The sequence below is a fragment of the Dermochelys coriacea genome, chromosome 24 (assembly GCF_009764565.3).
Source record: "Dermochelys coriacea isolate rDerCor1 chromosome 24, rDerCor1.pri.v4, whole genome shotgun sequence".
NCBI classification, from domain to species: Eukaryota; Metazoa; Chordata; order Testudines; family Dermochelyidae; genus Dermochelys; species Dermochelys coriacea.
The window spans coordinates 1,909,861-2,054,039 of NC_050091.1; the positions used below are offsets into that span (position 1 = coordinate 1,909,861).

At 43.5% G+C, this 144,179-nt stretch overlaps 2 protein-coding genes and 2 long non-coding RNA genes across 4 annotated transcripts; 1 reads left to right on the top strand and 3 right to left on the bottom strand.

The window, feature by feature from the left end:
* Positions 1 to 339: 339 nt before the first annotated feature.
* LOC119848022 (keratin-associated protein 5-1-like) lies at positions 340 to 861 on the bottom strand. The gene has a single exon (XM_038383381.1). It carries the CDS (start codon positions 859 to 861, stop codon positions 340 to 342), a length of 522 nt encoding a protein of 173 aa, XP_038239309.1.
* Positions 862 to 7,547: 6,686 nt separating this feature from the next.
* On the bottom strand, positions 7,548 to 9,951 carry LOC122457383. The gene is made up of 2 exons (XR_006276902.1): positions 9,904 to 9,951; positions 7,548 to 8,061 (listed from the first exon to the last, which is right to left on the bottom strand). It is a non-coding gene; the product is annotated as an uncharacterized LOC122457383 (long non-coding RNA).
* A 14,242-nt stretch (positions 9,952 to 24,193) lies between these two features.
* Positions 24,194 to 92,083, top strand: LOC119847896. Its single transcript, XR_005290175.1, has 3 exons — positions 24,194 to 24,294; positions 36,066 to 36,177; positions 91,166 to 92,083. It is a non-coding gene; the product is annotated as an uncharacterized LOC119847896 (long non-coding RNA).
* Positions 50,364 to 50,877, bottom strand: LOC119847895 (cornifin-B-like). The gene has a single exon (XM_038383093.2). The coding sequence runs from the start codon at positions 50,865 to 50,867 to the stop codon at positions 50,364 to 50,366; it is 504 nt and encodes a 167-aa protein (XP_038239021.1). The 5' UTR covers positions 50,868 to 50,877.
* Positions 92,084 to 144,179: the final 52,096 nt, after the last annotated feature.

Sequence of the window (144,179 nt, forward strand, 5' to 3'; positions counted from 1 at the left end):
GCGTGAAATTATCCCAGCAGAAAATATTTCACACTGCATAGCCCAAGAATATAAACGATCCAGCAGAAACAGCCCTTAATGATAAGATTTCACACTTATACAGTGGGTTACCTCTTCAAAGCACATTACAAGCATTAACTGATTATAATAATCAAAACAATAGAGAAAGTGCAATTTGTGAATGAAACAGGTCATACCAACCTGTATAAATGTAAGGCAACGTCATGAGAGCAGGAGATTCATTGCTGTTACTTGTTGCTGTCACTTCAGCTGCCGTGATGGAATTTTGCAGACTTGATATTGCAGCTGTTGACTTGGAAGACACTTTGCCCCTGGTTTTCAGCACTTCTGCACTGGAGGGCAGCACTTTTTCACTGGAGGACAGCACTGTTGCACTGGTGGACAGCACTTCTGCACTGGAGGGCAACACTGTTGCACATGTTGTTTTGGCTTCACATAAATTGGTGCACTGTGGCATGCTCCAGAGGTATCGTGGCATGACGATCCAGAACCATGACATGACGATCCAGAACTGTGGCAAGACCGCTCAGAACAGACCGACCACCCATGGCCATGGCATCTTCCGGAGGGTCCATGGAAGTACGATGGCCTCCTGACACAACAGTGGCCTCCACTGCCATGGCACGACCCTGATGACCCATGGCAATTCTCAGCACAGCCCGATCGTCGATACTCGTAGCATCGGTTATCATGGCCTCCCCTTGGCCCACAACCACTGCTGCAGCAGGTGCTATAAGCATAGGTGAAGGGTGTGCGCCGCGTGTCCAGCCAGGAACCTGCAGGGTCATACCAGGTGGAATTCCTGTTGAAGTAGGATTCCCTTCCAGAAGAGTAAATCATTCTGCAGCCTAGGTGAAGCTGAAAGCAACAGACCACATGGGATAAGCCCTTGAATTTCCATTTACTCTCTTCAGATAGAAATCCCTGCTTTCATACCCCTCACACGGGCCAGGGGTTCTTAACTTGAAAGCGACGAATCTAAAGGTGATATCAACACCCGCATCTGGGGAGTGGCCAGCCTCTTCCAAGATGCCCTCTCTAGGTTTACACTGAAATGGATTTCCCCAGCCACATGCAGCTGGGGATCAGAATCAGCCACAGGGCATTGCGCCAGTTCTCCCCCATGAAAACTTGTTGGAGTTCTGTTCTCGAGGCAGCCCTGTGGTGCTCTGACCTCTTAGCTCCCCATCCTTCAGCTCCTAACCATTTATCCTTAGAACCCGTAACGCATTCTGTATGCTGCCTCAGAGACATGAATTCCCTTCGCATTTGCATATGGACCCAGCTACACAAGGAAAACTTGCCTCTAGCATTCCAACCCAGGCATAAGGAATTTTAGACTTTGATCTGGAAAAAAAAATATATGTTAAGGATATTTTTAATGAACAGCAAAGAGGATCAGTATAATCTGACTTACCCTATTGACCAACAAGGATTGTCGAGAAGAGGTGAAGCTGAGTGTGTCAGGAGCACTGGGATGCAAGAGATTTTATACAGCTCGGAGCTCTCTTTCAAATGAGATATCCCAGGGGAATGAGCACTTAATTATTGACAATCGAAACAAGCCCATGTTTGGTTTCAGTTCCTCATGTCCGGCGTTGCTAGTTGACTATTTCTGATCAACAATAATTTCTGTGTAGTGTAGATGATCAAAGCATTTGATTTGCGTAATCCGCAAATACACTGTGTGAGGCAGATCGGAAGGTATTTATTTCTCCATTTTATAAATGGGTAGACTGAGGCACAGAAGTGCTAAGTGCCCTGCTACCAGTGAGTCACAGGAAGAGACAGGTGCAGAAATCCGGTGTCCCACATTCCCAGTACATTATCCCATGCTGATGACTCCTATATCACCTGATAATGTAATTAGTAGCTCCAGCGCATGTGGATGGCGATCAGGGACAGAACTGGCTGACTTGCCTAGGATCCCAGACGAGTCACTGGCAGAGCCAACACACAGAGATTTCTAGCTCCCAGCCCCAGGCTCACTCCCCTAGACCAGGGGATTTCAACCTTTTTACATTTGTGGACCCCTAAAAATTTTTGAATGGAGATGCGGACCCCTTTGGAAATCTTTGATATAGTAGGCAGACCCCAGGTGTCCATGGGCCAAAGGTTGAAAACCACTGCCCCAGACCATGGCGCCTCTCATGTTACAAGTTGGTTTTTAATGTAACATGAAGCTGAGTCCCACTGAACAGGAATTGATGGAGGGGATGGACCAAAAGTGAGGTGGGTTTTGGTTTCAGTTTTGCAAAACTTTATGAGTGAGGGTTTTCTTTTGCGGGGGGGGGGGGTGATTTCTGAGTCCCATTTACTGTACTGAGCCCTCAGTTCATGGCCTGGACTGTCCAGAAATTTACAATTTTAGTCAGAGATGAGAGAGCAGGGGTTAGGGGGGAGTCCGGTAGGGTCACATGCCCACCCAAGTTGCTGCTTGGCTTATACTGAGCATATTTACATGGACTAAGCCATGCTCAGTGACATATGTTGAGGCTGTTGCCCTCAATCCTCCCCTAGCTTTGATCGGTAGGGGTCGTCACTGAGTTTAGTCCCTCCAGAGTTATAAGGACATTCAGCTCACCTCACCCCATCCCCTGAAACTATTTTGGAATTAATTTGACTGATTTTCTCTTTTTCTGACCTCGGTGTTCAAGGTAGTGATTATAAACGGAGGTGCTTTCAAACACTGCAGTGATATGTTAACATAGGCCATGGGTTATCCTGTGTAGACCATATCAGGCCAGATTTTGGGCTCCCGAAAGAGTTTCATGGAATCCCATCCCTGACCCATTTGGTTGTTGTTATTGCTGTTGGAGCTAGTCAAAATTTTTCCATCGAAAGCTAAAAGACAGAATTTGGGTTTTTAAATTGTTTTTATTCCAGTGAAATCAACTGAGTTACATTGATCTACACCAGCAAAGCGTCTGGCTCAATTATTCAAGTGGTACCTGATTCAAAGTTCTTCCAAGTGAATGGAAATAGTCCCATTTATTTTAATGAACTTTGGATCAAGTCCTCAGTGCTCAAGTGTAAATGAGAATAGATGAAATGTAGTTATCAACGTTGGGATTTGTCAGAACTGGAATTTTTCAAACATAGAGCTCAGTTGGGTTTTTTAAATCAAAACTATTTTTCAATAAAAATGCCTCTTTGATGACATTTTTGCAAAAATTTCTATTTTTGTTGAATGTTTTTGACTATTTATTGGAAGAAACGAAAACTAAATTTAATTCCCTGGAAACCAAGAAAACATTTGTTGTGTGGGTATTTGGTTTTTGTTGCAAATCCAAAAATTTTCAATGAAAATTAAAAAATGTTAAAAAGTTTCACGGTAAAAAATCGTTTTCAAACCATCTCAAATCATGAGACCCAGTCTATAGAAGTGAGCTGTAGCTAACAAAAGCTTATGCTCAAATAAATGTGTTAGTCTCTAAGGTGCCACAAGTTCTCCTTTAGTCTATAGAGAACCATCAGTGACATTTTCAGACTTTTCATTTGAGAATCACAAATGGCACGTTATAATTTGTATGTGACCTCATGCTATGCATGCCCTGCATACTCAAACACATGCTTCACATACTGCAGAAGGTCAGACTAGATGATCATAATGGTCCCTTCTGACCTTAGTATCTATGAATCACTTATTGATTCTCTCTATGAATCCATTCTTAACGTTAAGGCGTATCACTTTAGAACATGTTGCCTTTCCAAACCACCAATCCAAACATTAGCTAATTAGTGTGTGTAATAAATCACACAGAGTAAATCCACCATGCAATGCATCAGGCTCTGAACAGATATGTGACATATTGCGGTGAAACTCATATGGTGACATGGCATGCCACTTATATACATACTGAGATTCCCAGGTGGACATGTACAGCCTGTGCTGCCTCAGTTTCATAGAATCATAGGGTTAGAAGGGACCTCAAGCATCATCTAGTCTACCCCCCTGCCAAGATGCAGGATTTGTTGTGTCTAAACCACCCAAGATAGATGGCTATCTGCTATAATAATGGCTATCATGGCTATTGTTGCTGGAGCTAGCTAGATCAAAGCTAGCTTGGGTGGATCTATGCATGCTGCAGTGTAATGACATGTACTGGCCCTTTCAGACTAGAGTTGGCCAGAAGACTTTGTTCCAGGGACTTTGGAATAAACAAAGGCCTTGGAAATGGCCTGGTAGCAGGAATACCTCTTATTGTAAAGTGAAGTCCTGAGTATTGGTCCTCATTAGGATGATCCTGGCTGTTAAACGCTATAGTGATGAGTTTAATGTTGACCCCTGAACCAGTATGTGTTCAATTGGATGCTTCTGGAGTTACCAAGGAAAAAGTGAATAGGCTGATAACTATGGAAATGCCAACATTTTGTCCCTCTGATGAATTGCAAGCTTTATTGTCCCCCAGGTCCAACTGGAGATTGGAGAAGGAAACCAAGGGCTGGCTAGTAGAAAGTTTTATATATTAGTTTAAATATTCCATAACCCAAGAATATAAATCAGACACAAGTTATGATACTTAAAAAGAACACTTCCCCTTTTTATGGAGGATGACTCTCTTCAAAACATGTTGCAGACATTAAAGGCAACTGGAGGGGAAAAGAGAGAATATCTGTAATTTGTGAAACGGAGAAGACACAAAAAGCTTTATAAACCGAAGGCAACCTCATAAGAACAAGTAACCAACTGGCACATTTATGCTTATAGGCTGTTTTCAACAGTTCACTGTTGTTTCTCTGACTATCTCTTCTGCACATGGGCTAGCAGCTGGCAGATCTGCTTTTGCTGGTGCTGGCTTGGATATTGAAGCGCCGGGATTGATAGAAGAGCAGAGCATGGTTGCACTAGTGCATAGTCTTGCTGCTTTGGTGCACAGCAATGTTGCATGGGTGGGTGGTATTTTTTCACCAAGGCACAGTATTGCTGCATTGTGGACAGTACTGCTGCACTGGACAACCCAGTTGTGTTTGTCTTCACGTCAGGGCAGCTTTGTGGCTCCCTCGGGCAGGCTCTCTGGGCATTGTGGTATGATGCTGCAGAATCATGGCATAATGATGCCTCTCAACACAGACTGATCCTTCGTGGCATGACCCTGAAGCTCTGTGGTAGGGGGAGTCTTTCAGGGACCAGTAGCAACCTTAAAACATTGCAATAATAATAATTAATAATTAATAAGAATACAGAGCTCTTTTCACCAGTAGATCTCCGAGTGCTTGGTTGAGGAGGTCAGTTTTCATTGCTCCTTGAGTCGCTCATTGCAAGGTAGGTTTCCAGATCTTGCAACTTTTTTCTATACGACTTGTGGGCCCTGGCAACTGGGCAGCTCGACTGGTAAGTGCCTGACTGGGTCCTGCAGCATCTGCTAGAGCAGCACGCCCCCTCCATAGCCCTCACCCTGGCCTTATGCCCCCAGCCCGCTAGCAGTGCTTTATGCCTCCACCCTGACCTCGTACCCCCTGGCCCCGTACAGTCTCTGGACCACCCTGACCTCATGTCCTCAATGCCCCTGGAGGGCTGGTCCCTGGAGCCTTCTGCAGCTCCTCCCATCCCAACAGACTTCTTTCCCTCCCCAGTCCATCTCCAGTTTCCCGCTTCTGCCACATCCAACCTCCCCAGGGCTGCTCTCTGGAGTCTCCTTGGTCCTTCCTACTACTCAGAGCCTCCTTTCTTCCCCTCTGCTTTCCCAGTCCCCAAAGGGGGATTGTACCCCTAGCTGGATCATAGTCCGACAGCTTCACCTCCTGTCTCTGAGCCCAAAAGTCCTCACACACACGTGTACACTCACACCCTGCCTTACTGCCCAGATCCCAGCCCATGCCCGGTCCTCTTCCCTCCACACCCAGCTCTGCTACTTGGAGCAACTAGGGGCACAGAGGATCTGGGCTTAGCAAGGCCGGATTAGAAAAGCACCTGAAATCAGCAGGAGTCTGGTGCCTAAATTGCTACGGTGCTTTTGAAAATCCCACTAGGCACCTATGTGCATCTTTAGGTGCCTAAACCTCTGCAAATATCTGGCCTCTAGGCTTTGCAATTCTGGTTAAAGCAATGAGTAAAGAGGTGAAAACCATCTGAGCCTTAGACATCCCACGCCTATTGAAATCCAGTGGGAGTTTGTGGCACTCTGTACCTTGAAGCAGCACTCTGGAACCCCTGTATTCACCCCGTCATAGAATTATGCTACATTTCATACAAAGCACGCCATGTAAAATAGCTTATGAAAGGTCATGATCTGATGAAACCCATTGTTCTGTCCAAATCTGTATATCATTAGTGGCATGTGAAGTTATGAGATTTTGCTGTATGCTTGCTACTGAAATATGTTGTAAGTTTGAGAGTCTCTGCTGCTAGGTGCAAAGGAGGACGTGTGGCACCTTAGAGACTAACAAATTTATTTGAGCATAAGCTTTCGTGAGCTACGGCTCTCTTCATCGGTGTCCCTGGGGGACACCCCTATTGACTTCTCTCCATTCTCAAAATTGACCCTTTATTCCTACCCTTTGTTCCCTATCTTTTCACTAGAGTGCCTGGCAAAACTTTCAGGATGATGTAACAATCCTTTTATCTAATGTAATGACAAGCTTTTGTTATCTTAATCAAACCTGCCTCTGTTTATAAACAAACTCCCTGCCCTAGGGGCAGAAGCTGTTAGCAGCGCAGAACTTATCACATTCCACACTCAAAAAGAAAAGGAGGACTTGTGGCACCTTAGAGACTAACACATTTATTTGAGCATAAGCTTTCGTGAGCTACAGCTCACTTCATCGGATGCATTCACGAAAGCTTATGCTCAAATAAATGTGTTAGTCTCTAAGGTGCCACAAGTACTCGTTTTCTTTTTGCGAATACATACTAACACAGCTGCTACTCTGAAACCTGCTGCTAGCTGGTGAGCCATGCCCAGGAAGGTGTTAAGTAACCATTCGTCAGCAGGGAAGTTGTAAACAAGAGATTTACAATACTGTAAGAGGGCTGCACAAGCATCACACAATGGGGTATTGTCAATTCTGTGACTCAGCAAAGCCCACCAGGACATGTCTGGGCTAGTGTTTTCTAGGCACATGGACCGAGGATATAAAATAGAGGACAGTGGCATCATGCCTTGGCCTTTCTCCTCCCCCACCTACACTGGAAGCAACAATTCAGCACAGTTCTGGGGTGCAAGGCTGGGGAGATTTGCTGGTGCCTTTCTCTGTGTGATTTGTGAGTGGCTCTGGGAGCATTCATGCAATCTGGCTGGGTTTGGGGCACCACATATTGTTGTGCTGAAGGATAATAGCACTTGTAGGAGTTTCCTATTTGTCACTAGCAATGAATTGTGACAGACAGCCCAGCCTGGAGAGTTGAGGGGGCACAGCTGTACCCCAGTTCCAGGTTGCACCCTGTCTCAGAGTTGGGCACTTAATGTGCTTAAACTGCCTTCAACACCCCAGCTATTTTTTAAAAGGAGAGGGCTTACGATCTAAAGAGGATAGACAAGAGACTGAGAAGTTTCTGGATAACAAACACCAAGACTCTGGCACTCTCACGGATTGTAAAATTTAATGTCTGGCATTTCTGACCAGAGACAGAGGCAGGATTAAATTATCTGAGCATGCAGGAACAAACCACATTTCTTAGAGGTTGTTACTAACACCCTGGGTTGCTACAGTACCCATCGGAGGAGAGAGGATGTGCAATTTATGAAAGAGGTAAGGTGGCAAAGCTTTTCCAGCTCAATGAGAGCGAGAAGCAAGCTCAGCTTCTGAGACGGACTTCTTTTTTCTTGTCCTCCTTTACTTCTGGTGCTTCTGCGGTGGCCACTGGCAGGGCTGCTTGGTCTGCTGCTGACAAGGGATGGTGGTGGTTTGGCAAGGATCAGGGGTTGGGCACTGAGGCAGAGGTTTCACATCATGGCATGTCCCTCCCCCGCTGCCATGGCAGGAGGAGCTTCCGGTGTCGTGGCAGGAGGAGCTTCCGGTATCATGGCAGGAGGAACTGCCACTGTCATGACAACCTCGGGGCTCACGGGAACACATTTTTCTGTAATGCAGGGAACCCTGAAAAAAAAAGATCATCCTTCAGTTACTGTGAAAACAAGAGTAACTTTCTTAGGATTTTCCTTCCCTCCCCTGTGTAGAACTTATGATTCTTTTATGTATTAAATGCATAAGACAATAATTCCCAGATAATGACCTCTTTTCACTAGGGAGTCAGGAGCATTTGTCTGCGAGGTTGCCCAGACAATTTCCACTCCATGAACCAGGCCCCCAGCTGGTGTAAATGGAAGGAAGCTATGTCAAGCTAACCAGCTGTAGATCTTTTCTCCAGTTTTCCACTGATGGGCATTTATGTCCTCAGTCACATGCAACCACTGCTCTCCAGATTCCAAAAGAAACCTGGCACCATTTCATTGGTTCCCAGGCTGCTTCCTAGGTGGACCTGAGCCAAAGTTTTTCGGACTTTGCTCAGGAGGTCTGGTGGCAAGGGGTGGAAGCTGAAAGAGTGAGATTCTCTGGCCTGGGGATTTACAGTCCACACGTAACAGAGTTTGGAGAAAAGGGTCTAGGAAATGTTGTAGGGTTTGTGATTTTTTCAGGTGGAATCAAGCCATTTCTGGTTATGGTTCAACAAAAATATTCTCTTAAATGTGGAGCTATGAAATGAAAAGTGACACTGCTTTATAAGAAGTCAGTTAAGAAACGAGACTAATAATAACCACACCTATCATTACTGCCATTTTACAAATGGGGAAACTGAGTTATGAGAGAGTAACTGACTTGCTGAAGTTCATCCAGCAGGCCAGTGCTGAAGATGGGAATAGAGTCTCCTAGATCTCCTGAGTTCCAGCTCAGTGTACTATCCTATAGGCAACATTGCCTCCCTGGGAGCGAGTAGGGGTGGAGAAATTTTCTGGAGAAAAATGCTATTGAGGGAAAAATGTTTGTTGTGGGACAAGGAGGAGAGCTGAAAACAAGATGGGTTAAGAGTTTCACATTATCAGTAGCATAATTTGGCCTGTCATAAAATTTCCAAAATGCCTTAGCAGTCTAATTCTCTTGGATTTACAGTGAGCCTTTGGTTCCCAGGTTCCTAAATCACTATTTGGACATAGGTTCCTAAATCATTTAGGTGTTATTGAACATTTTACCCAAGATGACCACCACACTCTCTCTGGTCTGGGCCAAATCCTCTGCTGGTGTAAACTGGAGTAGTTCCTTTGAACTCAATAGGATCTATGCTGATTTTACCCCAGATGAGGAGCTAGCCATTGTGAGTCTATGGACAGTATCTTTCTTGAAAGATATCAGCTATCTAATCTTGAAAGATGGGGTATTCTAAGGCATTGAATAGGGTATACAGGTCCCTAAATCCCATTAAATTCCAGATTGAAATGGGAATAGGATACCTATCACCCCTTGGCTACTTTCAAAGTTCCAGACAAAATGCATAAAATAAAGATTGCCATTGGATAAAAAAGAACTATGAGTCAAAGAGATGCCCTCATCAGGTAGCCTTGTCCCAAAAAGCTTGAATAGCTGGGGAAAATGTATTAATAAGCTTAAGTCTATTCTCTCATCAGTTTCCATAGTTCTGTCTGCTTTCTACTTCCCATACTTCACTTCACTTCTTTCCATTTTGTCTTCAGAAAACCAGAAATCCTAGGCACTATGGTCGTTCAGATAAATAACAACAATTAATCAAAAATCCTACTTACCATCAAATTCTACTGCCAGATTTGGCATCAAGCCCCAACAGCCCACCTACCAACTCAGAACTGGAGTCTGAATAATTTCAGTGTCCAGAGCTAGACTCTTAATACATTTTGGCAGATCGTAGTACAAAAACTATTGAGTTAATTTTAATGAACAGTAAAGAGCTTTATTAGAATAAGGGCTTACCTTGAATGCCAGCAAGAACACCAGAGATAGGCGTGAAGCTGAGTGAATGAGGCGGCTAGGGGTATGGGAACTTTTATACTTTTCCTAAGCCCTGCTCTTGGCTGAGGGACAATGAACAACGTATTTACAGCCTCTAATTATCCCCCGTCTTCAAAAGCTTATTTGACTCATCGTCATTTCTCTTCCCTGTGTTTCACAAAGTTTTAATTGCTCACCCCACCCAAAGTGCATTGCAAGTGGAGATGAGACAAACGGTGAGGGTGGTTTTGGTTGTTTAATATTTTACTGTCATGCAGGGGTAATTTTTGTATTGCAGCACCTAAAGTAGAGATGATCCTTACCTGAAATATCTGAAATTCCCCTGGCCCAGGTCTGGGATACAATATTCAGTGGTAGTTTCCTGCAGCTCGAATTGACAGGACATGTCTTTTAGATAATGGCCAAGATTTACTAAAGTGAATGGATCCCTCCATTTTTACTTGAGGTGTCGTCATTTCTTAGTTGATCTAGCCAAGCCACACCTAGGGCTTGGCACAGCCCCTTCATTTCAAACGTTTGCAGCTTTTTTGCTCCAGATGCTTTGCCAATACCCATGTTTCACAACTTGAAGAGACGTGGGTGCAATGGATGTTGAATATAATCTGGTATTAGCGGAAAGTGCTGTGCATGATTACAATGATCAACAGGCTCCACCACAACAGTTTGGTCATGTGGCTGGAACGACCCCACACCGAGTGCCTAAAACTGTTCTCAGTGGAAGAGTTCAGGATGAGAGGAGCAGTGGATGCCCAAGGAGACAACTGTGTAATATGGTATATAAGTCAATCTAGGCAATCTCCCTAAGAGGCGCAAAGGGCCGCTCAAAACAGATTTTGATGGAATCTGTTCATAACCATGTCCCTTTGCAGCTGTGGCATTGGAATAACGAGATGTGTCCTGTTTGGCAACCAACTCTGAGAGCTTTGCCCAGGACGTGTGAGAAACAGGAAAGAATTTTCTGCTGGTTGGGAAAATACTTGAAAACCAATCTTGAAATGTCTGATTAAGAAATAGATCTGGGTTCCCATTTTCTCTTCTTTACTTTTCCTCCCAGTTTCTAATAAGGGGAGTAAAAGCAAACAAAGAAGAGGCCAGGGGAAAAATAAACCCTCCAAATGATAATATTAAATAAAAAATAATCATTGTGTTTGTTTTTAATATGTTTTCCTGTCCAAAAATAAATTAAAAATTAGTGAACAAAATGAAAATTTTTCATTTTTTCTGTTGTTTCCCTTCTGAATATACAGATCTGTTTCCAAGCAGCTCTATTTGCAAACCAACCATTACCACGATAGGTTCGTAGATTCTGAGGCCAGAAAGGATCATTGTGATCACCTACTCTGACCTGTAGAGCACAGGCCAGAGAAGTTTCCCCAGAATAATTTCTACAGCAGTTCTTTTAGGAAAACATCAAATCTGGATTTAAAAATGGTCAGTGATGGAGACTCCTTGGTAAATTGTTCCAATGGTTAATTACTCTGATTAATGAAACATGCTCTTCTCTTGGTGTCTGATTGTGCAAACTCTGTTCACATTGGTGAGCCTTTACTCATAGGTGAAGTCACTCAGACCACCTGCATGAGTAAGGATTCCCCGGGTGAATAAGTCTTGCACAACTGTGAAGTTAGAACACAGTTATGCAGCTAGCCATATCTCCAGTGCAGGCGGCACCATTTACACAACATTGTTTCGTTCCCTTAATCTAACAGGCAGGCAGTGTCCCACCAAAGCCTGAAAGGAGCTCATAAAATGAACTGTCCCACCTCTGAGAAAAGTCCCTTAAAAGCATATGCCTACAGGGGTGTTTCCACCTCCAGGGAGGTGTGCAGGGATCTGTCAATAGGCAATAGTTAATGCTAGCACTTTAACTGAACTGTCTAATAACTATAACGACATGTTTCTTGTTGCTTTGTGGTTGGATCGCTTTAATGAGGCCAGATCTCCCCTCTTGGCTTCTGCAAAGCATGTCTCCATGGTTAAAGGGTGGAGCACTGAAAGAACAGTTAGAGATCTTTGGTGATTCTTTGTCTTGTTTTCTAACACTTTCCGGGGTACATTTTGCCCTTTATTTCTGGGCGGCCTGACCCCAGGGGGGCGTCCCAGAAATCTACATTTCTCTCCCAGCTCCTCTCATGCTCCTGTGATTTACCACTCGCCTTTGACAGCAGAAAATGAATATCCTTCACCTGCTGGCTCAGATGCACTGGCCGGGGAATAAGGGAGGGATGTGTATGTGCATGTGGGTGTAACCAAGGTTCCACTCATTGCCCGTCTACTTGCCCAGGCAGGTGCAGCCCTGTTTAATTCTGCACACTCAAACCTATAGTCCAGGTAGCTTGCCTTGCTTTGGCCAAGAAATAAGGGGAACGGTTGCCCCAGGTTGGGCTTTAGCAGGGATGTAGTGCTTTATGTTATGCCTGCAGGCTCATTGCTCAAAAGCACGGTCCAGGTAACCCATACAGGGAGGTAAGAGATGTTCTTGCTCTCTTTAAGAGGGGGTAGTCCATGGGTTAATCAAGTGTTCTGGGAGAATGAGACCTCTGTATTTAACCGATGTCCTGGGTCAGCAGTTATTGCATGTAATTTATAAAATGTGCTGGTCAAGTCTCTCTGGGAGCATGTGCTGTTTAATATGAAAAGGACTCTTTAATTAAAGGAGAAAATTGAGGATTAACAAGCTGAGTCAATGTCAATTCAGAGTAGCAGCCGTGTTAGTCTATATTCAAAAAAGAAAAGGAGTACTTGTGGCACCTAAGAGACTAACAAATTTATTAGAGCATAAGCTTTCGTGAGCTACAGCTCACTTCATCTGATGAGATGCATCTGATGGAATGCATCCGATGAAGTGAGCTGTAGCTCACGAAAGCTTATGTTCTAATAAATTTGTTAGTCTCTAAGGTGCCACAAGTACTCCTTTTCTTTTTTGAATGTCATTCAGGCACTCCAAAGGGCTTGTCTATACTAGAGAGTTTTGTGTGTTAACGTCACCAGTAAAGTGGCTGCCCTCCCAAGTGTGGATGGGGTGATGCTGGTATCAAAGTGCTTGTACCTGTACAGATTACTCCAGATCAGGAAGGGGAACATCCATAGAGGGCACCTTGATAATGGGCTATCTGGGTCCTCATTGGGGCCACAGTAGTACAAAATCACACCCATGACTGACACGGTTATACCAGTACAACTTTTCTAGCGCAGACCAGGACTGAGTTTCCGCACACCATGACCTGTCCTGAAAGGCCCCTCAGCCCATGTGGCAGCCTCTGCAGCATGCCCTAAAGGTCAGCGAACTCTCTCATTCTCAGAGCAGAGAGAGAGAGGAGTAGGTTACCGCCCAAGGGATCCGTCCAGCTGCCTTGTTCTATTTAAAATCCAGGGGTTTGTAGCTTCAGAGGCTAAAATGAACTGCAATGGGAGAAGTTCGTAGGAGAGCTGGAAATTGAACTGGGACCTCCTGAGTTCCAGTCCTGTCTTACACTCATTGAGTAGCACCTTACTCCAGGAGTAGCACCAGTGTCTTCAGTGAGAATACCCATGTGGTAAGGAACTATTTAATGTGTGTACGGGTCTCTGCATCAGGTCCTGTCCTGTGCAGTCCTGGAGGAGATGCAGTAGATGCTGTGAGGCCATGTTAGGAAACATGACAACACCCATTTATGTCAGCTGAGGATCGGACCTTCTGTCTTCTCCAATCTGGGATTTCTAAGTGGACACAACAGCTGTGTTAATCAGAGGTCAGTTCCCAGTTTGAAGCCAGGTGAACGGCTGGCAGGGGAGCAAAGACTAAAGCAAACACCTTGACACTGTGGTTCTCATGCACGATACGTTTTATTTTGGTCTCACATGCACAATTGGAGACTGAAGCAGGGACCCGAGGAAGGGAATTTTTATCCCAGCCTTGAAGCACAAACCACATTTCTCAGGGGCATTGGCAATAGATCAGTGATATGGGCTTCAGTTGGCGAAGAGAAGAGAGAAGCTGCAGCCTAGGACAGACACAAGCCATGCAAAGCTCTGGAAATTAAGGCAGCTTCATGAGAACAAGAAGTCAGCTGGTACATTTATGTTCTGGGATTATTTCCCTTGTTGCTTCCACGGCTGTTACTTCTGCAGATTTGGGGGCCACTGGCAGGGCTGCTTGGTCTGTTGCTGCTCCACGCATGGGATCACAATGGGGCATTTCTGCTGCATCGACTGCAGGGAACCTCCACCACCGAAGTTGGCTGAACCACCACTGCACCAGCCAGCTGAGCCTCCAGAGCCGTAGCTGGATCCCCCTCCACTGCAGCCGCCAGATGACCCCCCACTGTCACCGCCTGCAATGGTAAACTTTCGTCCTGATCCCCCGCTCCCACTGCCTGATCCCCCTCCAATGCAGCACCCAGATGATCCCCCGCTCCCACTGCCTGTGATGATAATCTTTTGCCCTAATCCTCCGCTCCCACTGCCTGATCCCCCTCCAACATTGCAGCTGTACGATCCCCCGCTCCCATCGCCTGCGATGGTAATCTTTTGCCCTGATCCCACACTCCCTGATCTCCCTCCAACACCACAGCCATATGATCCCCCGCTCCCACCGCCTGCAATGGTAATCTTTTGCCCTGATTCCGCACTCCCTGATCCTCCTCCAACACCACAGCCAGACAACCCTCCACTGCCACTGCCTGTGATGATAATCTTTTGCCCTGATCCCCCGCTGCCACGACCTGATCCCCCTCCAATGCAGCACCCAGATGATCCCCCGCTCCCACTGCCTGATCCCCCTCCAACATTGCAGCTGTACGATCCCCCGCTCCTACCGCCTGCGATGATAATCTTTTGCCCTGATCCCCCGCTCCCACTGCCTGATCCCCCTCCAATGCAGCACCCAGATGATCCCCCGCTCCCAACGCCTGATCCGCCTCCAACACTGCAGCCGTACAATCCCCCGCTCCCATCGCTTGAGCCTCCACTGCCAGCCCTGGCGACTATAATCTTCTGGCAGGACTCCCCGGAGCTGCAGCAGGATGAGCCCCCTCCGACGCCGTAGCCTGATGAGCCTAGAATGTGCTGGCCCAGCAAAGCTCCACTGCAGGTGCCAGAGGATCCCCCACCACTGGCGTGGTATTCTCCAGCCTGAGTTGGGATCTCATGGCAGTCCTGTTTCTCTTGATGCGAACACATCTTCCGGCAGGCTAGGGAACCCTGAAAGGAACAAAAGCTCCCAGGGTTTGCAAAAGCAGGAGACACTGGCTTTTATTGTCCTGTGCTATTGTATGGTAGCATTTTTTTTAATGGTGCTCAACCTGTGAGCCATGAACTTGTCAGAGGGTCACCAGCTGCTCTCTGTGTGGGTGCACTGATGGGGATTTCCCCCAGCTGGTCCTTTCTAGAGGCCAGATAGGCAAATACATATTGTATTTGGGTTGCCACTCAGATGGACCAGTTGCAAGTGGTTGAATAGAAAGTCCTGTTGCAAACAGAGTTTGCGCTGCCTGTAAAGAGGTTGGCAGGTATGAAAAAAAAGTCACTGAAAACTTGTGAACCTCATTTTCCCATTGTGGTTTCACAGCATCTTCAGCTGTTCTTAAGCCATGAAGGCTTTGAGGCCAAAAGCTGCACTAGAGTTGGGTTTTGCCAATTGCTCTAAGCATGACAACGGAAGAGGCCACCTTGCATTCCAACACTGCACATAAAATGTCAGAAGTTAAATAAAGGGCAAAGGAACACGGGGTGCAAGAGAAAAGTGAGTGTCTGGATATAAAAGCAAACAGATAGAAGTAGAGTAGCATTTTCCAAGGTTAATGCAGTTTTCTTTTTTGGTGAAATTTTTGGAGGAAAATTTGGACTTTTCATCAAGAACTAAAAATATTAGTTTTTGGCTGAAATGTTTTGATTTGCAGGTTTTTGACGAAAAGTTGAAATTTTCCACTGAGGGGAAAAAAATTCTGACCAGTTCTGGAAGAAAGATTGTCAGAGAAACAAGAGCATATTTTATGTCATTGCTTTAAAGAACTGTTTTGAAAATACATAGATATTATGAAATCAATGGTATAATTTTTTTGGTTCTTGAACAAAGGAGTTTACTTTCCTAGGTCCAGAATTGGGCACCTGGCAGATAATACACTGTGATAAATAAAGGGGGGATAGCTCCCTTTGATGGACACCCAGACAGCCAGTTAGCTGTTCTTTACTTGCTTTACCTGTAAAGGGTTAAAAAGTCCCCCAGGTAAAGAAAAAAAAGTGGGCACCTGACCTAAAGAGCCAATGGGAAGGCTAGATTTTTTTTAAAATGGGGAAAAAAACTTTCCCTTTGTCTGTTGTTCTCTGGGCTGCAGGGACAGAGCAGAAAGGCTATATGCAGAAATGCTGTGTAAGGTTTGAACCAGGTATGTAAAAGTATTTTCCATACCTAGAAGATATAATTTGGATAGGGAATGTTTAGTTAGATGCTGTCAGGTTTATTTTTGCTTGTGGATCTCCTCTGTGTAACCCAGATGCTTTTGTTTGCTTGTAACCTTTAAGCTGAACCCCCAAGAAGCTAGTTTGGGTGCTTAATTTTTGGAATTGCTCTTTTAAAATCTAGCAAATGCCTAAGTTCCAGATGTATTTTTTTTTGTTTTAATGAATTTTACTTTTTTTAAGAACATGATTGGATTTTTGGTGTCCTAAGAGGTTTGTGCATGTTGTTTGATTAGCTGGTAGCCACAGTTAATCTCCTTTGTTTCTTTCTCAGCTCTTCCCCGGGGGTGTGTGTGAAAGGGCTTGAGGGTACCCCACAGGGAGGAATTCCCAAGTGCTCCTTCCTGGGTTCAAAGGGTTGTTGTTGGTTTTTTTTTTTTTTCTTTTTTTTGCAATTGGGTGGTGGCAGCATTTACCAAGCCAAGGTCAGAAAGAAGCTGTAACCTTGGGAGTGTAATACAAGCCTGGTGTGGCAAGTATTTTTAAAATTCTTGCGGGCCCTTACTTCCTGCACTCAGAGTGGGGATTCAGCCTTGACATGAAAAATAAACCTGACAGCATCTACCTAAACATTCCCTATCCAAATTATGTCTTCTAGGTATGGAAAATACTTCTACATACCTGGTTCAAACCTTACACAGCATTTCTGCATATAGCCTTGCTGTTCCGTCCCTGCAGCTCAGAGAACAACAGACAAAGGGAAAGTTTCTTTCCCCGTTTAAAAAAAATCTAGCCTTCCCATTGGCTCTTTAGGTCAGGTGCCCACTTTTTTTTCTTTACCTGGGGGACTTTTTAACCCTTTACAGGTAAAGCAAGTAAAGAACAACTAACTGGCTGTCTGGGTGTCCGTCAAAGGGAGCTATCCGTCCCTCCCTTTATTTATCACATATGCCATTCTTGCTATTATTGTTAGCAAAAAGCTAATGTTGTTGTGGTTTTTATTATTTTCATTCATTGGGATTGTGCTAGTGGTACAACTGTCAAATGCAGATAGGATCTTGAGCTTCCTTTGCAAAGTGCTTTGAGATCTATGGATCCAAATTGCTCTGCAAAAGCTAATTTATTATTATTATTATTTGTATGTTGCAGTAGCATCAAAAATGTGTTAGCACTTTGCAGACGTGCTCACACCCACAAAGAGTGCCCAGTCCCATTATTGATCCGTCTGGGTTTCTAGGATGCTAAAACACACAGCATCTACTGTTCTAGCCCCGTCTCCTTTCTGCTACCCAACTGGAGTCTCTTCCCACTTTGTCCCCATCACATTTAAGAAATTCTGCATTGCATCAGACCAGGAGAGTTTGGTATTGGAAGGGAATTGTCCAGAACAGATTCAGTATGGATTCTTTGCAGCTCATACCCCAAAATCTAGGAAAGAAGTTATCATCCATGAATAAACAGGAAAAAAAACCTTCAGTATAAACTGACTTACCTTGTTCAGCAACTAGAAACAAGTGATAAGAAGCAAAGTCGAGTGAATGAGGATCCTTGGGGAAATAAGAAGTTTTATATTGGTACCCTGGACTCTCCAAAGGGAAGTGAGACACCCCCAGGAATGGTGATGGGTTTATTTACCAACCAAACCCTGCTCTACCTACCCATCTCTTTGACTCAACATTTCAGATCAATATCTCTCCTCTGCATCACCTGTTATGTTCTGCTGCAAATCTATTTAATTGCTAGTCCAACTTAATGGCTCAATTACTTAATTTGTGCTTGGAACTGGGGGAATCCTTTGATGGCTGGGGTGAGAGGGCCAACAGCAACCCTTTCCACATTGTCTGCAAAACGGCAGATGAACTGATCTGTGGAAGCCAACCCTGGGTCTCCAGAACCATCTATGCAGCTTCCCTTTCAGCTTCCCAGTACACTTAATCTGCTTTGTTCCAGCCACTCGAAGTCCTGGACTCCCCAAAGCCACATTTTGTGGACAGTTGAAATGGGAGCAGGCACACCGAGAGTCCCATGAAAATGACATAGGGATGAAAATGACACTCTCAAAACTCACTGAAAAGCTGGCCAAGTTGATCTGAAGTCAAGATGCCGACAAATCAGGATGACGGCTAACCTGGTGATCCATGGCTAAAGCCATCGAGAACAGCAGAGCAGAAAAAAGCCAATGAGAAGCGTGAGTGAAAAAAACCAAGAAGAGGCTATGTCTGCCTGGCGTGTGCACATATCTGCAGATCCCATGTCACTTCACATTCGCACAAGAAGACGCCCTGAAAGAAACCGACTCTCCTCCGACTATGATGGGAAACTCCAACCTAAAATAACCGACTTTGCTTCCTTCCAGCCACCAGCCCCTAGCCCCAAAGTCTGTAGTGCATAGCCCACCAGACCTGGATTCTCAGCAGGAACAATGGGCCCCGGGGTGCTTGCCAGGCCTGGCCACTGAATGCTTTCCCCATATGTAGCCTGCCTCCCCCATCAGTGAGTGGAACCACGATGGTTCTGCAGCCAGCAAGACCCTCCATTCCGAAGGACGACATGGCAGGAGATGCCCACCCATCCTGGCAGCTGCCTGGCCCAGGGCTGTTGTAGGTGGTTCAGCACCATTCCTTCTCTGACCAGCTTGTCCTGCTAGGGTCAGAGCTCCCCGCACACTCCTGAAAAGCAAGGGATGGGAAAGCCCCTCCACACATATCCAGAGACCCTGTCTTCAGGAAAAGTAGGGCATGGAGCTGGGGAAGCTAGAGGTGCTGGTGGCAGCCGAGCTGGGCCGGGTGGGATTTTGCTGGTTTGAAGGAAATTCCACAATTTTGACTTTTTTTTTCTGTTCTGAAATGGAACAACACCAGAGAATGTCAAAATTTTGCACAAAACAAAATTCTGTCTCATGTATTTCTAGGGCCCCCATGACTGTGGTCATGGGGCCATCTGGCGATCTCACGATTGTTTATATATTTATCCTCACAGCTCCCCTGTGAAAGAGACAAGTATTATAATCACCATTTTATAGTGGAAAAACTGAGGCACAGGGCGGCTAAGTGACTTGCTTGAGGACCTGCAGGAGCAGGTGGGTGAGATTCTGTGGCCTGTGTTGTGCAGGAGGTCAGACTAGATGATCAGAATGGTCCCTTCTGACCTTAGTATCTATGTATCTATGTACCTAGGTTAGTGCTTTAACCACTGGACCGTCCTTCCTCTCTGCCACATTCCTTCCTGCCCGTTGTTCCACCACTGTTTTTCACCCCTACCAGGCAGGGACAACCGGGTAGCAATGTCTCCAACTGGATCATCTGGGTGAGTTCCACGAAGGAGATAATATTGACGGAGGGAGCCCTGTCAGTAGAAGTTTTGCCACCATAACTGGGATCAAATTTGTAGGATTCAGAGACCCTTCCTAAAATATAAATGGAATAAAAGGAAAACAGAAGTAAGGAGGACATGCAGGAGCATGCTAGAGGAGGCTGCCTGGGACTTTGATCAGGACCTTGTTGAATGAGCTCCAACACCCCATTTATTAGCCTTTGCTCCTAGTTGTTTATGTCTGTGTTTCCATCCAGCTGTGCAAAGCAGGCCAGGTTGTTTTCCAGTCTGGTTTGCATGTAGGTGGCTAAAAGCTATGGCTGTACTATGCCTGTGTTTCTAAAGGGTGGTGGTCACCTATTGGCATGTCTGGAATGTTTTCTGCCTGTGATACATGCCTGTGTTTTTGTTGTCATGGTGGCAGCACTCCAAGTTCAAGTGATAAATATCATGGTCCGGGTGATCCTCCTCCCTGACAAGCGCGGTGGTCTAGTCAAGATGCCCCAGGATGCCACAGATCAGAGCAGAACCTGGAGGCTGTGTCAGGCGGGCAATGGGCTCTCAGCCACATGTCTGCTCTCCTGGCCCTACAGCCAAACGGGCTGGTTTGGACTGTTGTGGACTTTAGACCAGCCCAGCCAACTAGGGTGACCCACACTTCGTGTGTTGCTCCGACTAGAGTGGGCCACAAAATGGTTTTCTTTTCAGTGAGAAATTCTGACAAAAATAGAAGCTTTTTTTTTGTTTTTGTCCAGGTTTTCAGCAGAAGTTTTTTGACTTTTCATCATAAAAAAACCCATAAACTTGAACCGCCCCTCCCCACATACAATTTTGCTACTTGTGGCAACTGAAACCCAAAATTTTCTTGCCAAAAATATTCAGTGAAAAATGTTGAGGAAAGGAAAATTCTCCAGTTGACTATTACAAAAAGTGTAGATGGCAAATTTCTGATGAAGACGAGTTCTGACCATGTTCCATATGACCTTGGCCTGCCCCCTGATCTGTGAGTGGCATAGAGACTATTAATCATCTCTGCAATGACCAGGGGAATGTGCTACTGCCCTGGATCAGTTTATCATTGGGAGGTGAGCGCTGGTTGCTGAGTGAAAGTATTTCTTAATGGCTCCAGAAATGCAATGTAAGGCAACAGATTAAAGCATAGATACGGTTGTCCCTTGGAAATAGGTCTTTTATGTGTGTTCTAACACACACACATACACAGACACACATCTATCTATCTATCTATCTATCTATCTATGTTCTAATAAGATATAGATATAGATAGGCCTATATAACCCGTATAAAAAAACAAACCTAGCACTCTGAGAACTAATTAGTTTTTCAACATCATAATAACCAACCAGCAGCATTAAGAATCATATATATGGATAATGTAAGATAGACAGATAGTCAATATATTATTGGCTAGTGCTTAGGGATTTGTTTCCTCCCATATATTGATTTTCACCAGGACTATCTGGGGGAGACAATATAAAGTATAAAAATACAGCAGACCCCCTCATCTGAAATATGTATTAGTGCAGGGGTTCTCAGCCTTTTTCTTTCTGAGACAACCCTGCCTCCCCCACCCCAATCATGCTATAAAAACTCCACTGCCCACCTGTGTCACAACAACCGTTTTTCTGCAGACAAAAGCCAGGGCCGGTGTTAAGGGGTAGAAGCAGGGCAATTTCCAGGGGCCCCATACCACAGGGGGCACCACAAAGCTAAGTTTCAACTCAGCCCCAGGTGGTGGGGCTCTGGGCCCTGAAATATTCCTTGCAGTCCTGTGCGGTGGGACATTGCCTTTCTGCCCAGGGCCCTAATGAGTCTAATGCCAACTATGCTGGGAGGATCCCCTTAAACCTGCAGGCATCCCCCCAAGGGGCCCCGGACCTCTGGTTGAGGACCATGGTATTAGTGTCCAAACACTCTCAGACCACCACATACGAAAAAACTGAAATGTTTCATCTAGAAAATTTCAAAACTAACTGTTCTGATTTTCCCCCATTTATTATTAATTTTAGTTTTTTTTCAACTGAAACAATTCAGTGAAATTGACATGACTTTAGTGCAATGTTTCAATGGACATGCTCCTGCATTTTTTGTAGGGAAAAATAAAAACTTGGGCAAAAGATGTTGCTCAGCGTGAATTTTGACGTCGGACCCAAGTCTTTGGTTGGGAAGTTTGTCAGCTGTGGACAACAGAGATATTTCCTTTTCTGACTAACAAATTTATCTGAGCGTAAGCTTTCATGGACTACAGCCCACTTCATCAGATGCATAGAATGGAACATAGAGTAAGAAGAGATATACACATGGAGAGAACATGAAAAGGTGGAAGTTGCCATACCAACTCTAAGAAGCTAATTAATTAAGATGAGTTATTATCAGCAGGAGAAAAAAAACTTTTATAGTGATAATCAGGATGGCCCATTTCAGACAGTTGACAAGAAGGTGTGAGGATACTTAACATGGGAATATAGATTCAATTTGTGTAATGACCCAGCCACTCCCAGTCTCTATTCAAGCCCAAGTTAATGGTATCTAGTTTACAAATTAATTCTAGTTCAGCAGTTTCTCATTGGAGTCTGTTCTTGAAGCTTTTCTGTTGCAAAATTGCCACCTTTAAGTCTGAGTGACCAGAGAGGTTGAAGTGTTCTCCTACTGGTTTTTGAATGTTATGATTCCTGATGTCAGATTTGTGTCCTTTTATTCTTTTGCGTAGAGACTGTCCAGTTTGGCCAATGTACATGGCAGCGGGGCATTGCTGGCACATGATGGCATATATCATGTTGGTAGATGTGCAGGTGAGCCCCTGGTGGCATGGCTGATGTGATTAGGTCAGAAGTAATCAGAGAAGAAAAAAGCATAGTATATCATGAGAAACCTCTCAGGTCAGGCCTCCAGCAATGTGAATGGATTTTCTTGGATTGGGATTGGCTAGGAGCAGCCTGGATCAAATAATACACGGAATGCCTACAGGGTCTCCCGCCTCCACGCTGTCAGTTCAGAGCGCCCCCCGCCTGGTCCCTTGCTGTAGAGCTTGCAGAATAAAGAGTTTGTTTTACTCTCCCAATGCACTACATTAGCCACTTTCCCTAGACGGAAACTCCTCTGAAAACCCCTGCCTGGAGCCATGTTACTCCTTGCCGGCTGCCATGCCGGAACCTGCCTTTACACCCCTTCTGCTTTGTGATCAGATCACAGAAGGTGATGGAGCCTGGGGGGCCATCCCGACATGGTGCAGAGCAATGCCATCCTCACAAATACCTGCCCCAGGAAGCTCCAGAGAATTACAATCCCTCTGCTCTTGATAAGGGGAGGTAATTACTGCAATACCATGTACTGGACTGGGTGCAGTTTTGCTCTACTGCCTGGCACATTGGGAGAGAGTGGGTGGAGATGGCTCCCTGCTTCCCCTTCCCTCTTTGCCTCCTTCTCCTCTACCTGCTTGAGTGGAGACTGAGTCCAGAGCATGCATCCCCTTGTCCTCCCCCAGTGTTTATAGCTACCATGGAGGGAGTGCTCATGCAGGCCCACGGGGTTGTGTGTGTGTCTATTTGTGGCATCTCACTCCCAGGAGTGATCGTGCAGGGCCGGGTCACAATTCTTTATTGAAGGTCTAGTCTCAGGGAGGCTGGCCTCTGTCCCTTTGCAGGCCATGTAAAGAAATACTGTAGGCATCGAACAGTGCCTAGATGTCATAGAGACGAGTGCTGTCTCTCGCATGAAGAGAGTCAGTGAGATTTTAGCCCTGCCATCTTCAGCCTCGGACATCCAGCCAAGATCCCGCATGCCCCGGATAGTAAAGGTGCCTTAGAGCTGTTCTCCGAGCATGGGGTTGAGGGCCACAGCATCTGGATTGATTTCCAGCTCCAGCCACTTGCATTTGGAACCGCTCAGGCACCGTCCACCTTGCTTGGGGTTCTCCATTATCTGTCTGCCATTGTTGGGCTGGGTGAACTGAGCCCTCTGGGTCTGACTACCCTGCAGCTGGAAGGCATAATATCCAGCTCCAGGAGATATACCCGTTCTTGCTCTGATCGAGCTTATGTGCTAAAAATAGCAGTCGTGGTAGCGCGATGGGCTAGCTGCCCCTAGTACATAACAAGGGTCTGTGACCCTAACGAGGAATGGGTTTTTGCATATAAAATGGTGCTCAGATACAAGTTACCGCCTTTGCATATGCTGATAGCTCTTCGTGTGAAACCTTGTGAGTTGGTCAGGTGGTGACATTTGTGGGCCAGACTGTGATCCCATTCATTCCCCTGGCAAGGAATTACTGGAGTAAATCCCAAAGCGGTTAATAGGTTCACAACCTGGCCCTATGCAAATGTATCTTCATTTCTGTTTCAGAATGATGTGCTGTCAATGTCAGGTGTTTTAGCGCTGTGCTGGGATGTAGAAACCCCTCCGCCAGCAAAGAAAGGGTTAATGGGAGCCTGAGCGGTCAATGAATCCACCTGGAGGGGAATTAGGTAATTCAATTAGCAGATCCACCTGGAAAGAAGTCAGGTTTCCCTTAAAAGGGCTGGGAAAGCAACCCATGACATGGAGAGCTGTGTAGGGAAGTGTTTGTCCTGTGACTAGCCTTGGATGAAGATAGGAGCTGGAAGGAAGGCCCAGGATGGTGTGGATAAGGATCCAGCTGGGGAAGAGGTATGCAAGGAGAAGTCTTCCAAGGAAGAAGCCCTGAGTGTTAGCTGCTGGGGGGAGAGCCAGGACTCCTGGGAGGTGGTGCTCTGTAGAAAGAGTGGGGCAAGGTTCTGCAGAGCCTGCAAGGAGATGAAGACTCTGCAGAGAATTGAGCCCAGGAAGGGTAGCAAAGTTGGTTTTGTTTTGGATTTTTTAGAACAGTGGTTCTCCACCAGTGGTATATGTACCTCTGGGGGTACACAGAGTTCTTCAACTCATCTAGCTATTTACCTAGTTTTACCACAGGCTACATAAAAAGACCCAGCAAAGTCAGTACGAACTAAAATTTCATACAGACCATGACTTGTTTATACTGCTCTATATGCTGAAATGTAAGTACAATACTTGAGTTATTTTATAATTGTATGGCAAACATGTGATACTTTTGTATTTTTAGTAAGGTGTAGTTTTTAAGTGAGATGTAACTTGGGTGTACACAAGACAAATCAGCCTCCTGAAAGGGCAACAGTAGTCTGGAAAGGTTGAGACCTGTTTTAGGAGACCTAGACTGAAGAGGAATCTGGTGGAGGTGATCGGGCAGATCACCATTCTAGACCACTGAGGCCTGAAGGTGGGAAGAGGTGGAGAAGTTACAATGCTGGGTCTTGCTGTGAGGGTGTGCTTCTGTGACAGTGAGGTATGCACTGTTGGGTGAACATGTGTGAGAGCAGAATGGTGAAGAGGAGATTTTCTTTGTTGATCTCGCCCAGGATCATGACTCTTGTCTCATCACGTCCGTTCCCATCCTCCCATGTGCTTGTGGCTCGTTGTCCTGTCTCCTATTAACTGCCTTAGCTTGTCAACTTTCCTCAAAAATTTGGGAAAGGGATTTTAAACTAGCTTCAGGGCTTAAGCTGATCTTTGGCTATCAGAGACCAGGATGAGACCGCATCTACACACGGAAGCTATTCCAGAATGAAGCACAGGGCCCTCCAAATATGTCTCAAGTGGGAATGAAGTGCTGGTCCCAAACTACCTCCTCCATGTGTTACTGAATGTAGTGCCTTCAAAGAGGCCCTGCTTGTCATTGGCAGCAGGGGGGAGCTGGGATCTGGGAAGGATTAAGAACTCCTGGAATAGGCCTACATAAGTATTAAGGAGAAGGAGGCTTTGGGGAATTTAGAACTGCATTTGCTCTGGTGAATTCAGTTTTTTCCATTGCAATTAAACCATTTGGTTTCCCGGTCTAAGGAAAGAAGGCTATTGGGCCTGACTGATGGGATGGGTTTAATGTAGATGGTTTCCTATGCTTCTAGTTCAGGTGAGAGGTTTGCCTGAGTTGCATAACTTGAGTGTACTAACGTCCTTCCTGGGGTGAAGATGAGCCCTGAGTCTGCTGAAATGAGCAGGAGACCTTATGAGCAAAGGGTTTCTTGTGAAGTTACTGGCACTTCCCACTTCCTTAGAGCTGCAGAAATTCAAATTTGTCCTGAAGTGGAAAACAACTGTATGAATCCTTTCAGTGGTATTACTCATGTGAGTAAAACAAGCATAACTGGATCCTTAAGGAAGGCTGGGTCTGAGTTCAGTTCTAGAAATGTAATTAGGGCACTGGGAGTTACTCTACCAATTAATTATCTAGCTGAATAAAATTTTCTCTCACCACATCTCCTAGCACTACTGGGCTGGTGATCATGATGAGTTATTAATTTGAACAGACAATCTGCAGTGGAAAAAGGAAGTAATATAGCTGCACTGATTTGTTGTCACTGGCTAGAATATCTGCCCTTGGGGTAATCTAGCCTTCCAACAGTGACATGAACATAGATGTAAGCTAGCCATGCCACACAGCCTGTGAAACACTTATAGGGCATGAAGGATGGGAAGCCATGTCCAAAATCCCCTGGTCCAAATTCAGCTGTGATGTAATGTGGGTGCCGCTCCATGGAAGACAGTGCATGGATTTGCCTCGCTGTGTTGTGATAGTGTCAAGTTACAGGGCTCAGTCTCTGAGGCCAGCTGCTCAAGTCTAAGGGTGGAGGTGTGGATTCTTGCAATACCTCCACTCCTAGAGTGTGACCCAGGTACGCTGCCCCATGTACTAACAGGTGATCACCTAGCATGTCTGCCTGGGTTTTGATCATCTGCATTTTCACCCTTCAAGAACCTGTGACCAGGATAGTAACAAACAGCTTCCTTAAAACAAAGGATTTTAATTTAGCAGTTGGAACAAATCATTAGAGAAAACAGAGTGATTGACTGACAGCCTGCACAACCGTTTCAGTTCATCTGGTCTTCAGCTACTCTACAAGCTAATTGAGATCAACTCTCCTCTTAAGTTACAGGAACAGAACAGACCCGTTGCATCCTCCCAGCAAGCCCAGATCCTGTGAATCTCTCAGTCAGGTTCTCCCCTCTGATTTACTCTGTTCAAACTGGTTTCAGTGGGTTAGTGCCATTAACCTACTTGCTCTGACCTTGTCTCTTGAAGAGTAAGTGGCTAGGTGATGAGTAGAAAGGGAAATCTCCCCCTTCTCTTGAGGGGCCATGCTGGCTCTGCTACCCAACAGACCCCTGTGGTGAAAGAGTGAGGCCGTGAGTCAGTACGGGCACATCATGCCAGTGACGGACACTGTGTTTAAAGGGCATTTCAGAACCATTGCTCTTCTGGGCAGAGGTGCAGCAGAAAGGATATGCACCACTCAGGACCATTTAAACCAGTGGTCCCCAAACTTTTTAAATCATCCACCCTCCCCATCCACACTCCCCCGCCAGAGCTGGGGTTGGGAGCAGGGCTGCAGCTCTAGGATGGGGGACGGGACACATACAGGAGTAAGGGGGCCGAGCCTGGGGCCACAGCTGAGGGCAGGGCTGCCCCAGGAGCAGGGCTGGTAGAGGAGAGGAGCTAGGTGGCGCTCCCTCCCTCCCCCCTGTGGGGACTGGCCTGGGCCCCAGCCATGCCCCCCCCCTCCAAACGTTCCTCCATGAATCCTAGGGGGGCATGCCCCACAGTTTGCGGACCTCTGACTTAAACCTTTATTTTGAGAACTTGAGGTGTTGCCAAGACCTGATGCTGCCTTGTTGTGAATTTCACCTATATTGTATAACAATGACTTTTCCAGATGTAATCTCACTTCTGTAGGAGTATTTACTCCTCAGCTCCCTGCCCCTCTTTCTTCATCTGCTTTCATAAGACTCCAGTTGGGTCACATGAATTCGAGGCCCAGCTGTAGTCTCTCACGTATAGTCTTTTCTCCGACTACCTTAACTGCTTCTGTCTATTCTCAAATCCCCTGCTACTTCCATGGAATCCCCCCCACCACTGAGATCCTGATTCAGGTATGTACTTAAGATTGTGCGTCCATGCTGCCCTGGATAGTCATGCTTTCCTGACACAACCCATGACATGGTGTCACTTTTCCTCAGTATCTGAGCTGCTCAGACTAAAGCTAGTTACAGTCACACCTCATGACTGCAGCATAGACACACCATTCAATGCTTGTGTGTGAGTGTCTTGTGCTGTACTGGGCGGTGTTTTTTTTTTAAAAAAAAAAAAAAATTACAGGTACAGAAATATGAACTGAGTCTTAAATCCTAGATTGCCAGATGGGGTGTTTCTGATGAACCAGCCATGAACCAGGAGATACATTCTAAATTGAACTCTCATTTTGCCAGTATTAATCACAGACATAATGACAGAAGAATCAAAACCATGATTACTCAATTAACTCAGAAAATCCCCAGAGTTGTATGTATTGTTGTTCAATAACAAAAGGAAATTGTTAAATGAGGGTAATGATGATGTATTAAAGTAATTGTTCTTAATTTGTATTAATATAAAAACTGGACCAAGGATTAGAGTGACACAAGACATTCTATCATTGCTTGGTGGAGAGGAAGGCACTGTTTATGTCAATGATTTTGTCATTCATCATATGGTACGGTTGACATTACACTGTGTTCTCAGTATGGTTCATATGAGAACACAAGACCTGGTAGTAATGGAGGACTCAAAGCACCCAGACATCTGCTGGAAAAGTAATATAGCAAAACACAAAGTTGCCAACAAGTTCTTGGAAAGCATTGGGGACAAACTGTAAGCAAGGTGCCATGGGACAAAAATCTAAGGGATAAAGGAATTCACGAAAGCTAGCCATTTCTCAAGGAGACAGTTTGCAGTTGTGCCTTTAATATTATCTTGCTGCAAAGGAACTCTAGGAAGAATAGTAAGAGGACAGTATGGTTCCACCAGGAGCTTTTTGATGACCTGGAAATCAAACAGCCATCTCACAAAAAGTGTAGATTTAGACAAATTGTTAAGGAGTATAAAACTAGCACAAGCCTGCCAGGACAAAATCAGAAAGGCTAAGGCACAAAATGAGCTGAACCTAGAAAGGGATATAAAAGGCAATAAGTTCTTTAAATATATTTGGATCAAGGAAAAAGACAAAGGAAAGTTTGTAAATCCTCTACTTAGCAGAGAAGCCGGTCTAATGACACCAGGAAACTGAGGTGTTTAATGCCTGTTTTTGCTTCAGCCTTCACTTAGAAAGGTTGAAACTCAACATAATTTAATATTAACAAGAAGGGGGAAGAAATGTCCAACAAAATAGGGAAAGATCCAATTAAAAAATATTCAGGTTGGCAGGGCCTAAGGAACCAGCTGAAGCAATTTTGGAATGGTTAGCAATTATCTTTGAGAACTCATGGAAGTGGGGTGAGGTCCAAGAGGACTGGAGAAGGGCAAACACAAGCACCTATCTTTAAAATGGTGAATAAAGAGGAATTATAGACCAGTCAGCCTAACCTGATACCTGGGAAGATATTGGTACAAATCATTAAAGAATCTGTTAAGTGTAACACTGACAGACCTTGGTTGTCAGCAGACAGGATTGAACCTGGGACCGCTGGAGCTTAGTGCATGAGCCTCTATCTCATGAGCTAAAAGCTAACTGGCTATTAGCAAAGGCTGTAGAGTGGACTTTCTCTCTCTCATTCAGTGGTCTCAGTGCCACTACATGGGACAGAACACCACACCCAGGAGGTATGTGGCTTTACATAAGCAGCTAAAGGACAAACTATAAATTTCCTTCTTTTCCAGGGTTACTGGCCTACTGGATGGGGGGAAGCTGTAGATATGATAAATCTTGGGGATTTTTTTAGTAAGGCTTTTGACAAAGTTCCCCATGACATTCTCATTAGCAAACTAAGAAAATGTGGTCTCGATCAAGTTAATATAAGATGGGTGCACAAATGGCTGGAAGACTGTAGCCAGAGTTAGCAATGGTTCAATGTCAAACTCGGAGGACTTATTTAGTAGGGTCCTGCAGGAGTCAGTCCTGGGTCCTGTACTGGTCAATATTTTCATTAATGACTCGGATAATGGAGTGGAGAATGTGCTTATAACATTTGCAGATGACACCCAGCTGGGACAGGTTGCAAGGACTTTGGAGGGCAGGATTAGAATTCAAAATGACCTTGACAAACTGGAGAATTGGTCTGAAATCAAGAAGATGAAATTCAATAACTTGATTGAGGAAGGGGAAAAAAAAATCAAATCCTCAATTACAAAATGGGGAACAACTGGCTAGGTGGTAGTACTGCTGAAAGACTTGGGGGGGTTATAGTGAATTGCAAACTGAATGACTCAACAATGTGACACAGCTGCAAAAAGGCTGATATCATTCTGGGGTGCATTAATAGGAGTGTCGAATGTAAGACATGGGAGGTAACTGTCCAGCTCTATTCAGCACTGGTGAGGCCTCAGCTGGATACTGTCTGAGTCTGGGTGCCACACTTGAGGAAAGATGTGGACAAATTGTAGAGAGAGTCCAGAGGAGATCAACAGAAATGATCAAAGGTTTAGAAAACCTGACCGAGGAGGAAAGAGTTTAAAAACAACAACAACTGAGCTTGTTTAGTCTTGAGATGAGAAGACCCGGGGGGTGCAGGGGGGACCTGATTGGTTGTGTGTGTTAAAGGGTTTTATAAAGGACAGTGATCAGTGTCTGCCAAAAGCAGAACAAGAAGTGATGGGCTTTATCTACAGGACAGGACTGTCTTTTGCAGTGTGTGCACAGTGGCTAGCACTAGGGGTCTAATCTTGGTTGGGGTAGTACGCATAATAGTGACTTTTTTTTTTAAATTCTGGGCCAGATTTACAGGGAGTAGTATCATGCTCCATGGAAATCCCACTGAATTCAATGGCTCTGCTCACAGAGTAGGTACTACTCAACATGAGTAAGGGTGACAGCTGCATGCCCTTTTAGCAGGTCATCTGTGCACCTTTTTACTCATAATTCTGGCGATTATATTAGCCAGATCTTGCCTGGCGAAGGTCTCTGGAGGTCAGACTAGATGATGACAATGGGCCTTTTTGGCATTGGCATCTATAAATCTATTTTATTTTTTTTGAAGAATTTATGCATTCTGCTAATAGTGAGTCAACTAATAATATATTGCATGTAAATGGTATGAGGGGACAGATAATACAGCCTGCTTGCAATCATAACTCCCATTTCCATCTGGAATGGAGCAATCTTTGCTTTGCACAAGACACCTCCTCGGTGGAGGTGGCAGCACAAGGGGATAACAATGCGTGAGTTAATCATCATATAGCAGACATACCAATTTATGAGCCACCCAGCTGTTTACTCATGTTGATTCATGGTACTTACCCACCTTCCTCCTCATATGATCAAATAGTTTGCATGTGTCTTAAGGGACATGCAGTCACCAAAGGGAAACTACTAATTGGCTTATCTCTGGCCATATCTTGCTACTGGCTTATGGCAGGGTATATACTTCGGTGGTGAGTTCTTAGTTTATTTTCAGGATTATCCTGTTCATGAAGTACAGTCGCTAGGGATGGGAAGGCAGTTCTGATCCAATAAGGACCGGCCCAGAGCTTGAACAGAACTAGAACCAATCTGAGGCCCCCAGTTCAGGATACCACTTAGACATATGGTGAACATTCAGCTCTCCTGCAAGAAGACCTGAGGTTCTAAAAAAATTCAGTACATATTTTACAAATGAGATGACGCCCTCCATGGGAGAATAGTTCCTTGGCACAAGAAACCTCATGAAAAGGAGAGGATTTGCCCTTTACAGAGGAGTAAGACTCTTTGACTTGGCAAGATTGCCCAAGTGCTCTGTATCCATGGAAAACCAAGAACAACAATAAGAAGCATGGGCCCATATTTTCCCAAAGTAGGTGAAATTAGTGGGAGTTAAGTACCTAAATACCTTTATATATCTGGCCTTAAGTGAGGTTTGGAGCACAAGTCTCGCTGAAAGTCAGTGAAAAGAAAAGGAGTACTTGTGGCACCTTAGAGACTAACAAATTTATTTGAGCATAAGCTTTCGTGAGCTATAGCTCACTTCATCAGATGCATTTTTTTTCCACCAAATGCATCCGATGAAGTGAGCTGTAGCTCACGAAAGCTTGTGCTCAAATAAATTTGTTAGTCTCTAAGGTGCCACAAGTACTCCTTTCCTTTTTGGAATATAGACTAACACGGCTGCTACTCTGAAACCTGAAAGTCAGTGGTGCTTGTGCTCCTAAGACCTTGTCCACTCACAAATTGTATCACTGAACTCTATGGGTGTAATTAAAGTGGCATTTGCCTAGTGTGGACACAGTTATGCCAAAGCAAATGTACTCACACCAGTCTAGTTTATACCCATATGGGAAGGGGAATAAGCTATACCAAAATAAGGCATCGAGACGCTTGTATAATTGTATTGAAACTAGGGCTTGTACGGATAACTAGATCAGTGTAACCCACCCCCTCACCAACAGCAAACACTGCCCTCCCTCCACTTGCCTAACTCACAGCTACACGGTTATAAACCCTGTGTGGACCTGGCCTATCTTTTTCTAGGCACCTATATTTCAACATCCCAGGCACACAATTTCCCAGTACTCAGTTTGGTGTCGGGTAATATATTTTTTTAACAGGTATACCTCTGCGTTTTCTCTAGCCTGTCATTCTTTCGCATCTTGTGCAATGTAACCCAATGGCTTCCTTTTAAAAAGTATTTTAAAAATAAAGCATTCAGATCTTTCTGCCCCTCCTGGTGTCAGCTAGGGAGAAGGGTGGGGATACTGAGTAAGGCTCTTCTTGTGGGCATGTCCCAGATGAAACCAGGAGTTAGATCTTTGGATTTATAGGCATTTCAACAAGCTTTGGAAGCAACCCACATTGCCACTCATTGTTTTATCACTCGTCCTATGCCCCCACTCTTCCATCTGAAGGAGAAAGCAAAATGTCCACATGATGCCCACCTCTGGTGGAGAAAGGACAAGGAGAAGTCAGGATTCCCATCTTGGAGATAAGCTGGAGGCAAAGCATAGTTTGTTCCTAGACCCAGCCTACTGAGGGCTTTTGTAGGACAGGTAGACCTTGGTGGGCATACCACTTCACAACTATTTGCAGAAAATTTCCTTTGTACATGGATCTCTAGAGGATGATCTCTACCCAAACTGCTTTCTCTTTGGTGATAACAAAAGACTCTTCCAGGACACCCGTGTTTCAATGTAGATCATTCCCCTTCCCCTACTTCTCCTTATGATCCAAACCACAGCGAAGGCCACATCTACACCACAAACATTACAGCTGCTCCACTGTAGCGCCATAGTGTAGACGCTCCCTATAGCAATGGAACGTTTTCCTGTTGCAGTAGGAACTCCACCTCCCCAAGCAAAGGTATCTAGGTCAATGGAAGCAGTCTTCTGTCAACCATCTGCATCTGTGTCAACCTAATGCCCTGCATCGCTATCGCGATCAAGGGTGTGGATTTTTCACACCCTGAGAGCTGTTGCTATGTCATCCCAATCTAAGTGTAGATCAGGGCTAAAATGAAGTGTATTTAGGGTGGGGAAAGACAGAATGAACACACTAATCCCAGGCCCCCCGCACAGAGCAAATTGTGCTAAGCCGCATTCTGCACAAACTGTGACACGTACACTTGCCCTTTCACAACCTCCAGCTGCTCATACCCCATGTGTTCAAACTGGTGTAATGATCAGAAAGAGAGCCAAGTCTTTCATCACTATGTACTGAGCTTTCTGAATGAACACACAGGTTGTCAGATGCAGTAAGGAGCTGAAGGCTGAGTGCAATGTCCATTAACACCTGGATGTCACATGGGAGCGATAGTCTCCCCAGGCTGTAGGTGTAATAAGCAAGCAAAACAGACAGTGTCAGATTCTGCCATCCTTCCTGTGGGGTGTTGCCTTTCCGCATGGACCCCTGCGGAAACCAATGGCTGATGATTATGTCTGTACCATGCGATGGATGACTCCTCGCTTGGGGACTCCTTGTTGTAAGGAAGGTAGAATCTAGCCCCAGGAGTTTTTTGGCTCTGACAATAATAAAGACAATTAAGTAAAATTGTCAGTTTCCCAAGTCAAGTTTATTCATGCTTTGGCTTCATCCAGTGCAGTTTGGCTGTGAGAGCTGGGTGAATTGTTAAGGTAAAGACGGCAGAACGAGAGAGAACATGTTCATGAGAAGCCTGCTGCAAAACCCTGGAGTTACTCCTGCCAGGAAGCAGGACTAGGACCTGCAGTTCCTGTTGAATTTCTGTGGACTTCCACGGAAGACGGAGGAAGAATTACCTTGGGGCCAAAGGACAAGGCTGGGATTTCAGAGATGTGGGTTCATTTCTGGCTCTACCCCAGACTCCCTCTATGACCTTGGAAAAGTCACTTAGGGCCAGATTTTTAAAGGTCTTTAGGCACCTAAAGATGCAGGTAGGCCTATGTGCCTCACTCCCACTAAAATCAATGCCAGTTAGGTGCCTAGGCAACTTGGAAAACTTCACTGTCTGAGGTTTAGACACCTAAATAAAATTACAAATCTGGCCCCTTAAATGTTCTGTTCCTTGGCTCCCCATCCATTAAAGGGGAATAACGAGGCTTTCTTGTCTATTTGGATAGTAAGGTCACTGGGGCAAGGACTGTCTCTCGTTATACCTGTGCACCACCCACCATGGTGGGCCCTCAATCTTGTTTGGGGCCCCTGTAGGCACTATGGGAATAGAAATAATAAGAGCGGGAGGTGCTAAGCCACTTTTTAAATCATGCTCGTGGCATCTCAGATTGAGTCCCTTTTGAGAAGACTGGTCTCAGCAACTGGACCCCTTTATTTTCACTGCTAACAGGAAACAGGGTTGGCATTAGGGTGACCAGATAGCAAGTGTGAAAAATAGGGGTGGGGGTTAATAGGCAGCTGTATAAGACAAAGCCCTGAATATTGGGACTGTTCCTATAAAATCGGGACATCTGGTCACCCTAGTTAGCATTGTTTTCCTTTTAAACATGACCTATTTCTGCTGTTTCACCTTAGTTGCATATGAGCTGTATTGATGATGTATCTACCTAGGAGTCATAACACTACGTACATGCTCTTCTCCACCTTCAGAACTGGCCAGAGTTGCAACAATTTATTTCTGTATCTTCTGCCTACAGTTTTCCAGCTGCATGGAACGTAGCTATAACAATGAAGTGAGCTGTAGCTCACGAAAGCTTATGCTCTAATAAATTTGTTAGTCTCTAAGGTGCCACAAGTACTCCTTTTCTTTTTGCGAATACAGACTAACACGGCTGCTACTCTGAAACCCTACTATGAGAATGTTCTCTTCTATTTTGTCTTCTCTCACGCACATTCATTCTTCCCTTGCCAAAACCACCTTGTGCAATATTCTCCTGTGCAAATGCAAGAGAGAAATTTATGTATGATTCAACTGTGTGTGTGTGTGTGGCATAGTGAGTCTTACTGAGGGTTGTTTCAAGGTCTGAGACAAGGTATGCTTGGTATGGGTTTGTAACTAGAAAAACAACTTCACAGGGGAAAATTCTAATATATAAAAGATCTTAAGAGATCACCCCCCCCCCCATCTCTGCTGGAGTGAAGCCACAGCATGAACTAAAATAACCTTTATAAGCCTTACTGGGTTGAACTGAGTCAGTTTAATTAGTTGTGTTTGAGGTCTGTTTTGAAGGTGAGAAGCATGCTAAAAAGTGCTGTGTATCTTTATTTATGAATATTCCTACTTGGCTAGGAGACCTCTGAAGAATGCTTGAAAGATGCAAAAAGTTGCTCTGGTGAGTCAGTAGGGGGCATTCTTTCATCTAATTCCATACTGATTCAGGCCCATGGTGCGCATGCTATTATTAAGATGAGATAGAAAACTAATGCCTAATCTCCTAGGATCTCTAAAGATCCCATGACAACTTTTGCAAGAGACTGGCTATTAATTCTCATGCTCCAGTCAAATTCCAATCTGAATAATTACATTTGCAGCACCCTAAACTCCTCCTGCAGTTTCAGTTCATTGCAGGTGGCTTCTTCACTTTCTGAGCAAAACACTTGTGTGATGCTGCTGTGCCCTGTCTAAACAGTTGCTCACATTCCGCTCCAGAGATGGCTGCATTTCATGGGTGAATTAAGCCCTTATTACTTACACACTGTCTGTCTCTCTATCTATAAGAATGAAAGGCTCAATGTATATGCGGAGTGCTCATTAGGTGTAATTAATATTGTAGACTGAGCATGTTCAAATTAGTTTTCAGTCCCAACCCTTTTAGTTTTAAATTTCACCCCCAAAACTGACCAAGTTAGGGCATTCCCTTTATACCTTATGGTAGGGTAGACTCCTTTCACCACATGGCTATATTGAGATGCATGTTTCAAAGTGCAAACACTCCTGCAATAGTCTTGTTAAAAAAAATCTGGAATCTCTTACAGTGGAAAACCTGTGCATGTCCATACAAAATATCCCTTTTCTAGAATTCAGAGACCATTCATGGGATATCCTTCTCAGCTGTCCAGAATCATTTGCCATTGATCGGAGACCACCGGGCTGGGCTGAGCTACAGAGACCTTCACAGGAGACCCTAGGGTAAGCAAAGGAAATCCTTATGATAGGGTTTGTGGGTCAGATTCTTGTTTGGATCCAAAAAGCAGTAAAATCTCTGGCCATATTCCCATGCTGAGTCCTAGTCTACTGTAGGGTCTTGTACCACAGTATCACCCTAGTATCTGACAGTCTCAGATAACCCACTGGGGGCTAGGTTCAGAGTCCTTCAGTCAGCACCACATTGGCCACAAAGGCCTTATATGCAGAAAGGGCTCTCGAGGGGCCAAACAATCTCTGATACCTCCAGAGCTCCTAAACCTGGATTCTAATCCACAAAACCCCTGACTCTCTCGCAGCCCCTTGTGTAAAGTTCTCAACCTCAGTTGCCCCTAAGTGCTTCATCTCAGGGAGTCTCTGCTGTTGAAATGTGGGGCAGGGAATCAGGGGAATACCTTGCTGGCACTTAATCCCTCCAAATCTATGTGAATGTCTGTCTTGAGAAGGCCTTCCCCTAGGTGGTACCATTGGGCAGGTGAGGAAGGGCTGAGGAATCCGCTCTAGAGGGCACCAAAGAGCCAGAACCACTTGAGGGTGAATGTTTGAAAACGATGAGTCCGAATAGAAAGAGGTGTAATCAAAACTTGAAGTGGACTCAGAATTCTCAGGCTCATCCCAAGGCACTCCAGGGTGAGCCGGAAGGAGGCCATTAGCTGGCAGAAATTCATTAAAACAAGCTATATAATGGAGTTGGCTCAAAATTTTGACAATGTTGATGAAATTTCCAAAATCTGGGAAAAGAATTTGAATGAAAAATTTCTGTCCTGCTTCTTGATTAGTTATATTGCCAGTCAAAAATCTTTGTAGTTTTGAAATTCAAAAGAAGGGGGGGGGGAGAGAAGGGGACACCAAAAAAGTTTCATTTTTTCCCTTTTAAAAAAAACTCAGTTCAGTTGTGTGAATCGGCTAGAGCAGGGCAAAATTTTCATACAAATTTTTTTGAGTTAAAAATTTTGTGGATTCATGTTGATTTTGCAAATTTTTTGATTTTTAAAAATCAGAAACTTGAAACGGGCAGTTTTGCAATTTTCAGTATGAAACTTTCTGATTTTCAGTTTGTTTTTATTTGTGACATTTGAAAAAAACTTTGAAAAGCCCCTTCATGCTGTCAGATCAACTAATAGGGGCCTCAGTGTCACTGAAAACCAGGCCCCACCATTCTGAACTGGCAGAATTTTATACCCACTTTGCACTAGTCTCTGGTGACTCCAGGTACAGAGCAACAGACTCACACCCACAGCCTCTGTCAAATCACTTTCAAGTGGCACGATAGCTGATGCAGGGCTTTCCTCTAATCCCATTGCTTGGGTGACATAAACAGCTAATTATAGCATTTAAAAAAGCCCAAACGTGGCTACTTGATAGGGGACTGTGAATAAATTCATCTTCACAAAGCTCTTTGAAAAGGCAAAGCATCCAAAAATGTTAATATTCCCAATGGGGCGCATCAACGCTTTCCCCACACAAGATGCATAACACTTATTCAGCTGCAAACATCATGCAGCTTTGAATCGTAGGCATATTTTATTATGTGGAGCCCCCTGGGGGCTCTTTCTTCAATCAGAATTTTGAACATCCTTTTAGGTGGCAGCTTTCCAAACTCCATGGTTAAATTGCCCTAATTACATCTGCTAAGCTCATCAGTTTGTCTGTTAAATGCTCTTGTGACACTTTGAGTCAGGCCAAATGTTTTAAAAAGTGAATATTTAATTTGACAACTTGCATACACAAAGTTGAATGAATTATTCAGGAAATGTGCCTTGAAGAGATGGTGCAATTACATGGCCAAATGTAATTTACTGTAAATGCCAAAAATTTTTAAACTCTTTAATGAGTATGAATTTAGCTGGCTATACTCCCAATTCAACCTCAGTCAATTGGCTGCAGTAAACTGTAGTAACTCTAACGCTGAATAGGATGTCTAACTTCCCTGCCACTGCTGGGGCTTCACGTATTGGTTCACCTCAGTCCCTCCTATGCTCTGCCTATGGCACATAATTATTTACACTCATGAGCTGTAATACATTGGTCTAATGCCAATTGCTGGGTTTAGTGTGCAGATGGGTAGCTTTGGTGGCCTGTGACAGACAAGAGGTCAGACTAGATTATCTGGTGTCCCTTCTGGCTTTACACTTTGAGTCTATGAAATGGTTTTTGTTGTAAAAATGTAGCAAGAGGGACTAGATGCCACTGTCTGGAGCTCAGAGGATAGTACGCTGCCCCGGGAATCGGTGAATGTGGGTTCTACTCTTAGCTTTGGCTGTGGGGCACAGAGTTAATGATGCTGTTATAGGGTGGGTGTAATTGCTGACCTTCATGTAAAAGAGCTGTAAGAAATAATTAAGCTCCTTTGTGGCAGCCCTCACCTAAAACAAAGACTGCTCAGGATTTAGAACTATATGGGTGGGAGTGCTTTGATGGGTATTATTTTGATTAACAATGTGGGTTGTGGGGGAGAAACACACAAGAACAGACTTGGAAAGAAGTGGCAGACATAGTCTGGACAAGCCCAGCGTAGAGGTGCTAGGAGAAGCCTACACAGGTTTGGGGCTGGATGGTGTGAGTTGTGAGCATGGAAACTGTCTCCTGTTTGGTTCCTCCTCTGTTCCAGAAAACAGGCCTTTGTAAATAAACAAGAGTGTGTCAAGAAATAATCACCAGTTTCTCCTCTCAATGGGAACACCCTGCAAGACCCTACATTTTTGTTAGTGGTTCATGTCAAAGGGTTAAATACTGAACTTCCTTTGTAAGGGGGCTTTAAGATCTATGGATGCAAAGCAGCGATAGGAAGCTGTGTTATGAGAACACGCACTCACCAAAGTATCACCAAGTGTAAGATTTCACTTTTCACATGAAGTTGGAAACTGGGCAAAGGAGCAAGAAATCATTCCAGTTGAAAAGTCTACATGGTGCAGATTAGATAGCTATTGGGTATAAACAATGCAATAGAAGAACAAACTCAGCCCCAATCACAAATAAGAAGACACTGAAGTCTGGCAATTCCTCTGTTTTTATTCTAGCTGTTATAACTGGATATCAGTTTGGAGATTCCTGTTTTGCTCTGATTTGGTCATGTCCCAGGAATTTCCAGAGCTTTTTCCAGACACTATTAAATATATATACATATGCTCAGAACTGTACAACTTCCGAATTATGTATTTAAATGCCAATACACTCCCACAGGTTGCTGCCACAACCTATTAACAGAACCAATTCTGAACTTTATGAAGGAAAGATGCATAAAGCTAAAGCAATCAGAAGTTACATGACTTGGCTTACTGTATTTGGAATTTGCTTTTTCCTTGCAAGGCTGCTGTGGATTTTATTTATAATGCTGCTATTTCTAGCACTGCTGTACAGGGGGGCATTTTGGAGAACAAGTCTCCATGCATTTTGGAGGACATGGCTCTGCACGGCTGGGCATGTGGCTCTGTGCACTGCTGGGGACCCAGATCTGTGGTTTTAGGATGACTCGGCTCTTTGCATGGAGGTGGCATGCATGGCTGTTTACACTGCTGCTGATGTTGCTGGCAAGACATCTTTCAGTGCAATGGCGTGAAACCTGAAACAAAAGTTAGGACAGCTTTTACACACATTTTACTGCATCAGTCACTGGTGAAATAAAACGCTACAGGGCAGATCTTCCACTGGCCCATGAAACGTTTTGATGGCTCCTTAATAAACAGAGGAAAAACGTGAATTATCTGGGCACCATTTAACACCCCCCCCCCCGGGCCTCTCCAATTAGAGCTTAAGTGCTATCCAGGCATTGGGTTGAATCTCTGCTCACAGATGATGTTCCCCCTTACATACGTGTTAACTTCAATGCAGTTTCTCCTGATTGACACCTACACAAGTGGAGAAACAGGCCTGTTAAATTTTCTATCATTAATGGCCACTGAAACCAACAAGGATCTATCCTCCCAAGTACTAGATGCCCACAGTTTGAGCTATAGGAAACACTAGGCATGAACTTAGAGCTCTACATTATTTAAAAAAGAATTGACATTGATTACCTCGGTCGATGCCACAGAGAAACACAACGAAGAGAATACAGGAGGCCTGTGATAGGGAGACCTTTTTATATAGTGCCTGTGCCGCCCTCCTTGCAACAGAGAAATGCTTGGCATTGACAATCTTACTTTTACTATTAAATTTTGTTAGAAACTCTCACTTGAATCACTGCTTGTGATGCTGCTGAATTAAAAGACTCGGCAGCTGCTCTTTCTAGGTTAACTACTTGGAAGGGTAAGAACTCCCTTATCCCTTCCAAAAAGCTGCTCTAACTAAAGACACTGATTGATCTAGGGTGAAGCTTTCAGAGGTACTTTAAGCATTTAGCAGCCTAATTTCCATTCACTTAAAATACTTAAGTGCCTAAGTCACTTTCAAAAACAAGACCGAGGCTTCTAAGTGTTGTAGGCACTCTTGGTGCGGGATCTTAGTGCAGTGAATACAAAGCATTCCATATTTTTAATTATGAATATTCCTACTGGGATAGAAGACCTCTGAAGAATATCTGGAAGAGGCAAAACGCCAGGGTACATAACATTTCAGGCTCAAACTTGCAAACTTGTAGCTCAAGTTAGGCACCAAACCCCATATTTAGGGATTCACACTTACTTCTATCCTTGCAACAAAGCCCGTTGCCAACTCTGTCCACATTTCTATTCAGGGGACACCATCATAGGGCCTGATCACATCAGCCACACTATCAGAGGCTCGTTCACCTGCACATCTACCAATGTGATATATGCCATCATGTGCCAGCAATGCCCCTCTGCCCCTCTGGCCAAACTGGACAGTCTCTACGTAAAAGAATGAATGGACGCAAATCAGACGTCAAGAATTATAACATTCAAAAACCAGTTGGAGAACACTTAAATCTCTCTGGTCACTCGATTACAGATCTAAGAGTGGCTATTCTTCAACAAAAAAACTTCAAAAACAGACTCCAACGAGAGACTGCTGAATTGGAATTAATTTGCAAACTGGATACAATTAATTTAGGCTTAAATAGAGACTGGGAGTGGATGGGTCATTACACAAAGTAAAACTATTTCCCCATGTTAATCCCCCCCACTGTTCCTCAGACGTTCTTGTCAACTGCTGGAAATGGCCCACCTTGATTATCCCCACAAAAGGTTTTCTTCCTTTCCCCCCCCCCCCCCTACCTGCTGGTAATAGCTCATCTTAAGTGATCACTCTCCTTACAGTGTGTATGGTAATACCCACTGTTTCATGTTCTCTGTGTGTGTATATAAATCTCCCCACTGTATTTTCCACTGAATGCATCCGATGAAGTGAGCTGTAGCTCACGAAAGCTTATGCTCTAATAAATTTGTTAGTCTCTAAGGTGCCACAAGTACTCCTTTTCTCTTTGCTACTCTGAAACACTGACTTCAGTGGTCTTTGGATTAGGACTGTAGATGTGGGATTTCATTTCCGGCTCCCATTGCTGGCTTTCATAGATATTCAACACTTCTGAAAATGGGGCCTCTTTTTTTTGTTTGTTTAGGTTCCTGAATTTAGGCACCCAACTCTGAAAATCTTGGTCTGCATTCCTGTGTGCTTTTAGGACACTCAAACCCAATAGCCAGCTCCTGGAATTCATTTCTGTGGAGATATCCTTGTATATGTCCAAAGTTTAGCAGTTATAGGAATTGCTGGACTGGATCAGAGCAGGAGTCCAGGTAGTTGAGGTTCCTGGCTTTGACAGTCACCAGTACCAGATACTTTCAGAGTAAGGTTAATGTGCCTTGCAGTAGGCAGTTCTGAGACCATCTCTTCCAAAGGATTCTTTCTAACCCCCCTAAAACAGAAGTTGGTTTATGCCCTGAATGATGGAAGTTTATCTCCCTTCCAAAACTCTTGTATGTTTTTTATTTTATAATCTTATTATAATTTGGGATATTCTTGAATTTCCTAACCATAGGCTAGATTCCTGCTACCCTTATTCACCTTAACACCACTGTAGTCCAGTTAGGTAAGGGCCTCTGAATTGCACTGTGTTCTTTAGCTAAAGAGTCAGTTGTGTGTGTTTATGATGGGCCAGATCCTCATCTCATAGATACTGACATGCTTCCATTGACTTCAGTGGAGCTGTGCTGACTTACGCCACCTGGGGACTTGGCTCCCTAATTCTAAATGGCCTTCCTCTATAATCAGAATGTGATAAATACAAATATTTCTATGCAGAATATCCCAAACAGGTGTCTTCTTTTTTTTTTTTTAACTAATGCACTTCATTAGCACACAGGATTCAACTATCTTGCTGACAAAGATGCTGGCATCATGGGAGCCGCTTGGTGTAATTTTCAAGGTGTGGAGGGAGGGATTATTGTGCAAACCGCCTCTGAAGGGATCCTTTGTTCAGGTCATTCAAAGGAACACAAGTTGCTGATGCATTTCATTCACATGTGGCAGTGCTCTAGCTGTGCCAGCGAATGGCAAAAATGCTCCGTTTATTGGTACCATATACAAAGCTCAGCTCTACTTTTTAACCTGACCACGTCAGAAGATTCAAGCTACCTGCATGCAGCTTTGCTCCACGGCCACTGGCGGAGATCAGTATTTTATTTAAATTCTTCAGCCTTTCCGTCACAGTGGGTCAGATCCTCCGCTGCTATAAGTCTGGCTTCAATGGAGTTATGCCAGCTCAGTCTAGCTTTGTCCTACAACTTTAGGTCAGGCTCATTTGGGTGTGGGGAGATTAGACAACAAAAAAGCGAAAGCAGGTCATTTTCTCTCTAGGAGAAACTAAATTCTGGCATCAGGCCTATTGCCTATTAAATCCTCAAAAGAGGGCTAAAGTCACATTTAAGTCTTGCAATAGGCCTTTGTGCTGGACCTCTGCTTTGGAGTCAGTTTTGTCCTTCATGTGCAATATAAAAAGCAAGAATGCATTCTGCTTTAGCTAAGGGCTAAGCCTTTGCATGCAATTCCACTTTGCAATGTGGGAAGAACAGACCTGTGTTGATGAAAGAAAATGCACACAAGTATGTTCTGTGGATCTGTAACGATAAGAATACCTAGCTCTTGCAGCAGCAGGTTGCAAAGTGTTTCACGCAGAAGGTATCACTGGTTGCTTTTTCGATAGAGAAACTGAGGCACGGAACTGGAGTGACTTTCCCCAGGTCACTCAGTAGGCTGGTAGCAGGGCTGGGACTAGAACCCTAGGCTCCAAGGGTCCCCCGCTGGTGCTCTAGCTGCTAAACACTACTGCCTTTATAAGGCCTGGAAGTTCCATAAATGGGGCCATGACAGTGGGGATAGTATAAGACTGTCCCAGATCAAAGGCAACTGTGTCTGTATCCCCCTCCCCCCCCTTATGATCCAGCAAGGGCACCTGCGCTTAGATTCCTGGCTCCCCAGCTGTCACCACTCTCGGGCAGAAACACGTGTCATGGTGTCCCTCCTGAGCAGATATTTCCAGGCTGCACAGTTCCCTGTCTACGCTGTGAATTCCCCCAGCAAAGTTAGACTGCCTCAGCCAGGCTGCTCTCCTTTCCTCCTCACAGGCCTTAAACAGCATAATTGCCACAGTTTGATTACCACATAGCACTTTTGAAACAAGCCCACTTATTTTTATGGTAAAAGCGCTATGGAGAAACTGAATTAAAACCAATCAAAGAACCTACATGCATATGAATATACTTAACAGAGAGCACCCCAACTCCAGCAGAGGCTCTGGTGGGTTAACAGAGGGTCCTTCAACCCTCTCCCCAGCCTAAGGAGTTTTTCTGTGGTTACAGGTTCATAACTGCCTTGACTTAGAAGAAGCACCCCCATGAACTGAGGGTCATTCTCTTGTCCGGTTTGGGCCTCTGATTTTGTCCTCATGTAACAGGTGACCAGCAGACAATGGGTGTCTCAAGGCACAGTTTCTAAAGGATGGGTCCAGACTAAGGTTGGTAATTTGTATCTCCTCCAAATATTTCCTAGGAAACACACTTAACTAAACATCCAATCTTGTCTAGCCCATTTTTAAAAAAAAAATCATTGGAAGCTCATAATATTTCCTCGGATTTACATGATACAGGTCTTTCTCCTCCTGACCCCCCCCAAATGTTACACACAATAATACAGCAACACTTGCATTTTTAATACAATGAACTCCTAAGATACTCAAACTTAATTCAACAAGGTCTGGCCAGGATATTGCAGGAAACTGCCCGATCTGTCTCAAAAGCACATAGCAGCGAGGGGTCCCACTGAGCTCAGGGCTGTACATACACCTAGTAAGAGATGGTCCTTGACCTGGAGAATTTATGGTGGGGTTCACAAAGGCACTTAGATACTTAGCTCTTTTTTCTGTGTTTGGGCACCACCGAGCACATAAGTGGGGCTGGTGGGCTCTACCATATCCAAATCATTAGTAACGGGGAGCATTGTTATCCTTATGGTAGAGGTGGGGAACGGAGGCACACAGATCAAGTGATTGGCTGAAGTCCCACAGGAAACTAGGGATGGAGCTGGGAACTCTCTAGTGTCTTAAGCACAGAAGCATTCTGCTTTGCATAGGGTGCTCATTGCAAGGTCTGGTGAATAACAACGTTGTGGGAGCTGCTCCTGGGATCTCCAAATCCATTATTTTGCTATTGCGCACATAATGAAGTGGTCATAATGGAGTTAACTGGGTTACCCAGAACATTTTGGAATGGAACCACGTTCCACCCTTCCCTCGCTTCCTCTCGAGTTACTAGGAGATTCTCCTGCTCTGGGATGCAGTTAGAGGTCCCAGCCTGCAGTCCTGTGAGTAGATTTATTTTTGTTGCATTGAGAGTTCCTTTTACAAATGTCTTATTTCTAAAGATTAGAGAGCCCTGGGGAATGGCTTCAAGGCAGGAGTGGATGAAAAATAGCAGCTGGGCTTCAGTGTTTGGATTTCATAGGGGCCTGCTAATTTTCTCAGACACAGGGACTAGTGGGACTATGTTGTGCATTGAAAACTATTAGACAATGTTACATCATCGGTACATAGTGTATCAGTCTATTTATATAACACATGGAAGTCTTGGCTTCCGAAGGTGCTGTCAATGTGGGAGTCCACTTATGACATTCTCCCTGAAAAAGAGAAGAACAAATCCACACAGACACACCCCTGGAACCCCGACCTGGGGTATTCTATCTGCTACCCAAGATCCATAAACCTGGAAATCCTGGACGCCCCATCATCTCAGGCATTGGCACCCTGACAGCAGGATTGTCTGGCTATGTAGACTCCCTCCTCAGACCCTACGTTACCAGCACTCCCAGCTGTCTTCGAGACACCACTGACTTCCTGCAGAAACTACAGTCCATTGGTGATCTTCCTAAAAACACCATCCTAGCCACTATGGATGTAGAAGCCTCTACACCACCATTCCACACAAAGATGGACTACAAGCCGTCAGGAACAGTATCCCCGATACTGTCACGGCTAACCTGGTGGCTGAACTTTGTGACTTTGTCCTGACCCATAACTATTTCTCATTTGGGGACAATGTATACCTTCAAATCAGTGGCATTGTGATGGGTACCCGCATGGCCCCACAGTATGCCAACATTTTTATGGCTGACTTAGAACAACGCTTCCTCAGCTCTGGTCCCCTAATGCCCCTACTCTACTTGCGCTACATTGATGACATCTTCATCATCTGGACCCATGGAAAAGAAGCTCTTGAGGAATTCCACCATGATTTCAACATCCCACCATCAACCTCAGCCTGGACCAGTCCACACAAGAGATCCACTTCCTGGACACTATGGTGCTAATAAGCGATGGTCACATAAACACCACCCTATACCGGAAACCTACTGACCGTTATTCCTACCTACATGCCTCTAGTTTTCACCCAGATCACACCACACGATCCATTGTCTACAGCCAAGCTCTACAATACAACCGCATTTGCTCCAACCCCTCAGACAGAGACAAACACCTACAAGATCTCTATCCATCATTCTTACAACTACAATACCCACCTGCTGAAGTGAAGAAACAGATTGACAGAGCCAGAAGAGTACCCAGAAGTCACCTACTACAGGACAGGCCCAACAAAGAAAATAACAGAACGCCACTAGCCATCACCTTCAGCCCTCAACTAAAACCTCTCCAACGCATCATCAAGGATCTACAACCTATCCTGAAGGACGACCCATCACTCTCACAGATCTTGGGAGACAGGCCAGTCCTTGCTTACACACAGCCCCACAATCTGAAGCAAATACTCACCAGCAACCACACACCACACAACAGAACCACTAACCCAGGAACCTATCCTTGCAACAAAGCCCGTTGCCAACTCTGTCCACATATCTATTCAGGGGATACCATCATAGGGCCTAATCACACAAGCCACACTATCAGAGGCTCGTTCACCTGCACATCTACCAATGTGATATGTGCCAGCAATGCCCCTCTGCCATGTACATTGACCAAACTGGACAGTCTCTATATAAAAGAATAAATGGACACAAATCAGATGTCAAGCATTATAACATTCAAAAACCAATTGGAGAACACTTCAATCTCTCTGGTCACACGATTACAGACCTGACAGTGTCTATTCTTCAACAAAAAAAACTTCAAAAACAGACTCCAACGAGAGACTGCTGAATTGGAATTGATTTGTAAACTGGATACAATTTACTTAGGTTTGAATAGAGACTGGGAGTGGATGGGTCATTACACAAAGTAAAGCTATTTCCCCATGGTATTTCCCCCCCGCCCCCACCCCTCACTGTTCCTCAGACGTTCTTGTCAACTGCTGGAAATGATCCACCTTGATTATCACCACTAAAGGTTTTCTTTCTCCCTTCACTCCTCCTTCCCCGCTGGTAATAGCTCATCTTAAGTGATCACTCTCCTTACAGTGGGTATGTTAAAACCCATTGTTTCGTGTTCTCTGTGTGTATATATAAATCTCCCCACTGTATTTTCCACTGAATGCATCCGATGAAGTAAGCTGTAGCTCACGAAAGCTTATGCTCAAATAAATTTGTTAGTCTCTAAGGTGCCACAAGTACTCCTTTTCTTTTTGCGAATACAGACTAACATGGCTGCTACGCTGAAACCTCTCCTTTGATCAGTTACTGATCCCATCCATTGCTAAGATAAACCACATTGGTTGTGCCTTATTTACGTGTAAGGCTCCCAAATTAATTCATTTGCGTAACTGAACTGACACCAGGATGGTATTAAATTCCAAAGAACAGTTTCTCCACAGGATAACAGACAGATTTATGAGCCTTCTAACCTGCCACTGTGTGACACAAGCCATTGAAATGTGACAAAGACTGAAATGTGGAAAGTGTTTTGTTGCCATGCTCTGTAACAGTTTATACATGGTGTTTTAAGTATCAAGCCTGTTTCTAAGGATGCTTTCTCACTGTGAATAAAAAAAAAATGGTTTTGCAATCAGACTAATCGATGTGTGGGTGCGGAGCGAGTCTATGACGCATGGAAAAACTGGTTTATTGGGTTGGCGATGCTATATATTTCAAAGTGAAAGTTGCTCTTTTTTCTATTCTCTTGTGATCTTATAGCGAAGAGTCATTTGTCCGTGAAAATTCCTGCACTACTAATATTCACCAGTATGAGTGGTTTCCTTTTGTTTAATGCATCTGGATGTTGGTCAACAGAAGTCTGGATGGAGCAGGAAATGCAAAATAAAGGAAGAGACAGGAGGTAGTCTAGCATGATTTCATTTTAATAGCAAAGAGATGTGGAGGATACAGTTTTTGCAGCTAAACCAATGCAGCACCCATGTCATGTATCTGGAGAGAGCCAGACAAAGTACAATAGATATAAAGTCTCATGTTATAAGAGTTTTCCGGAGACACAGTTTTTCCTCCTTTCTTGCTGGAGAGTTTTTAAACTGCCTTGCTTTTGTCTTTGCACGGTCTCTGGGTTTAAGATGCAGAAGGTCATTGGAAGGCTAATGCATATGTTGAGAAAGAAAGTCTCTTTTGCAGCATGCCATCAAGCAGCCAGAAACAAATTGTACTTGTTATTCAGTCACATATGGCATTAAAATCCGAATGAATGCATGGGAATGGAGAAGCTCTGGTAGCAGTTGCAGGAAGAATCCTAAACCTAGTACAAGGAGATGTCACAATTCATGAACTCCGGGCAGCGGGGCTTGGGCTTCAGCAGGTATTTTAGCTTTGTGGGGCCCCTGCTTGCCACCCCCTAATGCCAGGCCTGCACTTGCAACCCCCATAAACTCATCCTGTGAATCCCCCGGGGTTGCCCCCATCTCCAGGTTGAGAAACACCGATCTAGTATATAGAGCCGTATAAACAAGTCATTGTCTGTAAAAAGTTGTAGTTTGTACTGACGTCGCTAGTGCTTTTTATGTAGCCTGATGTAAAGCTAGGCAAATATCTAGCGGAGGTGATGTACCCCTTGGAAGGCTGGTATGTGCACCTCTGGTTGAGAACCACTGCTCTAGACAGAGCTCCAAGTCTCTAATCCAGTGGTTCTCAACCTATTTACCATTATGGGCCACATCCCATACTACCTTTATGGGCCTGAGGATGTCACATGAGCCACCGCTGTGTGCTGATTGGGCCGCAGGTTGAGAACCACTCCGCGAATTGATCGTTAGAGTCCTTCTAGCTGGGCCTGACCACAGAGACAGAGCCTAGAGTGTCCTCCCGTTAAGGAATGCTCGTTACCTAGGCAACCGCAGTGGGGAGGGCAGCTAGACACGGGAGCGCCCTGGCCCGTGTGGGAGACCTGGCAGGTGTGACTCTGGATTTACACCAGCATGCGCGAGAGGAGAATCAGGGCCCAGCTCTTGAATCTGGGCCCATGTGAGACTTACAGGCGCAGAATAATAATAATACCCAGCCCTCGCAGACTTGGCAACAGGTCCCCATTGTTGCAGTACTTGAGCACCTTGCCCACCCTCCCAACTCCCCGTGAGGCAGGGCTGTTATCCCTGTTGGGCAGACTCTAAAAGTCTGTCAGAGGCTGGGATTGGACCCAGGTCTCCCAACCCCTTGCCTAGTTCCCTAATTCCCCGACCATCCTTCCTTTGCTAGACCTTGGCTACAGGATTCTGTCTTGGCGAATAGAGTGCTGGACTGGCAGTCGGGAGAGCCGGGTTTTATTCCCAGCTCTGCTGCTGGCCTGTTGAGTGACTGTGGGCCAGTCACTTCACCTCTCTTTGCCTCAGTTTCTCCATTTGTAAACTGGGGAGAATGACACTGCCCTCCTTAGTAAAGTGCTTTAAGACCACCTGATGAAAAGTGCTGTATGAGAGGTAAGGCTTTGCATTAACGTGGCGTGAGGTGGTGCATGACCCACCTTCTGGCCCATCTGCAAATGGGAATTCCAGTTGTGGTGAACTGTAAACAAGGAACGGAGGAGAAATCGAAAGCAGGTGCTGTGAAGCAATGTGAGTTTTAATGCATAAGAAGTGGAGTATACAATGTGCAGAATGAAATAATGCGAAGTACAGAGAATACACTTTCTGGTTGCCAGTCATACACCAGAGCTACCAAGTCAACTGGCACTTACCTCTGAGGTAAGTCACTTCACTCAAGATGCTCTTTCTTTGTTTCAGCTGTAGAACTGGGCAATCAAGTTCTGTTTTTTCCACCATTTTAAGCTCCTTGTTTTACCCCCTGTGGGCTTCATATAGGACAAAGCCAAATATACGCACAGAATTAAATACAGCTTCTGCACAAAACATCTTCTGTAGCCAAGTTAACAAACAGAAACAAATGGTACATATTCTTAGAAAGGCTAGAATATACAGGGCCGAATTCTCATGATACTAAGGCTATTTTACGCCCCTCTGGTCTTTGAAGGCATCTTATAGTGAGTGTAAACATAACATATGCCCACCTTAGGTCCCTAACCTCCTTTACACTGGCAGAGCGGTTGTCAAAGTGCCTTAGTGTAACGAACTCAAGCCCATTGTGTTAATAATAAAAGGAGCAAGTAGCTACTGTTCCATTAGAGTAAATAGTCATAAATCTAAGGTAAAGGATAGCATGGTAAAGAGTGATGGCCCTGTTCTTCAGCAGCACTGAACACCCACTGCTCTCGTTGGCTTCAACTGGCGTTGTGGGAACTCAGCATGTCTGAAGGCCATGCCCATAAACTCAGCTGTGAATCTGTGTCTAGCTTTTTCATTTCCTGGTTGGCTTTTGTTCTGTGGCCGTTGCTTCTGGGTTTAGCATGGGCCACAGTTTCCGTAGCCCCACGTGTCGGGCCAATGGGGAGCATAAGGGTATGGGTATTTTGGAAAAGACGGCACATATGTTGGGCCACATGCTTGAGGGTATCCACCATGCACATATGGTGGAGCACATGGATTCCATCTCTCAGGGAATGGCTGAGGGTGTATTAAACCATATGGCTCATGATACCTCGTGACACATGGCGTCGAGCATTTCACGGCCACTGGCTCAGAGAATTTGGGGATGTACTGTGCTGGGTGTCTCTGGGCATGTGGCTCAAAACACTTGGTAGCACATGGGACCGAGGGCTTCCCAGCACATGGGTCTCTGCACTTGGTAGTGCATGGTGCTGGGTGTTTCACAGCACATGGCTCTGCGCACTTGGTAACATGTGGAGCTGGGCCTTTAACCACGCAGGGTTCGGCAGGCGGCATGAGGCGCGTGGTTGAATAGGGTGTGTAGTTCCGTTGCTTGTACTGGTATGCAAAGTAAGACATCTTCCTGTGGAGTAGGTCAACCTGAAATGCACCGGAAGGAAGAGAGTATGACACAACAGAACCAATAGGTTAAGAGGCTTCAAGCTCAGATCCTATGATGGAGGTCATGTAAGAACCTAGGTGGGTAGACAAACTGGTATGTATGACCGTGATTAAAAAGATATGGAAAGAAGGGAGATAGGAAGGTAGGTGAAGGGCAAAGAGAGTACAATTAAGGGCACAATTATATCTGTAAAGCCTTCATTGATGACCTTTCCTAGAGATCACCACTGCTTGCACCGTCTCCAACTCTCTGCCTCTCTTATCCTCCCGCTTTGTTTCTTGAGCCTGCTGTTTTGCAACTCCTAATCCTTTTCTTTATAGCTTCAGCCACTGATAAACATGTTACCTACTACTTGCATGGCAACATGCTTGTTCACTGCTTTGTGGAGTCATTAGTCCTTACAACCATGGTGTCCAATAGCTAGTTATTATCCCTATTTTATAAAGGGGGAAACTGAGGCCCAGAAGCATCTTGCCTAGCGTTACTTAGTGAGCCAGTGGGAGAACTGAGACTAAAACCCAGGCACGTAGAGTTGTTTAGTGCTACTAGGTATAATTTGCATCCCAGCAGTGCCTAAAGTTCCCAATTGAGAGGCAGTGTTGACTAGTGGCTAGAACACTGGACACCATTGAAGACCTAGGTTCCATTCCCAGGTTTGCCACTAGGCTGCTGGGTGACTGTAATTATTACTTCACTGCTTCCTGCCTCAGTTTCCCCATCCATAAAATGGGCATAATATCTAGACTTCCTTGTAAAGTGCTTTGAGATCTACTGATGAAAAGAGCTATAGACAAGCTGGGTATTATTACTATGCTGAGCACTGTACACACACACACAGAGTAAGAGAAGGTCCTGGCTTTGAATAATTTACACTCTAAATAGACAAAACAAAGGAAAATGTATCCCCAATTTGCATATGAGGCATAGGGAAATTAAGGGCCAGATTATTACTCCAGATAAGCATATTGAGCAGTGAGTTTCTTGGAAAATCTGATCCCAGTTGATTTGCCCAAGGACATGCATGAAATCTTAGCAGAGGCAAGAACTGAACTCGGATTTCCTGTCCCAATCCAATTCTTCAACTCCAAGGTCCTTGTTCCATTGTTGTTGTACCGTGCTATATTGCCTTGTCTTTTAGTCTCTCTTCTGGTCTGTCCTGCAATGCTGTAGAATTGTTCTAATAAAGCCACAGAAGAAAGCAGAGGCCAACAAGTGGGTTATAGAAGTAAACACTCAATCTAGAATATTTCTATCATGGACAGCTGGTATTTTCATATTAGCATATGGTGGTGACAATTTTAATAATGCTAATTCAAATTTTACTTCTGCTTGCAAACCAGTTCTGTCCAGCACCACAGAGCAGCATGCTGGTTTCCAGATCTTACTTCATTCGCAAATATTGCTGACTTGTAACAGAAGATATTCTCTTGTGAAAACAAAATCCAAATGGGCCAGATCCTCAGCTGCTGAAAATGAACACAGCTGAGTTGGTTTTTCAAAGCAGCTGAGGACAGGGCCCTAAAATTGCTAACTTATACACATGGGAACATGAGAATTTCCAGAGTCGACCAGACAAGGAGTCTGCCTCCTCCAGTTTCTTGTCTCCCACTCTGTGCGATACCAACTCCTTCAAAGGAAGACACAGGAACCAATATGTGGGGAGTTTTATGGGAGTTTGGCACGCAAATCCCATAGACAATCCCAGCCCTTTACCTTACAGAAAATAACAGTAAAGTTACACTTTGGTAGTTAGATATGAAATCTGAGCTTCCTATCCTTGTAGTTGGGGAGGGGCTAGGGCCAGATTCATAGCTGGTGTAAACTGGTGTAAGTCTATTGAACTCAGCTAAGTATCTGGCCAGACAGATATTCAAAAATTCACTAAATAAGACTCTCCAGCATAAAAGTTACTAGGCTGAGATTTTTCAAAGCTGGCTAAGGGATTTGGGTGCCCAATTTTCTAAGTAAAATTAATGGGAACTGGGTGTCCTAAATACTGAAAATTCTAGCCTTAACTTCTAATGCCCGAATCCACCAGTGACTGAAACTGAATAACTACAAAAAAAGGCTCCTATGGAAAGAAATCCCTTAACATTATAAGAGTCAGGAGTACTTGGCAAGATTCAGTTAAGGTTAAAACTGTTGAGAAAAAGGGATATTCTGATACTTACGAAGAGATTGAGTCAAAGCAGACTTGCCCAGTGCACGGCAGAGAATAAGTCGACAGAAGTGCTTAAAAGAGCTCTCAGTTGCGAGTTCTTTTATATGATTTCTCAGGCTGCCAGCAGGATGAGAGACACCTTCTTTGCATAAGGTCCTAATTAATTACTAAATTAAATTTTTTTTATAGGCATAACTATTCCATTTGATGCTGTTCTTTTACTGTGGTTATTAGTTTGTTTTCTGCCCCAGTGTGCATGACACACCCTGCAGCTTCCTTTCATTTGAAAGCTTTATTGGCCAATGATACCTGGTATCATTCCACTGACCACGCTGGAGTTACTGCAGGAATGAATCTTGCTCCATGTTTTAGATCTTTGTTTCACAAATTAATAATAGTAAAGTGGCTCAGAAAGGTATATGGGTAGGGCAATCCGATGTCGTGCAAGATTCCATTTTGGTCCTTTTAATCCTGGCTTGTAACTAGTTGGGAGTATTGGGGAATTTACCTTTGCAGTTCTGGGGCAGATGGGAGTCTTTGCATGCTTACCATTCCCACCCCTCAACAACTCATTCTGCATGAGATCTAATGATCATTAAAGTCAACGGGAGTCTTTCGATTGACTTCAATGTGGGCTTCAATTCAAGCCCTTGGAGTTGAAATTCACTCCTGAAATGAAGGCCAACACAATGCCTATGTCCTATTTAAGAACCCACACAGGAAAATAAGACATAAACACACTATCGCAAATGGGTGAATGCTTGTCACAAAGCGATTGCTCTATATATCTGACCTCTCAGTCCTCATCCTCAAAGGAAACCTGCACAATGCCTTCAAAAGACAAGCTTGGGATCTTGCATTCATAACTTTGCTAGACACTAAAAATCACGGTCTTTATAAAAATACTGTATTTATGGCTTATTCCAACAATCTGTAACCCACTAACTCTGCTTCTTGTCCAATGACTATAGGGGTGTAAATAGCCACTTCACCTTGAATTGTCCCATAGAATATGTGCTAATTAGTTATGCTAAACAATCTGTCACAGCTAAATACAAGATGGGCCACTCTTGGTACCTTTCCCAGACCTGAAGAAGAGCTCTGTGTCGCTCGAAAGCTTGTCTCTTCTCACCAACAGAAATTAGTCCAATAAAAGATATTGGTCCTCACCCACCACTGATATCCTGTGACCAACAGGGCTACAACAACACTGCTTTAACAAAGTGTTGTCTTCCTCAATTTAACATAGGAGGAGGCTGAAGAAGAGAGGTTATTATTTTATACAAGATCATTCAGGATGTCTGTGGCCAAACCCAAGGCCAAGGTTTTCAAAAGTGACTGATGGCTTTAGGTGTCCAGCTTGAATCACCTCAAAGGAGCCTGATTTTCAGAAAGTCCCGAGCACCTGCCTTCTGAAGATCAGGACTCCTTAAAGTGTTGCAGGTTGATTGCCCATGATCACTAATCACTTTTGAAAATCATGGCCTTCCATTCTCCAAATTTATGCCTTAATCCCCAGCCATCCTTTCTCCTCCTGTCTTTACATAGCAGAGCTAAATTTGGAGGGAAGCAGCAGATGATTGAAGGTCCAGGGAGCTATAAGCTGTAGGCAGGTCGCCTGCAAAACAAATGTGCAAACATGCCTGAATGAGACAGAGGCTGTTTTTTACACCCCAGAAAAGGGAGAGAACAGGTCACTGACAGATGGAACATCCTGGGAAAACAGAATTTGAAATATAGCTCAGATCCTCAGCTGGTATAAATCAGCGTACAGTGATTGAAGTTGACGCAGCTGTGCTGATTCACACCAGCACAAGATCAGCCTCAACTTTTTTAAAGTTACTGCCTAATGAAAATCAAATAGCCCCAAATTCTGAGGCTGTAAATCATGAGCTGGGGATGACGTGAGACTTTGACACAACTCTTTTTTTGAAGTGACTCTAATATTCGATCCATGAGTAATGTTACTCCAGTAACAAGCTACTAACATTATAATAATACAACACTTTTGCACATATGAAAAGGCAATGAATGTCTGCAAAGAGACTTGAAATCCTTTGTTCCGATGATACCTCAGAATAGCCCTCAGGACTGCCATTATTCTTATAAAAAGACACACACCGAGGTGAATATAATACAGGGAGGGAGAGGCAAAGCCAGAAACAGGACCCAGGTGTTCTGAAGTTCTTTGTTCTGGCCCTCAGTGCTGCCCCACATTATACTGTGTTACAAGAGGCCATTAGCAACATGTATTATTAAATAATGCTTAACATCCTTGGCTTCCAAATGTGTCGCTAACATGAGAGGAGTTGTTGGAGACGCTTGTTTGGCTGTGCTTGTGAAATTCTGAATGACTCAAATTTGCTGGGTACATCTTTTGCCTAAACGATGCCATACGAGAAAATGCCCAGGGCTCCTGTAGCTTTGCTTTCTTTGGTTATACATGAGGAAAATGATTCTCCCAAAGAGAGACCAAGATCTGTTTTTCATGGTGGTGTTGCTTGGGTAATCTCAGCACATAGCCTGGAATTTTGGTAATACGATTGGAGTCTCGCTGAGTGGCTTACTTTCTATTCTACATAAAAAGGGCTTAGAAGGGGTCCGAGATCGGTGACAAGAATGATTTGGAAAAACTCTCATAGGAAACAATTGGGACTGGTTACCTTCGAAATAACAGAACACTACTGTTTTTTAATACAGTCGTGCCCAACCCTATTATACAGCAAGGCCACGTAAGCCTAAACCCAACCTTGTGTGGGCCAAATAAATTCTATGTATTTTAAAAAGATTTAAAGTCACCCGTATTGATTTATATTTCAAGTTTAGCTTGTTTTGTTATGTATTTAAACAGGTTGTTTCTATGTATAGTATTGTCTATTTACACACTCGTGTAAACTAAAATGATGTAAACATGACAACAGAATGCTCAGAAATCGGCCATTAGTCTATTGTATCGAAGCAGGCCGCAGGACTTATGAAATGCTCTGGTGGCTGTAGGTTGGACACTCCTGTTCCAATAGACTATATCTGATGACAGAACTGTTTGAGGCCAACATAGGAGGTGTGAAACTCACTTCGTGACCAATTTCCCACTTTCCCACAGCTTCAGAGGTTTTCGCTAGTAAAAAACTTATTTTGTAGCCTGAGCAGGACCACAAGGTGAGCAAGGAAACCAAGTTTCCATTTCTTTTCTGATACAGTGCTGTGCATTATCCTATCCCTTCACCAAGGAGGAAATCATTTACATGACAACTCCTATTTTTTATATATTCAAAATACTACAAAAATATCAACTAATTATTAGATCTGATTGGAAAACATTGGTTGGAAGCATTCTCCGTTGGGAAATTTTTTTTTTTACAAGCCCCTGTTTGAGACCAAAAAAAAATAAATCTCCAAATTTTTCGAGATGGAAAATTTATTTAAAGATTCATGTTTATAGGATGTCCGGTATGTGGGTGATATTGCCTTACTTTGAGAGACAACTGGCTGTTAGTACTGCCGAGGGTTACTGTTGCTAGGGCTGCAGATCTTATAGCTCCTGAATTTAGCTGCACCAGAGTAGCTTGCTGATTTAGCAGACCTCGATGTTACTCATAAAGACAGACCAGAGGCTTGGTTCGGTGGTGAAGGCACTCGGCCAGAGTTCTTGTTGATAAAGCACGGTCCTAGTGCCCTGGCTAAATGGTTACCAGGTACGCTAACACGTGTATACCCAAGACAAGGTACCACCTCAACAATGCTCCTCCTATGTCTTCTCCTTTTTATACATTGATACAAACAAGTTTTGTATTACATTCCAGATGTTGTTAGTTAGTTACCCTTGTACCTGCTAGTTTGAACAGAACATCCTCAACCATTATCCTGTCATTCTTCCTTATCTTACCAGGGGTCTATGTGTCCCTGTACCATCTTCTAGGAATGTGTTTATATAGTTAGTTGAGAACTCTGGGTGTTTCTGTACCATCCTCTAAGGTCAGGAATGTGCTTACTTGGTTGGCTAATACCTGGTGTCTTGCTATTTTGCCAAGACCTGGCCTACTCTGATTCACAACCTTTGGTTCACACTTAGTTATGCCTAGGGCTCCAGCAAGGCCTAAACTGGAGGCATGCATAGCTTTTATTTTATCACCATTGATCTTACATCCCATAGATTCTGCAGGGTTTTTTTGTTTTTGTTTCTTTACATCTCTTCCCACTTTTTACAAAGGAAATCAGTATGATTATCTCCATTTTACAGCTGGGGAAACTGAGGTACAGGGAGAGGCAATGACTGACCCAAGGCCACCTGGCAGGCCAGTGGCAAAGGCGGGAATAGGATCCAGGTCCCCTGTGTCCCAGTCCAGTGTTCTAGCCACTAGTTTTCCATGGCATGAGAGAGCTCCCCCCCATGACATGACATATTTTAGAGCGTCAGTAGGGCGACAGGGTGAACCAGAAAAACAAGTTCATCGCTTCCCTCTGATACGGTGCTGTGCATTAGGCCATTCAATAGCAGGTGTGGAAATAAGTTTATTCTTAGAACTCCAATATTATTTTACATGTTTAAGATGCTGCATAAAACTTTATGAATGACTCCACACAGCTCCTCTGTGATGCAAGCAACTCTTTTGTTCCCTATTTTACCGAAGGGGGAAGCTGAAGCACAGAGGAGGATGTGAGTTTCACAAAGTCACACAATAAATCGCGGGCGTAACTGGGATTATAAATTACAACTTCTGGACTCTCAGTCCTGTGACCACGTATTCAGACCAGACATGGAAATGCTGTAATGTTTTTCTACTGGGTTGCAGATTTTAATCCTGGGCTATAGGATTTGTTTAAAGGGAATACAGCGCTGTCCTTAAATACTAGATCCTTGATATGGCCCCAGGTTGCATTAGAAGACTACATCAGCAACATGTCTCATCAAACGTAACTTAACATACTTGGCTTCCGAAAATGTCATTAACATCAGAGTAATTCTTAAGAGACTCATTAAACTTGGGGTTTGGTTTTTCTGGTGTGTTTTTGTTTCTACTTTCAGAAAGAGGTGTGTACACACAGACTCTCTCTCTCTCACACACACACACACACACACACACACACACACACACACACACACACACACACACACACACACACACACACCACAATTGGCACATTCATCCTGATGGATGCTATAAAATAAAATCTTAACTGCGACCTTAGCAAATGTGACTTGTGTACGGAACAAGCCCAAGGCCCACATTGGGGGAGTTGCGGAAAATGTTTTGAGGAAAATATGAAGTCACAGTTAAGATTTTCCTTTTATAGCACCAATGAGATGCAGAGGGATAGGGGCGAGGACATCCAAGGGCAGGGATTGGGGATCGAGGAAATCTGGGGGTATAGGAGGACAGGTGTGGGATAGGAGCTCCGGGGATTTGAGGGGCTGTGAGATGGAGACAATGCTTGTGTGGGGTACTGTGGCTCTATGGAGCAGGGGATGGCTGGGGGTCGTAGTCTGGTGTGGAAGGGGAGAGCAACGGAAAGATGATCCAGGAGTGGAGGGCTGGAACTGTGAGAAGGAGTGAAAGGAAAGTGCTGGGGAAAGTGTATTTCCAGGAATTGAGGTGGTATTGGTGATCCAGTGCTGTAGGGAGAGAAGAGCTGGGGAAAACTGGAATCCATGGGAGGGAAGGGAGTTGGGCATCAAGGAACTGAACTCCAGGGACCTGGGCAAAGCTAGGGCACCCTGGGAAGGAAGAAAAAAGTATGCTTGTGGGTTGGAGCTGTGGAGGTCTGGGAGAAAGGAAGGTCTGGAGCACTGTGAAGAAAGGTAGGTTAACAACCTCCTACCAAATCGTTATCACAGAGTTCATACCGTGCTCTGATTGGCACCAATGTCAAAAAATGTCAGAGATGGTTTAGGGTTTATTGAATCATTTTGTTCTTTGATGCTGCATTTGCTTACTGAAGTGAGCTGTAGCTCATGAAAGCTTATGCTCTAATAAATTTGTTAGTCTCTAAGGTGCCACAAGTACTCCTTTTCTTTTTGCGAATTCAGACTAACACGGCTGCTACTATGAAACCTGTCATTATTGAGAAGTGCGCTCTAAAATACACCTTGTGATTGTCCCCCAGTTCCCTGCAGTGACGTCAGAGATGTCCCCAGCTCAGTTTACAGGTGTCTGGAATACTGCACATGGAGATAAACCGTACCAGGAGAAAAAATGAAACTAAATTAAACTAAGCCCCCAAACCTGGAGGCAAGCAAATGAGGGGTCTTTGTGATATGAGAATTATCATGAGTGGAGCAAAAAGAAAAACTAGAAGGCAAATACTATGATGTAACATGATTTTTAATGTGAATGAAAAGAGGAATACAAAGTGGAACCTAGACATCATGCCGAGGAGAGAGAATATATTTTTAGGGTTTCAGAAAGGGCAGCAACCAGTCACTTACACCAAGAAGATACAGTTAAAACAAGATGATCTTCTTTCTTTGTTGCAGCTGTGACGTTTGCCTATCAAATTTGTTTTCTTTTCAGGCATTTTAACACCCCAAAGAGTGACAAATGAGACAAAGCACAATGGCTTCTGCATTATACATCTTGTGCGGCAAACTTAAAAGCCAGCTACGAATGGTACCTATTTGGGGAAAGGTGAGAACCTAAAGTTCCTAATTTCTTTTTGACACTAAGGCCCCATTACATCTTTCTAGCAATGGAAAGTGGCTTTAAACAGAATGGAAATGGAATTTGTGCCCACTTTAAGGCTCCAGCTTCTTACCTGCCAGAGTGATGTAAAGGGTCCTCAGTGGAATTGAGAATTAGGCCCCCACTGCTAATAAAAGAAGCAGTCGATTGTTGTTGGGGAGACCTTAGAGGGAAGAATCAAAGAATAACATGAAAGATGTGCCGGTGGCTCCTTTTCAGAGGTTCTGAGCGCTCACAGCTCCCACTGACTTCAGCAGGAGTTGTGGGTACAGAGCAGTTCTGAAAGCCATGACCATAAGTTCTACTGTGAATCCATACCCTGCTTTTCATTCCCTGGCTGTTCCTTCTGGATTTAACATGGCCCACACGGACCACAGTTTCCATGGCCCACTGCAAAAGCCCCTGAACCAGACGTGCCCCCATAGCCACTTGCAACGACAGGTGCTCCTACGGATTCCACTACACTTTCCTGAGGGAAAGTGGTGAGGATAGGTCCCGGGAAGGTCACGACAACTGGTGGTGGATAGATCACCACTCTCGAGTCAGGGCACTGCGTAACACATGGTTGGTTGCAGCTATCAGTATATGGCTTTGGGCGTGCCACGCCGCATGCTGAGCCCCCATCAACGCACAAATTTCCCCCGCACGACATCTTTCTGAGATGGAGGTAACCCTGAAACACACATTAAGGAGCAGTGTAAACATAAGGCACAAATGTTAGCGGAGTAAAAGATGAAAGCTCAGATACTATTGGAATGGTGTCTATACAGATAGGCTGGAATTTGCACACTTTTCAATAGGAATCAATGCCTAAATCCCTTTAAATTCTTAGGAAGTCTTTCCCATAGATCCTAAACTGAAAACCACAAGGATGTTATACTTCAGTTTGTTATAAATGAAAGCTGACATCTGTAGTTTCATGGAACTGGCTAAGGCCACATCCTAAATTGGTGTTGCTCCATCAGAAGTCATTGAAAACTTGGCTGTGTTAATGTTTCTTTAAAATGCCCCAAAACAATCCTGTCTAGTGTCAAAAAATTTAGGCTCTGATTTTTCAAAGCTAATGAAGAGATTAGGATGTTACTTCCCCCACCCCCAATATTAATGGGAATAGGGTATCCAAACCATGTGGAAAAATCTCATTTTAATGTCTAAAGGCTTGATTCACCAACGTCTGAAACTGTACAACTATGAAAGAGTTCTTTTATGGAAATGCTAAAAAATATAGAATATTTGGGCAGGATTCAGTCCTGAATTAAAAGTGTCAGTTCATAACATTTTAATAGTTTTAAAGAGATGAAGCCAAATCAGACTTACCCAGTTCACTGAGAATAAATCGAGAAGTGGTTAGAAGAATCCTGGGTTGAGATCTTTTATACTCCTTTGCAGAGCTCTTGAAGAAGATGACACATTCTTTGTGAAGAGATCCTAATTAGTTACCAAAGAACATTTGATATAGATGTAACTCCTCCAGACGATTACATTATTTTACCCCCCGGCTTATGATTTTTTTTTAAGTCTGTCTCTGCCCTACATAATATGATGTGCATGTCACACCCATGGGTTTCTTTCATTTTAAAGCTTTATAGGTCAAAGTAATTTTTGTGTCATTCCACTGACCTTATTGGAGTTACAGCAGGAATAAATCTAGCTCTATGCATTTGGTTCTTTGATTATCCACATAAGATTATCAGCCATGTTTGGATAGCCACATTTGGGTGAGACACATGATTCCGATTTGGTCCTTGAAATTCAGGCTGGTGTTGGTTGGAGTAATAATGGAGTTTAAGCTTGCAGTTCCTAGGGAGGGGAAATTTTGTTTTGCACGCTCGGAATCTCCACCCCAGAGGTTCTGATCCAATGCCCACTGAAATCAATGAGTGGTTTGCTAGTGGGAAACTGCTGCTAGCAAAGCCCAGGAAGAAAGCAAAGGAGAGATGGAGACAAGGCGTTCGTGGCTAAGGGGAGATGGCTGAGGGCTGAGATTAGACTAATTCAAAGATTGACCGAGTTTAGGAAGTGCTGTGAGATCCTTCTCCCACAGAAATCTTTCCAGCCATGTGCAGAATGATTTTTAAAGTATAAGATATGCCCCAAACTGGTCAGTGGAATTGTTCCAATACACACCAGCTGAGGAACTGATCCATGAATATGAATAAGAATTTTTATCAAAAAAGGGAAATAAACAAAGTGACTTTTTAATGAAAAACAAATATCTGCACATTGTGAGGTTATATTATGACCTGATTAGGGACATGAAATGCATAACCTTGACATCTAATTCAGGTGTCAAGCTATTAATATAATAGACGCTAACACTTTGGCCACATAAAACATTAATGAATGTTTGTGAAGTGCTTTGATATCTTCTGAAGTTCTGTGAAAGCCTCAGGACATCCAGCACTGGTGGTGTTATCCTTTTTTTTTATAAGCAAATCAAGACACGCATGTTGTGTTGAAACGTATACACCAACTTAGTGGCAGAGTCATAAATACAGCCCAATGGTACAGAATTTTGTTCCACGTGATAACTATTAGTCCTGACCCTTGTTAGAGTTTGTCACAAAGGAAGAGTAATAACATGTCTTCTTTAAAATGCTTGACATTCTTGGTTTCCAAATAAGTCATTATAACGAGCAACAATTATAGAGGGAGTTTCAGGTTTGGCTTTTTTTTTTTTTTTTTTTTTAAATTATTCATCTTCTGGATAAATCGTCTTTTGATCTACCCGGAAACAATGCCCAACTAGATAATGTGATGAGTCAATTCACTTTGCCATCTTTATCCAGGGTGATAATGATTTTCCAAAGGAATGACCAGTGCATAATTTCAGGCTTCTTCATGGGTCGTGTAGGGTTGTAAATTGCCACATTTAATGAAACAACAAAACCATTGGGATAAGACACTTAAGGTTGCTCAGATGCAAATTTCCACCACTAAGTGAAATCCCTAAAAGGAAGGAAATTTGGAGTTAAGGGTAAAGCCTACTCTGTGTCCTGCTCCACATACCTGACATTATTCATTGTCAATGGAACATTGCAACCCAACATTGAGAAGTCTTTCCCCTTACAGAAAGATACTGTCTCTGCACTTGGCACATTCATCCTCATGGGTGCTGTATAACAAAATGTTAACTGTGACCTCAGCCAATGTACCTTGTGCATGGAACAAGTCCAAGGTCCATATCGTTGGAGCAGATGGGAAAATATTCTGAGGACAATGAGGTCCCAGTGAAGGTTTTGTTTTATAGCACCAGTGAGATGAAGAGAAATAGAGGTGAGAGGATGTCCGAGCAGATGCTCCTGGGCGAAGGAACTCTGGGGGCTTTGGGACTGCATGTGCTGGGACAGGCATTCTGGGGTGGGGGCAGTGAGAAAAGATGGTGGTGTTGAGGACAGTGGCTCAGGGGAGCAGAGGAGGACTTTGGGAAGGGGTTTATGGAGAGAGAGGAAGAGTAAAGGAGAGGTGCTCAGGGAGGGGAGAAGCAGAGACTGGCTGAAGCCAAGAGAAGAAGAAGAGGGGTGGTGCTGGTGATTGAGTGCTCTGGGGAGATGTGGGCTGGGGAAGACTGGAGTCCGTGGGATGAAGGGAAGCTGGGGGAGTCAGGGCCTAGGAGACCATGGGATAAAAAGAAGTTTGTGTGCATGTGGGTGGGTGCTGTAGGCAGCTGGGCGTGGAACCTTGGGAGGAGAGGTTGGAGGGTCTGTGCTCATCATTATAGAGTTAATACAGAGCTAATACAGAGCTTTCCAATGGGCACAATACCGATAAGTTATAAAACAAAGCTATTCAGAGGGAGAGAGAGAGATGATGTGCATGGGAATGGATAGGTAGGAAGATTGTGCATGTGGGGATGGATAGATATATAGTTTAGGGTAAACTGAATAACATAATTTTCTTTTATCCTGTCCTGTCTCATTGACCCTGGATATGGTTCATGAGGTCCTGGGTTCTTATTAGTGAAAACTAAAACTCATCTTGTGACCAATCACACGGTTTCCAATGGCTTCAGAGGTTTTTCCTCGTAAGAAATGTATGTTGTAGCCTCAGCAGGGATCACAAAGTGATCAAGAAAACCAACTTTCCATTTCTTTTCTGATGCATTACCCATCCCTTCACCAAGGAGGGAATAATTTTCATTACAACTCATATATTTTATATGTTCAAAATACTACCAAAATATCAACAAGTTATTAGAGCTGGTTGGAAGACTTTGGAAGCATTTTCTATTGGAAAATTCTGTTTTGCCAAACCCCTGTTTGGGACCAAAAAAATAAAAAAAGAAGAATTTTTCCTGGGATGGAAAATCCATTTTCTGACTAGCTCTACTAATTATATCTCATATCCCCTCTATTATGCTATTAACTATTTTCATTCCTGTTTTACTGATGAGGAAACAGAGTCACAGAAGATGAAAGTGCCTTAATATTTTGCTGGTAAGTTGAGTTCTCTCTCTCTCTCGGGATGTAGGTTTTGTTTAAAGATAATATAGCTCTATCCTAAAATATGGGAAAGATGATATGGCCCCTTCTTCTGGAAAACAGAATCATAGGAATCTCCATACTTGAGCAGACTCGTGGTCCATGTAGTCCAGGATCCTGTCTCTAACAGGGGTCAATGCCAGCTTCTTCTGGGGAACGTGTAAGGAACCCTGGCAGTTATAGGATAATTTGCTCATAGGGAAAGCTTCTGCCAGCCCCCGAGTAGTTAAACCAAACATCGATTACTGGCTGGGGCGCTGATGGAGGAGGGTTTCTATCCCCTCCAAACCTGGCCAAGTGGAGTAACTCCATATCGGTTTACAGTTTCTCTGGGGTGCTGCACATACATTTTGTCCCATTTGTCACAGTCATGTAGCAACTGAGCACGCTCCTTTGAGAAATACCCCGCACTAAGAGGTACAAAATTAAGTAGGCCCTGAAAATGTAAGGCATCCAAACTGGGTGAAAAGAAAATCACCAAAAATGGTGCAAAAAGAAAAACCAGAAAGCCAGTATTGTAAGGCAACATGATTTTTAATGTGAATGAAAAGAGGGGTATACAATGGCAGAATGAAATAATGCAAAGGACAGAAAATCTATTTTTAGGGCTTCAAAGGGGGCTGCAACCAATCACTTGTTCCAAGGAGATGCAACTCAAACAAGATGTTCTTCTTTCTTTGGTGCAGCTATGAAATTTGCCTATCAAGTGTTTTTGTTTTTTTTCAGGCAGTTTAAGTTAGCAGTTTCACCCCAGAGAGAAACAAAGGAGACAAAGCCCAACATAAGCCAAGGATTAAATGACCTCTGCATTGTACATCTTGTGTAGCAAACTCAGAAGCCAGCAACAAATGGTCTCTCTATTCATGGAATGGCTAGAACCTAAAGTGCCAAATTTCTCTTTGACACTAAGGCCCCATTACACCTCTCTGGCAATGAAAAGTGGCTTTTAACTGAATGTAAATGGAATTTGTGCCCACTTTAAGGCTCCAGCTTTCTTTACTCTGCTAGAATAGTGTAAAGAACCTGCAGTGGAACTGAGAATTAGAAGTTTCAGAGTAGCAGCCGCGTTAGTCTGTATTCGCAAAAAGAAAAGGAGTACTTGTGGCACCTTAGAGACTAACAAATTTATTAGAGCATAAGCTTTCGTGAGCTACAGCTCACTTCATCGGATGCATTTGGTGGAAAAAAGAGAGGAGAGATTTATATACACACACAGAGAACATGAAACAATGGGTTTATCATACACACTGTAAGGAGAGTGATCACTTAAGATAAGCCATCACCAGCAGCAGGGGGGGGGAAAGGAGGAAAACCTTTCATGGTGACAAGCAGGTAGGCTAATTCCAGCAGTTAACAAGAATATCAGAGGAACAGTGGGAATGGATGAGTCATTACACAAAGTAAAACTATTTCCCCATGGTATTTCTCCCTCCCACCCCACCCCCCACTGTTCCTCTGATATTCTTGTTAACTGCTGGAATTAGCCTACCTGCTTGTCACCATGAAAGGTTTTCCTCCTTTCCCCCCCCCTGCTGTTGGTGATGGCTTATCTTAAGTGATCACTCTCCTTACAGTGTGTAAGATAAACCCATTGTTTCATGTTCTCTGTGTGTGTATATAAATCTCGCCTCTGTATTTTCCACCAAATGCATCCGATGAAGTGAGCTGTAGCTCACTTCAAGCTTATGCTCTAATAAATTTGTTAGTCTCTAAGGTGCCACAAGTACTCCTTTTCTTTTTGAGAATTAGAAGCAGCAGATAGTTGGGGAGACCTTAGAGGAAAGAATAAAGAATAACGTGAAAGATGTATCTGTGCCTCCTTTTCAGAGGTTCTGAGTGCTCACAGCTCCCACTGACTTCAGCAGGAGTTGTGGGTGCCGAGCAGTTCTGAAAGCCATGACCATAAGTTCTACTGTGAATCCGTACCCTGCTTTTCATTCCCTGGCTGTTCCTTCTGGATTTAAAATGGCCCACACAGGTCACGGTTTCCACGGCCCACTCTGAAAGCCCCTGAATCAGACATGCCCCCGTATCCACTTGCAACGACAGGAAATCCTATGGATTCCACTACGCTTTCCTGAGGGAAAGTGGTGAGGATAGGTCCTGGGAAGGTCACAACAACCGGTGGTGGGTATATTACCACTCTCGAGTTGGGGCACTGTGTAACACATGGTTGGTTGCAGCCGTCAGCGCATGGCCTGGGGCGTGCCACGCCACACGCTGAGCCCCCAGCAGTGCACACATTTCTGGAACAAGACATCTTTCTGAGATGGAGGTAGCCCTGAAACACACACTAAGGAGTACAGTAAACATAAGTCACAAGTGCAAGTGGAATACAGGATGAAAGTTCAGATACTATAGTAACAGAGGCTAGCTAGCTAGAATGCTGGAATTTGCACAGGAACCTGAGATAAGTTCAGTTGGAATCAGTGCCTAAATTCCTCTAAACTCATAAAGAAATTGTACCGCTCTAGCCTATGTGGAAAACATCAACCACGTTACACTTCACTGGTGATAAATAAAAGCCGATCTCTGCAATTTCATGGTAATTTATGGCCAGATTGGAAATTGGTGTAAAATGACAGAGCTTCATTGAAAGCAGATGAGGTGTATTTTTAAAAGTGCATAAAGCAATGCTCTCCAGTAGCAAAAGATTTTCAGAGCCACTGAAGAGATCTGGATGTTTACTTCCCCTAAAAATTAATAGGAATTATGGGCATTCAAATCTCATTCCAAATCCCAACCTTCCCACCTAAAGCCTCAATTCACCAATACCTGCAACTGAAAACTGAATAACTAAAAAAGGGTTTGTTTATGTTAACAAACCCCCTGAGGTTGCTAAGAATATTTATGCAGGACTCAGCCATAAGTTAAAAATATCAGTAAATCACATTTTAATTGTTATAAAGAGATGAAGTCGAATCAGCCTTACCCAAGTCCCAGAGAAGAATAAATGAAGAGAAGTGGTTAGAAAAACCCCAAGTTGTGAAAGCTTTTATATTCATTCTCAGGCTGCCTGAAATCTATGAGACACCCTTGGTGCATGAGGGCTTAATTAGTTACCAATCAAAATTTCTGGACTGCATAACTCCTCTACATTATATAACTGTTTTACTCCCTGCTTGTGATTATTAGTGTATTCTCCATGGCACATAGCATGACATGCACATAACTTGTTCCTTTCCTTGTAAAACTTCATGGGTGCAATTCATGTGATATATCATTCCATTGACCTCAAGTCTAGAGAGATTCATTCCTGCTATATCTCCATATGTTTAGATCTTTTTATTTGTTTTAAAAGATTAGCAATAGGAAGGTGGCTTAGAGGCGCATGACTAGAACAATCAGCATGTTTAGAAAAATCACAAAGAGGACTCCAGTTTGGTCCTTTAACTCTTCTCTGGTAGTGGTTGGGGGTATGGCGGAGTTTACACTTGCAATTTCTAGCAAACAGGAATATCTTTTTTCCAGCTGCTTAGCACCACCATCCCCAAACGGGGGGGCTTGAACAATTTTTATAGTGGAGGTGCTGAGAGCCATTGAACCAAAAGTAAAATAGCCCCAGATTCTGAGGCTATAACTCATGACCTGAGTAGGGAAACAACACGACCTTGAGATGTATTTGGAAAATGACTCAGTTGTTTTCTACTCGGACATTGAATCCCAGTTTCACACTGTTAATACTATAATAATACGACGTCACTGAAGTGCTTTGAAATCCTAAGTTTATAGGAAGCCTCAGAACATCCCCATGAATGCTATTATCCTTGTTTTATATGCAGATAAACAGAAAAGTATTGAGGTCAAGGTCACACAGGCAGTAAGAGGCAGAGACCAATAGAATGAAGATATCTTGACTCCTTGTGCTACGTTCTAACCCCTGGTCCTGACTCCATTAGGCTGCATTACAAGACAGTAGTAATAACATGTTTTGTTAAATAACCCTTCGTGTTCTTATTTGAAAACCAGGCATTAACATGAGAGTAACAGAGATTCATTCAGCTTTGTATGTGACATTCAGGATGAATTATCTTCTGATGCAGTCTTTACAATGACAAATTCTGTAATTTTGCAATCTACTTTAGCCTTGGCTTCTTCACACCAGGATCACAATTCTCCAAATACGCAATGCACAAATTTCAAGCTTATTTCTGGCTGGTGCAAGATTGTAAATCTCAGTACAGAATTCAACCAGAATGAAAAACTTTGATACAAATTGCTTAATGTTGCTCAAGTGCACATTCCTCCCACTGTCAGAATCATAAAAGTTGAGAAATCTGGAGTAAAGGGGAAAACCTCTCCTGTCCTCTGCTACACACCGTTGGAATTATTCATTGTCAGTTGAATGCTGTGATTATAGCTGGGTGAATAAAAGAGCTTTCAGTTCACTGGCAACTCTGAAAAATGGGGAGAGGGGGAATTTTTTTAGAGTCTCAGTGAAAGTAAATTTTTTTCAAAAATATTCAGGAAATTGAAAAGTGGAAATTTTTTTGAGTTGAGTTGAAAGAAAACACCACTTTGTCAAATTGTCATTTATAGGGTTAAGTCATAGTCCATAGGCCAGGGAAAGGGTGAAAATGAATGTTGCCCGGTAGGTAGGATACTCTCCTGGAATGGATACCCAAGTTCAAGTCCCTGCACCAATGACTAATTACTTTATACCAAGTGGACAACTTCAGCAGAAGAGGCTGAGAAAGCTCCATATTAGACTGTCCCATAGCCCTGTAATTCTCCAAGGAGTAAAGTTGCTCTTTGTCTTAAAACATGCTTATGAAGGTGGTCACTATGGTTTCTAATGTTTGGTTTGAAATGGACTACTTTCTAATGCCAAAAGCAATTGCATAAAGGTTTAGTTAGGCTGTGGAAAAAAGTCAATCTTTGGATTTACAAAGGAGAAATAGAGAAATAAGGTGGGTGAGGTCATATCTTTTATTGGACCAACTTATGGTGGGGAGAGAGACAAGCTTTCGAGCCACACACAGCTCTTCTGCAGGGCTGGGAAAGGTCCTTCCAGAGTCGTAGCTAAATACAAGGAGGAGATATTCTAAGGGACCATCCAAGGTAGAGTGACCCATTAACACCTCTGCAGTCATAGGACAAAAAGGGGAGTTAGTGGGTTTAGAGTGCTGTAATAAGCCATAAATCCAGTGTCTGTTCAGTCCATGATTTTAAATGTCTAGCAGAGTTATGAATTTAAGCTCCCAGGCTTGTCTTTTGAAAGTGTTGTGCAGGTATCCTTTGAGGATGAGGGCTGAGAGGTCAGACAGAGACTGATCGCTTTATGTTTTTGTCTTTTATCGTTTTCCTGTGTGAGTTCATTTGAGAGCTTATTGATTGTCTGGTTTTACCCACATCATTGTTGGGATATTTAGTGCAGTGGATGTGGTATACCACATATTGTGATTGGCATGTGTAAAGCATTGTTTAGTTAAAATCCAAAATATGACTTCTTGATGTCTCACTAGAAAGAGTTCAGAATCAGGAAGGAACTTTTGGTTACTGATATTAAAGAACACAAAGAAGAATATAATTGGTGAAATTAAATTTTACCACATCTTCTTCTCATTGTTGGCTAGAGCCATGTGAATAATGGATTGGGTTTTTGTTTTTTTTTTTGGTTTGCTGACAATCCTGGGAAAAGAAAAAAAATTATCTCATGTTGACCTGAAAACACAATTTTTCAAAATTTGTAGTTAATTGAAAAGTCACCACAAAATTTGTTTTAGGTTGAATTAAACATTTTGTTTAGCCTGGAACAAAATGTTTCGTTTCAATTAAATAAAATGAAATTTATGAATGAAAAGTCCTTTTGAATTGAAAAATCAAAACATTTCATATGAAAAATGTTGACATGAAATGTTTCAACTTTTTCAGTGTCTTTTTATAGCCCCCCGCCTCCAACTGAAATTATTTGGTGAAAGCAGCATGAGTTTTTGTCAGCCTGAATCTGCATTTTCACTGGAGGAAAATAATTTTTTTTTGTCGAAATGTTTTGCCCAGCTCCAGCGCTGTAACCCTAGGAGGGGAGAGTAAGTCCACGGGTCTGAGAAAAAAGAAAAGGAGTACTTGTGGCACCACTTCTGGATTCTGCAGCTTCGTTGTTGTTTCAGCAAATCTCTTCTAATTAGTCCTGTAACTCTAGAAGAGGGGAAAGGCTGAACATGTTCACCTAAGTCTGTGATCCCATACAGTGACCTCAGCTTTACATACCCCAGCTCAGGATGTGTAGGAAGGGAAGGAACCCTTTTACTTCTGTTCTCAGCTTCTCTGCTGCTTCCATCAATATCCAGTAGATGGCAGCAGCGAATAACAAATTGCTTTGATCCTTTTCTTGTTGGAGGCTTTTGGTTTTGCAAAAAGAACAGGAATACTTGTGGCACCTTAGAGACTAATTTAGAGCATAAGCTAATAAATTTGTTAGTATCTATGGTGCCAAAAGTACTCCTGTTCTTTTTGCGGATACATACTAACACAGCTGCTACTCTGAAACCTTTTTGTTTTGCCTCCTTCAGGCCTTGGAATAGGACATGAGACATTACACTGGAGGAACAAGACTGCTTATTCACCAACAGAGAAACATATCTCTGATTCCAAAGGCAGACGACCGTAGACTTTCTAATTCAGGAGGAAGGCTAAATGGTAACAGGCAGTTTGCCCTACTTGATCTCCCATTTTTTGCATGCAGCAAATTATTCCTTAAATAGTATTTGACTTATAGTGTCAGCCCCCTACCCCTCGCCCTGGTAACTAATTTGTTGTAGCCAGACAGCAAGATGGGAATTCTGTGCAATGCAAACCATGAGAGGTTCTTGTCTAAGGCTTTCATGATAACGTGAAATTTCAGAGTAGCAGCCGTGTTAGTCTGTATTCGCAAAAAGAAAAGGAGTGTGGCACCTTAGAGCTGTAGCTCACGAAAGCTTATGCTCAAATAAATTTGTTACTCTCTAAGGTGCCACAAGTACGCCTTTTCTTTTTATGATAATGTGAAGACTTTGTTCAGCATTGGAGCTTGGGCGATGTGGATGTCAGCCTCAGTTTATCTGAGATCCTTTGGTCAAGGTGCCTCACACTTTGAACCATGTATGTTTGTCTTCCGAGACAAACATACATGTCTGGAGAAATGATGCCTGGAATCCTAGTTGTTATGGAGAGGACAGTTGCTTCCAGTTTATGTAGGCAGAGAGAGAATGATAGCAACATTACCAGTACATATTGGAGGGAGACAAGGAGGGTGAAGTAATATCTTTTATTGGACCAACTTCTGCTGGTGAAAGAGACAAGCTTTCGCACTCCACAGAACTCTCCTTCAGGTCTGGGAAAGGTACCAAGAGCGTCTCTGGAGCACAAGATGTTACCTCACTGCATCCGAGGAAGCGAGCTGTAGCTCAAGAAAGCTTATGCTCAAATAAATTTGTTAGTCTCTCAGGTGCCACAAGTCCTCCTTTCCTCACCCACCTTCTTTCCCTCATGTTTGGGGACCAACACGGCTACAACAACACCACAAACAATATCTATTCAAGGCACGTTTGACTTATTTCATTCTTCTTCTCACTCTTTGTCTGTCTTTTTCAGACACCAAGAAACCTCCTAGTTTCTTTTGCCACTCCCCTCCCTGTGAGACGCTGCTCATCTAAAAAAGCATTCACTGTTGACCTTTCCTGGTTAGTGACAAAGGCTCTTCCAAATGGTTTAACATTGTACCCATGCATCCTAAACTGCAAACAGGAAAAACGTTACGCTTCCATTGTTATACACAAGAGCTGATCTCCCTAGTTTCATGGAACTAGTTAAAACCGAACCCCTTGCTAGTGTAAATCAGTGCAGTGCCATTGAATCTGGCCAATAATGTTTGAAAAGGATTTTTTTTATATATAAAAAAGAGAAACATACAGCTACTGTTTAATGAAAGTCAAATAGACTCAAATTCTCAGACTATCATAGAATCATAGAATATTAGGGCTGGAAGGGACCTCAGGAGGTCATCTAGTCCAATGCCCTGCTCAAAGCAGGACCAACACCAACTAAATCATCCCAGCCAAGGCTTTGTCAAGCCAGGCCTTAGAAACCTCTAAGGATGGAGATTCCACCACCTCCCTAGGTAACCCATTCAATCATGACCTTATTAGAGGATAGCCATGAGAGACCTCAACGTGCACTTTTAAAAGTGACTATTCAGGACAATGGTGTCTAATTCCAGTAACAAACTATTAATATTCTAATAATGCATTTTGGGTGTATAAAATGCTAATGAGTGTTGGTGAAGTGCGGTGAAATCTATAGTTCTGAAGAAGCATGACAGTTGTTTCCCTTGTTTTGTATGCAGATAAACAAGGCATACTGAGGTGGAGAATAAGTAGCAGAGAATAGAACCCAGGACTTCTGACTCCTTATGCCATGGACTAACCACTGGCCCCGAGCTCTATTTAGCTGCCTTAAATACCAGAATTAAACTCACTCAGGGTGCAGTTTTTGTGTTTGGTTGGTTTTTTGTGAGCCTTTGAATTAGTCATCTTTGATCTAAACCTAAATAATGACCAATGTTGTTGTCTACTTTACCTTTGCCTTCTTTATACATGAGGATAGTAATTCTCCAAAGAAAGACAAATGTGTAAATTTTCTATTTGGGGGTGGTTGGTGTAGAATCCTAAATCCCAGTCTATCATTCAAATAGCAAAATCTTTGATAAGACACTTGAGGTTGCTCAAGTGTTAATTCCCATCGCAGATCTGAAATGGAAGGAAATTTGGAGCTATGGGGGAAGCCAACTGCATGCCATGCTCCTTACACCTGAAATTATTCATTGTCAGTGGGATACTGTGACCCTCCATGGAGAAGTGTTTTCACCACGAGGGCAGGCTAGTGAGGTAAGAACAATGGTCTCAGAGCTACCAGCGTGTCAGTTCTCAATGAGAACCATGATTTCAAGAGGAAATGCACACTGGTAGATTGCACAAGGCTTTCTTCCACAGGAACCCAGGCCTATAAAGCTCTGCTGCAAACGTGCTAGTCACCCTGGTATCTCGAAGGAGAGTGAGAAGTTGGTGTGTACCCTGGGAAATCCAGGCACAATTGTGCGTGCCGTACCCTCGAGCAGCAGTAGACTGAGACGGACTTATTCCACTTTGTTTGGCAGGGATATAAACTTTCCTGCCTCAGGGAATTAACCAGTAATGGAGATTAGGTTTGAGTAATTAATGGAAATGAGTCAGAACCTTCTCCTAAGGGCGGGTTATCCCATGACTGCCTTCTGCAGGGTTTCTTGTGCCTTCCTCTGCAGCAGCTGTTCTTGACCACCGTCAGAGGCATGACACCGGACTAGACGGATCATTGGTAGGATCAAAATTAAAATTCCTATGTTTTGCTGCAAAGAATGTGGCCATTTTACAGATCCCGTATTAGAGGGCAGAGGTATATTTTCTTTAAACCAAATTTATGGCTGGAGAGTTATAACTCATCTCACCAGCAAGACATGAGGAGGTTTTCAGGGAAGGGCAACAGAATCTGAGGAAGCCATTCAAAGGGCTGGTAGTGTGGGAGGTGTGAGTTTTAATCCCAGTTCTGCCAGTACCTCACTGTGTGAATGTGAGTAAATCACTTCCTGCCTCGGTGTCTCAGGACCGTGAATGTGAACAGAAGCAGTTACTTGTGTCACACAGGAGTTGCGAGGAGAAATGAGTCAAGGTTTATGTTGCAATTTGAACATCTAAATAAAAATGTGTTCTAGGTATACTTAAAATCTTCCTTTACCTCCTATGGACACTACAAAGCACAGCATTAGATCAGGCTAGAACAATGAACTTGCTGGGCTTGCTATAAAATCTTTGAGCCTTACTGGGAAATATCTTTAAGTGTGGGAAACTGAGTGTTAGTCACGGGTGTGTTATAGCTCACGCTCACCCTTGAATGTCCAGTAAGAAAAAAAGCATCTCCTGCTCTGGTGTATAAAGAGAATGGAGTTATTTAGTTTTCTCAAAGCTGAATGTTTATCGACTCTCTGTTTGTTTTTCTTTACATAACAGGTGTGAGATGCACCATTGAAAAAGCCCTCATAATCATCAATGATGAGGTTTCAGAGTAGCAGCCATGTTAGTCTGTATTCGCAAAAAGAAAAGGAGTACTTGTGGCACCTTAGAGACTAACAAATTTATTAGAGCATAAGCTTTCGTGAGCTACAGCTCACTTCATCGGATGCATTTGGTGGAAAAAACAGGAGAGATTTATATACACACACAGAGAACATGAAACAATGGATTTATCATACACACTGTAAGGAGAGTGATCACTTAAGATAAGCCATCACCAGCAGCGGGGAGGGGGGAAAGGAGGAAAGCCTTTCATGGTGACAAGCAAGGTAGGCTAATTCCAGCAGTTAACAAGAATATCAGAGGAACAGTGGGGGATGGGGTGGGGGGGAGAAATACCATGGGGAAATAGTTTTACTTTGTAAAAAAAAAAGTATAAAAGAATTATAACATTCAAAAACCAGTTGGAGAACACTTCAATCTCTCTGGTCACTCGATTACAGACCTAAGAGTGGCTATCCTTCAACAAAAAAGCTTCAAAAACAGACTCCAATGAGAGACTGCTGAATTGGAATTAATTTGCAAACTGGATACAATTAACTTAGGCTTGAATAGAGACTGGGAATGGATGAGTCATTACACAAAGTTGAAAAAATTAGAAAAAATATTTTGCTGCAGACGTCACTCCTTCACTATTTATAATTGGTTTCTTCAGTCTTCAGGATTATTGAGTTATGTACCTCACATGGCCTGGCATGCATCTTGAAAGTTTTATGGAACAAATTTGTTCCTGATATCAATCTGGTGAACCCATCTGAGTTATTGCAGGAATGACCTGGCTATTAAGAATGGTATCTGTTGCACAATCTGTTGTCATACAGAAGATTCCAGTTTGGTCTTATAAAGCTACAGATATGTGTTGGTATGTACTGGGGGCCAAGGGTAGTCTCCCTGATGGAATTTCCTAGGAGGAACAGAGCATTTAGGCTGTAGGGCTTGAACTTTCTGTAGGTCAGAAGGTCAGTGTAAGGCCTCTGAACCACTTTAGTCACACATGCTTTCAAAAGAGATCTTAACAAGGACCTGAGATTTGCACAGGCGTTTGTGCTGACCCTCTGCTTAGGGATGGGTTTCACTTTATGTTGATTAGAAATTCAGTTCATAATCGAACTCCAGTAGTGGCACTAGTGCGGTGGGTTCAAGGTGATCCCCACGGCAGAAGCTCACTGTGCTTCCCCTTGCAGGGCTGCTCTTGGTTTGAGGTGAGGGTTGGAGGTGTGTGAAAACAAATTATGTTTTATAAAGGCTTTGAGATAAACCTTGGAACATTTCTGGCATCAGTAACACGATCTCCATCCAACAACAGCCAACACAATTCTTGTCTTGCATGAAAAAGCAGCAGATAAAGCCACAGAGGAAACACAGGAAAGATGGAGATGTGGCTTTCTTGGCTAAGGCTATGGGTTTAGATTAGATTAATTGAAAATCTCATCAGCCTTAGGGCATGCTGCAAGACCCTGAGCTTGCAGCATGCTTGTCTACTATGATGGGAATGATTTTTCGAGCGTACCAGAGACTCTATGGGATGTTTCCTGTAACCAGGCAAGGGTGAGAAGCTCTGATTCAAAGGCTCTGAACACCTTTGAAGGTTATTGGGCTATGCTGATCTTTGCTGGTCAGTCTCCTGCTCTGAGGAATTTGTATAATGAAAGGAAATGCAAAGCTTCAAATTCTGAAGGGAAAATCACAATCTGATTAGTGGAATGACAGGAATGATCTAGAATATTAATTCCTTGTAAAGTGACTCTGTTACTCAATACAAGGATGTTTTCCAGCAACAAACTATTATTAGTATCATAATACAATATTTTAGACATGAAAAGCCTTAATGAGTGTTTGCGAAAAGGTTTGATATCCAGCATGCCAAGGAAGTGGAACATCCATAATGAGTGATATCATCCCTGGTTTATATGTGGATAAACAAAGGCACATTGAGAATAAGGTTTTACAGGAAGTAAACTGCAGAGACAGAAGTAGACACATTAGTCTTAACATGTACCACATACTTCCTATTGATCCTGAACCCTGTCAGACCCTTAACTTTGTTGTATTCTAAACAAATCACTAATAAGAGAGTAATTCATAGAAAGACTCATTCATGGGTTCTTTTGTTTTGACAAGTTTCTAAAGGAATCATCTCCTGGTTGCTCTGCACAGCAGTGACCATACGTGTCTCCTCACAAACTTTGATATCTGAGTTCTAAAAAGAAGTTTTTGATCCTACACCACTGATGACCAACTAGGTAATTGACATACTTACCATTCCTTTGGTGAATTATTATCGCCATAGATAAGGAAGGCCAACTTAAAGTGGAACACTACAGTATATAGGTGAGCTTTGTTTTTGCTTTGATCAGAAAAAGAATCATCTAGATTCTTGCCAAACATAACAAGGAAATGACTGAGTCTCTCTAACAATTACAGTCTTGTAAATTGCATGTTAAGAAGCCAAAAACACCAAATGTTATTAAGAAGATACTTTACTAATGTTGTCTTGCAATGCAGACTAATAGTGCTCAACCCAGTAACATGTGTTAGTAACATTGAGTAACAGAATTGTCAGGACATTTGGGTTTTATTTCTTTCTGTTCAGCTGACTTATTTTGTGACCTCCAACTCAATTTCCCCCTGTTTATTTGCATATAAAATGAGGATAACAACACTCCTTCAGTATGTTCTGAGGCTTGCTCAAAACTCAGGCTCTAAAAACACTTCCCAAATACTCATTAAAGTTTTATATATGCAAAGTGTTGCATGATTATAATAATTTATTATTCTTGGAAGATGCCCATCTTTTGAGTATTATATTTTCTTTAAAACATATATTTCTATCTCTCTCCTGTTTACACCTTAATCAGGTCATGATTTCTAGCCTCAGAATTTGTAGCTATTTGATTTTCATTGAATAGCAGCGATATATTTCTCTTTTGTATAAAATTCCATTTTAAAGGTTATACATCAGATCCTCAGCTGGTGTAAATTTGTCTGACTGTGACTTTCATGACCCCTGCAAACCAAAGCACTGTTTGGGATGTCTATAACTGAGTAAGTATTATTGCCGGAACACTTTCTGCAAGAGAGGGGTCTGGAAGCATGTCCTTTGGCTGGTCAGAGCCTGAATTGTTGTAATATCATCCCATATCAATCTCCTGCCTTTTCTCCATCTCTTTTGTGTTTCTCATGGGCTACGTCGTCTGCATTTTCTCAGAAGACCTCAGTTCTCTAAGGTGCTCATGGATGAAGATGTGAGTGCTGAGGTTGTAACTCCAAGCCCTTAGAAAACACTGTACCACCAGCATTCAACACAGTGAGCAACAATTCAATAAGCAGAACTGTATGGTTCTGCTTTGATGATGACCCTGATAAGGGGAGATCTATTGAGCGATGATTTTCTTATCCCGATAAGGTGAAACTCACCCCAAGGCAGAACAAAAGTCTATGCAAACTTATGTCTGAGAAGACCTATTTTGAAAGTGAAAGTTGTTCATAGGCCTTGTATTGCCCCTCTGCCAAGGGTAAAGGCTCCCTGATTCTAAAGAACTGCAGTGGTATATGCCACAATGACCCTAATCAATACCTGCATATATTTAAAGGACTGGACTGGATTCCTATACATATTGCACTGATCTAGCTCAATTTCCTTCGGATTCATTCCCACTGTAACTCCAGTGAAGTCAAGAAAATAACAGGAATGTAGTTCTCCCATGAAAATTTTCATATCAAAGACTTCTGCAGGGTGTATCATGGTTGTTGTTCCATATGAGATTGGCAATAGATTAATATTCATAAGGAAAACCATTATCAGGGGAAAGAATGATGTGCACAAGCAAATTTGTTAGGTAACTAAGCAGGATCTCATACACAAAGGGTGTCTCAGATCCTCCTGGAGGTCTGTTAGACAGTATAAAAGCTCTTGTGAGCCCAGGTTTTTCTAACCACTTCTCTCAACTTACTCTCTTTGGCAACTGGGTAAGTTTGAGTTGAATCAATCTCTCTGTACAATTGAGGTGTCATGTTAGTGATCGCTGTCATTTAGGACTGAATGTTGTACATTGATTCTGATTCTTAGCAACGCTAAGGAGTTTTCCCCTAATTTTGTTGTTGTAGTTCTTAAGTTGCCGGCATTGGTGAATTGATGCTTGGGAAGGTGAGGGAGAGAATTGCAGAGCAGACATTTGTCTGATCCCCAGTTCCTATTACTCTGAATTGAAAATAGGGAACTGGAACCTTCCCAGTGGCGTGGAATAACCTCATAGCTCAGCTTTAAGTGAGGGTTTTGGGGAAGAAACTTCTCTAGCATAAAGCGGGGTGGCCAACCTGTGTCTCCGGAGCCACATGAGGCTCTTCAGAGGTTAATATGTGGCTCCTTGCATAGGCGCTGACTCCAAGGCTGGAGCTACAGAAGCTAACTTTCCAATGTGCTGTGGGGTGCTCACTGCTCAACCCCTTGTTCTGCCCCTGGTCCTGCCACCACTCCATCCCTACCCCCAAGGCCCCTGCCCCTTCCCCCGAGCTTGCCATGCCCTCCCCCCTCCCCACCAGAGCCTCCTGCACACTGCAAAACAGCTGATTGTGGTAAGCGGGAGGCATGGGAAGGGAGGGGGAGGCGCTGATTGGCAGGGCTGCCGGTGGGCTGGAGGTGCTGGAGACTGGAGGGGGTAGTGGATGGGGGAGCTGCTGATGTATTACTGGTTTCAGAGTAGCAGCCGTGTTAGACTGTATCCGCAAAAAGAAAAGGAGTACTTGTGGCACCTTAGAGACTAACAAATTTATTAGAGCATAAGCTTTCGTGAGCTACAGCTCACTTCATTGGCAATGCTCATTGGTAAATTCTGGCTCCTTCTCAGTCTCAGGTTGGCCACCCCTGCCATAAAGGATCATTTCCATGTTTGTCAAGTTTATTCGGAAGCAGTTAGTACTCAACACTCTTTCAGACAGGAGCCTGGATTAAACAGACCACTGGTCTGACCAAGTCTGACAATTCCTCTGTTCTGATGTGTGCAAGGAGCAATTTTAGAGGCAGATCTTAGGTTGGTGTAAGTCAGCATGTCTTTGATGAAGGTAGTGTAACTAAGCTGATTTAACTCTGCTCAGGATCAGGCCCTTAGCATTTGGTATTGGGTACAGAGTATTTTCCATTCATTCATTAATAGAAATTGCTGACTCACAAGCTCTAGAAGCCAAAGTGCTACTCTGTGGTTGTGGAGAGACATGGTTTGCATGCTGAGCGGAAATCCTCACAAGGAAAGTAACCTTAGGAAGTTTAGCTTAGGTTCCTGCCGACATTTGTAGAGACATCTTGTAAAAGCAATAAAAATCCCTTCTATGCATGATTGCCATATATCATATCGCATGTTTACTTACTCCAGTCAGTGTTTTTAAAACCAAGGGATTGAGAAGGGTTCAAAGTGGCTGGTTAGGAGGGTGTCTAACATGGAGTAAAAGGACTAAGAGGAGGAAACAGGGAACAAAATATAGCCAGGAATTGAGGGACTAGGTAACAATGTCCCTGCTCAGTCTCTCTCTTTCTCTCCATGGCTCCAGGTGGAACAGTAACTCAGCACTGATCCCTTTGTTCTACTGGCCACAGAGTGTTCTGTTGACTCTTTTCCCTGCTGTGTGTTTCAGGTTTACCTCCAAAGCAGGAAGATGTATTTCTACCCCCAACAGATCTGTCGTCCTGGCTGCTACAACCCTTGCTGTGGCAGGGGTTGCAAGCCATGGTGTTACCCCAGGCAACACAGGTGTTGTTATGGCTGCTGCTCCCCTTACCCTTGCCAGTGTCGTCAGAGATACCAATATGGACACATTTGTTTTGCTGAGGAGGAATAGCCACGGAACCAGAAGTGAGCAGGCAACGCAAAGCAAGATCTGGACTCGTGGCTGAGCTTATGGGCAATGGCTTTCAGAAATGCTGAGCACCCTCGACCCCCCTGGGAGCTGTGGGTGCTCAGCACCTCAGTCTCTCTGCCCTGTAGCTGCATTTCCCAGGTTGCACTTTGCGACTGTTTCCTCTAATGCCTCGCATCCTCTTGGCTTCTTCTATAACGATCTGTAGGCCTGAATCTCAATTCCACAAAGGCCCCTTTAGGCAGCTCTGGGTTGGGACGAATAACATCTACACTCACTGGAAGGCTCCTTACAGAGCAGCCTGAGGGGGTCTTTGTGTCATTGAGAATTAGTCCATGTGTGTTTTAGCCTTTTCATGAATATGTGCCATTAGTGTCTGACTTTGACTTCGCTACAGAAGATGTATAATCGTGAAGCAGCTGTGCTCTGTCTATGTTGTGCTTTGTCTCATTTGCCCCTGAGTAGTATGAAACAAGTCTCTCTAAATGGTTGGAAACAGGACTTGGCTGTTAAACTGTACAGGTGCAATGAAGAAAGAGGAACATCTGGTGTGAAATTCATCACCTTGGAGCAAGTGGTTCATTTTCGACCACCTTGAACCATCGGAAATATTCTTTCTACGCTGCCTTCTTTCTCCCTGTCCCTGTGAACTCCTCTTTTCTGTCACATTAAAAGGACTGTGCTTCGTAAGATCAGTCTCCTGGTTTTCCGTTTTGCTCCGTCTGTGGCCCAGATTACTTCGATGCCTAACTCCCATTGAAATCAGTATGTCAGGCACCTACCTACTTTTGTGAGTCTGGGCCTGCGTATTCCTTCTGACTCAGAACAGCCAGACTTTTCAGTCACGGTTCAATACCTTATATCAGGAGCTGGGTATATTCTGGATGGGCGATGCCAGAATTTAATCTGTTCTTCCTATTCCTTCCTGTATTACTGAGGTGTGAGAGCAGCCTGCTGTCCTCCTGCCCCGCAAGGTAATCCAACCTCTCACCAATTGCAATTGAAAGTGTTTCCTATTTAAGGTTCAGAGATCTGAAGCATGATTAGCCATCTGTGAAGGGGTGGGCCCTCCAAATCCCCATTTGACCAGGTGTGGCACTGCAGATAAGCCCACTTACCTTCCCCCACTTAGGTGTCAACCAATCCATTTGCACAAGTCAGGGCAATGAAAATACAAAACAAAGTAATCCAAAGAATTTTGTCTCCCTTCATGAAGACCTGGGCATGAGCACATGTAATAACAAACTGAAGGCCTCTAACTCAGCATCCAGGCTCATATTCAACCAAAGAAAGTCCAAGCAAATTTTGAGTGCAGCTCGGGCCACACTTCCAGAAATGGGAGGAGATCACCACCTCTTGCAGGCTGCTCAGCTTCCTCTTCCTATCTGAAAAGTTATTAGGGTGGAGCAGGGAGTCTGTTCTGTTTGGGAGCTCCAGGCTGACCCTTAAAGGGGTAGACAATTCTTGGACTTGTAGTTTGGTACAGGCGGGGCCATGGAATTGGTGGAAGAAAGCTGGTGACCCGGCCGGAGGGCTGTGTTACCAGGAAGAGAAATAGGGTGACCGGATGTCCCGATTTTATAGGGACAGTCCCTATTTTTGGGTTTTTTTCTTATATAGGCTCCTATTACCCCCCCATCCCCATCCCGATTTTTCACACTTGCTGTCTGGTCACCCTACAGAGAAACCACCACAGCACTGGAGTGAGCATTAGCAGGGGCTTTCCCCAGCGGGAAAGAGGTGAGGCTGTGCCTGGCCAAGAAGGCAGGCTATGAGGAGTGGACTCTGTTGCAGGAGGTAAGAACAATGGTCTCAGAGCTACCAGGATGTTAGTTTTCCACGAGTGCTGTGATCTGAAGATGAAATGCCCATTGGTAGATTGTGCAAGGCTTTATTCCACAGGGAACCCAGGCTGTAAAGGTGCTAGTCACCCTTGTTCCTCAAAGGAGAGTGAGAAGTTGGTGCATACCCTGGGCAATCCAGGCACAATGGTGTGTGCCGTACTCTTGAACAGCGGTAGACTGAGACGGACTTATTTCACTTTGTTTGGCAGGGATATAAGCCAATAATGGAGATTAGGTCTGAGTAATTAGTGGAAATGAGTCAGAAACTTCTCTTATGGGCAGGTTATCCCACAACTGCCTTCTGCAGGGTTTCTTGTGCCTTCCTCTGAAGCAGCTGTTGTTGGTCACTGTCAGAGGCATAACACTAGATTAGATGAGTCATTGATGGGATCAAAATGGAAAGTTTCAGGTTTCTGTTTTTCAAAGAATGTGGCCGTGTTACGGGTCCCATATTAGAGGGCAAAGGTATATTTTCTTTAAAGCAAATGTATGGCTGGAGAGCTATAACTCATCACACCAACAAGACATGAGGGGGTTTCCATGGAGGGGTAACAGAGTCTGAGGAAATAATCAGAAAGGCAGGGAGTCTGGAAATTGTGAGTTTTAATCCCAGTTTTGCCAAGGCCTCACTGTGTGAACTTGAGCAAATCAATTCCCACATCTGTGAGCAAATCTCTGCCTGCCTCTGTGCCTCAGTTTCCCTAGCTGTGGAATGTGAACAAAAGCAGATACCTGTGTCACAGAGAAGTTGTCAGGAGTAATGAATCAAAGTTTATGCACCATTCAGAACATCTAAATGAAAATGTGTTCTACGTATTCTTCCCCACACTCTTTGTGGAAGATAAATGCACAGTATTAGATCAGGCTAGAACTATGAACTTGCTAGCATAGCTCACATTTTGTGATGCGGCTGATTTTATCAAATCTCTGAGCCTTACTTGGGAATTGGGTGTTGATTACTGGTATGTTATAGCTCATGCTCACACGTGAGTGTCCAATAAGAAAAACATCTCCTGCTTCAAAACAGTAGTCCAGGGTGTATAAAGAAAATGGGGTTATTTAGGTTTCCCTAATCTGAATGCTTATCAACTACCTGTTTTTCTTTTCCAAACTGGTGTGAGATGCACCACTGAAAAAGCTCCATGTGCACTCAGTGATGAGGTTGGTTGTTAGGAGAGTTGATAGAAGGGTATTAGCGCAGTCCCTCCTTACCTTCATCCCAGTGCTTTCAGCCTTTCCCTCTCCTCGGTGCCCAAAGCACCAACCCCCCAGCCCCACACCTTCCCATCTGTCCCTCTGCCCACAGAGCTCTCCATCTCTCTTAGCACTGCCAACTTTCAAAATAAAAATACATGGTGTTTGATTGGCAGAAAGTTGATATTCCTTCCATAATGCCTTCTAAAAATAACTAATTTCCTAACGGACTTTGAATTTACCGCTATTTCTAACAGCCCTTGCCACACCTTCTGAAACAACTTCTTACAACTGAAGCAATTCAGATCGTACCAGACTCTCTTGCCTTTGATCGGATGAAGCTATCCCTTCTCACTAGCTAAGTTATCCTGTACCTTTTACTAATATCCGTAAATACTATATGGATCTATAATGTATCCATATGGCCCTGCAGTCGATTCTTAACGAATGGGTCATTAGAAGGAAGTTTCTGTTTTAATTTTAAGATTAACTAGGGTGTTCCGTTTAGTTCACCTCAATTTGACAACTTCAAATTCAGGGTTGAAATACTCTGCCTGACATTGTATCCTCCTGGATAAGAGAGAGACTCAGAAACATACACCCAAAGATGTGAATTGAAAAAATACGACTATCTTAACATTAGGACAGTGATATACCTGTTTGAGGTACATGTGAAATGGCCCCCCCTTTTCCCCTAGAAACATTGTTAAAACCAGGGCCACACCCCTATAATGCTTCTGATTTCTTACACTTGAATCTGAAGCCCAGGGAATTAAAAACGATGGGAGGTGAAAGTACCTTGTGGGGAGGACACCAGGCTGCTCGCTAAACTCAGGGTATGGGAGGGAATTGGAGGAACCGCGTAAGCTCTGGCATTGCCGTCTGGATCACACCAGGCTCCCTTTGTCAGGCATTAAACCATGACTGAAAAGGTCGAGCTGTTCCCAATGAGAAGGGATACTGAACACCTGACTGGCGTTAGTTGGTACTAGCAGGGGAACCATAGGCTCGAATAGTAGTGCACAGGCACTGGCTCCCTGCGCTGGACTGAATTGTTACCCACAGGGCCTGAGTCAGAAGTATTTAGGCACCTAACTCACGGAGGCTGGTAAATGAGGAATGCAGAAAGGAAACCGGAGGATTGATATCAAGTTTTGGAATCACTTTAATGCTAATATGATAGGATTACATAGGAACAGACGGAATGTAGAGTAGGAAATACATTTCCAGGATGTCCAGAATGATGACAACAAATCAACTGCTCCCAGGTGATGCATTTCCCATCAGATGTTCTTCTTTCTTTGGTGCAGCTGTAGAGTTTGACAATCAAATCCTGTTTGCAGCAATTTTCAGTTAATTGTGTTATCCCAGCCCCAGTCTAATTAGACAAAGCACAATATCAGGAGAGGACTAAGTTTTTTCTCTGTTATACATCTTCTGTAGCAGTATAGAAACTGGAAACGATACATATTTATTGAAAGGCTAGAAAACATAGGCCCTAATTCTCATTGACACTTACATCCCAGGACGTTGCTTTGTAAAGAGCCTTCGAGTGAGTGTAAATATTTATTTGTTTGAACCCACAGGACTCTGCTGCATTGACACTGTCAGAGTGGCCGAAAAAGGCCATGATGGAACTGAGATTCGGGCCGTCAGATAGCTAGAGTAAAGGAGAGAGTATGGCGGTATTAGAGGAAACTGTCCTAAAGTGTCCCCCGGCAAATACAAATCTGGTGCAGGTTTCCTGCGGTGCTGAGAACTCACAGCTCCCTTGGGAGTTGTGGGCACTCAGCATTTCCAAAAGCCATTGTCGATGAGCTCAGCCGTGAATCCATATCTTGCTTTTCATTTCCTGGTTGTTCCTTGTTCCATGGCTATTCTTCCTCAGTTAAACATGGATACTGGTATCTTGGGCCACAGGGATAGGGGTAGGGGTAGCAGCAGGGATAGGGGTAGGGGTAGCAGCACTTGAATGGCTTTTTCCAGCAGAATGGCGGACAGTATCCATAATCGCCTCCATAACCGCTTGAGTCCCCATAACCCCACGGTTTACAGAACCAAGGTTTACAAATCTTTTGGTGCGATTTACAGCACCAAGATTTACAAATCTTTTGGTGGTGGAACAACATCTCTGTGCGTTGGAAGTAAACCTGAAACACACAGAAAGGAGAAGAGTCAACATAATGCCTTAGAGCCAGTGGAATAAACGGGTCAAAGCTCAGTTCCTATTGAAATGGGGGCCATGTGGAAAGAGAGAGCGTGTGGTACTTTGGCTTCTAAAGCTTGTGAGTCAGCAATACTTGACCATGTATGTATGGAAAATATTCTTCGTCAATACAAAACGCTCAGCACCAGACCCCGAGCCAGCGGAAATCGCCACTGTCCAACAGAGATGAATGGTGCTAAGCTAACTTACACCAGCTGGGGATCTGCACCTCACATTGCTAGCAGAGCACATAAGAACACAGAAATTGCCGTACTGGTTCAGAGCAGAGATCCATCTAATGTAGCAATCTGCCTGAGATGCTGTTGAATTAAAAGTGGTTTATGAGCTTTTTCAAAGCTGCCAAAGGGATTCGAATGCCTATTTCTTGATGAAAATAAACCTGAACTTGTGTCCCAAATGCCTATGTACCTCTGAAAAAAAATTGCCACCTTCACTTTATACCATGAATCCACCAATGCCTGCAACTTAATAATCAAAATTTTTTAGTGGAAATTCCCATAAGATAGACAGTAATTGGAGTCTATATGCAAAATTGAAATGATCACTAACGAGATATCTGGATAGCTATGGAGAGATTCAGTCAAATCGCACTTACCCAGCTCACTGAGGAGGAAATGTCAAGAGAAGCAGTTAAAGAACCCTGAGTCGTGAGCGCTTTTATACAGGTTCTTAGATCGCCTGGAGAATCTGAGACACCCTTTTGCTTGAGGTCTTAATTAGTTAGGAAAACCATTTTGCTGTGTACGTCACTCCTTCAGTGGATATAATTGGTTGCTTCAATCTTCAGGATTGTTGTTTTCTACCTCACATGGTTTGGCATGCGTATGATGCACTGCAGGTTTCGTTCATCTTAAAAGTTTTCTGAGACTAATTCATTCCTGGTATCATTCTAGTGCTTCCACCATAGTTACTCTGGGAATAAATTGGGAGGTTATTAAGAGCTGTATCTGTTGCACAATCTCCTGTCACATAGAAGACTCCAATTTGATCCTTTAAAGCGACACTGATATGTGTTGGTATGTACCGGGGGCCAAGGGCAGTTCCCCCCATGGAATTTCCAAGGAGGAAGGGCACATTGAGGCCCTGTGGCTTGAAATTTCCCTCTGTCAGACAGACAGTTTAAGACCTATGAACCACTTAAGTCCCACTTACAGTTCCAAAAAAGATCTTAACAGGGACCTGAGATTTGCACCGGCATTTGTGCTGACCCTCTGCTTAGGGGTGAGTTTCCCCTGAGGTTAATTAGAAATTCAATTAGTTGTGGCACCAGTGCTGTGGGATGAGGGCGATCACCATGGCAGAAGCTCACTGTGCTTCCTCTTGCAGGGCTGCTCCTGGTTTGAGGTGAGGGTTGGTGGTGGGTGAAAGCAAGTTATGTTTGATAAAGGCTTTGAGATAAACCTTGGAACATTTCTGGCATCAGTCACATGATCTCCATCCAACAACAGCCAACACAATTCTTGTCTTGCATGGAAAAAGCAGCAGATAAAGTCTCAGATGAAACACAGGAAAGATGGAAATGTGGCTTTCTTAGCTAAGGCTATGGGCTGAGATCAGACTTATTTAAAATCTGATCAGTTTAAGGCATGCTGGAATACCCTGAGTTTGCAGAATGCTTGTCTACTGTTAGGAGAATGATGTTGATGTAACATACACTCCATGGAAAGTTTCCTGGAATCAGCCTGAGAAGCCTTGTTGTGATTCTAAGGCTCTGAACACCTTAGAAGGTTGGGACCCTAAAGTGGGTCGCAATCCCATTTTAATGGGGTTGTCAGGGCTGGTTTTAGACCGGTTGGGACCTGGGGCCAAAGCCGAAACCCGAGCCCCACTGCCCAGGGCTGAAGCCTGAGACGCACCACCCACTTACAAGCTCTCTGCCCAGGGCTGAAGCCCTTGATCTTTGGTTTGACCCCTTCCCCTCCACCCTTCTGGAGTAGTGGGGCTTGGGTGGGCTCAGGCTTCAGTTCCTCCTCTTGGGGTCATGTAGTAATTTTTGTCAGAGGGGGTCATGGTGCAATGAAGTTTGAGAATCTCTGGTCTAGATATTAATTCCTTGTAAAGTGATGCTGTTACTCAATTCAAGGGTGTCTTCCAGGAACAAACTATCATTATTATCATAATTCAATACTTTAGACATCAAAAGCCTTAATGAGTGTTTGCGAAGAGGGTTGATATCCAGTGTGTCAAGGAAGTGGAACATCCATCACAAGTGATATCATCCCTGTTATCTACGTGGATAAACAAAGGCACATTGAGAATAAGGTCTTACAGGAAATGAGTTGCAGAGACAGAATTAGACACATTAGTCTTGAAAACACGTGCTTCCCATTGAGCCTGGACCCTGTGAGACCCTTCAGATTTTTGGATTCTAAATGTGTGACTAAGAGGAGAGTAATACATAGAGCAGCGGTTCTCAAACGGTGGGTCAGGACCCCAAAGTGGGTTGTGACCCCCATTTTAATAGGGTCTCCAGAGCTGGTTTAGACTTGCTGAGGCCCAGGGCCAAAGCCCAAGCCAAAGCCAGAAGGCTTTAGCCCTGGGTAGTGGGGCTAAGCTTACAGGCCTCTGCCCTTGGGCTTCGGCTTTGTCCCCATGGCCTGGGGCAGTGGGGCTTTTGCTTTGCCCCCCCCCCCCCCCCCCCCGCGAGTAGCAGGACTTGGGTAGGATCAGGCTTTAGGCTCACCTCCTGTGGTGCTGTCATAATTTTTGAGAACCCCTGGCATAGAGAGATGCATTCATGAGTTCTTTTTTTGTTTTGTTTTGACAAGTTTCTGGAGGAAATATCTTCTGATTCTTCTGCATCGGAGTGACCAAACTTTATATTGGAATTCTAAATTCAAGTTGACTATCCTACACCACTGATTACCAGCTATGTAACTGACATACTCAGCAAATAAATGTGGAACAAGTGAAGGGTCCATGTTGCTGGAGGAGGAGGAGGAAAAATGTTTTGAGGCAAACGAGGCTGGAGTTAAGATTTTGTTTGACAATAACATCTGGATTTTGCACAGGAAGACTTGTGTCTTATCACTTCAGTACTTAATATTTGAATTATAAATGGCAATTTATAATCTTAAGCCACCAATGAACATTTATATAATTTACATCCTGATCATTCCTTTGGAAAATTAGTATCTCCATGTACAAAGATGGCAAAATTAAAGTGGATCAGCACATTATTTAGTTGGTCTTTGCTTACGCTTAGATCAGAAGAGAATTCGTCCAGAAGCTTGCCAAACAAAACAAGAATACGATAGAGTCGCCGTAATCATTACAGTCATGTAAATTGCATATAAGGAAGCCCAAAACAAGAAAAGTTATTAACAAAACACTTGATTAATGTCACGTAATGAGGTTTACTAATGTTCAACCCAGAGAGTAGCATGTGGCATGAGAAATTGGACTACGTGGTTTTATTGCTATCTCTGCAACTGACTCCTTGGGTGACCTTCCGCATAGCGTGCCTCTGTTTATTTTCATAGAAAATAAGGATACGGACACTTTTGTGTCGGATGGTAAGTGGTAACTCAGGATACCACCCACTTCACAAACAGTCATTAAAGTTCTATATATGCAAAGTGTTGTATGATTACAATGTTGATGTTTTGTTCATAGACGATGCCCATGTTTGAATAATAGAGTCACTTCAAAAATGTATTTCAGTTGCTCTCATTTCTAGGACTTAGTTAGGTCATGATTTCTCGCTTCATAATTTGTAGCTGTGTAGATTTTCATTATATAGCAGCTACGTGTTTCTCTTTTACATAAAATTCCTTTGTATAGTTATTGAGCCAGCTGTAAATCGTTCCAGCTCTGTTGATTACTGGAACTATTTCTGCAAGAGAGAGACCTGGAAACATGACATCCAGTTGGTGAGAGTATGCATTCACCTAACTCATTCCACAAGGTCTCTTGCTTGGTCAGTGATGCCTTTTTTTCATCTTCCTGTCTTTCACTTGGGCTCTCTTGACACACTTTCCCATAAGAGCTCCCTTCTCTTAGCTGCTCATGGATGGATATGTGATTCTAGGTTCAAGATTGTAAGTCCAGGCCTTTATAAAACATTGTGCCACCAACCCTGAACACAATCAACGAGCAGCACTGGAACAAATAGTACTGTGTGCTTCTGCCACGATGCTCTACCATTCATTTCAGTATGCATTGGATTAGATGCATTATGGGTGGATGTGCAGAGTACACAGAATACAGGCTCCCTGAAATTGCAGTGTTTAATGCTGGAATATCCCAAACCAATATCAGCATGGATTTGAAAGACCAGACTGGATTGTTGTACATGCTACTGATGCTCAGATCCATGTCTAAATTTCCTTCAGATTCATTCCCACTTCCCAATGAAGTCAGGAGAATGATACAGGAATGTAGCATACCCATGAAAATTTTCATAGGAATGAAACCTGCAGGGTGTAGTTTGCATGTTGTACCATGTGAGGTTGAGAATAGACTAATGAACATAAAGACTGAGGAAAGAGTTACCTCACTTAAAAGAGTCACAACAAACACTCCAATAAAATGTGTTTTGTAACTAATAAGGACCTGATGCACAAATGGTGTCTCTGTTCCTCCAGACAGTTTGAAAAACTCTATAAAAGCTCCCGCCACTCAGGGCTCTTCTAACCACTTCTCTTGACTTACTGTCCTCGGTGAACTAGATAAGTCTGATTTGAATCAATCTCTCTCTAACTTTTGAGGTGTCACATAAGTAATCTCTTCAATTCAGGACTAAATCTTGTATGTTGACTCTGTGATTCTCAGCAATTTTAAGGAGTTTTTCTGTCATTTTTTGTGACTGTTAAGTTGCAGACATTAGCGGATTCAGGTTTTAGAAGTTAAGCGTGGGATTTGCAGAGGAACATACGTGTTTCTGACACAGCGTTCCTATGACTCCTAACTGGAGACAGGAAATTGGAATCCCTTTGGCAGCTCTGAATAATCTCAATGCACAGCTTTCATTGAGGGGTTTTGGGAAGAAACCCCTCCACTTTCTTCCATAAAGGGCCATTTCAGTGTTGTTCTACTTCATTGGGAAGTGGCTGGTACTCAATACTGTTTGAGACAGAGTAATTGTTTCAGTGGACCTCCAGTCTGATCTAGTATGACAATTCCTATGTTATGTGTGCAACTCACAATTTTAGATGCAGATTTTGGCTGGTGTAAATTAGCATAGCTCCTTTAAATTAAGTGTAATTGAGCTGATTTAACCCAGCTGACAATCTGGTCCTTCGAGTTTTGTATTGAAAATAGATTATTGTCCATTCACTCATTAGCAAGTCTTGCTGCCTCACAAGCTTGACAACCCGCAACGCCATAATCTGCTCAAGGAGAGAAGTGGTTAGCATGCTGTGGCAAAATGCACACAGGGAAACGAACATTATGAATTTTATTCCTGCCATGCTTTGAATAAACATTTTGTCAAAGGGAGTAAATATCTCATTCATAGAAAGGGTCTCTATCATATGTTTAATCTACTGTCAATATTTTTCAGAGAAAGGGATTGAGAGGGTCAAAGAGCTTAGTTGAGAAGGAGGTTAAGAGTAAGTGGAAGAAGAGGACTAGTACAAAGAAATGGGAGGCCACACATAGCCAGGAACTGTGGGTCTAGGTCATCATTTGCCTGCTCTCTGTACTTGGTCTCCAGTACAATAGTAACTGAGCCTTGATCCTTTATTCCACCATCCCTAGTGCATTATGTTGACTCTTTCCCCTGCTGTGTTTCAGGTGTACCTCCAACACAGAAAGATGTCTTTTGATGAAAGTATTATCGGCGAATTGTACTATAACCCCTGCTGCTATGGAGGCTATCGTGGTTACAGAAGTTATGGCTACTGTAGACCATGGTGTTACCAAAGGCCGTACCAGTATGGTTGGGGCCATCACTACAAATGCTGTTACCCTTACCCTTACCAGTGGGGCTGTGGGTATGGCTATGGAAACGGTTGGCCATGTTTTGCTGAGGAGGAATAGACCTGGAACATGGAAAGACCAGGAAATATAAAGCAAGATTCAGATTTTTGGCTGAGTTTATGGACAATGGTTTTCAGAAATGCAGAGCGTCCTTGACTCCCCTGGGAGTCGTGTGTGCTCAGCTCCTCAGTAAATCTGCCCCATATCTCTATTTCCCCCGTTACACTTTATGACTGTTTCCTCTAATACTTTCCAAACTCTCTGCTTCTTCTAGAATGATCAGTTTAGGCATGCATCTCAATTCCATGAAGGTCCCTTTAGGCCACTGTGACACAGTAAGTGAAGCAAGAGCCTTGTGGGTGGGTCAAAAAACATTTACACTCACTTGAAGGCTCCTTAAAGATCTGTGTAAGGGGCCATTGTGCCAATGAGAATCGAGCCCTATGTGTTCTGGCCTTTTCATGAATATGTGCCATTGGTCTCTGGTTTCAACAGTGCTACAAAAGTTGTATATTGGTGAGGCAGCTTAGTCCTGGATTAAGTTGTGCTTTGTCTTGTTTGATTCTGACTGTGATGAAAGACATATCTCAAAATGGCTGCAAACAGGCCTTAATTGTCAAACTTTACAGCTGCAATGAAGAAAGAACAACATCTGGTGTGAAATGTATCACCTTGAAGCCAGTGATTCATTGCAGACCTTCTTGAAACCCTGGAAATATATTCTTTCTCCTGTGCATTCCTTCTGTCTCTTGCTGTGTACTATTCTTGTTTTTTTCACATTAAACTGATTCTGTATCATAATACCAGCCTTCTGGTTTTTCTTTCTGCTCCATTCCTTATTTAGCAACCACTGTGGCCCAGGTTCACAGATCTCCTTAGGCGCTGACTCTTATTGAAATCAGTATGTACAAGGCACCTAAACACCTTTGTGAATCTGGGCCTGTGTGTAAACATTCACTGCTGTGCAGAAAGCCAGTGCACATGCACTGCTTAATTCCCATTGGAGCTCTGTAGTGAGAGGTGGATCAGGTCTGGCAAGAGTCTGCAATTCATAAGAGAGGTATTACCCCTGCCGTTCCCTTCTATATACTGAGTAACCCAAATAACCTTCAGATATCTTCCCATTGTAAACTCCAGTGAAGTCAGGAAAACAATACCAGAATGTAGTTTGCCAAAAAACCTTTAACTTGAAAGACACCTGCAGAGCATATAATGTAATGTGCATACCATACTATCACAGTTTCTGTTAACTGTTCCTGTGATCCCTCTAGGGCAGTCCCTTAAGGTTTCTGACTCCAAGGTGTCACCTATTTTGGGTAGAGAGACATTCCTCTCTCTCCCATCTGACCACAGGTTTTAAGGCTGCACAGATCCCTGCCTTAAAGTGTGATATCCCCAACTATCCAGTCTAAAGGCCAGTTCCTGTATGCTGCTTTCTCTCTGAAATCTGCTAACAGCATATTGCTAATAATTACAATTCATCACTCTGCTCTTTCTAAGAACACAGCAGGATTCTTAAGATAAAAGCATTACAGAGAAGACATGTAAAAACAATAAAAGTTCCTCCATGCATCCTGAAAGCTTGCCAGAGGTCACCATCAGCCCTATGCATTCCTAGCTGGCCAAAGCCTTTCCAGCCCTTCTGCCAGGGTGGAAACCCCCTTGAAGAGAAGGCCTGGTCATTTGTGGATGAGAAAGAAGTCCCTGAGTCAGTTCAAACCCAGCCTTTTTATATCAAGTTCTTTTCTTTGTCGTTCTCTGGAAAACCCAGTTCGCACTGGTAATTCATGAATAACCCCAGTGGCACCTCTTTGGAGGTGTTTCCATTAGTCAATGATTTATCTTAATCACTCTCCACTGTTTTAGTTCTTGAAGAAGCTGTGGTAACCTTCCCCCTTGGAGTAGAATGCAATCATACAATCCCTGGCCCACAGTTATACATAAACTTCACACAATGGAGTCCTGTGAAGGTTCGGCATAGAATTGCAATATACGTCACAACTCTCATGTGAGGTTGATAATAGACAAATAATCGCAAACACAGAGGAAAACAATTCTATTGATTGATAGAATGACTTGTTCAACAAAATTTGGTTTGTAACTAATAAGGACCTTATGAAGAAAGGGTGTCTCAGATCCTCCAGGGTTCAGATCCTCAATAGTCCCTGTTGAGATATGGGACTATTCTAATGACATCTTGTGACCTCTTTTCTTTGGTAAAGTGGGTAAGGCTGATCTGAATCACTCTCAATATTACTGGTGAGGTGTCACATTGGTGCTAGTTGTAATTTAGGAGTAAATCTTGCATATACACTCTGTGGTTCTTATGAATTATGGGACTTATTGTGAGATCTTGGACATGTCATTTGCCCCTTTTGTGTGCCTATGTCTGAAAAATGGGAACAGAGATATTTACTTATGTCATAAATATAAAGGGAAGGCTGACCACCTTTAAATCCCTCCTGGCCAGAGGAAAAACCCTTTCAAAGGGTTAAGAAGCTAAAGATAACCTCTCTGGCACCTGACCAAAATGACGATTGAGGAGACAAGATACTTTCAAAGCTGGGGGGGGGGAGGAGGAGGGAACAAAAGCTTCTCTCTATCTGTATGTTGCCTTTGCAGGGACCAGAGCAGAAATGCAGGTCAGAACTCCTGTAAAGGGTTAATAAGCAATCTAGTTAGACATGCGTTAGATTCTATTTTGTTTAAATGGCTGATAAAATAAGCTGTGCTGAATAGAATGTAGATTCCTGTTTTTGTGTCTTTTTGTGACTTAAGGTTTAGTCTAGAGGGATTCTCTATGTTTTGAATCTGATTATCCTGTAAGGTATTTACCATCCTGATTTTACAGAGGTGATTCTTTTACTTTTTCTTCAATTAAAATTCTTCTTTTAAAAACCTGATTGCTTTTTGCTTGTTCTTAAGATCCAAGGGTTTGGGTCTGTGTTCACCTATGCAAATTGGTGAGGATTTTTATCAAGCCTTCCCCAGGAAAGGGGGGTAGGGCTTGGGGGATTTTGGGGGGAAAGACTTTCCAAGTGGGCTCTTTCCTGGTAATATTTTGTTAGACACTTGGTGGTGTCAGCAATAAAGTCCAGGGACAAAAGGTAAAATAGTTTGTACCTTGGGGAAGTTTTAACCTAAACTGGTAAAAATAAGCTTAGGGGTTTTTTCATGCAGGTCCCCACATCTGTACCCTAGAGTTCAGAGTGGGGAAGGAACCTTGACAACTTACATTACAGACATAAACTGCACAAAAAGAAAAGGAGTACTTGTGGCACCTTAGAGACTAACAAATTTATTAGAGCATAAGCTTTCGTGAGCTACAGCTCACTTCATCGGATGCATTTGGTGGAAAAAACAGAGGAGAGATTTATATACACACACAGAGAACATGAAACGATGGGTTTATCATACACACTGTAAGGAGAGTGATCACTTAAGATAAGCCATCACCAGCAGCAGGGGGGGGAAAGGAGGAAAACCTTTCAGGGTGACAAGCAAGGCAGGCTATTTCCAGCAGTTAACAAGAATATCTGAGGAACAGTGGGGGGTGGGGTGGGGGAGAGAAATAACACGGGGAAATAGTTTTACTTTGTGTAATGACTCATCCATTCCCAGTCTCTATTCAAGCCTAAGTTAATTGTATCCAGTTTGCAAATTAATTCCAATTCAGCAGTCTCTCATTGGAGTCTGTTTTTGAAGCTTTTTTGTTGAAGTATAGCCACTCTTAGGTCTGTGATCGAGTGACCAGAGAGATTGAAGTGTTCTCCACTTGGTTTTTGAATGTTATAATTCTTGACGTCTGATTTGTGTCCACTCATTCTTTTATGTAGAGACTGTCCAGTTTGACCAATGTACATGGCAGAGGGGCATTGCTGGCACATGATGGCATATATCACATTGGTAGATGCGCAGGTGAACGAGCCTCTGATAGTGTGGCTGATGTGATTAGGCCCTATGATGGTGTCCCCTGAATAGATATGTGGACAGAGTTGGCAACGGGCTTTGTTGCAAGGATAGGTTCCTGGGTTAGTGGTTCTGTTGTGCGGTGTGTGGTTGCTGGTGAGTATTTGCTTCAGATTGGGGGGCTGTCTGTAAGCAAGTACTGGCCTGTCTCGCAAGATCTGTGAGAGTGATGGGTCGTCCTTCAGGATAGGTTGTAGATCCTTGATGATGCGTTGGAGAGGTTTTAGTTGGGGGCTGAAGGTGATGGCTAGTGGCGTTCTGTTCTTTTCTTTGTTGGGCCTGTCCTGTAGTAGGTGACTTCTGGGTACCCTTCTGGCTCTGTCAATCTGTTTCTTCACTTCAGCAGGTGGGTATTGTAGTTGTAGGAATGCATGATAGAGATCTTGTAGGTGTTTGTCTCTGTCTGAGGGGTTGGAGCAAATGCGGTTATATCGTAGAGCTTGGCTGTAGACAATGGATCGAGTGGTATGATCTGGATGAAAGCTAGAGGCATGTAGGTAGGAATAGCGGTCAGTAGGTTTCCGGTATAGGGTGGTGTTTATGTGAGCATCGCTTATTAGCACCGTAGTGTCCAGGAAGTGGATCTCTTGTGTGGACTGGTCCAGGCTGAGGTTGATGGTGGGATGGAAATTGTTGAAATCCTGGTGGAATTCCTCAAGGGCTTCTTTTCCATGGGTCCAGATGATGATGATGTCATCAATGTAGCGCAAGTAGAGTAGGGGCATTAGGGAACGAGAGCTGAGGAAGCGTTGTTCTAAGTCAGCCATAAAAATGTTGGCATACTGTGGGGCCATGCGGGTACCCATTGCAGTGCCGCTGATTTGAAGGTCTCCATTGTCCCGAAATGTGAAATAGTTATGGGTGAGGACAAAGTCACAAAGTTCAGCCACCAGGTTAGCCGTGACATTATCGGGGATACTGTTTCTGACGGCTTGTAGTCCATCTTTGTGTGGAATGGTGGTGTAGAGGCTTCTACATCCATAGTGGCTAGGATGGTGTTTTTAGGAAGATCACCAATGGACTGTAGTTTCCTCAGGAAGTCAGTGGTGTCTCGAAGATAGCTGGGAGTGCTGGTAACGTAGGCCTGAGGAGGGAGTCTACATAGCCAGACAATCCTGCTGTCAGGGTGCCAATGCCTGAGATGATGGGGTGTCCAGGATTTCCAGGTTTATGGATCTTGGGTAGCAGGTCGGGGTTCTAGGGGTGTGTCTGTGCAGATTTGTTCTTGTGCTTTTTCAGGGAGTTTCTTGAGCAAATGCTGTAGTTTCTTTTGGTAACTCTCAGTGGGATCAGAGGGTAATGGCTTGTAGAAAGTGGTGTTGGAGAGCTGCCTAGTAGCCTCTTGTTCATACTCCGACCTATTCATGATGACGACAGCACCTCCTTTGTCAGCCTTTTTGATTATGATGTCAGAGTTGTTTCTGAGGCTGTGGATGGCACTGTGTTCTGCATGGCTGAGGTTATGGGGCAAGCGATGCTGCTTTTCCACAATTTCAGCTCGTGCACGTCGGCGGAAGCACTCTATGTAGAAGTCCAGGCTGCTGTTTCGACCTTCAGGAGGAGTCCACCCAGAATCCTTCTTTTTGTAGTGTTGGTAGGAAGGTCTCTGTGGGTTAATATGTTGGTCAGAAGTGTGTTGGAAATATTCCTTGAGTCGGAGACGTCGAAAATAGGATTCTAGTCACCACAGTATCATGTTCGTGGGGGTGGAGGGGCAAAAGGAGAGGCCCCGAGATAGGACAGATTCTTCTGCTGGGCTAAAAGTATAGTTGGATAGATTAACAATATTGCTGGGTGGGTTACGGGAACCACTGTTGTGGCCCCTTGTGTCATGTAGTAGTTTAGATAGCTTAGTGTCCTTTTTCTTTTGTAGAGAAGCAAAGTGTGTGTTGTAAATGGCTTGTCTAGTCCAGCCACAAGGGCCCCTCTGCCATGTACATTGGTCAAACTGGACAGTCTCTATGTAAAAGAATGAATGGACACAAATCAGACGTCGAGAATTATAACATTCAAAAACCAGTTGGAGAACATTTCAATCTCTCTGGTCACTCGATTACAGACCTAAGAGTGGCTATCCTTCAACAAAAAAGCTTCAAAAACAGACTCCAACGAGAGACTGCTGAATTGGAATTAATTTCCAAACTGGATACAATTAATTTAGGCTTGAATAGAGACTGGGAATGGATGAGTCATTACACAAAGTAAAACTATTTCCCCATGGTATTTCTCCCCCCCACCCCACCCCCCACTGTTCCTCAGATATTCTTGTTAACTGCTGGAAATAGCCTACCTATTCACCAAGGATGAATGCACTATAAGGTGGGTAGAAAGCTGGCTAGATTGTCGGGCTCAACGGGTAGTGATCAATGGCTCCATGTCTAGTTGGCAGCCGGTGTCAAGTGGAGTGCCCCAGGGGTCGGTCCTGGGGCCCGTTTTGTTCAATATCTTCATAAATGATCTGGAGGATGGTGTGGATTGCACTCTCAGCAAATTTGCGGATGATACTAAACTGGGAGGAGTGGTAGATACGCTGGAGGGGAGGGATAGGATACAGAAGGACCTAGACAAATTGGAGGATTGGGCCAAAAGAAATCTAATGAGGTTCAATAAGGATAAGTGCAGGGTCCTGCACTTAGGATGGAAGAATCCAATGCACCGCTACAGACTAGGGACCGAATGGCTCGGCAGCAGTTCTGCGGAAAAGGACCTAGGGGTGACAGTGGACGAGAAGCTGGATATGAGTCAGCAGTGTGCCCTTGTTGCCAAGAAGGCCAATGGCATTTTGGGATGTATAAGTAGGGGCATAGCGAGCAGATCGAGGGACGTGATCGTTCCCCTCTATTCGACACTGGTGAGGCCTCATCTGGAGTACTGTGTCCAGTTTTGGGCCCCAGACTACAAGAAGGATGTGGATAAATTGGAAAGAGTACAGCGAAGGGCAACAAAAATGATTAGGGGTCTAGAGCACATGACTTATGAGGAGAGGCTGAGGGAGCTGGGATTGTTTAGTCTGCAGAAGAGAAGAATGAGGGGGGATTTGATAGCTGCTTTCAACTACCTGAAAGGGGGTTTCAAAGAGGATGGCTCTAGACTGTTCTCAATGGTAGCAGATGACAGAACGAGGAGTAATGGTCTCAAGTTGCAATGGGGGAGGTTTAGATTGGATATTAGGAAAAACTTTTTCACTAAGAGGGTGGTGAAACACTGGAATGCGTTACCTAGGGAGGTGGTAGAATCTCCTTCCTTAGAGGTTTTTAAGGTCAGGCTTGACAAAGCCCTGGCTAGGATGATTTAACTGGGACTTGGTCCTGCTTTGAGCAGGGGGTTGGACTAGATGACCTTCTGGGGTCCCTTCCAACCCTGATATTCTATATTCTATGATTCTACCTTGCTTGTCACCATGAAAGGTTTTCCTCCTTTCCCCCCCTGCTGCTGGTGATGGCTTATCTTAAGTGATGAAAAAGAAAAGGAGTACTTGTGGAACCTTAGAGACCAACAAATTTATTAGAGCATAAGCTTTCGTGAGCTACAGCTCACGAAAGCTTATGCTCTAATAAATTTGTTGGTCTCTAAGGTGCCATAAGTACTCCTTTTCTTTTTGCGAATACAAACTAACACGGCTGCTACTCTGAAACCTGTGCTTAGGTGATCACTCTCCTTACAGTGTGTATGATAAACCCATTGTTTCATGTTCTCTGTGTGTGTATATAAATCTCCCCTCTGTTTTTTCCACCAAATGCATCCGATGAAGTGAGCTGTAGCTCACGAAAGCTTATGCTCAAATAAATTTGTTATTCTCTAAGGTACCACAAGTACTCCTTTTCTTTTTGCGAATACAGACTAACACAGCTGCTACTCTGAAACCTGTCATAAACTGCACAACTCACTATCCAAATAATTGTTCCATGGACCTTTCCTCCCATGCTTTTTGTGTGCATCCATAATAAGGACTAATAGTAGGAAAAGGTTCCTTTAATATGGATACTTCATCTAGAGCCCTTTGATCAAACAAAGCTCAGTTTGCATGACTAATGCTACCTCAGGCCCTAATGATGAATTTTCTAATTAATCTTTCTATGTCCATGCATGCCTGTGCAACTCTTAAACAGAAATTCCTGTGGGCCTTAATTCTGGACTCACCAGTTCTCTTTTATCATAACTATCTATTTTCCACCAGTTTCTTCTCTGCCAGATACTCCACTGATGTGTAGAGATTAGAATCCGGCTAGAGAGTTGTCATTCATGCCAGGCTAATGTTGGTGTAAATTCTGCAAGATCGGATACTAGACCCTTAATTTGCAATCACTTTACGAGATCCAGGGGCAATGGCAGTTTGATATTGAAGTTTTGGATTTCACTCCACTTGATAAAACTCAATTAAATGTATATTTTTGTCATTTTTTGCTCATAAACTGGGCTGCAGCAATTTCTAGGGTCCCGTGAGAGACAATAGTCAAAATTGGCTTCATCTGGAATGTTGCAAACACAATTGACTGAGTCTGTTCTCCCAAAATACAATGTGTATTAATTCTGTAAGGGTCATTAAGATAGCATGGGACCCACAGCACTGCTAATGAGAATTGTCCTATACAATTATATTATCTAAAAATGAGGTACCATGGCTTGACATGGAAGAAACCTTACCTGAAAGAATATCTTTTTCATGTGGGGTGTTCTCATTTTCAAAAGATGGACGTTTTTAACTGATCGTTTTTTTCTAGGATTTTTTTTTTTGAGAGTCTGCTCTCAATTACATGTGTTCGTTGTGACAAATCATGAAACCAGAATCAGTATCTTTTGGGAAATGCTTTGTATTAAGATTATCTATCACCGTGTGCAAAGCAAGGTAGGTTAGATTGTGTTTGACACACACAAAGGGGAGGGTTACCACAGCTCCTTCAGAAACTAACACAGTGACTAAGGTAAATAACTGAGGAATGGAAACACCTCCAGAGAGGTGCCACCCCTGGGAGGCTGGCGTAAGGGTTGTGCAGCCTTAAATCCTCAGGTGAGAAGGGAGCCTGATGAAGATCTCCAGCTAAGAAAGCTGACGATTGGGAGATGAAGGAATCACAGGGAGAGATAAAGTTCCAGTTACCCTGAAATGGTGATAATATGATATTCACATTATACCTAGATACATACAGGAAAGTATTACGTGTCTCTCTCACACTGATTTCAGTATAGGTTAGATGCCAAAGTAATTCTGTGGACCTCGGCCACAGTGGATGGTAAATAAGAAATGGAGCAGAAAGGAAAACCAAAAGGCTGGTAATATGATGCAGAATGACTTTAATGTGAATTAGAAGAGGAGTACGTAGAAAGAGACACAAGCAATGAAGAGCAGAAAGAAAATATTTCCAGAAAAAAGAAAAGGAGGGCTTGTGGCACCTTAGAGACTAACAAATTTATTTGAGCATAAGCTTTCGTGAGCTACAGCCCACTTCACTGGATGCATTCAGTGGAAAATACAGTGGGGAAAACTGTATTTTCCACTTGAGTGCCACAAGTACTCCTTTTCTTTTTGCGGATACAGACTAACACGGCTGCTACTCTGAAACCTGTCATGTTTCCAAAGTTTCAAGCATGTCTACAATGGCTCCCAGGTGATGCATTTCACAACAGATCTTCTTCCTTCATTGCAGCTGTGGAGATTGACAGTGAAGTCCTGTTTCCAGCATTTTTATTCCAGTCAGGATCAAATGAGACAAAGCAGAATGTGAGCAGAGCACTACGCTGTTTCTCTGTGATTCATCTTCCGTAGCAAAGTTAAAGGCAGAGACAAATGGCCCATACTCAGGAAGAGGCCAGTACACCCAGGGCCTAATTTTCACTGACACTAAGATCCCTTTATGTTGCTCTGTAAGGAGCCTGCATGTGTGTGTAAATGTATTTGTGCCAACTTTAAGGTCCCTGCCTCAGTGACACTGTCAGAGTGGCCTAAGGGGCTTTTGTGGAATTGGGAGTCAGGCCTTTAGAGAGTTCTAGAAAAAGCCGTTAGAAGAGGAGGCAATAGCGGAAACAGTCATAAAGGGAAATACAGCTACGAGGCAGGTTTCCTGAGGCACTGGGCAATCACAGCTCCCATGGCAGTAGTGGTTGCTCAGCATTTCTGAAAGCCATTGCCCATAAGCTGATTGGTGAATCGTATCTTGCTTTTCGTTTCCTGGTTGTTCCTTGTTCTGGGTCTATTGCTCCTCAGCGAAACATGGCCAGCATCTTCCATAGCCGTACCCACTGCCCCATCGGTAAGGGTAAGAGTAGCAGGAATCATAATTATGGCCCCAACCATAACTGTATGGCCTATAGTAACCCCATGGCTGATAGCAGTCATAACGGCCCCTACAACCGCCCCAGCCCCCATTCCAACAGGGGTCACAGCCCCAATTATGAGAAATCTTTTGGTGGTGGTAAGTCATCTTTCTGCGTTGGAGGTAAACCTGAAACACACAGCAGGGAAAAGAGTCAGTGTAATGCATTAGAGCCAAGAGCATGAAAAGGAAAAAGCTCAGTTCCTATTGTAACACGGGCTAGAGACAGAGAGACAGAGACGGGAAATGATAACCTAGCCCCTCAGTTCCCAGTTACATTTTGCTTCCTATTGCCTCGTCCTAGTCCCCTTGTTCCCCACTCTCTTAGCCTCCCTCCTAACCAACCCTTCTGAACCCTTCTGAGTCCCTTTCTCTTAAAAACACTGAATGGAGCAAATAAAGTACAATATAGAATATTTCTGTCAGACACTCATGGGATTTTTTCCCCCTTATACAGAAAGTTTATATAAAGTATGGGCAGGATAAAGGTGAACTTGTGAGGATTTAACCTCAGAATGCAAACCACTTCTCTTCTGGTATGAGAGTGTGGCGCTTTGGTTTCGAATGCCAGATCCTGAGCAGGAAGATATCGGCACTGTTCAGCTGAATTCGGGGATCTAAGCTAATTTACACCAATTGTAGATATGAATCTAAAATTGTTACTAGTGCACATAAGGACATAGAAATTGCCATACTGGATCAGACCAGAAGTCCGTCTTATGCATTAGTATTTCTGAAGTATTGTTGAGTACCAGAGGCCACCGCCTAGAGAAGTACACAGGCGTGGTCTCTTGTGGAATAAACTGGGGATGTTTCTTTCTAACACCGCTTAGTTAAAGGTTGAGTATAAGATTTTTTCAAAGCTATCTAAGAAATTTGAACACCTAATTCCTAATTGAAATAAACAGGAACTAGTGTCCCAAATGCCTATGTAAGTACCAGTGAAAATTTCAGCCTTTACTTCTAAACCATGAATCTGCCAGTTCCTGCAACTGAATAACTGCTATTTTAATGGAAAAAATCCCTTTATGTAGCCAATATTCACAGTTATACGCAAGATTCAGTCCTAATTTAAAACCATCGCTAATGTAACATTTCCATAGTTCTAGAGACAAATAGGACTTACCAAGCTCACCAAGGAGGATAAATCAAGGGAAGTGGTTAAAGAATCCTGAGTCCCAAGAGCTTTTATACAATTTCACATACTGCCTGGAGAATCTGAGACACCCTTTAGTTTAAGGTCTTAAATGATTACAAAACACGCTTTGCTATGCACGTCACTCCTTCATCTGATATAATTGTTTTCAGATTATGTTTTCAGCCTCCCATGGCATGACATGCCCAAAACACCCTATAGGTTTCTTTCATCTGAAAAGTTTTATGGGGCACAATCTAACCTGAAATTGTTCTAGTGACCTCCATCAGATTTACAGTAGGAATTAATGCAAAGGTTAGTCAGAGCTGTATCTATTGCACAATCTGCTGTCCTGTAAAAGAATCCAGTCTGGTCCTTGTGAGCCATGCTAGTATGTCTTTGGGGAATTACATAGTTCCTCCTAAAATTCGTAGGAAGAAAGGACCACTGTGGAAAGCCTGCACCCTCAAGTTTTCTGATCTACTGCCCATTGAAGTCAATGACAGTCATTACTCTGCACGGGCTTTGTCTCAGGCTCTATGACTTGAAATTGCCCTCTGAAAAAATTATAGCATAGCACCTGTGCACCACTTAAGTTCCACTTAAGCCTTCAAAATAGATCTTGATAGAGACCTGAGAGTTGATTAGGTCTTTGTGCTGGCCCTCTTCTCAGGGGTGAATTTCCTCTCATGCTGATTAGAAATTCAGTTCATGATTATGAACCTCCACTGTGTCACCAATGCTAAGGGATCGTGGGATCATACTGGCAGAAGCTTAGTGTGCTGCCTACTGCGGGGCTGCTCTGGGGTTGAGCTGAGGGATGGTGGTGGGTGAAAACAAGCAGTGCAGTCTATTAGAAAGGCTTTGAGCTAAATCTTGGAATATTTATGGCATCATCAACTTGATCTCCATCCAACAGCAGCCAAGGCAAATTGTGGTGTTGCAAGAAAATACAGCTGATTAGATGAAACACAGGAAAGATGGAGATGTGGTCTTCTTAGCCAAGGCTATGGGCTGAGATTAGATTAATTGAAAATCTGATCAGCTTTAGGGCGTGCTGCAAGACCTTCAGCTTGCAGAATGCTTGTCTGCCTTGCTGAGAATTATTTTCCAAGTGTAACAGACAACATACATTGTTTCCTCTAACCAGGCAAGCGTGACGAACTTTCTTATGATTTAAAAGCACTGAACATCTTTAAATTCCGTGGAATTGTTTTGATTCATTCCAGTTGATCTCCTTATCTTAAACTTTCCAAAGAAATTTGTACAATAAAAGGAATTGGAAAGCTTCTTTTAAATGGAAATCAAATAATTTGAAATCCTGAGCTGCAAATCACAACCTCATTAGTGGAATGACTCAAGTCACCTTGACATGCAAATTTTTAAAGGTGAGTATATTACTCAATTGAATGGCGTCTTTCATTATCAAACTATTAATATAATAATAATATACCGCTTTATATATGAAAAGCTTTAATGAGTGCTTGTGAAGTGCTTTGATATTCAGAGTCCTGAGGAAGTAGAGTATCCTCCATGAGTGTTATGATCCCTGTTTTTATGCAGAGAAACAGAGGCACGTTAAGGTGAAGGTCAGACAAGAAGCAAGTTGCAAAATCAGAAATAAAACCCAGTAGACTTGACAACATGTGCTATGTACTTACCATTGGTTCTGAACTCACTTAGACCCTTCACATTTTTGACTTTCAAATAGGTCAGGTTGAAATTTCAAGTCACAAAAGGGCCTGAGACAAAATACCCTATCGGTTTATTTCATCTGAAAAGTTTTATGGGACACAATCTTTCCTGGAATCATTCTAGTGACCTCCATCGGATTTACAATAGGAATTAATCTGAAGGTTAATCAGAGCTGTATCTGTTGCATAACTACTATTTTTAAAAGAAAAGGAGTACTTGTGGCACCTTAGAGACTAACACATTTATTAGAGCATAAGCTTTCGTGAGCTATGCATCCAATGAAGTGAGCTGTAGCTCACGAAAGCTTATGCTCTAATAAATGTGTTAGTCTCTAAGGTGCCACAAGTACTCCTTTTCTTTTTGCGAATATAGACTAACACGGCTGCTACTCTGAAACCTGTTACTATTTTAAAGGAACAACCCCTTTATGTAGACAATACTCACAAAGTTGTATAAAAGTTTGAGTCTTAAATTAAAACCATCACTAATGCAACATCTGCTAGTATGTGGTGGGGGCATTGCATAGTTCTTCCTTAACTTCGTAGGAGGGAAGAAACACTGTGCAAAGCCTGCACTCTCAAGTTTTCTAATCTACTGCCCATTGAAGTCAATGGGAGTCATTACTCTGGGTGGGTTTTGTCTCAGGCCCTGTGACTTGATATTTCAACCTGACCTATTTGAATGCCAAGAATGTGAAGAGTCTAAGAGGGCTCAGGACCATTGGTAAGTACATAGCAGATATCAAGACTACTGGGTTTCATTTCTGATTTTCAAAAAAAGAAAAGGAGTACTTGTGGCACCTTAGAGACTAACAAATTTATTTGAGCATAAGCTTTCGTGAGCTATAGCTCACTTCATCGGATGCATTTGGTGGAAAATACAGAGGGGAGATTGATATACACACACAGAGAACATGAAACAATGGGTTTTATCATACACACTGTAAGGAGAGTGATCACTTAAGATGAGCCATCACCAGCAGCAGGGGGGGGAAAGGAGGAAAACCTTTCATGGTGACAAGCAAGGTAGGCTATTTCCAGCAGTTAACAAGAATATCTGAGGAACAGTGCGGGGTGGGGTAGGGGGAGAAATACCATGGGGAAATAGTTTTACTTTATGTAATGACTCATCCATTCCCAGTCTCTATTCAAGCCTAAGTTAATTGTATCCAGTTTGCAAATTAATTCCAATTCAGCAGTCTCTCGTTGGAGTCTGTTTTTGAAGTTTTTTTGTTGAAGGATAGCCACTCTCAGGTCTGTAGTCGAGTGACCAGAGAGACTGAAGTGTTCTCTGACTGGTTTTTGAATGTTATAATTCTTGTCGTCTGATTTGTGTCCATTTATTCTTTTACGTAGAGACTGTCCACTTTGACCAATGTACATGGCAGAGGGGCATTGCTAGCACATGATGGCATATATCACATTGGTAGATGCGCAGGTGAATGAGCCTCTGATAGTGTGGCTGATGTGATTAGGCCCTATGATGGTATCCCCTGAATAGATATGTGGACAGAGTTGGCAACGGGCTTTGTTGCAAGGATAGGTTCCTGGGTTAGTGGTTCTGTTGTGTGGTGTGTGGTTGCTGGTGAGTATTTGCTTCAGATTGGGGGGCTGTCTGTAATTTTGCAACTTATTCCCTGTTTGACCTTCACCTTAATGTGCCTCTGTTTCTCTGCATGAAAAAAGGGAATCATAGCACTCATGGAGGATGTTCTATTTCCTCAGAACTCTGGATATCAGAGCACCTCACAAGTACTCTTTAAGGTTTTTGATTCACAAAGAAGTATATTATTGTGATATTAATAGTTTGATGCTGGAAGACACCCTTCTATTGAATAATATACTCACCTTTAAAAATATGTATGTCAAGGAGACTCAAGTCATTCCCCTAATGAGGTTGTGATTTGTAGCTCAGAATATGGGATTATTTGATTTCCATTTAAAAGAAGCTTTCCATTTCCTTTTATTATATAAATTCCTTTGGAAAGTTTGAGTAGGAGATCAACTGGAATGAAGCAAAACAATTCCACAGAATTTAAAAATATTCAGTGCTTTTAAATCAAAACAAGGCTCTTCACTCTTGCCTGGTTAGAGGAAACAATATATGGCTTTTGTGTCCCACTTTGAAAATAATTCTCAGCAAGGTAGACAAGCATTCTGCAAACTCAGGGTCTTGCAGCATTCCCTAAGGCTTGTCAGGTTTTCAATCAATCTAAGCTTAGCCCATAGCCTTGTTCAAGAAAGCCATATCTCCATCTTTTCTGTGTTTTTTTCTGGGATTTATCAGTTGTATTTTCTTGCAAGACCGCAATTTGTCTTGGCTGTTGTTGGATGGAGATCATGTTCCTGATGCCGTAAATATTCCAGGGTTTATCTCAAAGCCTTTATAAAATATTGCACTGCTTGTTTTCACCCACCGCCATCCCTCATCTCAATCCCAGAGCAACCCCACAATAGGCAACACACTGAGCTTCTGCATGATGTTTACCCTGATCCTGCCGCATTGGTGGAAGTGGTTTAGGAACTGAAATTCTAAGCAACATAAGGGCAAATTTCAAGTCATAGGGCCTGAGACAAAACTCACCCAGAGTAATGACTCCCATTGACTTCAATGGACAGTAGATCAGAAAACTTGGGGGTCCAGGCTATGTACAGTGGTCCTTCCCTCTTACAAATTCCAGGAAGAACTCTACAATGCCCCCAACATATAGCAGCATGGCTCACAAGGACACACCTGGATTCCTTTCCATGACAGTACATTGTGCAACAGATATAGCTCGAACTAACCTTTAGATTCATTCTTATTGTAAATCTGACAGAGCTCATTAGCATGATTCCTCACGAAAGCTTATGCTCAAATAAATTTGTTAGTATCTAAGGTGCCACAAGTACTCCTTTTCTTCCTCCAGTGAAGACTGTGTCCCATAAACTTTTGAGATGAAAGAAACTTATAAGGTGTTTTGTATACAACATACCATGTGAGGCTAAAAACACAATAAGCCTGAAAACAGTTATGTCAAATGAAAGACTGATGTGTGTAGCAAAGCATGTTTTGTAACCAATTAAGAAATCAAGCTACAGGGTGTCTCATATTCTCCAGGCAATCTGAGAACCTGTATAAAAGCACTCACGACTCAAGGTTCTTTAACCACGTCTCTTGACTTAACCTTTTCGGTGAGCTTGGTAAGTCCCATTTGTCTCAGTCTCTCTAGAGCTATTGAAAAGTTAGTGATAGTTTTAAATTAGGACCGAATCTTGCATAAAAATAGCAGTTATTCAGTTGAAGGCACTGGTGGAATCATGGTTCAGAAAAAAAAGCTGCAATTTTCACTGGTACATAGGAATTTGGGACAATATTTCCATTAGGAATTAGATTTATTGTAAGAAGCTGTATTGTACGTTTATTTCTTCCAGTCAGAGTTTTCTCCTTTTTCCTTTCATTCTCTTGGCTCTAATGCATTATGCTGACTCTTTTCCCTGCTGTGTGTTTCAGGCTTATCTCCAACGTAGAAAGATGACTTATCACCTCCAAAAGATTTCTCATAATTGGGGCTGTGACCCCTGTTGGAATGGGGGCTGGGGCGGTTGTAGGGGCCATTATGACTGCTATCGGCCATGGGGGTACTATAGGCCATACAGTTATGGTTGGGGCCATAATTATGATTCCTGCTACTCTTACCCTTACCGATGGGGCAGTGGGTACGGCTATGGAAGATGCTGGCCATGTTTCGCTGAGGAGCAATAGACCCAGAACAAGGAACAACCAGGAAGTGAAAAGCAAGATACAATTCACCGATCAGCTTATGGGCAATGGCTTTCAGAAATGCTGAGCAATCACCACTGCCATGGGAGCTGTGATTGCTCAGTGCCTCAGGAAACCTGCCTCGTAGCTGTATTTCCCTTTATGACTGTTTCCGCTATTGCCTCCTATTCTAACGGCTTCTTCTAGAACTCTCTAAAGGCCTGACTCCCAGTTCCACAAAGGCCCCTTTAGGCCACTCTGGCAGTGTCACTGAGGCAGGAACCTTAAAGTTGGCACAAATAACATTTACACTCACGTGCAGTCTCCTTATAGAGCAACGTAAAGGGATCTTAGTGTCAATGAGAATTAGGCCCTAGGTACTGGCCTCTTCCTGAGTATGGGCCATTTGTCTCTGCCTTTAACTTTGCTAAGGAAGATGACACACAGAGAAACAGCATAGTACTCTGCTCACGTTCTGCTTTGTCTCATTTGTTCCTGACTGGAATAAAAATGCTGGAAACAGGACTTCACTGTTAACGCTACAGCTGCAAATTGTGCAAATTATACAGTACACTGGTATAAATGATGGCTCTCCTAGATTGGTTCTAACCTCTACATAAGAGTGGAGGATCTGGCAGAGAAGCAATGAAAACCATGATGGAGAATGGGCAGTTATGATGAAAAGAGGACCGGTGAGTCCAGAATTAAGGTCTGGAAGAATTTCTGTTTAAGAGCTGCATGGGCATAGAGGGGGAAGAGATGAACTGATTAGAGGATTCATCAGGAACTGAGATAGTATTAGTCATGCAAACTACAAGATTCGCTCCTGAATGGAAACTATCGCTAATGTGGCACCTCAATAATTATAAAGAGAGTGACTCACATCAGACGTACCCAGTTCACCAAAGAAAAGAGGTCAAGAGAAGTAGGGAAATAGCCCTGAGTTAAAAGAGCTTTTATACAGTTTCTCAGATCTCCTGGAAGGTCTGAGATGCCCTTTGTTCATGAGGTCTTTATTAGTTGCAAATTAATGTTGTTGCATACATTACTCTTTCAGCAGATATCATTGTTTCCCTTAGTGTTTGTGATTTCTAGTCTGTTCTCAACCTCATCTAGTAGTTGTGACAAATATTGCAATTGTATGCAATAACTTTGTGGGAATGTATCGTATTAAATTTACACGTCACTATGGGTCAGAGATTGTATGTATGATTTTGTTTTACTCCAGTGGGAAGGGTATCACTGCTTCTCTAGAAACTAAAATAGCATGTGTGTGGGCGAGTAAGGTAAATTGCACACGATTGTAAACACCGCCACAGAGGTACCATCTCTCTCTGTTTCATGCTGGATTTTCCAAAGACCAAGGAAGAAAGGGCTTCTGGTATAAAATGTCTGGGCTTGAACTGACTCAGAGCCTTCTTTCTGATCCACCTTTACCGTAAGAGTAGAGGTGCTTGCACCGAAGGAGCTGTGTGGTAACTTGTAACTGAAGGCACTACACTATTCATAGACCTCAGAGAGAAAAGAAAGCGCCGGGGCTACAGATGCTCACTTTTAGGTAGTCAGGCTTGCTGGGGATATCAGAGGGTAAGGCAGGGAGCTCCTGCAGCCTTAAAGCACCCTGTCAGAAGGGAGAGAGAAAGGCAGGTCTCCACCCAAGAGCACTGTTGCCTGGGAACCGGAAACTTGAAGGGACCACAGTGGGGGAATACAGAGGTATTTACATGAAACTGTAAGAGTACGCTATACACATTACACCCTGCAGGTTTCTTTTGCAGTAAAAAGTTTTAAGGGCAAACTACATTCCTGACTTCACTGGAGTTACTGATATCCAGAGTTGTATCTGTGCATCAGCAATCCAGTCAGGTCATTTAGATCTAGTCTGGGTCTTCAAATCCAGGCGATGAGAGGCCAATGTGAAAGTAAACCCAAGGAAATGCCAGGTGAGAAATAAGGAGACTAAATACTGAGGGGCATTTGTCCGGCTGACAGATCGTGAAGTTCTGTGTTGGCTCCAGGTGATGAAGGACTGAAATGCCTGTCTTACCCAGTGGTACTTAGCATTGCAGTTCTTTTGGGTCTGGGTAGGACACAGTCCTATAAAGGAGCGTGTGAAGGTGGACTTCTTCTCATGAACAGATGAGGAGATCTGGCTATTCGGTGAGTGCACCAACTGGTCCACTCACGGTAGGGAGGTATGTGAAGCAGCGTACTCCCCTTTTACCAGTCAGCCTGGAGCCCACAAACAGAAGAGACTGGGTGCAAATAAGGAGACTCCCTGCTCTGCGCTAGTGACTAGTTCATCCGGAAGAAGCAGCTGGATAGGGGAAAGGAGACGAGGAGCTGACCAGCCTGTAAGAGGCTGTGATCTCCCAGTTGTGGAAGTTTACCCCGCACAGGCACAAGAGACTTTGTCTGGACTTTAGTGAGTAGGATCTGAACATGGATGTGGAGAAAAGGGCATTTGGTTTGTTATTACATGGGCTCCTGTTCCGGGGCTTCATTTAGGGAAACACGCTTCTTTGGACTAGTTTGTTTTGTCTTTTTGTTGCCCTGATCTGTACAAGTGCATGGGTTGATGCACTGGATAGCAGAGGATAGGGAGGAGGTGACCAGCCCTCTGTGGAGAAAGAAGTGTTTCGGGACTATTTAGAAAAGCTGGACGAGCACAAGTTCATGGGGCCAGATGCGCTGCATCTGAGAGTGCCAAAGGAGTTGGTGAAAAAGATTGCAGAGCCATAGGCCATTGGCCATTATCTCTGAAAACTCATGGCAATTGGGGCAAGTCCTGAACGCGACTGGAAAAAGGCTAATGTAGTGCCCATCTTTAAAAAAGGGAAGAGGGAGGATTCTGGGAACTATAGACCAGTCAACCTCACCTCAGTCCCTGGAAATATCATGGAGCAGGTCCTCAAGGAATCACTTGTGACACACTTAGAGGAGAGGAAAGTGATCAGAAACAGTCAGCATGGATTCACCAAGGACAAGTCATGCCTGACTAATCTAATTGCCTTCTATGATGAGATAACTGGCTCTGTGGATGAGGGGAAAGCAGTGGACATGTTGTTCCTTGACTTTAGCAAAGCTTTTGACACGGTCTCCCACAGTATTCTTGCCAAGTTAAAGAAGTATGGGCTGGAAGAATGGACTATAAGGTGGATAGAACGTTGGCTACATTGTCGGGCTTACTGGGTAGTGATCATCGGCTCCATGTCTAGTTGGCATCCGATATTGAGTGGATTGCCCCAAGAGTCAGTCCTCGGGCCGGTTTTGTTTAATATCTTCATAAATTATCCGGAGGATGGTGCGGATTGCACCCTCAGCAAATTTGCAGATGAGACTAAACTGGGAGGAGAGGTAGATACACTGGAGGGTAGGGATGGAATAAAGAGGGCCCTGGATAAATTAGAGGATTAGGCCAAAAGAAATCTGATGAGGTCCAAGAAGGACAAGTGCAGAATCCTGCACTTAGGAAGGAAGAATCCCATGCACCGCTACAAACTAGGGACCGAATGGCTAGGCAGCAGTTCTGCAGAAAAGGACCTCGCGGTTACAGTGGACGAGAAGCTGGATATGAGTCAAGAGTGTGCCCTTGTTGCCAAGAAGGCCAATGGCATTTTGGGATGTATAAGTAGGGGCATTGCCAGCAGATTGAGGGATGTGATCGCTCCCCTCTATTCGACATTGGTGAGGCCTCATCTGGAGTATTGTGACCAGTTTTGGGTCCTACACTACAAGAAGGAGGTGAAAAATTGGAAAACTTCCAGCGGAGGGCAACAAGGGGACTGGAACACATAACTTATGAGGAGAGGCTGAGGGAAATGGGATTGTTTAGTCTGCGGAAGAGAAGAATGAGGGGGGATTTCAACTACCTGAAAGGGGGTTCCAAAGAGGATGGATCTAGACTGTTCTCAGTGGTAGCAGATGACAGAACGAGGAATAATGGTCTCAGGTTGCAGTGGAGGAAGTTTAGGTTGGATATTAGGAAAAACTTTTTCACTAGGAGAGTGGTGAAACACTTGAATGCATTACCTAGGAAGGTGGTGGAATCTCCTTCCTTAGAAGTTTTTAAGGTGAGGCTTGACAAAGCCCTGGCTGGGATGATTTAGTTGGGGATTGGTCCTGCTTTGAGCAGGGGGTTGGACTAGATGACCTCCTGAGATCCCTTCCAACCCTGATAGTCTATGAGTCTAGGATTCTAAGTAGAGGGCAGTAAGGTGGCTCACCCAGAGTGGCACATCTGGCCAAAAGGGGGCGCTTAGGTTGCCCCTTCCCTTTACACAGGACCAAGGCCCAATGTTGCTCAAGATTTCTGAAATTTAAACCTGAAAGGCTTTTAGTTAAAAACTCTTGGGAGGGAGGGAAGAGGAGAGATGGTTTCAGTTTCTCGCTTGATGTTTCCTGGTTGTTCCTTCTTCCGGGTCTATTGCTCCTCGGCTAAACATGGCCAGAACTTTCCATAGCCGTACCCATGGCCCCATCGGTAAGGGTAGTGGCCATCATACTGATTGCCACACCCATACCTGTATGGCCTCCAGGAACCCCAAGGCCTATAGCAGCCATAATGGCCTCTATAGCCGCGCCAGCCCTCGTAACAGTAGGGGTTATAATAGAATTCATCATTCATGAGTTCATCGAAAGTCATCTTTCTGCGCTGGAGGTCAACCTGAAACACACAGCGGGGAAAAGAGTCAACACAATGCGCTAGGGCCAGTGGAATAATATATCAGAGGGTAAGGCAGGGAGCTCCTGCAGCCTTAAAGCACCCTGTCAGAAGGGAGAGAGAGACAGGTCTCCACCCAAGAGCACTGTTGCCTGGGAACTGGAAACTTGAAGGGGCCATAGTGGGGGAATACAGACGTATTTACATGAAACTAGAAAAGGAGTACTTGTGGCACCTTAGAGACTAAAAAATTTATTTGAGCATAAGCTTTCGTGAGCTATAGCTCACTTCATCGGATGCATTTTCCACAATAGCTCACGAAAGCTTATGCTCAAATAAATTTGTTAGTCTCTAAGGTGCCACAAGTACTCCTTTTCTTTTTGCGAATACAGACTAACACGGCTGCTACTCTGAAACCTTACATGAAACTGTAAGAGTTCGATATACACATTACACCCTGCAGGTTTCTTTCGCAGTAAAAGTTTTAAGGGCAAACTACATTTCTGACTTCACTGGAGTTACTGATATCCAGAGTTTTATCTGTGCATCAGCAATCCTGTCAGGTCATTTAGATCTAGTCTGGGCCTTCAAATCCAGCCGATGAGAGGCCAATGAGAGAGTAACCCCAAGGAAATGCCAGGTGAGAAATAAGGAGACTAAATATTGAGGGGCATTTGTCCTGCTGACAGATCATGAAGTTCTGTGTTGGCTCCAGGTGATGAAGGACTGAAATGCCCGTCTTACCCAGTGGTACTTAGCATTGCAGTTCTTTTGGGTCTGGGTAGGACACAGTCCTATAAAGGAGCGTGTGAAGGTGGACTTCTTCTCATGAACAGATGAGGAGATCTGGCTATTCGATGAGTGCACCAACAGGTCCACTCACGGTAGGGAGGTATGTGAAGCAGCGTACTCCCCTTTTACCAGTCAGGCTGGAGCCCACAAACAGAAGAGACTGGGTGCAAATAAGGAGACTCCTTGCTCTGCACTAGTGACTAGTTCATCCGGAAGAAGCAGCTGGATAGGCGAAAGGACACGAAGAGCTGACCAGCCTGTAAGAGGCTGTGATCTCCCAGTTGTGGAAGTTTACCCCGCACAGGCACAAGAGACTTTGTCTGGACTTTAGTGAGTAGGATCTGAACATGGATGTGGAGAAAAGGGCATTTGGTTTGTCATTACATGGGCTCCTGTCCCGGGGCTTCATTAAGGGAAACCCACTTCTTTGGACGAGTTTGTTTTGTCTTTTTGTTGCCCTGATCTGTACAAGTGCATGGGTTGACACACTGGATAGCAGAGGATAGGGAGGAGGTGACCAGCCCTCTGTGGAGAAAGAAGTGTTTCGGGACTATTTAGAAAAGCTGGACGAGCACAAGTCCATGGGGCCGGATGCGCTGCATCCGAGAGTGCCAAAGGAGTTGGTGAATGTGATTGCAGATTATCTCTGGCCATTATCTCTGAAAACTCATGGCGATCGGGGGGAAGTCCCGAACGCAACTGGAAAAAGGCCAATGTAGTGCCCATCTTTAAAAAAAGGGAAGAAGGAGGATTCTGGGAACTACAGGCCAGTCAGCCTCACCTCGGTCCCTGGAAATATCATGGAGCAGGTCCTCAAGGAATCACTTGTGACACACTTAGAGGAGAGGAAAGTGATCAGAAACAGTCAGCATGGATTCACCAAGGACAAGTCATGCCTGACTAATCTAATTGCCTTCTATGATGAGATAACTGGCTCTGTGGATGAGGGGAAAGCAGTGGACATGCTGTTCCTTGACTTTAGCAAAGCTTTTGACACGGTCTCCCACAGTATTCGTGCCAGCAAGTTAAAGAAGTATGGGCTGGATGAATGGACTATAAGGTGGATAGAAAGTTGGCTAGGAAGGTGGTGGAATCTCCTTCCTTAGAAGTTTTTAAGGTGGGGCTTACAAAGCCCTGGCTGGGATGATTTAGTTGGGGATTGGTCCTGGTTTGAGCAGGGGGTTGGACTAGATGACCTCCTGAGGTCCCTTCCAACCCTGATAGTCTATGATTCTAGGATTCTAAGTAGAGGGCAGTAAGCTGGCTCATCCAGAGTGGCACATCTGGCCAAAAGGGGGCGCTTAGGTTGCCCCTTCCCTTTACACAGGACCAAGGCCCAATGTTGCACAAGATTTCTGAAATTTAAACCTGAAAGGCTTTTAGTTAAAAACCCTTGGGAGGGAGGGAATAGGAGGGATGGTTTCAGTATTGCAATTGCCCATCTTGAGGGTACCAAGCACCTATTGTTTGAGATTGAACAGGGACTGGAAAGATCTAGAATCTGTGAATCAGAAGGCATACCCGACACCTAATTGGTAAAGAGCGGGGACCTAGAGGGCTAATTCCTCTCTTATGATCTACAGACTTTTGCCAGACCTGATTCTCTTCACAATACAGGGCTTGAGTCGGAGGCAAGTAATGCACAGGCTCTGGTTCTTTGCCCAGCAGCGAGTTGTTACCCACAGACCCAGATTCACAAAGGTATTTAGGTGCCTGGTTCGCACTGACTTCAATGGGAGTTAGGTATGTAAGTAGCCCTTTTGAATCTGGGCCATAGTGGCTAGTAAATAGGGAATGGAGCCGAAAAGAAAAGAAAAGGATTGATATTATGATGCAGAATCAGTTTAATGTGAAAAAGCGGAGAAGTACACGGGGAGAGACAGACAGTAGGCAGAGTACAAAGAACATATTTCAAGGGCTTCATGAAAGCCGACAACAAATCACCCATTACAAGGGGACGCATTTCACACCAGATGTTATGGGAGACAAGAGAGGAAAAAGTCATCAAGTGTAAGTGGGGAAATGAAGATCCTGGGCAGATTTCCGGAAGTGCTGAGGACTCAGAGCTCCCAGGGGAGTTGTGCGCAATCAACATTTCTGAAAGCCCTTGCCCATAAGCCCAGCTGTGATTCCGTATCTCGCTTGACGTTTCCTGGTTGTTCCTTCTTCCGGGTCTATTGCTCCTCGGCTAAACATGGCCAGAACTTTCCATAGCCGTACCCATGGCCCCATCGGTAAGGGTAGTGGCCATCATACTGATTGCTGCACCCATACCTGTATGGCCTCCAGGAACCCCAAGGCCTATAGCAGCCATAATGGCCTCTATAGCCACGCCAGCCCTTGTAACAGTAGGGGTTATAATAGAATTCATCATTCATGAGTTCATCAAAAGTCATCTTTCTGCGCTGGAGGTTAACCTGAAACACACAGCGGGGAAAAGAGTCAACACAGTGCGCTAGGGCCTGTGGAATAATAAGGGTCAAAACTCAGTTACTACTGTAGTGCTGGCCAGGGAGATAGAGAGAGGTAGAGAAATGGTGACCTAGACCCTTATGTCCTGGCTACCTATTGCCTCCCAGTTTCTCCTTCTAGTCCTCTGGCTCCCCTCTCTCTTAGCCTCCCTCTTATCCAACCCTTTTGAACACTTCTCAGTCCATTTCTCCTAAGAACACTGTTTGGAATAAGTAAACACACAATACAGAGTATTTCTGTCATACACGCATGAGATTTTTATTCCTTTTTTACAAAATGTTTATACGGAGCCTGGCAGGGACAAATTTGTTAGGGATAGTTTCCTTGTGAGGATTTAACCTCAGCAGAGAGATCAGTTCCCTTGAAAATCAGAGTGTGGTGCTTTGGCTTCTGAACCTTGTGAGTCAGTAATACTTACTAATGAATGAATGGACAAAAATCTTTTGTGAAAACAAAACTCTAAGAACCAGATCCTCAGCCAGTAGCAATCAGCACTGTTCAACTGAGCTCAGTGGAGTTACACCAGTTGTGGCTCTGCATCTTAATATGCTCCTGGTGCACAAAAGAACATAGAAATTGCCCTGTTGGATCAGATCAGAATAATCTGTCTGAAATAATGTTCGGTACGAGCTGCCACAGAAGAATGCAGAAGCGCACAGAAGCAATCTGTGAGGGAATAAACTGGGGGAATTTCTTCTTAACCCCACGAACTGAAAAGTTGGGTCTGAGATTTTTCAAATCTACCAAAGGGATTTGAACACTTTTTTCTTAATGAAACAAAGAGGACCTAGTGTCCCTAATTCCTATGTTCCTCTGAAAGAGTGCAGCCTTTACTTCTAAACCATGAATCCACCAATGCCTGCAACTTAATAATTTACCATTTTTTCCAACGGGAAAACCCCTGAATAAAGCCAGTAATCACAGAGTTATGTGCAAGTTTCAGTCATAAATCAAACCATCATGAACACCTCTTGATAGCTATAGAAAGATAGAGTCAAATCAGACTTACCAAGGTCACCAAGGAGGAGAAGTCAAGAGAAGTGGTTAAAGAACCCTGAGTCGCGAGAACTTTTATCCAGTTTCTTAAACAGCCTGGAGAATTTGAGACATCCTTTTGCTCGAGATCCTAATTAGTTACAAAACATATTTTGCTGGGCACATGACTCATGCAATTGATATAATAGTTTTCTTCTGTGTTCAGGATTGTTGTGTTATGAGCCTCACATGGGGTATAACATGAACATACAAGCCCACGGGTTTCTTTCATTTTAAAAGTTTTCTGGGACACGTTCCTGCCTGGTATCATCCTAGTGCCCTCCTCAGGAGTGCTAATGAGAGGGATTGTCAAGGAGATTCAGGGCTGTATCAGTTTCACAATCTGCTGTCAAGGAGAGGAATCCAGTTTGGTCCTGCTAAAATATGCTGATATGTATTGACGGCATTGTACTGCTCTTGTAATTCCTAGGAGGGAGGGGGAAATCTCAATGCTCAGAACCTGTAACCCCAAGTTTGGAGATGTAACGCCCATTGAAATCAATATGAGACATTATTGTGGGAGGGCTTTGATTCAGACCTTATCACTTGAAAATTCCCTCTGGAAGAAAGAGAGTATAAGGTCGTTGAACTCTCTGTGTCCCATTTCATCTTTCAAATTAGGTCTTAAGAGGGACCTATGAGTTGAATAGGCCTTTGTGTTGGTCCTCTGTGTAGGGGTGAATTTCCTCATACATTGATTAGAAATTCAGTTCATAATCTACCTCTAGTTGTGTCACCAGTGCTGTGGAGTGAGGATGATCATGATGGCAGAAGCTCATGGTGCTGCCTACTGCAGGTTTCCTCTTGGGTTGAGGTGAGGGTGGGTGATAAAAAGCATTGCAATATTTTATGAAGGCTTTGAGGTCAATCCCGGAACATTTACAGTATCAGTAATATGATCTCCGTCCAACAACAGCCAAGACAATTCTTGTCTTGTAGGAGAATGGAGCTGATAAAGTTTCTGGCGAAACACAGGAAAGATGGAGATATGGCCTTCTTGGCCAAGGCTGTGTTATGAGATTAGATTAATTCAACATCTGACCAATTTTAGGGCATGCTGCAAGACCCGGAGCTTGCGGAAAGCTTTCTTACCATGATGAGAATGATTTTTAAAGTGTAATAATCTCTCTTCCCAAAGGCTCTTTCCTCTAACCAGGCAAGGTTGAAGACCTTGAAGTTGATTCAAATGCCATGAACATCTCTGAATTCTATGGAGCTGTGCTTATTTATGCCGGCTGATCTCCTGCTCTTAAACTTGAAAGGGAAGTTTTATCCTAAAAGGAAACGCAATCTGTTTTTCAATGGAAATCAAATAGTCCAAAACTCTGAGTTACAAATCATAACTTAATTAGGAGAATGACACGAGTGACCTTGACATGCATTTTTAAAGTGACTCTATTGCTCATTCGAAGGGCGTCTTCCAATAAGAAACTCTTACCATTGTAATCAGAGTAGCAGCCGTGTTAGTCTGTATTCGCAAAAAGAAAAGGAGTACTTGTGGCACCTTAGAGACTAACAAATTTATTAGAGCATAAGCTTTGCATCCGATGAAGTGAGCTGTAGCTCACGAAAGCTTATGCTCTAATAAATTTGTTAGTCTCTAAGGTGCCACAAGTACTCCTTTTCTTTTTACCATTGTAATAATCCAACACTTTGGACTTAATGAATGTTTGTGAAGTGCTTTGATATCTGGAGTCCTGAGGAAATAGAACATCCATGAGAATGTTATTACTCCTGTTTTATGTGCAAATAAATAGAGAAACATTGGGGTGAAGGTCACAGAGGAAGTGACAAAGTTACAAATAACTCACCGTTATCTAGATAGCATTTGCTACCCACTTCTCACTGATGCTAAACTTTCTTAGAGCCTTCAGTTTCTTGGCTTCCAAATATTTCACTAAGAAAAGAAAAAGTAGGTCAATGTATTATATTGTATTGGACCAACTTCTGTAAGTTTTCGAGCTCATGCAGTAGAATCGTTCTGTGGAAACTTGTCTCTTTCACCTACAAAAGATATTACCTCTCCAATCTTGTCTTTTCAATACCCTACTACCAACACAGCTAGCAGAACATTGCAAACCACTTCTTCAAATCTTAACTGCAACCTCAGCTAATGTAGGTGGAATAGGTTCAGGGTCCATGTTGCTGGAGGAGATTGGAAAATGTTTTGAGGGAAATTTGAGGTTAGAGTTAAGATTCTGCTTTATAGTCACAGACAGATGGAGAGAAGTGAGGAATGGGATTTTCCACAGGAATAAATGTAAGTGTCATATCTGGATATTTGAATTCTAAACTGAAGATTATGATACCGATCCTTATTATGATTATTTTGATTATGATCTGTCAGGGATGAGTTCTGGGTCCAATTTTGTTCTATTTCTTCATCAACGATTTAGATAATGGCATAGAGAGTACACTGAGAAAGTTTGCGGACGATACTGAGACAAAACCCTCCCAGCCAGAGTAATGGCTGTCAGTGGGCAGTAATTGATTTCAGTGGGCAGTAGATCAGAAAACTTGAGGGTTCAGACTTTGGACAGCGTTCCTTCCCTCCTTTGAATTTTAGGAGGAACTGTGCAATGACCACAACACATACCAGCATGGCTCACAAGGACGAAACTGGATTCTTTTACAGGACAGCAGATTGTGCAATAGATAGAACTCTGACTAACCTTTGCATTAATTCTTCCTGTAAATCTGATGGAGGTCACTAGAATAATTCCAGGTTAAATTGTGCCCCATAAAACCTTTCAGATGAAAGAAACCTAGAGGGTGTTTTTGTGGCACCTTAGAGACTAACACAGCTGCTACTCTGAAACCTAAAGGGTGTTGTTTGCATGTCATGCCATGGGAGGCTGAAAACACAATAATCTTGAAAACAATTATATCAGATGAAGGAGTGACGTGCGTAGCAAAGCATGTTTTGTAATCATTTAAGACCTTAAACTAAAGGTTGTCTCAGATTCTCCAGGGAGTCTGCGAAATTGTATAAAAGCTCTCGGGACTCAGGGCTCTTTAACCACTTCCCTTGATTTATCCTCCTCGTTGAGCTTGGTAAGTCCTATTTCTCTCAATCTCTCTCGCGCTATCGAAATGTTACATTAGTGATGGTTTTAATTTAGAACAGAATCTTGCATGTAACTTTGTCAATATTGGCTACGGAAAGGGGCTTCTCCATTAAAATAGTAGTTATTGAGTTGCAGGCATTGGTAGATTCATGGTTTAGAAGTAAAGGCTGCAATTTTTACAGGGACACTAGGGATTTGGGACACTAGTTCCTGTTTATTTTCATTAAGCATTAGGTGTTCAAATCTCTTAGGTAGATTTGAAAAATCTCATACCCAACTTTTAACTAAGGGGTGCTAGAAAGAAACTTCCCCAGTTTATTCCATAAGAAACCATGTCTGAGTCCTTCTTTATACTGTGACAGCTGCTGCTCAACAATATTTCAGAGAGACTGACATTACATGGACTTCTGGTGTGATCCAGGAGGGCAATTTCTACGTTCTTGTGTGCATGAGTAGCAATGTTAGACGCAGATCCTCAAGTAGTATAAGTTAGCTTGGATCCTTAAATTTAGTTGACCAGTGCTGATATCTACCTACTCAGGTTCCGTTTCCTCATATTTCGCTTTCACAAAAGAATAGTCCATTCATTCATTTGTAAGTATTGCTGACTCACAAGCTTCAGAAGCCAAAGTGCCAAGCTCTGATTCTGGAGAGAACTGGTCTCTATGCTGAGGTTAAATCCTCACAAGCGAATCTTAACACATTTGTCCCTGCCAAGCGTTGTATAAACATGTTATATAAGGGAAGAAAAATCCCATGAGTGTCTGAGAGAAATATTCTGTATTGAACGTTTATTTATTCCAGTCAGTTTTTTTAAGAGAAAGGGACTCAGAAGGGTTGGTTAGGAGGGAGGCTAAGAGAGAGGGGAGGAAGAGGAATAGGACGAGGCAATAGGAGGCAAAATATAGCTGGGAACTGAGGGGCTAGATTATCATTTCCCGGCTCTGTCTCTCTGTCTCTAGCCCACGTTACAATAGGAACTGAGCTTTTTCCTTTTCATTCTCTTGGCTCTAATGGATTACGCTGACTCTTTTCCCTGCTGTGTGTTTCAGGTTTACCTCCAACGCAGAAAGATGACTTACCACCTCCAAAAGATTTCTCCTAATTGGGGCTGTGACCCCTGTTGGAATGGGGGCTGGGGCGGTTGTAGGGTCCGTTATGACTGCTATCAGCCATGGGGTTACTATAGGCCATACAGTTATGGTTGGGGCCATAATTATGATTCCTGCTACTCTTACCCTTACCGATGGGGCAGTGGGTACGGCTATGGAAGATGCTGGCCATGTTTCGCTGAGGAGCAATAGACCCAGAACAAGGAACAACCAGGAAACAAAAAGCAAGATACGATTCACCGATCAGCTTATGGGCAATGGCTTTCAGAAATGCTGAGCAACCACCACTGCCATGGGAGCTGCGATTGCTCAGTGCCTCAGGAAACCTGCCTCGTAGCTGTATTTCCCTTTATGACTGTTCCCGCTATTGCCTCCTATTCTAACGGCTTCTTCTAGAACTCTCTAAAGGCCTGACTCCCAGTTCCACGAAGGCCCCTTAGGCCACTCTGGCAGTGTCACTGAGGCAGGGACCTTAAAATTGGCACAAATAACATTTACCCTCACGTGCAGTCTCCTTATAGAGCAACGTAAAGGGATCTTAGTGTCAGTGAGAATTAGGCCCTAGGTACTGACTTCTTCCTGAGTATGGGCCATTTGTTTCTGCCTTTAACTTTGTTATGGAAGATGACTCACAGAGAAACAGCGTAGTGCTCTGCTCACATTCTGCTTTGTCTCATTTGATCCTGACTGGGATAAAAATGCTGGAAACAGGACTTCACTGTTAACGTTACAGCTGCAATGAAGGAAAAAGAACATCTGGTGTGAAATGCATCATCGTGGAGCCAGTGATTTGTTGTAGACCTTCTTGAAACCCTAGAAATATATTCTTTCTGTTCTGCATTCCTTGTGTTTCTTGCTATGTACTTCTCTTCTAATTCACATTAAAGTCATTCTGCATCATATTACCAGCCTTTTGGTTTTCCTTTCTGCTCCATTTCTTATTTACCAACCACCGTGGCAGAGAGTCACAGACTAATTAGGTCCATAACCTGTATTGCAATCGGTGTGAGAGAGGCACATGAGTACTGATTTGTACGTGGATGTAACGTGAATATCACACTATCACAGTCTCAGTGTAAATGCAACTGTAGCCCCCTCTGTGATTCCCTCAGCTCCCGGTTGTCAGCTTTCTTGGTGGAGACCCACATCAGGCTCCCTTCTTACTCAGGGATTGAAGGCTGCACAACCATATGCCAGGTTGCCAGGGAGTAGTACCTCTCTGGAAGTGTTTCCATTCCTCAGTGATGTACCTTAATCACCCCCCTACTGTTTTAGTTCCTGCAGGAGCTGTGGTATCCCTCCTCTTTGTGTGTATCAGATACAATCATACCTACATTGCTTTACACACAGTGATAGATAATCTTAATACAAAGCATTTCCCCAAAGATTCTGCATGTGGTTTCATTATTTATCACAACTAACACACGTAACTGAGAACAGATAAGGTTTTCCTAAAGAAAAAAAATCGATGTCCCTTTGAAGCTGAATTCTCTGTGTCCCATCTGCTTTTGCTCTGGCTCATGCAAGCTGAGTGCAAGTGATTGTCAAGTGTCAGATCTTGTAAAATTTACTCCCACAGTACACTGGCATAAATGATGGCTCTCTAGATTGGTTCTAACCTCTACATAAGAGTGGAGGATCTGGCAGAGAAGAAATGAAAACCACAATGGAGAGTGGGCAGTTTTGATGAAAAGAGGACTGGTGAGTCCAGAATTAAGGTCTGAAAGAATTTCTGTTTAAGAGATGCATGGGCATAGAGGGGGAAGAGATGGACTGATTAGAGGATTCATCAGCAACTGAGATAGTATTAGTCATGGAAACTACAAGATTCGCTCCTGAATGGAAACTATCGCTAATGTGGCACCTCAATAATTATAAAGAGAGTGACTCACATCAGACGTACCCAGCTCATCAAAGAAAAGAGGTCAAGAGAAGTAGGGAAATAGCCCTGAGTTGAAAGAGCTTTTATACAGTTTCTCAGATGTCCTGGAAGGTCTGAGATGCCCTTTGTTCATGAGGTCTTTATTAGTTGCAAATTAATGTTGTTGCATTACTCTTTCACCTGATATCATTGTTTCCCTTAGTGTTTGTGATTTTTAGTCTATTCTCAACCTCACCTAGTAGTTGTGACAAATGTTGCAATTGTATGCAATAACTTTGTGGGGATGTATTGTATTAAATTTACATGTCTCTGTGGGTCAGAGATTGTATGTATGATTGTGTTTTACTCCAGTGGGAAGGTATCAATGCTTCCCTAGAAACTAAAACAGTGTGTGTGTGTGGGCGAGTAAGGTAAATTGCACACGATTGTAAACACCGCCACAGAGGTACCATCTCTCTCTGATTCATGCTAGATTTTCCAAAGACCAAGGAAGAAAGGGCTTCTGGTATAAAACGTCTGGGCTTGAACTGACTCAGAGCCTTCTTTCTGATCCACACACATACAGGACCTTCTGGCCACGTAGGTCCCCAATCCTTGCCGAAGAGTAGGAAAGACTTTGGCCTAGTAGGGCCCCATGAGACTGATGGTGCCCTCTGGTAAGCCTTGAGCATGCTTCTAGGAACTTTTATTGTTGTTCATCTGCTTTCTCCGTAATGCCTTTACCGTAAGAGTAGAGGTGTTTGCACCGAACGAGCTGTGTGGTAACTTGTAACCGAAGGCACTACAGTGTTCATAGACCTCAGAGAAAAAAGAAAGCGCAGGGGCTACAGATGCTCACTTTTAGGTAGTCAGGCTTGCTGGGGATATCAGAGGATAAGGCAGGGAACTCCTGCAGCCTTAAAGCACCCTGTCAGAAGGGAGAGAGAGAGGCAGGTCTCCACCCAAGAGCACTGTTGCCTGGGAACCGGAAACTTGAAGGGGCCACTGTGGGGGAATACAGAGGTATTTACATGAAACTAGAAAAGGAGTACTTGTGGCACCTTAGAGACTAAAAAAGTTTATTTGAGCATAAGCTTTTGTGAGCTACAGCTCACTTGATTGGATGCATTATCCACCATAGCTCACGAAAGCTTATGCTCAAATAATTTTGCTCAAAATTTTGCTAAAAATGCTCAAAACAAATTTGTTAGTCTCTAAGGTGCCACAAGTACTCTTTTTCTTTTTGCGAATACAGACTAACACGGCTGTGACTCTGAAACCTTACATGAAACTGTAAGAGTACGATATACACATTACACCCTGCAGGTTTCTTTCGCATTAAAATTTTTAAGGGCAAACTACATTCCTGACTTCACTGGAGTTACTGATATCCAGAGTTTTATCTGTGCATCAGCAATCCAGTCAGGTCATTTAGATCTAGTCTGGGCCTTCAAATCCAGTCGATGAGAGGCCAATGACAGACTAACCCCAAGGAAATGCCAGGTGAGAAATAAGGAGACTAAATATTGTGGGGCATTTGTCCGGCTGACAGATCATGAAGTTCTGTGTTGGCTCCAGGTGATGAAGGACTCAAATGCCTGTCTTACCCAGTGGTACTTAGCATTGCAGTTCTTTTGGGTCTGGGTAGGACACAGTCCTATAAAGGAGCGTGTGAAGGTGGACTTCTTCTCATGAACAGATGAGGAGATCTGGCTATTCGGTGAGTGGATCAGTTGGTGCCACGGTAGGGAGGTATGTGAAGCAGCGTACTCCCCTTTTACCAGTCAGGCTGGAGCCCATAAACAGAAGAGACTGTGTGCAAATAAGGAGACTCCCTGCTCTGCGCTAGTGTCTAGTTAATCCGGAAGAAGCAGCTGGATAGGGGAAAGGACACAAGGAGCTGGCCAGCCTGTAAGAGGCTGTGGTCTCCCAGTTGTGGAAGTTTACCCCGCACAGGCACAAGAGACTTTGTCTGGATTTTAGTGAGTAGGATCTGAACATGGATGTGGAGAAAAGGGTTTGGTTTGGTTTGTTATTACATGGGCTCTTGTCCTGTGGCTTCATTAAGGGAAACCCACTTCTTTGGACTAGTTTGTTTTGTCTTTTTGTTGCCCTGATCTGTACAAGTGCATGGGTTGACACACTGGATAGCAGAGGATGGGGAGGAGGTGACCAGCCCTCTGTGGAGAAAGAAGTGTTTTGGGACTATTTAGAAAAGCTGGACGAGCACAAATCCATGGGGCCGGATGCGCTGCATCCGAGAGGGCCAAAGGAGTTGGTGAAAGTGATTGCAGAGCCATTGGCCATTATCTCTGAAAACTCATGGCGACTGGGGGGAAGTCCCGGACAACTGGAAAAAGGCTAATGTAGTGCCCATCTTTAAAAAAAGGAAAAGGAGGAACCTGGGAACTACAGGCCAGTCAGCCTCACCTCAGTCCCTGGAAAAATCATGGAGCAGGTCTTCAAGGAATCATTTGTGATGCATTTAGAGGAGAGGAAAGTGATTAGGAACAGTCAGCATGGATTAACCAAGGACAAGTCATGCCTGACTAATCTAATTGCCTTCTATGATGAGATAACTGGCTCTGTGGATGAGGGGAAAGCAGTGGACATGCTGTTCCTTGACTTTAGCAAAGCTTTTGACACGGTCTCCCACAGTATTCGTGCCAGCAAGTTAAAGAAGTATGGGCTGGATGAATGGACTGTAAGGTAGATAGAACGTTGGCTAGATTGTCAGGCTTAATGGGTAGTGATCAATGGCTCCATGTCTAGTGAGCATCCGAATTCAAGTGGAGTGCCCTAAGGTGCCTGGCTCGCACTGACTTCAATGGGAGTTAGGCACGTAAGTAGCTCTTTTGAATCTGGGACATAGTGGCTAGTAAATAGGGAATGGAGCCAAAAGGAAAAGAAAAGGATTGATCTTATGATGCAGAATGAGTTTAATGTGAAAAATCGGAGAAGTACACGGGGAGAGACAGACAGTAGGCAGAGTACAAAGAACATATTTCGAGGGCTTCATGAAAGCTGACAACAAATCACCTGTTACAAGAGGATACATTTCACACCAGATGTTATGGAAGGCAAGAGAGGAAAAAGTCATCAAGTGTAAGTGGGGAAATGAAGATCCTGGGCAGATTTCCGGAGGTGCTGAGGACTCAGAGCTCCCAGGGGAGTTGTGCGCAATCAACATTTCTGAAAGCCCTTGCCCATAAGCCCAGCTGTGATTCCGTATCTCACTTGACGTTTCCTGGTTGTTCCTTCTTCCGGGTCTATTGCTCCTCGGCTAAACATGGCCAGAACTTTCCATAGCCGTACCCATGGCCCCATCGGTAAGGGTAGTGGCCATCATACTGATTGCCACACCCATACCTGTATGGCCTCCAGGAACCCCAGGGCCTATAGCAGCCATAATGGCCTCTATAGCCGCGCCAGCCCTTGTAACAGTAGGGGTTATAATAGAATTCATCATTCATGAGTTCATCGAAAGTCATCTTTCTGCACTGGAGGTCAACCTGAAACACACAGCGGGGAAAAGAGTCAACACAATGCGCTAGGGCCAGTGGAATAACAAGGGTCAAAACTCAGTTACTACTGTAGTGCCGGCCAGGGAGATAGAGAGAGGTAGAGAAATGGTGACCTAGACCCTTATGTCCTGGCTACCTATTGCCTCCCAGTTTCTCCTTCTAGTCCTCTGGCCCCCTCTCTCTTAGCCTCCCTCTTATCCAACCCTTTTGAACACTTCTCAGTCCATTTCTCCTAAGAACACTGTTTGGAATAAGTAAACACACAATACAGAGTATTTCTGTCATACACTCATGAGATTTTTATTCCTTTTTACAAAATGTTTATACGGAGCATGGCAGGGACAAATTTGTTAGGGATAGTTTCCTTGTGAGGATTTAACCTTAGCAGAGAGATCAGTTCCCTTCAAAATCAGAGTGTGGTGCTTTGGCTTCTGAACGTTGTGAATCAGTAATACTTACTAATGAATGAATGGACAAAATTCTTTGGTGAAAACAAAACTCTAAGAACCAGATCCGCAGCTGGTAGCAATCAGCACTGTTCAACTGAGTTCAATGGAGTTACACCAGTTGTGGCTCTGCATCTTAATATGCTCCTGGTGCACAAAAGAACATAGAAATTGCCCTGCTGGATCAGATCAGAATAATCTGTCGGAAATAATAAATACCAGCTGTCACAGAAGAATGCAGAAGCACACAGAAGCAATCTGTTAGGGAATAAACTGGGGGAATTTCTTCTTAACCCCATGAACTAAAAAGTTGGGTCTGAGATTTTTCAAATCTACCAAAGAGATTTGAACACTTTTTTCTTAATGAAAATAAAGAGGACCTAGTGTCCCAAATTCCTATGTACCTCTGAAAGAGTGCAGCCTTTACTTCTAAACCATGAATCCACCAATGCCTGCAAATTTATAGTTTACCGTTTTTTTCAATGGGAAAACCCCTAAATAAAGCTAGTAATCACAGAGTTATGTACAAGTTTCAGTCATAAATCAAACCATCATGAACACCTCTTGATAGCTATAGAAAGATAGAGTCAAATCAGACTTACCAAGCTCATTAAGGAGGAGAAGTCAAGAGAAGTGGTTAAAGAACCCTGAGTCGCGAGCACTTTTATCCAGTTTCTTAAACAGCCTGGAGAATTTGAGACATCCTTTTGCTCGAGATCCTAATTAGTTACAAAACATATTTTGCTGGGCACATGACTCATGCATTTGATATAATGGTTTTCTTCTGTGTTTAGGATTGTTGTGTTATGAGCCTCACATGGGGTATAACATGCACCTACAAGCCCACGGGTTTCTTTCATTTTAAAAGTATTCTGGGACACATTCCTGCCTGGTATCATTCTAGTGACCTCCTCAGGAGTGCTAATGAGAGGGATTGTCAAGGAGATTCAGGGCTGTATCAGTTTCACAATCTGCTGTCATGCAGAGGAATCCAGTTTGGTCCTGCTAAGATATGCTGATATGTATTGCGGGCATTGTACTGCTCTTGTAATTCCTAGAAGGGAGGGGGAAATCTCAATGCTCAGAACCTGTAACTCCAAGTTTGGAGATCTAACACCCATTGTAATCAATGTGAGACATTATTGTGGGAGGGTTTTGACTGAGACCTTATCACTTGAAAATTCCCTCTGGAAGAAAGAGAGTATAAGGTCTTTGAACTCTCTATGTCCCATTTCATCTTTCAAATTAGGTCTTAAGAGGGACCTATGAGTTGAATAGGCCTTTGTGTTGGTCCTCTGTGTAGGGGTGAATTTCCCCATACATTGATTAGAAATTCAGTTCATAATCTACCTCTATTTATGTCACTAGTGCTGTGGGGTGAGGATGATCACGATGGCAGAAGCTCATGGTGCTGCCTACTGCAGGTTTCCTCTTGGGTTGAGGTGAGGGTGGGTGATAAAAAGCATTGCAATATTTTATAAAGGCTTTGAGGTCAATCCTGGAACATTTCTAGCATCAGTAATAGGATCTCCCTCCAACAACAGCCAAGACAATTCTTGTCTTGTAGGAGAATGGAGCTGATAAAGTTTCTGGCGAAACACAGGAAAGATGGAGATATGGCCTTCTTGGCCAAGGCTGTGTTATGAGATTTGATTAATTCAATGTCTGACCAACTTTAGGGCATGCTGCAAGACCCGGAGCTTGCAGAAAGCTTTCTTACCATGATGAGAATGATTTTTAAAGTGTAATAATCTCTCTTCCCAAAGGCTCTTTCCTCTAACCAGGGACGGTTGAAGACCCTGAAGTTGATTTAAATGCCATGAACATCTCTTAACATCTCTATGGAGCTGTGTTTATTTATGCCGGCTGATCTCCTGCTCTTAAACTTGAAAAGGAAGTTTTATCCTAAAAGGAAATGCAATCTGTTTTTCAGTGGAAATCAAATAGTCCAGAACTCTGAGTTACAAATCATGACTTAATTAGGAGAATGACACGAGTGACCTTGACATGCATTTTTAAAGTGACTCTATTGCTCATTCGAAGGGCGTCTTCCAATAAGAAACTCTTTCCATTGTAATAATCCAACACTTTGGACATCAACAACCTTAATGAATGTTTGTGAAGTGCTTTGATATCTGGAGTCCTGAGGAAATAGAACATCATAGAAATAGAGAATGTTATCACTCCTGTTTTATGTGCAAATAAATAGAGAAACATTGGGGTGAAGGTCACAGAGGAAGTGACAAAGTTACAAATAACGCACCGTAATCTAGATAGCATTTGCTACCCACTTCTCACTGATGCTAAACTTTCTTAGACCCTTCAGTTTCTTGGCTTCCAAATATTTCACTAACAAAAGAAAAAGTAGGTAATGTAATATATTTTATTGGACCAACTTCTGTAAGATTTCGAGCTCATGCAGAAGAATCGTTCTGTGGAGACTTGTCTCATTTTATTACTGACCTCGGCACAAAAAGTGGGAGTGTGCTAATAAAGTTTGCAGATGATACAAAGCTGGGAGGTATTGCCAATTCAGAGAAGGATCGGGATATTATACAGGAGGATCTAGATGACCTTGTAAACTGGAGTAATAGTAATAAGATGAAATTTAATAGTGAGAAGTGTAAGGTTATGCATTTAGGGATTATTAACAAGAATTTTAGTTATAAGTTGGGGACGCATCAATTAGAAGTAACGGAAGAGGAGAAGGACCTTGGAGTATTGGTTGATCATAGGATGACTATGAGCTGCCAACGTGATATGGCTGTGAAAAAAGCTAATGCGGTTTTGGGATGCATCAGGAGAGGCATTTCCAGTAGGAATAAGGAGGTTTTAGTACCATTATACAAGGCACTGGTGAGACCTCACCTGGAATACTGTGTGCAGTTCTGGTCTCCCATGTTTAAAAAGGATGAATTCAAACTGGAGCAGGTACAGAGAAGGGCTACTAGGATGATCCGAGGAATGGAAAACTTGTCTTATGAAAGGAGACTTAAGGAGCTTGGCTTGTTTAGCCTAACTCAAAGAAGGTTGAGGGGAGATATGATTGCTCTCTATAAATATATCAGACGGATAAATACAGGAGAGTTAGAGGAATTATTTAAGCTCAGCACCAATGTGGACACAAGAACAAATGGGTATAAACTGGCCACCAGGAAGTTTAGACTTGAAATTAGACGAAGGTTTCTAACCATCAGAGGAGTGACGTTTTGGAATAGCCTTCCAAGGGAAGCAGTGGGGGCAAAAGATCTATCTGGTTTTAAGATTCTACTCGATAAGTTTATGGAAGAGATGGTATGATGGGATAATGTTATTTTGGTAAGTAATTGATCTTTAAATATTCAGGGTAAACAGGACTAATCCCCTGAGATGGGATATTAGATGGATGGGATCTGAGTTACCTAGGAAAGAATTTTCTGTAGTATCTGGCTGGTGAATCTTGCCCATATGCTCAGGGTTTAGCTGATTGCCATATTTGGGGTCGGGAAGGAATTTTCCTCCAGGGCAGATTGGAGAGGCCCTGGAGGTTTTTCGCCTTCCTCTGTAGCATGGGGCATGGGTCACTTGAGGGAGGCTTCTCTGCTCCTTGAAGTCTTTAAACCATGAATGGGATTTTCCACAGGAATAAACTTAAGTGTGTTATCACAATCTTCTGGATATTTGAATTCTAAACTGAAGATTATGATACTGATCCTTATTATGATCATTATGATTATGATCTACCAGGGAGAGTTCTGGGTCCAATTTTGTTCTATTTCTTCATCAATGATTTAGATAATGGCATAGAGAGCAAACTACAAGATTCGCTCCTGAATGGAAACTATCGCTAATGTGGCACCTCAATAATTATAAAGCGAGTGACTCACATCAGACGTACCCAGCTCGTCAAAGAAAAGAGGTCAAGAGAAGTAGGGAAATAGCCCTGAGTTGAAAGAGCTTTTATACAGTTTCTCAGATCTCCCAGAAGGTCTGAGATGCCCTTTGTTCATGAGGTCTTTATTAGTACCAAATTAATGTTGTTGCATTACTCTTTCAACTGATATCATTGTTTCCCTTAGTGTTTGTGATTTCTAGTCTATTCTCAACCTCACCTAGTAGTTGTGACAAATATTGCAATTGTATGCAATAACTTAATGGGAATGTATTGTATTAAATTTACATGTCACTAGATTGTATGTATGATTGTGTTTCACTCCAGTGGGAAGGGTATCACTGCTTCTCAGAAACTAAAACAGTGTGTGTGTGTGGGCGAGTAAGGTAAATTGCACACGATTGTAAACACCGCCACAGAGGTACCTCAGAGAGAAAAGAAAGCGCAGGGGCTACAGATGCTCACTTTTGGGCTTGCTGGGGATATCAGAGGGTAAGGCAGGGAGCTCCTGCAGCCTTAAAGCACCCTGTCAGAAGGGAGAGAGAGAGGCAGGTCTCCACCCAAGAGCACTGTTGCCTGGGAACCGGAAACTTGAAGGGGCCACAGTGGGGGAATACAGACGTATTTACATGAAACTAGAAAAGGAGTACTTGTGGCACCTTAGAGACTAAAAAATTTATTTGAGCATAAGCTTTCGTGAGCTATAGCTCACTTCATCGGATGCATTTTCCACCATAGCTCACGAAAGCTTATGCTCAAATAAATTTGTTAGTCTCTAAGGTGCCACAAGTACTCCTTTTCTTTTTGCGAATACAGACTAACACGGCTGCTACTCTGAAACCTTCCATGAAACTGTAAGAGTACGATATACACATTACACCCTGCAGGTTTCTTTCGCAGTAAAAGTTTTAAGGGCAAACTACATTCCTGACTTCACTGGAGTTACTGATATCCAGAGTTTTATCTGTGCATCAGCAATCCAGTCAGGTCATTTAGATCCAGTCTGGGCCTTCAAATCCAGCCGATGAGAGGCCAATGAGAGAGTAACCCCAAGGAAATGCCAGGTGAGAAATAAGGAGACTAAATATTGAGGGGCATTTGTCCTGCTGACAGATCGTGAAGTTCTGTGTTGGCTCCAGGTGATGAAGGACTCAAATGCCTGTCTTACCCAGTGGTACTTAGCATTGCAGTTCTTTTGGGTCTGGGTAGGACACAGTCCTATAAAGGAGCGTGTGAAGGTGGACTTCTTCTCATGAACAGATGAGGAGATCTGGCTATTCGATGAGTGCACCAACTGGTCCACTCACAGTAGGGAGGTATGTGAAGCAGCGTACTCCCCTTTTACCAATCAGTCTGGAGCCCACAAACAGAAGAGACTGGGTGCAAATAAGGAGACTCCCTGCTCTGCGCTAGTGACTAGTTCATCCAGAAGAAGCAGCTGGACAGGGGAAAGGACACGAAGAGCTGACCAGCCTGTAAGAGGCTGTGATCTCCCAGTTGTGGAAGTTTACCCCGCACAGGCACAAGAGACTTTGTCTGGACTTTAGTGAGTAGGATCTGAACATGGATGTGGAGAAAAGGGCATTTGGTTTGTTATTACATGGGCTCCTGTCCCGGGGCTTCATTAAGGGAAACCCACTTCTTTGGACTAGTTTGTTTTGTCTTTTTGTTGCCCTGATCTGTACAAGTGCATGGGTTGACACACTGGATAGCAGAGGATGGGCAAGAGGTGACCAGCCCTCTGTGGAGAAAGAAGTGTTTCGGGACTATTTAGAAAAGCTGGACGAGCACAAGTCCATGGGGCCAGATGCGCTGCATCCGAGAGTGCCAAAGGAGTTGGTGAATGTGATTGCAGAGCCATTGGCCATTATCTCTGAAAACTCATGGCGATCGGGGGGAAGTCCCGAACGCGACTGGAAAAAGGCTAATGTAGTGCCCATCTTTAAAAAAGGGAAGAGGAGGATTCCGGGAACTACAGGCCAGTCAGCCTCACCTCAGTCCCTGGAAATATCATGGAGCAGGTCCTCAAGGAATCACTTGTGACACACTTACAGGAGAGGAAAGTGATCAGAAACAGTCAGCATGGATTCACCAAGGACAAGTCATGCCTGACTAATCTAATTGCCTTCTATGATGAGATAACTGGCTCTGTGGATGAGGGGAAAGCAGTGGACATGCTGTTCCTTGACTTTAGCAAAGCTTTTGACACGGTCTCCCACAGTATTCGTGCCAGCAAGTTAAAGAAGTATGGGCTGGATGAATGGACTATAAGGTGGATAGAAAGTTGGCTAGGAAGGTGGTGGAATCTCCTTCCTTAGAAGTTTTTAAGGTGGGGCTTGACAAAGCCCTGGCTGGGATGATTTAGTTGGGGATTGGTCCTGCTTTGAGCAGGGGGTTGGACTGGATGACCTCCTGAGGTCCCTTCCAACCCTGATAGTCTATGATTCTAGGATTCTAAGTAGGGGGCGGTAAGCTGGCTCATCCAGAGTGGCACATCTGGCCAAAAGGGGGCGCTTAGGTTGCCCCTTCCCTTTACACAGGACCAAGGCCCAATGTTGCACAAGATTTCTGAAATTTAAACCTGAAAGGCTTTTAGTTAAAAACCCTTGGGAGGGAGGGAATAGGAGGGATGGTTTCAGTATTGCAATTGCCCATCTTGAGGGTACCAAGCACCTGTTGTTTGAGATTGAACAGGGACTGGAGAGGTCTAGAATCTGTGAATCAGAAGGCATACCCGACACCTAATTGGTAAAGAGCGGGGACCTAGAGGGCTAATTCCTCTCTTATGATGTACAGACTTTTGCCAGACCTGATTCTCTTCGCAATACAGGGCTTGAGTGGGACGTAAGTAATGCACAGGATCTGGTTCTTTGCCCAGTAGCGAGTTGTTACCCACAGACCCAGATTCACAAAGGTATTTAGGTGCTGGCTCGTACTGACTTCAATGGCACGTAAATAGCTCTTTTGAATCTGAGCCATAGTGGCTAGTAAATAGGGAATGGAGCCGAAAGGAAAAGAAAAGAATTGATCTTATGATGCAGAATCAGTTTAATGTGAAAAAGCGGAGAAGTACACGGGGAGAGACAGACAATAGGCAGAGTACAAAGAACATATTTCGAGGGCTTCATGAAAGCCGACAACAAATCACCCGTTACAAGGGGACACATTTCACACCAGATGTTATGGAAGACAAGAGAGGAAAAAGTCATCAAGTGTAAGTGGGGAAATGAAGATCCTGGGCAGATTTCCGGAGGTGCTGAGGACTCAGAGCTCCCAGGGGAGTTGTGCGCAATCAACATTTCTGAAAGCCATTGCCCACAAGCCCAGCTGTGATTCCGTATCTCGCTTGATGTTTCCTAGTTGTTCCGTCTTCCAGGTCTATTGCTCCTCGGCTAAACATGGCCAGAACTTTCCATAGCCGTACCCATGGCCCCATTGGTAGGGGTAGTGGCCATCATACTGATCGCCACACCCATACCTGTATGGCCTCCAGGAACCCCAGGGCCTATAGCAGCCATAATGGCCTCTATAGCCGCGCCAGCCCTTGTAACAGTAGGGGTTATAATAGAATTCATCATTCATGAGTTCATCGAAAGTCATCTTTTTGCGCTGGAGGTCAACCTGAAACACACAGCGGGGAAAAGAGTCAACACAATGCGCTAGGGCCAGTGGAATAACAAGGGTCAAAACTCAGTTACTACTGTAGTGCCGGCCAGGGAGATAGAGAGAGGTAGAGAAATGGTGACCTAGACCCTTATGTCCTGGCTACCTATTGCCTCCCAGTTTCTCCTTCTAGTCCTCTGGCTCCCCTCTCTCTTAGCCTCCCTCTTATCCAACCCTTTTGAACACTTCTCAGTCCATTTCTCCTAAGAACACTGTTTGGAATAAGTAAACACACAATACAGAGTATTTCTGTCATACACGCATGGGATTTTTATTCCTTTTTACAAAAAGTTTATACGGAGCATGGCAGGGACAAATTTGTTAGGGATAGTTTCCTTGTGAGGATTTAACCTCAGGAAAGAGATCAGTTCCCTTCAAAATCAGAGTGTGGTGCTTTGGCTTCTGAACCTTGTGAGTCAGTAATACTTACTAATGAATGAATGGACAAAATTCTTTGGTGAAAACAAATTCTAAGAACCAGATCCGCAGCTGGTAGCAATCAGCACTGTTCAACTGAGTTCAATGGAGTTACACCAGTTGTGGCTCTGCATCTTAATATGCTCCTGGTGCACAAAAGAACATAGAAATTGCCCTGCTGGATCAGATCAGAATAATCTGTCTGAAATAATGTTCGGTACCTGCTGTCACAGAAGAATGCAGAAGCACACAGAAGCAATCTGTGAGGGAATAAACTGGGGGAATTTCTTCTTAACCCCATGAACTAAAAAGTTGGGTCTGAGATTTTTCAAATCTACCAAAGAGATTTGAACAATTTTTTCTTAATGAAAATAAAGAGGACCTAGTGTCCCAAATTCCTATGTACCTCTGAAAGAGTGCAGCCTTTACTTCTAAACCATGAATCCACCAATGCCTGCAAAGTTATAGTTTACCGTTTTTTTCAGTGGGAAAACCCCTGAATAAAGCTAGTAATCACAGAGTTATGTGCAAGTTTCAGTCATAAATCAAACCATCATGAATAAGTCTTGATAGCTATAGAAAGATAGAGTCAAATCAGACTTACCAAGGTCACCAAGGAGGAGAAGTCAAGAGAAGTGGTTAAAGAACCCTGAGTCGCGAGCACTTTTATCCAGTTTCTTAAACAGCCTGGAGAATTTGAGACATCCTTTTGCTCGAGATCCTAATTAGTTACAAAACATATTTTGCTGGGCACATGACTCATGCAATTGATATAATAGTTTTCTTCTGTGTTCAGGATTGTTGTGTTATCAGCCTCACATGAGGTATAACATGCACATACAAGCCCACAGATTTCTTTCATTTTAAAAGTATTCTGGGACACATTCCTGCCTTGTATCATTCTAGTGACCTCCTCAGGAGTGCTAATGAGAGGGATTGTCAAGGAGATTCAGGGCTGTATCAGTTTCACAATCTGCTGTCATGCAGAGGAATCCCGTTTGGTCCTGCTAAGATATGCTGATATGTATTGCGGGCATTGTACTGCTCTGGTAATTCCTAGGAGGGAGGGAGAAATCTCAATGCTCAGAACCTGTAACCCCAAGTTTGGAGATCTAACGCCCATTGAAATCAATGTGAGACATTATTGTGGGAGGGCTTTGATTCAGACCTTATCACTTGAAAATTCCCTCAGGTAGAAAGAGAGTATAAGGTCTTTGAACTCTCTGTGTCCCATTTCATCTTTCAAATTAGGTGTTAAGGGGGACCTATGAATTGAATAGGCCTTTGTGTTGGTCCTCTGTGTAGGGGTGAATTTCCTCATACATTGATTAGAAATTCAGTTCATAATCTACTTCTAGTTATGTCACCAATGCTGTGGGGTAAGGATGATCATGATGGCAGAAGCTCATGGTGCTGCCTACTGCAGGTTTCCTCTTGGGTTGAGGTGAGGGTGGGTGATAAAAAGTATTGCAATATTTTATAAAGGCTTTGAGGTCAATCCCGGAACATTTACAACATCAGTAATATGATCTCCCTCCAATAACAGCCAAGACAATTCTTGTCTTGCAGGAGAATGGAGCTGATAAAGTTTCTGGCGAAACACAGGAAAGATGGAGATATGGCCTTCTTGGCCAAGGCTTTGTTATGAGATTAGATTAATTCAACATCTGACCAACTTTAGGGCATGCTGCAAGACCCGGAGCTTGCGGAAAGCTTTCTTACCATGATGAGAATGATTTTTAAAGTGTAATAATCTCTCCTCCCAAAGGCTCTTTCCTCTAACCAGGCAAGGTTGAAGACCTTGAAGTTGATTCAAATGCCATGAACATCTCTGAATTCTATGGAGCTGTGCTTATTTATGCCGGCTGATCTCCTGCTCTTAAACTTGAAAGGGAAGTTTTATCCTAAAAGGAAACGCAATCTGTTTTTCAAATGGAAATCAAATAGTCCAAAACTCTGAGTTACAAATCATAACTTAATTAGGAGAATGACACGAGTGACCTTGACATGCATTTTTAAAGTGACTCTATTGCTCATTCGAAGGGCGTCTTCCAATAAGAAACTCTTACCATTGTAATAATCCAACACTTTGGACTTAATGAATGTTTGTGAAGTGCTTTGATATCTGGAGTCCTGAGGAAATAGAACATCCACGAGAATGTTATCACTCCTGTTTTATGTGCAAATAAATAGAGAAACATTGGGGTGAAGGTCACAGAGGAAGTGACAAAGTTACAAATAACTCACCGTAATCTAGATAGCATTTGCTACCCACTTCTCACTGATGCTAAACTTTCTTAGACTCTTCAGTTTCTTGGCTTCCAAATATTTCACTAACAAAAGAAAAAGTAGGTAATGTAATATATTTTATTGGACCAACTTCTGTAAGTTTTCGAGCTCATGCAGTAGAATTGTTCTGTGGAAACTTGTCTCTTTCACCTACAAAAGATATTACCTCTCCAATCTTGTCTTTTGAATACCCTAGGACCAACACAGCTAGCACAACATTGCAAACCACTTCTTCAAATCTTAACTGCAACCTGAGCTAATGTAGGTGCAATAGGTCCAGGCTCCATGTTGCTGGAGGAGATTGGAAAATGTGTTGAGGAAATATGAGGTTGGAGTTAAGATTCTGCTTTATAGTCGCAGACAGATGGAGAGAAGTGAGGAATGGGATTTTCCACAGGAATAAATGTAAGTGTCATATCTGGATATTTGAATTCTAAACTGAAGATTATGATACCGATCCTTATTATGATTATTTTGATTATGATCTGTCAGGGATGAGTTCTGGGTCCAATTTTGTTCTATTTCTTCATCAATGATTTAGATAATGGCATAGAGAGTACACTGAGAAAGTTTGCGGACGATACCTGAGACAAAACCCACCCAGCCAGAGTAATGGCTGTCAGTGGGCAGTAATTGATTTCAATGGGCAGTAGATCAGAAAACTTGAGGGTTCAGACTTTGGACAGCGTTCCATCCCTCCTTTGAATTTTAGGAGGAACTGTGCAATGCCCACAACACATACCAGCATGGCTCACAAGGACAAACTGGATTCTTTTACAGGACAGCAGATTGTGCAATAGATAGAGCTCTGACTAACCTTTGCATTAATTCTTCCTGTAAATCTGATGGAGGTCACTAGAATAATTCCAGGTTAAATTGTGCCCCATAAAACCTTTCAGATGAAAGAAACCTAGAGGGTGTTTTTGTGGCACCTTAGAGACTAACACAGCTGCTACTCTGAAACCTAAAGGGTGTTGTTTGCATGTCATGCCATGGGAGGCTGAAAACACAATAATCTTGAAAACAATTATATCAGATGAAGGAGTGACGTGCATAGCAAAGCATGTTTTGTAATCATTTAAGACCTTAAACTAAAGGTTGTCTCAGATTCTCCAGGGAGTCTGCGAAATTGTATAAAAGCTCTCGGGACTCAGGGCTCTTTAACCACTTCCCTTGATTTATCCTCCTCGTTGAGCTTGGTAAGTCCTATTTCTCTCAATCTCTCTCGCGCTATCGAAATGTTACATTAGTGATGGTTTTAATTTAGAACAGAATCTTGCATGTAACTTTGTCAATATTGGCTACGGAAAGGGGCTTCTCCATTAAAATAGTAGTTATTGAGTTGCAGGCATTGGTAGATTCATGGTTTAGAAGTAAAGGCTGCAATTTTTACAGGGACACTAGGGATTTGGGACACTAGTTCCTGTTTATTTTCATTAAGCATTAGGTGTTCAAATCTCTTAGGTAGATTTGAAAAATCTCATACCCAACTTTTAACTAAGGGGTGCTAGAAAGAAACTTCCCCAGTTTATTCCATAAGAAACCATGTCTGAGTCCTTCTTTATACTGTGACAGCTGCTGCTCAACAATATTTCAGAGAGACTGACATTACGTGGACTTCTGGTGTGATCCAGGAGGGCAATTTCTACGTTCTTATGTGCATGAGTAGCAATGTTAGACGCAGATCCTCAAGTAGTATAAGTTAGCTTGGATCCTTAAATTTAGTTGACCAGTGCTGATATCTACCTGCTCAGGTTCCGGTTCCTCATATTTCGCTTTCACAAAAGAATAGTCCATTCATTCATTTGTAAGTATTGCTGACTCACAAGCTTCAGAAGCCAAAGTGCCAAGCTCTGATTCTGGAGAGAACTGGTCTCTATGCTGAGGTTAAATCCTCACAAGCGAATCTTAACACATTTGTCCCTGCCAAGCGTTGTATAAACATGTTATGTAAGGGAAGAAAAATCCCATGAGTGTCTGAGAGAAATATTCTGTATTGTACATTTATTTATTCCAGTCAGTTTTTTTAAGAGAAAGGGATTCAGAAGGGTTGGTTAGGAGGGAGGCTAAGAGAGAGGAGAGGAAGAGGAATAAGACGAGGCAATAGGAGGCAAAATGTAGCTGGGAACTGAGGGGCTAGATTATCATTTCCCCGCTCTGTCTCTCTGTCTCTAGCCCACGTTACAATAGGAACTGAGCTTTTTCCTTTTCATTCTCTTGGCTCTAATGGATTACGCTGACTCTTTTCCCTGCTGTGTGTTTCAGGTTTACCTCCAACGCAGAAAGATGACTTACCACCTCCAAAAGATTTCTCATAATTGGGGCTATGACCCCTGTTGGAATGGGGGCTGGGGCGGTTGTAGGGGCCGTTATGACTGCTATCGGCCATGGGGTTACTATAGGCCATACAGTTATGGTTGGGGCCATAATTATGATTCCTGCTACTCTTACCCTTACCGATGGGGCAGTGGGTACGGCTATGGAAGATGCTGGCCATGTTTCGCTGAGGAGCAATAGACCCAGAACAAGGAACAACCAGGAAACAAAAAGCAAGATACGATTCACCGATCAGCTTATGGGCAATGGCTTTCAGAAATGCTGAGCAACCACCACTGCCATGGGAGCTGTGATTGCTCAGTGCTTCAGGAAACTTGCCTCGTAGCTGTATTTCCCTTTATGACTGTTTCCGCTATTGCCTCCTATGCTAACGGCTTCTTCTAGAACTCTCTAAAGGCCTGACTCCCAGTTCCACAAAGGCCCCTTTAGGCCACTCTGGCAGTGTCACTGAGGCAGGAACCTTAAAGTTGGCACAAATAACATTTACACTCACGTGCAGGCTCCTTACAGAGCAATGTAAAGGGATCTTAGTGTCAGTGAGAATTAGGCCCTAGGTACTGGCCTCTTCCTGAGTCTGGGCCATTTGTCTCTGCCTTTAACTTTGTTATGGAAGATGACTCACAGAGAAACAGCGTAGTGCTCTGCTCACATTCTGCTTTGTCTCATTTGATCCTGACTGGGATAAAAATGCTGGAAACAGGACTTCACTATTAACGTTACAGCTGCAATGAAGGAAAAAGAACATCTGGTGTGAAATGCATCATCGTGGAGCCAGTGATTTGTTGTAGACCTTCTTGAAACCCTAGAAATATATTCTTTCTGTTCTGCATTCCTTGTGTTTCTTGCAATGTACTTCTTTTCTAATTCACATTAAAGTCATTCTGCATCATATTACTAGCCTTTTGGTTTTCCTTTCTGCTCCATTTCTTATTTACCAACCACCGTGGCAGAGAGTCACAGACTAATTAGGTCCATAACCTGTATTGCAATCGGTGTGAGAGAGGCACATGAGTACTGATTTTTACGTGGATGTAACGTGAATATCACACTATCACAGTCTCAGTGTAAATGCAACTGTAGCCCCCTCTGTGATTCCTTCAGCTCCCGGTTGTCAGCTTTCTAGGTTGGAGACCCGCATCAGGCTCCCTTCTCACCCAGTGATTGAAGGCTGCACAACCATATGCCAGGTTGCCAGGGGGTAGTACCTCTCTGGAATTGTTTCCATTCCTCATTGATGTACCTTAATCACCCCCCTACTGTTTTAGTTCCTGCAGGAGCTGTGGTATCCCTCCTCTTTGTGTGTATCAGATACAATCATACCTACATTGCTTTACACACAGTGATAGATAATCTTAACACAAATCATTTCCCCAAAGATTCTGCATGTGGTTTCATTTTTTGTCACAACTAACACACGTAACTGAGAACAGATAAGGTTTTTCTGAAGAAAAATATCGTTAAAAATCGATGTACCTTTGAAGCTGAATTCTCTGGGTCCCATCTGCTTTTGCTCTGGCTCATGCAAGCTGAGCGCAAGTGAGTGTCAAGTGTCAGATCTTGTAAAATTTACTCCCACAGTACACTGGCATAAATGATGGCTCTCTAGATCGATTCTAACCTCTACATAAGAGTGGAGAATCTGGCAAATAAGAAATGAAAACCACGATGGAGAATGGGCAGTTATGATGAAAAGAGGACTGGTGAGTCCAGAATTAAGGTCTGGAAGAATTTCTGTTTAAGAGCTTCATGGGCATAGACGGGGAAGAGATGGACTGATTAGAGGATTCATCAGCAACTGAGATAGTATTAGTCATGCAAACTACAAGATTCGCTCCTGAATGGAAACTATCGCTAATGTGGCACCTCAATAATTATAAAGAGAGTGACTCACATCAGACGTACCCAGCTCATCAAAGAAAAGAGGTCAAGAGAAGTAGGGAAATAGCCCTGAGTTGAAAGAGCTTTTATACAGTTTCTCAGATCTCCCTGAAGGTCTGAGATGCCCTTTGTTCATGAGGTCTTTATTAGTACCAAATTAATGTTGTTGCATTACTCTTTCAACTGATATCATTGTTTCCCTTAGTGTTTGTGATTTCTAGTCTATTCTCAACCTCACCTAGTAGTTGTGACAAATATTGCAATTGTATGCAATAACTTAATGGGAATGTATTGTATTAAATTTACATGTCACTGTGGGTCAAAGATTGTATGTATGATTGTGTTTTACTCCAGTGGGAAGGGTATCACTGCTTCTCAGAAACTAAAACAGTGTGTGTGTGTGGGCGAGTAAGGTAAATTGCACACGATTGTAAACACCGCCACAGAGGTACCATCTCTCTCTGATTCATGCTGGATTTTCCAAAGACCAAGGAAGAAAGGGCTTCTGGTATAAAACGTCTGGGCTTGAACTGACTCAGAGCCTTCTTTCTGATCCACACACATACAGGACCTTCCGGCCACGTAGGTCCCCAATCCTTGCCGAAGAGTAGGAAAGACTTTGGCCTAGTAGGGCCCCATGAGACTGATGGTGCCCTCTGGTAAGCCTTGAGCATGCTTCTAGGAACTTTTATTGTTGTTCATCTGCTTTGTCCATAATGCCTTTACCGTAAGAGTAGAGGTGCTTGCACCGAAGGAGCTGTGTGATAACTTGTAACAGAAAGCACTACAGTGTTCATAGACCTCAGAGAGAAAAGAAAGCGCAGGGGCTACAGATGCTCACTTTTAGGTAGTTGGGCTTGCTGGGGATAACAGAGGGTAAGGCAGGGAGCTCCTGCAGCCTTAAAGCACCCTGTCAGAAGGGAGAGAGAGAGGCAGGTCTCCACCCAAGAGCACTGTTGCCTGGGAACCGGAAACTTGAAGGGGCCATAGTGGGGGAATACAGAGATATTTACATGAAACTAGAAAAGGAGTACTTGTGGCACCTTAGAGACTAAAAAATTTATTTGAGCATAAGCTTTCGTGAGCTATAGCTCACTTCATCGGATGCATTTTCCACCATAGCTCACGAAAGCTTATGCTCAAATAAATGTGTTAGTCTCTAAGGTGCCACAAGTACTCCTTTTCTTTTTGCGAATACAGACTAACACGGGTGCTACTCTGAAACCTTCCATGAAACTGTAAGAGTACGATATACACATTACACCCTGCAGGTTTCTTTCGCAGTAAAAGTTTTAAGGGCAAACTACATTCCTGACTTCACTGGAGTTACTGATATCCAGAGTTTTATCTGTGCATCAGCAATCCAGTCAGGTCATTTAGATCCAGTCTGGGCATTCAAATCCAGCCGATGAGAGGCCAATGAGAGAGTAACCCCAAGGAAATGCCAGGTGAGAAATAAGGAGACGAAATACTGAGGGGCATTTGTCCGGCTGACAGATCGTGAAGTTCTGTGTTGGCTCCAGGTGATGAAGGACTGAAATGCCTGTCTTACCCAGTGGTACTTAGCATTGCAGTTCTTTTGGGTCTGGGTAGGACACAGTCCTATAAAGGAACGTGTGAAGGTGGACTTCTTCTCATGAACAGATGAGGAGATCTGGCTATTCGATGAATGCACCAACAGGTCCACTCACGGTAGGGAGGTATGTGAAGCAGCGTACTCCCCTTTTACCAGTCAGGCTGGAGCCCATAAACAGAAGAGACTGGGTGCAAATAAGGAGACTCCCTGTTCTGCGCTAGTGACTAGTTCATCCGGAAGAAGCAGCTGGATAGGCGAAAGGACACGAAGAGCTGACCAGCCTGTAAGAGGCTGTGATCTCCCAGTTGTGGAAGTTTACCCGGCACAGGCACAAGAGACTTTGTCTGGACTTTAGTGAGTAGGATCTGAACATGGATGTGGAGAAAAGGGCATTTGGTTTGTTATTACATGGGCTCCTGTCCTGGGGCTTCATTAAGGGAAACCCACTTCTTTGGACTAGTTTGTTTTGTCTTTTTGTTGCCCTGATCTGTACAAGTGCATGGGTTGACACACTGGATAGCAGAGGATGGGCAAGAGGTGACCAGCCCTCTGTGGAGAAAGAAGTGTTTCGGGACTATTTAGAAAAGCTGGACGAGCACAAGTCCATGGGGCCAGATGCGCTGCATCCGAGAGTGCCAAAGGAGTTGGTGAATGTGATTGCAGAGCCATTGGCCATTATCTCTGAAAACTCATGGTGATCGGGGGGAAGTCCCGAACGCAACTGGAAAAAGGCTAATGTAGTGCCCATCTTTAAAAAAGGGAAGAAGGAGGATTCTGGGAACTACAGGCCAGTCAGCCTCACCTAAGTCCCTGGAAATATCATGGAGCAGGTCCTCAAGGAATCAATTTTGGCACACTTAGAGGAGAGGAAAGTGATCAGAAACAGTCAGCATGGATTCACCAAGGACAAGTCATGCCTGACTAATCTAATTGCCTTCTATGATGAGATAACTGGCTCTGTGGATGAGGGGAA

Excerpts from the sequence above, each read along its gene's own strand:
- LOC119848022 (XM_038383381.1), bottom strand. The coding sequence starts at position 861 with ATGATTTACTCTTCTGGAAGGGAATCCTACTTCAACAGGAATTCCACC.
- LOC119847895 (XM_038383093.2), bottom strand. The coding sequence starts at position 50,867 with ATGTCTTACTTTGCATACCAGTACAAGCAACGGAACTACACACCCTAT.